Source organism: Amblyomma americanum, chromosome 6 (genome assembly GCF_052857255.1).
Source record: "Amblyomma americanum isolate KBUSLIRL-KWMA chromosome 6, ASM5285725v1, whole genome shotgun sequence".
In the NCBI taxonomy this organism is placed as follows: Eukaryota; Metazoa; Arthropoda; class Arachnida; order Ixodida; family Ixodidae; genus Amblyomma; species Amblyomma americanum.
The window spans coordinates 49,985,251-50,106,369 of NC_135502.1; the positions used below are offsets into that span (position 1 = coordinate 49,985,251).

The window sequence follows — 121,119 nt, forward strand, 5'->3', positions numbered from 1 at the left end:
TGGTGTGATGCAGTGGCCCAGATAGAGACTATCTCGTCGGTTTCCGCCGCTCCTCGGGCATCGTCTGCCGTGTACGTTATCATAACGCACTTCACCCTCGTAAACAGTGCCAAAGTAGGACGAGATGTTTCCGAAGCACGATTTTCGCAGCCCGGCGAACTAGATTGATAACCCAAGTCTGAAAGCATGAAAGCTACAAGATGGGCCCGAAGACTCTTGTTTGCAGAAGCGCCGTCCTTCAGTATGCGCGTTTCTCGCTTCTTTCAAGTTCTTAAAACTATAAAAAAAATATCCAATCTCATGGCCCCCTACAACGTCTCCAATAAAGTGGGAGCAAGTCACATGTAAGATAGTGTTGTGCATATCGTTCGACAGCTGTCGCTCACTCGCTTTTTTTCGAGTTATCTCAGCGTGGGTTCGCATTAGTGAAGAATCACACAATGTACTAGCTAGCGAGTGCAGGTAAGACACACAAAGCCACCAGGAGTCTAGATTTCACCTCCTCGTTTTCGCGTTCCCTTTCTGTGCCCGAAGCGAAGGCAAGCTTGACACAGGGGTGACATGCTAGCCCTAGACTGAAAGGGGTGACCGTACTTCAATGCATGCGCTCTCAAAATTCCTGATTACTGAGGTGGTAGCAATTGTAGTGCTCCTCAAGAAATAAAAATTGGTTGTTGTGGAAACGCAATGGCGCAGTATCTGCCTCACATCAAGGCGGACACCTGAACCGCGCCATAAGGGAAGGGATAACGGAAGGACTGAAATGAGAAAGGAAGAAAGAGGTGCCGTAGCGAAGGTCTCCGGAATAATTTTGACCACTTGGGGATCTTTAACGTGCACTGACATCGCACAGCACACGGGCGCTTTTGTGTTTTCGCCTCCATCGAAACGCGGCAACCGCGGTAGGGGTTCGAACCCGGGTACTCCGGAGCAGTACCCTAACCACTGAGCCACCGCGGCGGGTCTCCTCATGATAGCCTATCGCTTTTACGAAATCCAAATTCATGGCGCACTGATGCGGCAACGTCGGTCTTCGCAGGTACCGTCGGTCTTCTCAATCAAGTAGATCAGCACATTTATAACTCTAGCATTTTTTTTTCTCTAACGCGGCATGTATTCCAGTAGCATGTACAGAATGATATTACGTACATCATAATGCAAATGTGTCCCGGCTGTGGTCCTGCCATTTCATATTTATCAACGAGAGATGACCTACATACACAGTGCATGTTTGAAACTGGCGGACTTGGTCATGTGGCTTAAGTCTCTCCATGTGACTAAGACTAAAAGACCCGCTTCTGCTGCCCTCTAGTGAAGTCGTGGTGACCAACATTCATAAAATGCAATATTAAGCACTGTGTTACAACATTTAAAATTTATTTTAATGCCTTTTTTAAAGTAATGAATAAATCTGGTCTTACGTTCGTTAAGCGTATTGTATATTCTGGAGACCACCACCCCGTTTTTGAGTGCGTCGACTTGACGAAGGAGGGCGATAGCGTCGGCTGCATGGCCATCCTTGCATCAAGTGAGCGGGCTCTTTTAAACGCTGTTTTCCCCCATGACCTTCATGCAGCCGAATTTTTACCTTTTAACCAGGCGCAAAACCGTTAAAAACTCACCTTACAACATCGTGGGATATGCGGGATTTCATTATGCATGTAATGAATGAGTTTTATGTGCAAGTGTCGGGACGCAGCCGCCCAGAAGAGGCAGGGCTAGTTGAGCTCAGCTCACGGCTGGAACGTGGTAGATCGCGTCTAAACGATAGTTTCCTTACTGTAAATAAATCAACAAAATAAATAAATAATCAAAACCCTGTCCCCACAATTCCCAGTGCACTTGACCTACTCCCTCAGCCAAAAGCAGGTGATTTCATCACACGGTGACAGGGTTAACAAAGTTGTCCCGGTTTCAGACTGACAGACTGGTCAAGGTAACTCTAATATTCCAAACGCTCTAAGGTGTCGTCGATCTTAAACCTATCATAAATATGCATGCCGTATTTTTATCTATAAAAAAGGAGGAGGAATTGAACATCCCTAAAAGTCCTATTGTGAGCTCTAGTTAGAATACGCGTTCTTACAGCGCGTATTTCTTCCATCTGCCGTGAATCTGAGTCGGCCAAAGTAAGGGAGACATAGCACAATCAACGGGCATCTAGCATTTCGCCTGCATCTGAATGCGACCGCCGTGGCCGGGATCGAACCCGCGTCTTTTCGGGCTAGAAGTCGAGCATCGTAACCACTCAGCCACCGCGACGGAGGAATAACGAAGGTAATCTGCTAACTTTGCCTTTTGGCCGGCGGATTATATTGAAACAGCATATTTGCAGCAACCGAGAAATGCGCACTTAGGGTCTTATCTTCTCAAAAATACAATGAGCTGTTTTCTGTGGAAAGTTATTGATTGCTCATGTAACCACGAATAGACTTCATGTCACAAACGTTTCGAAGGACCTGCTGCAGTCAACATCTTTCGAGTACTTCTACGGTTTCTAATAAGCAGCCGCATGAATGAGGTCACCTTTCGAGGCTTCGCAGATAGCAGGAGTGCCCACAGCATATGTGCGAACATTCTAAACAGAAGACGGTATTTTCTGCTGCTGACCCGAAATACGCGGGTTTGATCCCGGCCGCGGCGGTCGAATTTCGATGAAGGCGAAATTCTAGAGGCCCGTGTACTGTGCGATGTCAGTGCACGTTAAAGAACCCCAGGTGATCGAAATTTCCGGAGCCCATCACTACGGCGTCCCTCATAGCCTGAGTCGCTTTGGGACGGTAAACTACCATAAAAATCCGGAGAAAAAAGCCACGTAAAGTACTAACAGCCTACTTTATGCAGAAATAAAAGTGAAATTTTCAGGGGTTATAGCGAGGTATCTGAGTTGTTTCGTTTTCTGCAGTAAATCGCACAAATTGTCGATGACAAAAGCCAAAGAAAGTGGTTCCCGTTTCGGGTCTCATAGGAAATTCTCATTCACAAAGATGCATTCTGAAATCAGGTGTTTTATACAGCTCTTTGAATTCCTCCTAATCACCTGGTGTTGGTCTGGCATACCTCAGCCAGTTCGGTTAAGCGTGCAGGGCTCTGTCCTGTTGTCACAGAGTCATGATATAAGGGCGCGTTTACGTGTTTCCATCTGAATTCAATTAAATTCAAAGTTCATGCTTGCTAAAACAGTTATGTCGATGGCCGCCCACGAAAAAAGTTGTAAGTACTGCTTAAAAAGATCGGCTACCAGTACTGGGCAGAATCGGCAGTGCGCACGGAAGCAAGATAATTGACATTCTATACAATAAGACAGCAGATAGTGGTCTCATTTCGTCTCAGTCTATCTCTTTCCACTTGGGCGCCCGCCTCAGCTGCGGAAGGTGGTTGGTTCGAAACCCACCGCCGGCAACCCACCGGTCAAAATGGGTACAAGCGTCCCCCGGCTCGGCGCCAGGCTTCCTCAGGGGTGTGTGCTTGGAAGAAGCTACACATACCCCGCTGCGCCCTCCAGGGCAAAACCAGTTTCGAACACCGTCAGCCTGCAAAGGTGGTTCGTAATTCAGTTGACAGGTTCAACAGAGCGTCAAGAGTTCGATGAAGGAGTTCGCTCTGCGCGAGTTCAGCAGATGAGTCTCAGTCTTCGAAGTGTGCTTGGCGCTGCGCCAATAAAATAAAAAAAAACGGCCAGAGAAATGGGCTTCTACCACACAAGGCGGATTTAGGGTTGCTTGCCGGCCGAACTTATCTCTGATCCGTCAAGGCAGCTGTGGTCAAGGCCTTTTTCCGCATGTACTTTCGATAGCACCTGACGCTGTGTAAGTTTTCCTGTCATCGCTATGGTGCCACTTCAACCGTCAGAACAAACTGCTTGTTCTGCCGATCTAAAACTATGCACATTCCGCTCACGGTATCTTGCAGATAATTTCGCCGAACATGGCTTAAGATAGCGGGCTCTCGACATTTATCAGTTCTGTCTGCAGCCTACTTTGTGAGCACGTGTGCACTTTGCACATCAAGTTTACGAAAGACACGTGGCAAAACGGTGTTTTTTCTTGGTGTGTAGGGATTTCAAGGGCGCTCCGCTTTTGCTGCACTTATTAGCTGCTGAATTTCTCCCTACGGCAGATTACCATCCAAGTAACCTTCTGGAGAAGCATGTATGTTTAGAGATTTTCTTCAGGATAGTTTTTGGTAATTCGTAGTTCAGATTTCAAGCTCGTCGAGTTGGAGTGCGCAATGTTGGCACGGTTCACCACGGATGATACAACAGATCACATATGTGCTGCCGAGGGCAATGATTCAAATTCTGGGCACTTTTATGAGCGTTTGGATTTATTGTAGATGTGTAGTATTAAGCTAGCCATGAAGCACTTCACAAGGACGCCTGAGAAGACGATGTCACTGTCCATTCTTTCTTCAAGCGTGGTGTTGACAGAAATTTCTTAGTTACGTTATAGAGCATCATTTAAAACTGCCTTTTCTCCAAGAACTGGACGCAGACGTCAACGTATATTACCTCTTATAGGAGACGGAAGGTTCCCAAGGCTTTGCAGTGAGTGCGAAGTTTTGTTAAACTGGCTATGGTTACCTAAACGGAGACTCCCACTATGGTCTCAGAGGTTTGTAAAAGCTTCCGTTGTAGCGAAGTGCTCGATACACAGAACAGAATCAGTTAATTGTCACAGCTCGATGCCGCCGAATGGTGCCCGCCATTGAAGAATTACGTCTTTGTCCATAATCATATCGGTTACTGCGCACACACAAGCAAGGAGGTGAAGGGTACACAGAAAACACAATTGTGCACCCTTCAAGTCCTTGTTTGTGTGTGCACAGTTACCTATGTGGCAATGAACGACCAAATCGCCCACCAACGTGCACGCCTTTCTCAGTCACTGTTTCCGGGTACCCACTGCTAGCTACACGAGAGCACTTGAAAAAACACTTCGAAATTCACGAGCATGTCATTCTCAAAAACTACTACGTTCTTTGCCCTCATACCAGCTTGGTTTATAGGGGGTTAACGTCCCAAAGCGGCTCAGGCTGTGAGGGACGCCGTGGTGGAGGGCTCCAGAAATGTCTACCACCTGGGGTTCTTTTACGTGCATTGACATCGCACAGTACACGGGCCACTAGAATTTCGCCTCCATCGAAATTCGGCCGCCGCGGCCGGGATCTAACCCGCAGGTCAGCAGTCGAGCGCCATAACTACTGAGTCACCGCGGCGGCAATTTGCTCTTATAATAAAATTATTGCTTGTTCCTCTTCACTGACGCCGTCTTGCCTCCCAGATGGGCCAGAACACACAGTAGGTAGATTATTTCCGGCACCGACCCGTTCGTACAAAGTAAAAATAATAGTTAAACTCTTTCAGAAAGGCAGCAGTGCTTACAGCGCCAGAGAACCTTCTGCAGGCTAGACTGTAGCGTGCATATGGTCGGCACGCAGCATGTTCAATTATCCTCAAACAGCTCTCTTAATTCGTCGTCTGCGGGCTGGTGAAGTCGAATGGTCCCATTCCATGTGTCGATTAGTAATATAGCAACGTCCCTTGTGTTACACAAGAGTAATTTCGAAACGAGTTGTCGGCAACGCCTAAAAACTCTAACAGTGCAAGCTCTAACGTCATTCTGCACTTTCATGTGTGCCACACCTTTTAAGATACCAATCTCTTCAAGCAAGTCCGATCGCTTGCACTATTTCATGTTGAGCTCTCTCCGCGAAACCTTTTCTTCCGCACCAGGAGTGGTATTCAGGTGCGTTCTTTCTGTTTCGTAATGCACGTGCACAAGAGAACTTATCTGAGCCCACCAAGGACAGCAAAAGTGCTCCGGCGACGTAGATACCAGGAAAAAGTGTGGTTAAACACGACCTGCACTCTGCGCACAAAGGTAGTAGTAAGGTGGGGACAGAATTCATAAGTGCCCAGACCCGTTCCCTTGCGCTAACGTCATCGGTATTATCTATAAAGTACTACGCGCTGAAAGCAAACTACTTCCCATCTGGAAAACCAGCAACTTTGCAAGACAAATTAGGCAGCACCAGATAGATGTGAGGAAAGCCAATGCAGCATCAAACGCTTTAGTAGAGCACGTGGAGACAACCAGACAATGAAAATTCAAAAAATAAGGAATAGTTTGAGCAGGACAGAACACATCAGCACGTAGCTTGACTACATAATTTTCCTGACAAGCTCCCACAAGCTGGAGGAAAGTTAAGACGATCTCAGCCATATCTATGCAGGAGGAAGCCTGAGGATTATGTAGGCTCTCTTATTCCGAAACGCTCCATTTTGGACAAGAATTCCATTTTCAACCATGAAACGCAAACCGTTTCACCCTCACCAGAGGATGTTATGTCAAACACTACTAAATATGTTTGCTGTAAGTACTGCTGGCGGATTACATACTGTTTCTGAACGAGACTCTATGAAAACTGTGAAAGTTTGAGCGATACCTTCAAGATGACGCCACCTGACGTCATATCTTGCTTAACGTTTGGACTATTCAGAAGCAATTAATTTTCCAGTTCCCCATTCTCTTTGCTGCGCTCAGATGATGGTTCTTCATTTCCAGAACATCGACGCTTTTTCCTTTCATTTCGTTAAGCGACAGTGTCGCGGAGTGCATTGAGGAAATTTTATCGTGTCCTTATATTGAAGAAATAACAAAAGAAAAGTCGCACGAACTACTGGAATCTGAGTCGAATACTGCTCTTAAGGTCATTGTGCTGCTGCTGTAGTCTCATGCATCTGAAGCTGCATATAGTTATGCGAGCTGTGGAGAAGGCAGCGATCCACACAGCCACCAAGCCGTGCAAGGTTCACAAATCTGATTGCTGATAATACACAAGGTCTTGATTCGTCTGATTCGCAGAGATATCCGCAAACCACTGTATGCGAGAGGAGGCTTTGGGGCAGAGAGGCATGCATTTCTGGGACACGTGCGCACGCGGACTCCATTTGGGATCAACTGCGATTTTTTGTTTGTGAGGCACAAACAAAAAACATGCACCCTGCCAAAAAACATGCACCCGGAATATTACAAACACAGGAGGCAAAAACGAGCCGAGGCATTAGAAATTAGATTCGGCAGAATTTCGGAATATGAGCTGGCCTATGTAGACGCGGCGGGAGGTTGTGGCGGTTTTACGGTGGCAACGGTCGTCAGTGGCCGGGGCAACCCCGTGACAGCTGCCACTTTGCGCGGGCGGAGCATAAAAGTTGCCGAGGAAACAGCGATCGCGTTAGCTTGCGTTGGAACGGAAATGAAGTTTGTCATCAGTGACAGCAAAACTGCCATGAAAAATTTTAGCAGGGGAAGGATCTCGCCCTTAGCGGCCAGAATCCTAGGCCAGAGAAAGCTGGATACGAAAATTCAAATACTTTGGACTCTGGCGCACGAAGCCGTCAACGGCAACGAGGCGGCCCACGAGCTGTCTCGAGATCTCTATACCGCCGAGACGCTACAGGGCCCCTCGATGACCGTGGGAGCGGAGAGCGCATGCTAAAATATGGGGATATCACGCAGCATTATATATCGGAGCGTAGACTGGTACACCCGCCAGACCCGAAATTAGACGACAGACAAGCAGTGGCGTGGAGGCGACTGCAAACTTATACGTATCCCCACCCGATTATGGCGAACCGCATGTTCCCCGAGGCCAGGAGCGATAAATGCAATCTTTGTGGCGCGAGAGGGAACCTCGACCACATAATATGGGAATGCCCGTACTCTCCCGGGGGGACGCACAATGTAGGCAGTAGAGACACTTGGGAGACCCCGCTGCGCAGCTCAGACCCTGAGCTCCAGCTCCTGCTTGTCCAACTGGCTGAAGAGGCTGCTGGGACCCAAGACCTCCCAGCCTGCATCTGAGGCGGCGGCACCCGCCCCCTGACCTGCGTGTCGGGGGTGGGTAGATCGCCTTATCCGTTGGACATTAAAGTTTAATCTATCTATCTATCCTGTGAGGCGCAAAAAGAAATAATAAACCCAGCTCGTTCCTCCGATCCGATTATGTCCAACAGCGATCTATGTGTATACTTACGCTCTTAAAACTGCTGCACTAATGACGGCGCATGAAAGCCGTCGTGTTCTAGAACTGGGGGTCGTTTAATACTGGGATCGAGGCAGTATGCTAACCAGGGTTGCAAATATTGTTCGTACCATAAGATTTGCTTTGGGGCAAAGCCGCTGGCTTGAAATGAGTATGGCACGTGCCGAACAGCTAGAAAAAAAATAACTTCATTGTGCATACGCTCTAACCACTCTGCGCAAAACGCTGGCGCCCAGGAGATAAGCTTGGTGATTTTTATAATATATCTATGCAGTTTTGCACTGTCCAAACCGACTTTGGCAGACGGCGTGTCGGAACAGGAAACACAGCTCCCGGGGGACCATCAGGTCGGTCGTGTTCTCAGTATCTAAGGCAGTTGCTTTCGTGGACCAGTATATATAGCGGACAGCAATACTCAGTGGGCAACGGAAGGAAAGGCAATGCACAGGCGCTCAACTGACAACTTAAGTTTGTTGCATTGACCTTTCGGTAAATATACAGAAAGCAGCAGTAACAATAAAAACTGACACTGAAAGCCGGACATCTGCAACAGTAATCAATCAGGAAAAATATGGCCCAGCTTCTCAGAAGGAACTCCGATCCTTATCCGGAAGGGCTGTCGTAAAGCAGCGGTCTTTTAGGCTGGCAATTTTTGCTTCTTTTATCTCTCGAGTGATTTCCTCTCCGTGTCTATGCAGCACCCTTGTTTTTTATCACTCAGATATGCACACACAATCGCGGCAGTGAACGACCAGATGTTCTAAAGTCTGCATTGTCACAGTGCAGTTGCGCTTTTTAAATTTTGCATTTAGACATCTGCCGGTTTGTCCTGCGTATGAATAGCCATATGACAAAGACATCGAAGATACGACTCGTTCAGCACTTGATATGAATCGCTGCCGATGATTTGCGGAGCTAACGCGCTTTTTTTGCACCCGTTTGATTCACGTGTTTGCACAGACTTGACAATCAATCAGGAGCCTAAAAAAACATGTACTCTGATTCTTCTTTGTATATTTCTTAAATTGTGCAAACTCTTGTGTGATTAGGGTATGACTTCAATCTTTTTATCCTGCTTATTGACCCCGTTAGCTACGATATAGCGTGTAATTTTTCTTCTTTTTAAGAAAGCTTCGCATTACTGAAGCGTAAATTAATTATGCTGCGCCTGACCAACTTGGAGCGAGCTGAATCGAAATGTAGGAGGAATCTAGCAGTAAGTACTTTAGGTTCATAGTGGAGAATTCAACTGCTACAAGAACAACGACACAGAACAAGAAACGTGCCTATCACAGTAGTTTTAGGCACGTGTCACCGTGTGTTGCTTGTAAGGTCGGTATTGTGCACCAAGTTCCCATGTCACGTGGTAAGGTGTACGTCGGACAGAGTGGACGTTGTCTGAATGTGCGGCTCATGGAGCATGCGAATTGTCGTGACAAGAGTGGCACTCCGAACAATGTGGTGCGCCATTTCACAACTGCCGCGGGTGTTCTCCGCTTTTCAAGACTACTAAAGTGCTAATTCCGTCACCGCGATCGAGCGACGCGAAAGGTATTGGAGGCCTTCCTTCTAACAAAATCGGGGCTTTCATGTGTCAGTGACTTGTCGATTAGCCCTTCCAGTAGAGAGAGAGTTCCTAGATAATCGAATCAGGATCGCTTGGTAATGTTTTCCCGCCTAAACTTAAGCACGTGTTGCGTGAGTTGCGGGGTTTTTTGTTGGTTTTTGCGGATATATTAATGCCTCCGAATAAAACATTTCAGTTGCGAGTAGTGCCGTGTCCCCCTCTGTGTCGTTGGTATTGTAGCGCTTGAAAATTTCCACTATGAACGAGTACCAACTCGCTCAGTTTCCTGCTTTGTACTGTAGGATTTTATAGCCTGAAGTATTTAGTGCTCACAAGCAAATATCGCTAGTCACTTCAGAGTGATGTTTGGCCGCCATACAAAGCCCGTGAGTCAGGCCTTTCGTACCCTGAATGTATGTTTGCGTATAGGCGTGCTTGCGGGAGCTCGGGCGCATTTCTTGAAACTTGAAAACCTCCTTTGTTGGTTAAAATTACGCTAGAAGCTTAAGTTGTGATAGCGGTGCTTTTCTGCATGACATCAAATCAAGTTAAAACAAATCAAATTTATTTCAACCTCACAACGTACATTGCAACGCTGCGGTTGCCGGCAAAAATCGTTCTGGAAGCGTGACGAGACCTACACCCTACTAACAAACACTTGACAGAAGCAGCCGTGATGATCACTATATTAGGAATGAACACAAAGCAATAGGTAAATTCGGAAGAACACAAACGAAACAAAACAAAATGACTTGTGCAATCTCCTTTCAGAGTTAGGAGATACATTCCGGGTTTTGAGTGGCTGGCAAACTGTATTTTAACATTTGCCGCCCATAATTTGTTCGGGTGCCAGGAAATAACCAGCGGTCAATGCTACGCGTGTTGTATACATTGGTTGTATACGGCACGTTGAAAATTACGTACATGTTCTCCAGATCCCTGAACAACAAACATTTCCGAGCCAATCCACAATGATGTCGCCATCAGCTGGTGCAGTTCTTGTGACTAGAGGTTAGGGAAAAGCGAAAAGCAGGGTTGGAACCAGTGGCCCATATACATCGATGCAGAACCACTCACTCGTTATAGCGTCTAAAAAGGTATTTGCTTTGGTAGACAGGCTCCACCATCGTGGCTCCACCACTGCGGCTCCACCAGCTGGCTCCAACAGTTGACTCTACCATCTTCCACCCTAAAGCACACTTTAGGGTAGAAGCCTGGGCTATTTAGAAGCGCACAGTGCGAGAGAATTGCTTTTCTCGTCCTGTGCCCCAGCTCTAAATAGCTCTACCCAGATTTCATTAGCACAACTTGCCATTACGAGTAGGAGACCTCTACGATAGAGAAAAACATTTAAGAGGACATGCCATTTCGGAGTAACCTCTACTCGCATGCTTGGAAACCCAAGCTTTTCTTCATCCTTCGACATCCAACCCTGCGCTCTCCGGGCGCCGTTAGCTCACCTAGGTACACACACATGTTGATCCACCGATCTGAAGCGGAGTACGATCTGTGCGGTATCTAACTGCTTCCTCTCATGTACGTAATCTCTGTCGAGTGAACGTTGTACCGGTGTTCCAGGGGCGTGTTCAACGTGTATTTAATTTTTGTCGAGGCTATAATGTGAATGTACGTGGCGTGACCGAACGTTGTTCCTCGGAAGAGACGCTGTTCCGTTTTTCCAGACTCTGCTCAATACGAGAACGCATACTAAGTAGAGACAGCTATCAGGTGCGCTGTATATGGTTGTTAATTCTGTGGTCTTGCATTACACAGAGCCATTATGGCAAAGAAGATAAAGGAAAGAGATGTTCTCAAGGCCGAACCGGTGGTGCGCCAACAACAGCGTTCAAGTTGGAACGCGAGGCCAACGGCTTGTTTTATTGCTACCCAAGCATTTGCTTTTTTATTTGTGTCATCTTTACTCCGGACTACGGACACTGTTCTTTCGAAACACTTCGAAAATGTTGCCTAAAAGGCGCCTTACTTCGCCTTGTATACATTCCTTAAAAAGGGGGCCATTGTCGCATTCGCAGTCGAAGATCAGTGCTTTTTCCTCCCTCGCGCGTGGTGAAGCCAAGCGCAGCCGATGCCTGGTGCAGTTGCGTCACCCCTTCCGCGTGCAGCTGCACGCGTCGTCCTTCCCCCTCGCTCGCTGAATTCACCTCCTGTGCGTGTATGCGAGATGCCGCCGGCCCCTCCGCTTGTCAGCCTTGGACGCCACTTGAGAAAGCGCCACTGGTGCGAAGCGCTAGCCGTGAAGCGCGTGAGTATCGCCCCGACCCCAGTCAAAGTTGGACGCCTTGCTTCATGTGAAGCCTTGCCGACAGAGTTTCCGACCTGCGCTACCAGCTGCCCCGAACGAGATGGCTGCTCGGCGCGGGAACGCATGGTAAGGGGAAGCGAACAACAGACTTATAATTGGATTTTGGGGAAAGGAAATGGCGCAGTATCAGTCTCATATATCGTTGGACACCTGAACCGCGCCGTAAGGGAAGGGATAAAGGAGGGAGTGAAAGAAGAAAGGAAGAATAGGTACCGTAATGGAGGGCTCCGGAATAATTTCGACCACCTGGGGTTCTTTAACGTGCACTGACATCGCACAGCACACGGGCGCCTTAGCGTTTTGCCTCCATAAAAACGCAGCCGCCGCGGTCGGGTTCGAACCCGGGAACTCCGGATCAGTAGTCGAGCGCCCTAACCACTGAGCCACCGCGGCGGGGCAACAACCGACTTCGCCGGTCACTTTTGAAGGGTCAGCAGTGACGGGGCTCTTTACGCTTTCAGGATAATGCTTGCAGCTATATTTTAATACTCATGCACACAACTAGCGATGAAAATTCAGCTTGAGCTACCAGTGGGCAAATGGCCATTATTGTTAACAGTCGATAAAGCGTTTAAGTGCAGAATTATTTCCTCGCCGGCTGCATAATTAGCTACTTACTATTGTTCACCAGGCTTCTACATTTCCTCCTGCTTGTTTGTTGGAAAACTAAAAATGTGTGTCGTCAGGGTCCAGTCGCGATGCAGCTGAGCGAATTTAGAGATCTTTCGGTAAAAGCTCTAGATGGCGGGTAGAGAAGGGAATTCGCAGTCTTCGGGTCAGGCGAACGCCGGACGCCTTACGCCGCGTGCAAGTCTTCTTGTCTTGGGAGCGTATGTTGATAACTGCGTGCCCATTCCAACTGACTAACCCTAGTATAAGTTACAAAGAGCGGTAACCAGGCTTAGAAATTTAAAAAGAGCCTCACTTTTCGTTACGTTATTTAATATTCAATCAGCCTATTTTAACATCAAGTGTGATATCGTCTGGCGTATATAGCACTTTATTTCGCTAATCATAGATCTGTGCAGAGAAATACTGGCTTGTAGCTGCTTAATCAGCTGTCTCATTGTTTTACGTATCCATTTGCATACCTGCTGAACACTTCTACAAGGAATTAGTTTTTTTTTTCTTCCAATTCCAAGATTACAACGAACATGTTCATTCCGTTGTACCGCGCACAGAGATCTAGCCAAAAGACAGGAACAAAGCAGTGCAGTGTAATATCACAGTGTCTAAACTTCTGAAAAAAACTGACTTTTAAATTTTGTGAAAATTAGATTTCATTTCCAGCACAATATTTCACGTTTTAGCTGCTCTTTGGTGCTCCTCGCAGGCAGTTTTTTTTTGTTTTATCTTGAAATTGGCAAGACCCAGCTGTGTCACTCATCAACTGCATCAATAACGCCTTTATTACGCGTGCTTGTCTTTAAAATGATTTTTTATACCTTTCTGGGTGGCTCTAGAGAACGCATGAAACTTGTAGAAAGCAGAAAAAGAAACATCTCTTTTATCCCCCACACATGTGAAGCTCAAAAAACAACACTGTATCACTTAATAAAGACAATGCATTTGCATGTGAGGCTGAATCTGCAAGAATATTATGCTTATCTGATAGCACTTTTCGCACAATTCACACATTCTTGCCCGAATTCAGCATACCGCGTGAGAAAAACAAGTTGCACCTAAATATTAAGTGCAGTATACCAACTTTAAAAGAGCAAATAATATCGTACCAATTTTTTTAATCAAATGGGCTCTCATTGATGCCGCCAAAAAAACAACAACCAGAGGCCACAAGAGAGCTGGATTTTTTTGGATATTGTTATAGCAGGCGTTGCCTAGCGGAACCAATTAGTGCTGTAGAGAGATATTTAATTAGTCTGCTGGTTAATACCACACCGCTGCGATGGATTCCGAGGATCTCTTTTCAGGCTATTGCTGTTGGTGTTGATGTTGTTGTTGTTTTGAACTTGGTGAGTTGCACGTACCCAAGTGGGGGATAGGCCACGCAAGGAAGAATTCGAAGCCTGATATTACTGGGAAGAATTTAATAAGAGCTAAAAAAAAAGTTACAAAATCAGCCGCCATTTGAGGTGCAGCCAACACAGAGAGCGGGGCAACGTCCTCGTGTTTGGTTCACACGTATCGTTAGCGCAATCCGATATCTATATTCTTGTGGAGACCGACAAAGCAGCGTATATTTGTGCAAAGTATTGATGCAAGTATTTATTCAAGGCCTTTCGGAAAGCAATGTTTAGCACTTTTGCAAAAGAAAAACGGCCAATCCTTGGAACCTTGCCCTCTATGAACAAGTAAGCTACCAGAAGACACTGATGGCGTCAATTTTTTCCGTGGTTTCCCGCCTTTAAAGGACGATGTCTTTACTCGGGACGATGCCACCCACGAGGATCAGGATTCGGTCTTAAGGCGCCCAGCTGCCGAGACCGCGTATTCACGGCAACCTGCTAGAAGAGGTTACCATCAGCAATGCTGGCTGCAGAGGTTTTAACAGCGGCAACGGCTATTCAATTTAAAAAAAAACGTCTTAACTAGAAAGGCAGAGATGTCGCTTGTCGTACAGCTTCACTGGGAGGAATGGGAAAGGCAGTCAGTGGGAAGAGATAAAGGAGACGAGAGAAAAGGGTATGTGGTACGCACGAGTACACAACACGCTGGCGATCCCACAGATGCGAGAGTGTTGTACCTCGTTGTGTACAGTGCATCGCCACAGACTTTCTGGCGTTCGTATGACAGAAGTGTGGTTCAAGCTTGGAAGCTGCTGCAACTGAGACTGCTCACGCGGGCCTTGCTAGGCGTCTAACGTGAAATCTATGCGCCAGACAACCTCGACGTTCATAAACCGAAGTTGCGCGCGCGCAGCAGATCTATAGTTCCTCAACTCAGATTAAGCCATCTACTCATAAGGTCAACATTTCGGCAGAGCCTCATGTAAATCTTCTAAAATATTTCGTAAATCTCAAAAATATTTCGTAACATGAACGGGACGATAAAATTCTTCCGTTCTTTATTATTTGATGAAAAATGGTTTGGTTTATGGGGTTTAACGTCCCAAAGCAACTCAGGCTATGAGGGACGCCGTAGTGAAGGGCTCCGGAAATTTCGACCACCTGGGGTTCTTTAACGGACACTGACATCGCACAGTACGCGGGCCTCTAGCATTTCGCCTCCATCGAAGTGCGAACGCCGCGGCCGGGATCGAACCCGCGTCTTCCGGGTCAGCAGCCGAGCACCATAACCACTGAGCCACCGCGACGGCTCGTTGATTAAAAATGACCACGCTACTTTGTGGGGAGATTTGTATATGTGTTCTGGCAAGTTCAGCTTTGTAGTAAAAGAAGCAGAGTTTATACGATTCAGGTATAATTCAGCTCAACTATAAGAAATCGCTTGCATTGCTGGGAAAACATAAGTCTTTGAGGAACACTCGAATTGGCGCGAAAGCAGTGGCAACCAGTTTATTCGGTCGCTTGCCCCATTGCACAAACTAGCCCGTTAATGTTCACCGGCGACGCGATACAAGCGCATTTTCAATCGACTGCATAAAAAAAAAGACTAGGAGCCAGTAACCACCAAGGCAAAATAAGTTATTCAGTACAGTAGAGAACATAGCAGAATCATGACGAGTCGTCAAGCAGCAATCATTTCGATTCTTTCAGTGCATATCATGCATGCACACAAAAAAAAAAACTCAATTTTCTTCTTAACATGACAAAAAAAGGGGTGGCTCTTTCGTCGAACTTGTCAGGTAAGTTCTGTTTGAAAAAACAAAAAAGCGGATATTTAGGTAAACACTTCAATAGCTGTATAGGTATTATTTTCAGCACTTTGTAAGTTTGAATCTTTACCATTCGCTACGATGTGTACAAAGTTCCTGGTACTATAAACTTTATTTGCTCATGTTTCATGGTGAAGTCAATACTAATGGGAATCACGGGAAACAAGTGGTGGTGGTGGTGGAAAAATTTATTAAAGGCCATTTACAGGAGAGAGTGGGGACCGAGCCTCGGCCGCGTTGCATCGCTGGTGTGCTTACGAGAGTTGACCCTTTAATCTCAGGAATCGCAAAACCCTCGTCATAGCGAATATTGATTCCGTAATTATCCACATACACGGCTTGAGCTATAGATCCGGTGTCGTCAAGTTCTAGAAAGTGGCGCTTTCGAGTAGATTTACCCGGTTTCTCAGTAAGGCTGCAGCGTAAAGTAAACAAGAAAAAAAGATGATGCCCATGTAAGACTACTTTACACTGTTCAATGACTGGTAATTTCTCAGTTTGCGGAAATTTTTCCCGGGAGATTATAGAGACTTGCGCCGCAAAAATATTACTTTTACTCCCTGTGCCTGTCCTAAATCTCTGTTCTAGCGGAAGTCTGAAAGCAAATTATTGATGAACACTTCTGTGACTTCCAGTTTTCGCAAATTCACTGCAGTGGGCATTGATGTCTATAAATGTTTGTAAATAGTCTACGTACCAAAGCTTCACCGTACGCTAAGAAACGAACCGTATGGGACAATACTAAGGGTTGATTTCGGACATCTGAGGCTCTGAAACATGCACTGAAACCTTAGTACACGGGGTTTTTTTTTTTGCATTTGGCCTCCATCAAAATGTGGCCTCCCTGACAAATTCGAACAAACAACCTCGCGCACAGCAGTACAATATTACAACCGCTGAGACTGAGCAGCTAGCTTTTTTTGTGTCCTAGCTTCTCCTCGAGCAAATATATTGGAACCCATTGCTCTGCAAAATTTCCGCACTTAACAAATATTGCATTCTGCAAACACTGCGAGGCCAAGTAGGCTCAGGAAAACAGGGGGACGACATTTCGACATTTCCTTGGGTGACACAGCAATGATTACGCATATTCACGTAAGCTCCATATGCGACGCAGTCGTTCAGTGCGGGCATTAGCAGCAGTGAGATCAGAGAAAACAGTGACCGTGGCCGTTTAGAGTGCAAGTTAGAATTTCGCCATGATTGAGAAGAACGTGTGATAGACAAGGATGTATAGTTTCGTAGGATGTCACATTTTAACCGTGGCCGTGTGCGAGCGGCTGAACTGCAATTTCCGAAGAGGAGACGCTACACGCTCTGACGCACTAGAAATTAACTTTAGCAAAGCAGAAATTTTGGCTAATTGGAGCAAACTTCTGCTCTCCAACATTTAATTGCCAGACAGTTCCATGTTGCTACGCTAACCCGTTTATGCAACGCAGATAACCGTTCGCACGATTTTAATAACTGAGCATGACTCTAGCACTTAAGCTAACCGTGCAAAACGGACTAAGTTCCCAGTGTGTGTTCGAGACGTGTGCACATATCTCAGGTCAGAACTGCGCTAATCGATGCAAATAAGTTAGATTTTCAGGTGTGTGCATTAGCTTATATTAAGAAGAAATTGTTGTTATTGTTGTTGTTTTCATTCTATAACCGGTGGTTTATTAACTGTTAGAGAAAGAATATTCTGGCAGAATGATTGGCAATCTAACTCATTAACTTCTGCAAGGGGGATATACACGACTTGCCTCCACAGTCGATATAGCAATGCCAACGCTATGAGGAAAGCGGCAGTGGTTCGTTCAGCCACACGGATCTGTCGATAGTGAGTTATATTTGCACCATCTATATAAAGAACCCGTAACAGGTGGATCTCAAACCAAGTTCCATAGCTAGGAATGAATCCACAACTTTTTATCCGCAACGTAAATAGCTGACGTAAACGGTGACGTAAATGCTGACGTTAAAGGTTGATGTGACGCTGGCCGAAATACTGCTCCGTAGCTGTTTGATGGAGCACGTTGAAAGGCACTCGTTTCGGTCAAGGAAGTGCCTCTTCTCATCGAGGCTGTTCAAGCAAGTATCCTGGTCATCGGTTTCGGATGGTTTATTGCAAGTACGACTGGGCTCATGCGAGAGTCAAGGCGGAAAGCTCGCCTCGTTGGTCGTTCATCGTATTTAAGAAGTCCAGCTTCAGATAAGGAGCAAGAAAGAGCGTTACCGCGCGCGTTTCCTGTATCCTGTCTTTTCTTTCTTGATCCTCTTCAGGAGCGCTAAACTTTTTTTATAATACAGTGCGGGAACTTATAGAAACTGCGGAATTTTCAAGCGAACTGCTTAACTTTTGGCAGTAGTCACTTGGAACCGATTTTACTTACAGCTGGCGTTAAAAGTGGTGAACTAAAGGTGCACTTTACGAAAGCACGCAGACATTCTATAACCTCCATGTGCCTCGACGTACAGGTTTTCGCTTTGTGTATCGTGGAACCAAAGAACAGATCAGGCAGCGAAAAGGCGGCAACAACGAGCTCAGCCGTGTCCAAGTAAACCTAAAGCTGTTTAAGGTAGAAGTGTGCCTGTCTCTATAGCTTAATTCTATTCGTGACCTGGGGCAGCATTCCGTAAATGTTCACTTCTTTTCATTCCATTTAGGTCCTGTCATTCGTCCTGTTCCCATTGCCGTAGGGAGTTAGAACAGACGTCACGCTAGTCGGGACAGAACCATGCACATTAAGCCGCCTGTTTGCATAAAAGCACGTCAGATCCCATGTCGCACTGACTGACCGACGCCGACGCCCTCGAGTGAAGGGGAACACGACGCGTTTAACACGTCTTACGTGGTTTATTGCCACTAATTCAGTCTCGACAATTAAACTAGGTGTCGTTTGTGCGGCGAATCGGCGCAGCGTGGTCCGTGTGATTCAGCCGGACTGGATGCGGCGACAAGAGGGTGGCTCAAGGTGGCTAGTGGTGATGCAGCGACCAGCAGGGCTGTGTGTGTGTGTGTGATTAGCCGTTTGCTTTCCTACCTGCTGTTGTTTTAGTCACGTTGACTTTAGGCCCGAACCAAATCGGAAATGAAATGGATCATTACAGAATGCAGCCCCAGGTTCTTCATCTTCTAAAGTTTTGTTTCGATTTCACCTCGTTTGGTCCTCTCCCGTTGATCATTGTTCTCGGTGACGTAGGCCATGGGGATGACGTCACTTAGGTCATGGCAGAAACACCGCAGTGATGCCACTTGCTTGCATAAACGCGCAGCCCCACGTCCATGCCGCACCGGCGGAACAGCGCCGACGAATGACGGAGTATGATGGTGTATCTCTCATGACCGTGGAGCTTTCTCAAAAAGAAACTGTGCGGTGGTTATGCGCCGATTGATGGATCGTGGTCCCTGTGACTGCAGAAATTTGCGGGGAAGAGACAGTTACCCGGATGTAGTACCCCCTTGCCCCATCGAAGCATAAATTTAAGCCCTGTGGCACGATACGGTCTTTAAAAAAGAAAGATGGCAACAATGGACTATGGCCTGCCCAAATTGGGCCTGCCGGGTCCTGTATTATATTCCCCTGACTAACCGCTAAAGTAAATTAAAACAGCTGTTTAATGTTTGACGACATCAAACAAGCCGTGCAGATGCACCGAAACCCTTCAGGTTATAATTTCGTCTTGTGATATGTGCTTCGCTTAGGTCACAAAAATAACTTCATTAATGGACTACTTCTTTGTCGCGGAGTAATTCAGTGCAGCAGTCATGAATGTGGGCGGAGCTTCACTGCAGACTTAAGTTGCATCCGACTATAGGCAAAGCTGCCTCTTTAGCTTTTAGTTGCTCGCTCGCAAGGCATGTATGGTTGCTGGGGCATCTTACTCCTCGTTAATAGGCATTATATTCATTCCGTATTTAATGAATGAATGACTGATCTCGAGAAATAATAAACCAGACTGAAAACGAATTTATTAGGGCTTGAATAGAGAAATGGAGAACAGAGCCGAGATGACGACATGGGAGCAGACATTCATGCAAGCAGAGGTACAAAAAAAAATGGAATGTTTCTCGCGGAACGCTATACATTCTTTTCCCTATGTCTTTTTTCTTCACTTGAGAAAGTCTATTCTGAACCCGAAACGAACAAGTGGGTCAGGCGATGACCCGGGCTCCATATTTCCTGCAGGCGCCGCCGTCACGGTCTGGAGCCGACCCTGCTGCCAACAGGTCAGTATCAAATCATTCGTTCCGGCCCACCGTACACGGCACGTGGAGGACCAAAGGCAGCAGCATAAAATCACAGGCATTGATCCAACTCTGCATCGCCTGCGAGCTCCCGCCACGTTTGCGTAGTGGCTGAGGCATTTCTCCTGCTGCGTACGAAGTCACGGGATCGAATCCCGCCCGTGGCTGCTGCATTTTAACCCATATATGCCAATAGCGTCCTGCATGTAGGACACCGCTTTTTTTGCACAGCAACTCTGCGTGTTTATTGTGCAAAAGCATGTGACCGCTAGCATAGGCTCAAGAGGGTTAAACTATTCCTGTGCGTGGGTTATGTTGGGTGCGTTTGGTTTGGTGTTTTGTGTGCGTTCAGAAAAATCCACAGTCTTGTCTGGAGGCCATTTTTGAATTTCGAGTCCAGCGACTACATATAATGCTGCAATAAAACTCAAATACTTTTGGGGATTTTGCATAAGAAAAGCACCGCGCGTGATGAGAAATGTGACTTTAAAGTCTTTGTCATATGTTTGAAGCTTTACCGAACGTAGCAGGTAGCGAATTTCCCTATAGTATCGTACATTATAGGACGGCTCAAATCTTTGTGGTGATATATTTCCACCAGTTAAAAGATGATTCTGAATTAGGAAGTGAAATCAACATTCTAGATCGAAAAAATATTTTAATTTTTAAGTTTTGGTTTATATGGGTTGACGTAGGTAAAATTTAAAAAAAAAATCGAAGGCAAACAGCTGTGTTCCTTGTGGTGTTACTACACGTGAAACAACTTCTGTTGGTAAAAATCTATTCGAAGACATTTACGTTAAACCACGTTCCTCAAATCCCACATGCAGTATGTTGTGATCTTAACGATACCATACCATACCATGACATACCATACCATACCATACCATACCATACCATTCAGGTCCATCTGCAAGCTGATACCGCATTGGTATTGTGCACTTTGTTGATTAAGGACGAGCCAGCAGCATCACGTGATTTTTTTTTTCTTTCTGGATTCACTCGGTCGCACTCTTGGGCACCCAAGTGTCTCCCCACTGACGGAAAGCACCGTTTGCAGTCCGGCCATTTTCACGCAATCAGGAGTTGCCCTGCGCTAAGTGTTGTGACAGTCTTGTTGACGCGGCGAAAGATTGATTGTCTCTTCGCTTGCTGCTCAGCGAGCCGCTGCAGGACCATGTCTTGTTTACAGTGGCTGTCGTAGCGTGCGTTGACAACGCCGAGCTGTAGCAGCGTGTGCGCCTTCCTGCTTCGTAACGCACAGGCAGCTAAGTAAGGCGCCGTATAGGAGCGCTTAATGACGCAGTAGAACGTCGCTGTCTTGTACGCTGTTGACAAAATGAATTAGCCAATGTTAGCAGATGTTCACGTCGTGCCATTATACTATACAGGGTGTTTCACGTAAGACTCTGCAAAATTTAAAAAACTGGCTTTTTGAGTTAGAAGAGCGCTTTTTCCGACATTGCATTGTTAGTGGCGTAGTTCATCACTATACAGCTAAGGAGTGCTAAATAGCAGGCTGATTAACTAATATTCAATAGTTACCTTTTAACTGTTACTGTTAGAGTCTTTAATTATTTAGAGACCTGTAGCCCACCATAAGAAATATCCAAATCAGTTTTTAGAATTCCGAAAACGCGGTTACCCTTAGCGCTGTGGCCTTATAAATTTTGTCTGCATCGTGCCCAAATGCATGGGCTTACGAGAAGCTTGCATGCAAAGCCAACTGTCCAGTGCTCGTAACTCGTCGAAATAGCTAAAATTTGTTGGGCCGCAAAGCCGACGGTAACCACGTTTTCGAAATTATAAAAACTCATATTGATATTACTTACGGTGCGGAACACGTCTCTCAATAATTAAGGAGCTTAATAGTAATAGTTATAAACTAACTATTCAATATTAGCTACCTAACCTGCTAGTTTGCACGTCTTAGCTTTATCTTTATGGACTACTCCACTGATAATGCTGAGCCGAAAAAAAAGCGCTCTTGTAACTCAAAAAGCCTATTTTTGAAAATTGTGTAATGTATTAGGTGCTATTAGGTGAAACACCCCGTATAGGTAGAGCCTTTTCGGCAGTGGGTCTTGATCTCCAGCTGTTTATTTTTTCTCCTTATTCGTGTGTTTAGTACAGGGCACGTCATCTTTATGTATAACGCCAGGACAGTGCACTATGGAGCCATCCAGCGACGTCTAACGGTGTCTTCTGGGATTGAGATGCATGTGAGCATGCGCGCCCGCATATGGAGACAAGCCTTTGCTGTCTTGCCGCCGGGCGGAAGTAAATGATTTAGTTTTTCCGGAGAGTGAAGCAGCGTGTGTCGAATGGGGAGATGGTGTAAAGGTAACAGCCCATTCACTGAGGGTCATTTCACTCGTTAGTTTCAATTCACAGGCCAGCCTATATACTATGTCTAGCTTTTTTTCCCCGCTCGATTGCTAGACTTAGGCACGCTGCAGGTGTCGGATTTGTGGCTGAAATACTGCTAAGGAAAGAACTACAAAAGGGAGGCAAGATGATTGTCTCGGGCGGACGCCACGACGGTGACGTCTTGCGAGAAATGGATTCGGCCGCCAACTGCCGCTAAAGAGACGTTGGACTCACAGTGTAGGTTCTCGTGCGATACCTCCATAGTGACTCACACCCAGCCCTCTCCTGCCTTTCTTACCCCCGTTAGACCTGGATCCAGCCTTTTTTAATAAATTCATCTCTTTCTCTTTCGGGTTCGCGCTGGAACTACCTTAACTGCCGCGTCCTCAGTGCCCCCCGAGGAACGGAGTCCCTGCGGTGCGAACAAGATCCCGCAAGATGAAGGGGTTCAATAGGCCTTGGCTCTAGTTTTCTACTGCGGGTGACAAAGCGGCAAGTCTTGTCGGTATGTGTGGTCCCGGGTGGTAAAAAGCAGCACGTCCCGAACCCAGCAATCAGCTGTATAGACGTGGGTATACAGATGACTCAGGAGCACAGCGTTCGAGCGCGGTACGCAAGGGTGACGCGAACTGTACGTGGTTTCTCTCTCGAAAGAAAACCAAAAAACTGTCAATTCAAAGCTGGGAGGGAGACAGAAATAAAAATAAACATGGATATGACCTACCTAACCCCTCCTAGGCAGTCTAGGAGAGTAGGATGAAGTCTACAAACTGTTAACCCACATCTGAGCATGAAAGTATAGACGGAAATTACAACATGCTGTGAAAGCGGCTTCGCCCGAGTGTGCAAAATGAAACGGGGCAAACTGCTCCGTATTAATCACGGTAACAGCCGGAACCTGAAGAAACACAGCTTGGAACAAACGCCGGATGCTTTCCCGCACGGCTTGCAGCGTGCCCAACGAGTACACGAAAGTCTACGTATTCGCAAGGTGCGCGTGCTTCTTCGAGAAAAATACTGACCCATGTCAAGCGGCCTGACGCGGTGGACCACTGACTGCTGCTTCCGGCTGCTGACGAATTCGTCCCAACAGGAAACGGACACATTTCGGCGGCGGTTGAATTCCATATAGCTTTTGCACACTCGCATTTCCGTGATACTGGAGAACCTGAAGTGCCCGAAAGCAATCTGGAGCTTTTGCCTTGCACCGAGCCTCACAAACGACAGTTTTTTTTTCTTTCACACGTAAAACTCCACAAATGAAGGACTCAATCAATCAAGCATCCACTTTTTTTAATCGCGTCTATTCTTTAGCTCCATATTAGTCTATTTAGGAAGTGCTTTCATACTTACACTTAGCTTTGAAGTGTCAACACCCTTCTCCGTTTCTTGCCAACTTGAGACAAATGAAGCTGGGGCTACCTTCGAGTGTAACATGCTGCGCAACACTCTCCGCACGTCAGTCATCTTAACTCCCATGGTTGTTTTTTTTTTTTAATGCGATGGCATAGTGAGTGAGCTGGACCATTTTGCGTTGACACCGCGATGTCACATAGCCATGCTAGGCTGCCTATAGGCAGTAAGCAGTGGTGTTTTGGTATATGGGGGTGGCGTGATGCTGTGTATGGCAAAACTGTATGTGTGGATCAGTCATACGGCCAGCCATGACTCATGACGTAGCCGGAATTGACGTCACCAGATCGGGTGTGACGTCAGCTAAGCTGGAAATGACGTCACCATACCGCAAGTTTGTCGCGCTCAGGCGTCAAGTGGTCCTATACTACCGCATCACACCACAGAATGGAATTAGGCTTTCCCTAAACTTTTTTTATCTCCTGCATTCCCTAAGTGTTCCGCTTCAAAATGCAGAGATATTGGTTTCTGGGTCACGTTACGCAATCAAACCGCTTGAAATATTATTTGTAGTGGCAAACAGAAAACAATATAAGCACAAGAAGTCGAGGAGAAAAATTGGTAAAGAAGCTCATAAACTGAGCCTGTACTTACAACTGCCATGCTTCTGATCAGCCGGAGGTCGCGGAATTGAATCCCATCAGCGGCGACCGCATTTCGTCGGATGCGCTTCGCAAAGACACCCTTGTGCTTTGCTATGCTATTGCACGTCAAGATCCCCAGGTGGTCGCAGTTGATCTAGAACTCTCCATTACGCAGCCATCATAACCCACGTTTAGCTTTGAGACGTTATTTACTACTGACCACTATCATACCATGATCTCCTTTCTTCTAATTTCAAGTGCGTGCTTTATTTTTCTGCTTTTCTGAGTCTTTTGGAGTTCCGAAAAAGGTGGTCTTGACAGTTCGAAGGTGTTAGTTTAATCCTACTGTATCCTCTTCACTCTTTTATTTTTTGACCCTGAAAATAATGGTAACCATACACAGTCATCCACTCTGTCCAACATCATGAATGAAACGAGTTTCTCGGAGTTAATTTATCCTTTGTTCTCTTTTTATTCTTGACATCGCTCTCATAGTGTCTGCATTACAGTGAGGATAGAGAGTAGAAAGCAAACTATGAATCCCAATGAAGGCTATACTGATGTAAAACACCCCACTGCGCTCACAAGGCCGGCTATACACCCTAAACACAAGTTCGCCTGTGTGGGAATAAAAAGGGTGTTATATGCCCTCTAGAGCGCACTACCTATTATAAAAGGGGGTGCGCAATAGGATAGACTATTCATTTTTATTCCTTTTTGTTTAGACGTGCAGCCTGTACTAAAGCCACGTTGAATTATTAAAGCTCTTCACTAAATAGTTATTCAGCGTGAATGTCGTGCCGTAGTATGGTGCCGTTTTTTTTTTTTTCAAGTGTTAGTCTGAAAGCTTCATATCGAAATATGCGTACAATATTTGCCAGAAGTAACCAGACTGCATGGTTTGCTTCTCGTTCGTATATTAGAGTCGTTACGGCTTCCATCCTGATCAAAGAGGTCTTGGAAGATGAGGACAAGCGTTCTCCTTGTCATAAAGAGATTAAGAGCTTGAAGGCTGTCATAAGAGCTTCAATATACGACTGAGAAGCAAACCGTGCAGTCTGGTTACTTTTGGCAGACGCTGTACATATATTCGCGTACGTATGTCTTCCATGTCACATTTTCAAGTTTGATGTCGCGCGCGGGTGAAAAGAACAGCAATATTTGGAGCAGGAAAATTTCCAGATAGATGTGAAAGTCTACTTTAGGTTATGAGCTGCAAGGGAAGGCAAAAATGTGTCAGAAAAAAAGAAGAAAAAACTAGATAAACCGCGAGTCGGCAAGGCAAAGCGAAGCTATAGTATACGGAAAAAATCGCGTACGAGTAGCATTATAGCAAACGCGAAAATAGATGCTGTTAAGCAAGCGGCCCTGGTTTCAGGTACGTGGATCGAGCAGCTGTTCCCGAAGCAGGAAACCATGTCCATGCACGAAACATAAAACACATGGAAAAACAAGTCCCTCAACGACTTCTGTTTCCTGTTAGGGTAGACGAGCAGTAATATAAATTGCTCGTTGTCACTGTCAAGCTCGCAGTGACAGCATGCGGGCGTACGAGAGAAGTGTGACTGTTCAGCCGGTGGCAGCTGAGGATATGTAGTTGGTTTATGGGGTTTAACGTCCCAAAGCGACTGAGGATATGTAGTGAGTGACGTTGTTTGATGTCGTGTGCGGGGCTATGTAGCTGTTGTAAGGCAGTCGGTTAGTTGGAAGCTGCATGTAGAAGCTTTGAAATGGTTGTTCAACAGAGAAAGCTTGACAGAAATTTGAACTGCCAGGGTAATATAGTGGAATGCGAATTAGAATGAGCACACTTTGCAGTAAACCATGCCCAACATTCTTGGACAAAAATTTGGATATTGGAAAATTGTAAGGTTCAAGATATCCAAAATCGTAAGGGCCTGCCGCGGTGGCTCAGTGGTTATGGCGCTCGGCTGCTGACCCGAAAGACACGGGTTCGATCCCGCCGGCGGTGGTCGAATTTCGATGGAGGCGAAATTCTAGAGGCCCGTGTACTGTGTGATGTCCGTGCATGTTAAAGAACCCCAGGTGGCCGAAATTTCCGGATCCCTTCATTACGGCGTCCCTCACAGCCCGAGTCGCTTTGGAACGTTAAACCCAATTAACCAAACCAAACCAAAAGGGGCTATGTAGCTGTTGTAAGGCAGTCGGTTAGTTGGAAGCTGCATGTAGATGCTTCGAAATAGGGATTCAGCAGAGAAAGCTTGATAGAAATTTGAACAGCCAGGGTAATATAGTGGAATGCGAATTAGAATGAGCACACTTTGCAGTAAACCATGCCCAACATTCTTGGACAAAAATTTTGAATATTGGAAAATTTTAAGGTTCAAGATATCCAATATCGTAAGGGCCTGCCGCGGTGGCTCAGTGGTTATGGCGCTCGGCTGCTGACCCGAAATATGCGGTTTCGATCCCGGCCGCGGCGGTCGAGTTTCCATGGAGGCGAAATTCTAGAGGCCCGTGTACTGTGCGATGTGAGTGCACGTAAAAGAACCCCAGGTGGTAGACATTTCAGGGAGCCCTCCACTGCGGCGTCCCTCACAGCCCGAGTCGCTTTGGAACGTTAAACCCAATAAACCAATTAACCAAACCAAACCAAAATTGTAAGGTACTGTTATGAAAATATTAAAGGTTATAGTCCATTCTTCCGATGTAGAGCAAAATATGTCTTTTTTTTAAGTTTTTCCATCACTCGCATCGAGCATCGAGCAGTGAAGACTGCCATATAAAACCAATAAGGAACGCTTTTGACGATAGCAAAAACTTAAATAGCAAAACGGCACCTCTTCTTCCTTTCTTCTTTCACTCCCTCCTTTATCCCTTCCCTTACGGCGCGGTTCAGGTGTCCTACGATATATGAGACAGATACTGCGCCATTTCCTTTCCCCCCAAAACCAATTATTATTATTAAAAAAATGCGAGCCAGTCGAAGGGAGATCTAAGGACATATTGATTGTTATAGTGAAATATTACGAAACATAAAAAACTGCGTTCATAAACTATTTCCCGTTCAAAAATGGTTTTGTCCAGAATTGTTGGGTATGAAGTATGTTCAAAACCATTCCATTAAACTGCAGTCCCACAGTTCTTAGTATCCTTCATTCGCGGCTGATGCTGTGTACTATGACATTTCAGCCTCCATCGCCTGCACAAAGCGTTTCTTACATGAGTAGCTGCCCCCCCCCCCCCCTCCTCCTGACAAGTTTTTTTTTCCACAACTCCAAAGAAAATCGCCATTATGTTGTTTCGCTTTTAACTCTGACAGAGGTCAATATCATAATATATTATTCGAACCCTGATCTCGAAGGGTACCGTGCGCGTCGAAGTAGAAGCTGTTATGCTAATAGTCTTCCAACCAATGTTTCGCGCTTCACATCTTTTAGCATAGAACCATGCTCTCGGAAGCAAGAAACTGATGCCGGCTTCAGCTGCTTTCTTTCATCGTTCCTATTGCTCCACCCCATTCCTTTTTAATTCTTGAATTTAATTGCACAAACTCATTCTTCACCACGTACAATCAATGCCGGTGGCGTACGCTGCAAACATTTGTACATCATAAGGAGCAGCAGTTGGGAGGGCCAACACTAGAAGTCTGAATAGTTAATGCACTGACCACCGTTAACGCGATGACAACAGTGTGGAGTTCGAGTCACGCTATAGTGGAAGGCTGGGGATTTATATAAGTTTCCACTTCCTGGCATACTGTGCACCGCAATCTCAGTACACGGCCGTTCTCGCATTTATGCTCGGTCGACAAACAGTCACCGTACCCGGGATCAAATCGGGATCAAACCAGGATCAAATCGTGATCAAACCGTGATCAAACCAAGTGAAAGTCGTAGTCCTTAAGACACCGCGGTGGGGTGTGGTCAGTACAAGCATCCCGTAGAGAGTGCCGCATCATGCAAGTAGCTGTAAATAATTCACTTAAATGGGTAACGTGGTTCTTTTTTTGTTGCGCTTTTTATTTTTTACATTTTCACTTTTAGTCCTTCCTTCCTTCTATCTTTCCTGATGTATTTGCTCGTTTGTTTCGGCCGTCTTTCTTTTCCCCTTCGTTCCTCTCCTTGCTGTGGAGCAAAATAATTCTTTTAAAGTTTATCCATCTCTCGCATCGAGCAGTGAAGGCTGTCATATAAGACCAATAAGGAACGCTTTGGCCAGGATGAAGAAAGGGCAACGAAAATCACTGAAGACATTTAAACGTAAGGGGAAGGCTTCGTGGCAATTTTTTCTCGACCCTTTACTTATTTCTCTCCATCTTAGACCTTACAACTTCGCTGTGCAGGACAGCTTGTATGGACGTTTAAAAACTTTTGCTTCACTGCTTCCAGGTATGCGTGTAAAAAGAATGAAAACAAAAATGCTGCGTTCAACTTGCCACTCCACCAGAGGCCAACAACAACAACCGACCGCACACAACAACAACGAACGCACATAGGAGGCCATTGCTCTACATTTTAATGGATCAATCTGGAAGGCCATGCAACTGCCGGAGCAAAAAAATCGAGCGTCGGGCTCGGGACTTCACCCCGCGCGTTTTAAAAATACATTCAGACGCAACCGTGACAGAGTGCCTGCTGCGGCCTCTACACGTGCAGGGACGCGGTCTGTTTCCAACGACAGAGATTCCATTTCTTTCCCTATTGTTGGATTTCATTGCATTACATATTTTGTTGTGTGCAGTTTTTCTCAGCGATTATATCTCTAATGGGAATTGAAGATTTGCAAGCTAAATTAGTGGCCACTTGAATTGCACATACATTTAAAGCAATGAAGCAAATCTGCAATGAGTAAAGCAAACTTTCATTCTTGGTTTCAATCTGTGCAGTGAAGACTAGAGTGCACAGCTGCGTTTGAGGTGCAAACTTCAGTGTTTTAATTATGTTTTTTTTTTTGCTGTCAAGAATAACAGGTGTTACTGAGAGGCGCTGCATGTAGGTGTGGGACAATAACTTCATGCAACTTGAATCAAGTAGCATTGCGCCATTATTTACCAATAAGTCTCGAACATGTTAGCAATGAGTCATCAAGGACGTACAATCCGCTGAATATTCCATTAAGTCCATTAAAGATTCACTCTCAGTGCCGCCGATGTAACCGTACGTTTTAATGCCATCGAAATTGAAGCAAATATAACTTGGATACTACCTGTAGCACTTCCACGACCGCTCCTACAGATAGTTTCTGCGTGTAGTAACATTGACCGGCGTGCAAAAGATGTGTTATAAATAGATAATGAAATATTTCATCTAGGGACTTTTATCATGCGTCCCGCGGCGCTCTGTGATGTACAGTCAGGCCGGAATTAAACGAGAACAGCGCCTGTGAACAAAACAAAATATTTTACCCGTCAGCTGTCAGCTGCAGTACACAACCAGCCTTACTCACGTTTCTGGGTAAAGGGTCTACTGAAGTGCATATTCATAAGCAGGCTGTAAAGAAATATCTCCACGCAAAGCCCACAAATGCGACATATGCGTGTTCGCTTTGCATTCCGGCCAAGCTGTACACTCTTCAGATCAGGATAAGCGCGCTGCCACTCATCTTTTTAATGGAGGTTCTGACTTAGGTTCATGCATGAGCGGCGTGAGTTAGCTTTTCCCAAGGTCAGCAAAAGGCTCGGACGCCCTGCAGATTTGAGTGCTTTAGTCCTTCGTAAAAACACCGCAACCTTGAGAGAGGTCAGCGCGTGCAGTAGGGAGCACTGACTTACGTGTTCAATGAGAGCTGCTCCAGTTTCATGAGAGTCAACTTTGATAAGGAACTGAACCTTACCACCAAGCTGAAAGCGATTACATAATAATTCGAATGAGGTACAAAAAACTAATTAAAAGAAATCTGGAACCAAGCTTTGGACCATAAGAGGCCACTGAGAACATTCTTTTTTCTCATTAAAAAAAAGCGCTTGGTCGGCGACATTTTCGAGCAGCGTTGTAATTAATAAAACTCGGAACTTCAGACTGCTACCAAGGTCATAATTCTGATTAATGAAGGTGTCCTCTTCTCCGTTGTATTTCAAACCTCTCTAGATATGTGACCAAGGAAGTTCTCTTAATTTCGTACGAACAACTGCTTCGTCGATTACCGGAAAAAAATACTTCGTGGATATTCAGTCGTTTCATGCTTGCAGAGGCAATGTGACAGCTAGTTTTTCCGGCGGCACTTCGTCGATAAAGCAGGCTTCAGCGTAGTCTTCGTCAAAAGTTTGTAGCCCGCTGGAGCCATGAGGCTAGAGAAGCAGCGCATTGCCCATGGCGCTTGTTGTTAGCGAGGATGCACCAGACAGGGAGTCATGTCCGTCGCGTTCTCATGCTCAAGCTGACAATCAGGTGAGTCGTGCTGGCTAGCTGTTAGATCAGTTTGTCAAAGACCATTGCAAGGAAAAATTTGTGCTAAACTGAGTGGACTTATAGGAGAGGAAAATGGGAAAGACAGGTGCAAATTTGCGTTTTCTCTCCTAAGGTCGTCTGTTTGCGCAACATTTGTTCGTAGCAACAGTAACGTGCCTCCTCGCCTGATGCATCATCTCTACCGACAACAACCGCGGATAGTGGCACTGCTGGTGGGCATGCAGCGGTCCCTCTCAATCGTGTGGGCTACAAACTTGTGACAAAAAGCGTACATGGTCTGGCACTGTCCAGGTGGGATCGCCAAGCTCGAGTTGGAAAAAACAGCGGCATCCGTCTGCTGCAGACAACCCTTGCGTCCCGGTCCTCCTTTCTTTTACTGACCACGGCGCCAGCAAACATTTCGCAACGCCGACGCAAGGAACAAAGAAGCACGGACAACGGCGTGAGGACCAGTTCCTGGCAGCTTCGTACCGGTCCCCCTTCGGCCGCGTCCTAGCGTTTGCTTGTTTTCTTTCCCACCTCTGGCCTTCTCATTGCATGTTTTAGTTCCTGCTTCCATTCCTTTGTCTGCCGTCGTCAAGGCCAGCGCACAGGGCCGACAGCCCGTCCTTGCCCGAACCATCGGAGGGCCTAGCCGGGCGCGACGGCCGGCGATGCAGCGCGTACGTTGACGCCTCGCCTCCGTGAGCCCGCGGCGGCGTCTGAGCGGGCTCAGGGGCGAAACAAAACATCAGAGCGGCCTTACGAGAGCGGAGGCTGCATCTGGCCGTTGCGTGCATGCAAGGGGGAAGAGAAGGGGGGCGGTAGCGACGCGAGTGCGCCTGCACCGGGAACGACGACTGCGGCACGCTTTCTCGTCCGAGTGCACGTGCACCTACGCGCCCTGAACTGCGAGAGCGAGAGGAAGTAGAAATGTGAGGAGGAGAGGGAGGATGGATTCAGTCTCCGCCGGCGGTGGAGTTGGTTGCTCTTTCCGCGCGCGCAGACAGCGTTTGACTAAGCCAGCTGCTGCCTTGGCGCGCCGGCGTCTGTGAGAATAGGCCGCACTTCCGCTCGCTACCCGGACGCCGCGCCGCGGTATACGGAGAAGAGCAGGCGAGCGAACGAACGAGGGAGCGGTGCAGAGACAAGGAGCCAAGCACTACGTCACGCGTTTTCGTTGTAAGTCGCGTTCTCGACATTTCGCAAGATGAGACGGAGCCATCTGTGAGTCAGGGGCAGCTGACTGCACGCTCAGAGTGACGCCTCGCGGTAAGTGCATGTGCACCCGGCCTGGAGTCTCAAATTCACTGCAACGAAGAGCGCGGCTCGTTCCTTTGTTAACGTCATCTCGCCCATCACGTGTCACTCGGATTGTCGCCGGTAGACAATAGGCAAGACGAAGCCGCGGCTTCTTTTGTCTTCTCGGCGATTCCTTCCCGCTTTGAACCTTGCGCTGAATCGCGATCGGTTCGCATCCGGTGCGATCGTCTGCTGTTCCTGTGCGTGTCGTGGCTCTGTGCATGGGAGCTCGTAGCACAGAGTTGGCGGCAGCAGCGGCGGTGGCCACACTTTGTTTGGTTCCTCTGAGAGTTCCGTCGGTTGCGGTAGTGTGTGCGTGTGTGCTGGAGGTGCGCCACTGAGTGAATCTCGCGACGGTGTCTTGGACTGTTCTGCAGGGAAGACATACCGTCACGCGGTCTACAGGCGATTACCAGCGATGCCCGGGTCGCGGCAGGAGGGCAGTCTTCTCCTCGGCAGCCCATCATCGGACGGTGGCGCTGGCAACGGTCAGTCGGCGAGGGATGGCAGCAGGCCATCACCGTCGGCCGAATCCGCACGCAGGAATTCCTCCAGGATGAGCGACGAAGGCAGCCCCTACGTTGGTGAGCGCAGATTGCTCCTTCTTGTTGTGGACAGCGATGTGGTTTGCCGTGTTCCCTTTACCTTTGTTTATTCAGCACTCGTCGTGTCTTCTGGCGTCGTCTTGTGTGTCGCGCCGAGTCGCAAAACAACTAAGTGTTCGGTATTTCAACATGAGCAGAAACGCGGCCATTTAGATTAGTCAATGTTTCTCGCTTTAAAAAAAGAATCAACTTCTAAACGAAGGAAGGGAGAACAATTTAACAATACACAAAGTAATAAATCATTTAACTTGTGCGATGAGCAATTTAAATCATCTCAGACGGTAGACATAACTGCTTACAAAATGCTAAAGGTTGGACTAGACAAGCGTTCAAAGCGCGCTTTCAATAAAATTACAATTAGCGTACAGCGCACGGCTGTTGTAAGGCACTAAGGTTCCCTTGAGCACTCCTTGCTATGCACAGTGAAATTCTTCCGGATGTAGTTTCCGTGTTTTACCGCTTTCAGTGAAACGAGAGACACGCAAGCATAAAGCATTCTCCGGTAAATGTACTGCATTCGTGCGTCATCTTACCTCCTCACTGGACGGTATAATGCTACCTCTTAGTGAGGGACTGCTCGAAGTTGGCCATCTGTGGTCCCCTATCGTGCGCCAAAATCGGTTACAGACATGCATTCTTTCTTTTAGACCCAAAAGAATTACGGCCTGACTTGTGCACCACTGTTGCACTAAGTAGAGGACGGCAACTCGGTGTGAAAAGTGAACAGGTGATTCAGTTCGCAGGTTAACGTCGTTCTATAAGGAGCGCAGTGTATGTGGCTGCATGTGTCGTACTCTCGTTCCATATATTTTGCTGTCAATGGAGGTCAGGCAGCTGCGCTCCCAGCGGGCGTTGCAGTAGCTGCCTCTGTTCTCATTTATATCCTTTATTGTTACTTGCTCACTGGCTGCATTGCATAGGTAGGCAGAGGTGTGGAGATGTTCGCCGCGAACTTGGTAAATTCTTTCTCTTCTCAGTGCTCTGTGGAAATGTACAATAAATAACCGACTTAAGTGGAACCTCCGGGTCGGGTATAACTGATTTGGCCATCAAAGTAAATGCAGAACGCAGGTTCTTCTCTGCAGAGAAGTCTGTATTCATTTGCGTAGAACTGATTGCAGCTGAAAGGAAGGTAATTTCTTGCGGTAGTTGGTAAAATAATTTCGACAGAGGCTCTCAATGTTTGTGCGGGAGTTCCAAAATTAAAAAATTATTGTTTATAAACCTCAGTGATCCTGTCTGTGGTTAATTTACTTTAATAAAACGAATCGCCGAAGGGTGCCGACCGCTGAAATTCCCGCATTCATGTCTGCCACCTGAATATAGAGGGCGGTTGAAACCAAAAGGGGCAGAGAAGAAGTATATACCGGTGAAAAAAGAAATGGTTGTAGACAGAAGGGCAGAGGATAAGAGATACGCAAGATGTTTTCCGACTGCACGTTAGGCACGTGTGCAGTGTGTGTGTATATATATATATATATATATATATATATATATATATATATATATATATATATATATATATATATATATATATATATATATATATATATATATATATATATATATATATCAGCAGACAAGGTAAAGGAAATGAGGGGCCCGTTTGACAAATTTATGAAGGGAGCCAACAGTCACCGAAAACCAAGGTGCATAGGGGAACGTTAATATTTTTTTTTAATGTGTTATGCTTATCAGTAGGATAATAATTCTTAGATTAATAAATCGTTTAAATAAAATTACTTATAAATAAAGCAGCAGAAAAAACAACCATGCCGCCGGTGGGATCCGAACCCACGACCTCCGAATATCGCGTCCGGTGCTCTTACCAACTGAGCTACGGCGACGGCTGTCCAATCTGCTGCTCTCGTGGGTATTTATGTTTACTGGGTGTAAGCGAGCCTTGAGAGTGTTCACCAGCGCCTGTGTTTTCACACACACACACACACACACACACACACACACACACACACACACACACACACACACACACACACACACACACACACACACACACACACACACACACACACACACACACACACACACACACACACACACATACACACACACACCCACACCCACACACACACACACACACACACACACACACACACATGTATGTTTGTGTGTGTGTGTGTGTGTGTGTGTGTGTGTGGGTGTGTGTGTGTGTGTGTGTGTGTGTGTGTGTGTGTGTGTGTGTGTGTGTGTGTGTGTGTGTGTGTGTGTGTGTGTGTGTGTGTGTGTGTGTGTGTGTGTGTGTGTGTGTGTGTGTGTGTGTGTGAAAACACAGGTATCAAATTTTCCGAAATTATAGAAACTAGTCCTTCTAAAGCGGACAACTTCGACGCATTACACTGCCCTGCACGTGAAATCTTGACGTCACTTGCTTTGAGTTTCGCGCGCGCATTCTTCGTGGAAAAATCGTCCGGCAAATAATTTTGTTTAAAATGGCTCTTCTCTCCGCTTTCAACGAAGCTCCGGCCGTTGCAGTGTACAGGTTGCAGGCCACGGTGTTTTTGCCGTTTTTTTTTCAGGGCTGCCGAGCTCAACTAACCTTCTCCGTTCCAGTGAACAGAGATACGGCGGATACAAGTAAAACTTTGCTGTTAACCCGCGGAGAACCTCAAATCGCTTTATGCTCATACTGCGCGATGCCAGTGCACGTTAAAGATCCCCAGGTGGTCTAAATTATTCCGGAGACCTCCACTACGACACCTCCTTCTTCCTTTCTTTTTTCACTTCCTCCTTTATCCCTTCCCTTACGGCGTGGTTCAGGTGTCCGCGATATATGAGACAGATACTGCGCCATTTCCTTTCCCCAAAAACCAATTTACCAATTTACCTCATACTATCAAATCGTTCATACTATCACAAATACCCAAGAAATAACCGCTTGCCTATAGTTCTACGACCCGCCGCGGTGGCTCAGTGGTTAGGGCGCTCGACTACTGATCCGGAGTTCCCGGGTTCGAACCCGACTGCGGCGGCTGCGTTTATATGGAGGAAAAACGCTAAGGCGTCCGTGTGCTGCGCGATGTCAGTGCACGTTAAAGATCCCCAGGTGGTCGAAATTTTTCCGGAGCCCTCCACTACGGCACCTATCTCTTCCTTTCTTCTTTCACTCCCTCCTTTATCCCTTCCCTTACGGCGCGGTTCAGGTGTCCAACGATATATGAGACAGATACTGCGTCATTTCCTTTCCCCCCAAAAAACAATTATATATATATTATATAGTTCTGCGCGTTAAACAGTCTTAGTAACACGCCAGTCCCCTGGAGTCAGCACCCCACCCGCTGCGCATGGCGCGCCATTTTACTCTCCACTTGCAACTTACTCACGAAAAGGTTGCCGTCTCCGAGTCCTGGCGAGAATCGTATCAGCATGCGATGTCGTGGCTACTAATTTGCACCCCGTCGCGCCGGCTGTGGAGCGCGCGAAATTGCATAGAATAAATTAATGTGAACTTGCGTCAGTTAGGGAGCTGGCAACACGAGATTTAATCGGAAAAGGAAATCTAAACAGCAAACGCGTGATAGCATGGTGACGCTACGATGCCATCGATTATGTTGAAACAAATTGGTACACTGGAATTAAATGTGCACTCTAAACATAAAAAAAGAGTAAGCTGTCTTCTAGCGTGCTCTCTTTTCTATCCTCCAGCTTACTCCCTTTTACAAGAGGAGCTTACTTGCAGAGCTTTATGAAAGAGGACAGCTTACTCCGATTTAATAATAATAATAATAATTGGTTTTGGGGGGAAAGGAAATGGCGCAGTATCTGTCTCATATATCGTTGGACACCTGAACCGCGCCGTAAGAGGAGGGATAAAGGAGGGAGTGAGAGGAGAAAGGAAGAGAGAGGTGCCGTAGTGGAGGGCTCCGGAATAATTTCGACCACCTGGGGATCTTTAACGTGCACTGACATCGCACAGCACACGGGCGCCTTAGCGTTTTTCCTCTATAAAAACGCAGCCGCCGCGGTCGGGTTTGAACCGATTTCGGAGTATTCGTGTTTACAGTGTAGTAGACGACAACATTGGGGGTGATGATTGTCATGGTGATTATATTGCCTAAAATAGCAAAAGTGGGTTTTTCTTAAAGCGAAATTTATTGCCCCAGGGAGTCAATGATGGGTGAAGGTGTGAAGAATGATGTATTAGAGATTAAATGAATGGAAAAAGGTTAGCTGATTTGATGAAGTCCAGTAGAGAACGATGGTACGGTCCCTGCGTCTAGGCAGTGTATGAAGCAGGGTTGCTTGGTGGAAGACCTGCTACCATCAGGTGCCGGATCCTTGTAGGCTTGATAGCTGGGCAGTCCCACAGTAAGTGATGAATGTCGGCCTCAATGTCCTCGTGTTTACATATCGGACACCCTGGCCGAGGAAACAAAAAAAAAGTGGGTTTGTTTTCGTCAATGCGACAACACTCGGGAAACAACAAAGCATTTACTAAGAAACTTCACCCTTGGACCCAACCGCTTTAAGCCGCCCAACGCGGCGCTGGAGCAGTGGGAGGTGACGCTGGCCAGCGGCTCCCTGGAAGACCTGGAGGCGCTAGTCGCCATCGCCAAAGCGCCGGAGGAAGCCACTGGAATCTTGGACTGAGGGCCCCACCCACAATCCGCTCCGGTCTTCTTTTTTTACTATTAAATGTTTATTATCTCACCCTTAAAAGAGACATGGCAGCAGCAGCTGCGATATGTCCTTGTGTGCGCCGCTACGCACCGGGCTAGGCCGTCGCACTTCGTGAAGTACTCACAACGGTAGCGACGCTCAATCGGCTGTCGTCCACGTACGGAACATGGTCACATTTCGGCAGACTCACCAAGAATGTACACATTTTCGCTTCCTCACCCTCACATGTGTGAGCGAGCCCCTGTGAGTGCAAGTGCGTATTAGTGTGAAGCAGTTCCCCTGTGTATAAGTGAACCCCTGTGAGTTTGAGTGAGCCATTTGGGGAAGCGAAGGTGTTTTCTTCAAAACCTGTGAAAGCAACCAATTATTGCGGTTGTAAAAAAAATGTAAACTGTAAATTTCTGGATTTAACGCCCCGAAGCGACGCATGAGCTGTGAGGGATGCCGTAGTGCAGGGCTCCGGATTAATTTAGACCCACTGGACTCTTTAACAATGCACGCTGACATCGCACAGAACACGGTCGTCTTTGTATTTCGGCGCCGTCGAAATACGGTCGCCGCGGTCGGGATAGATATTGCTATTATGACAGTCTCATTACGCACATATATATGCGCGTTATGTGTAATCCCAATACGTGGCGTCTAGAAGCTGCTAGAGCAGGGGGGGGGGGGGGGGGGGGGCAAAATAAACAGCTGACATTCGCCACAGCTATACCTCCAAGCACGGCTTCATCAGGAAAACACCCATCCGCACAAAGCAGGCAATGTCACAATAGCGGCGATTTCAACACAGCTCGATGGGAGCTATTCGGAAGCGCACCTGTAAAGGCGTAACTTCCTGCTTCACGCAAAGTCAGTGCATCACTGCTCGTTTCTCTCTCTCTCTCTGTCCCAACCAGCGGGCGGCATGCGTAATAAGGTGCACGCGGAATAGGCGACCACTTACCTGTGTGTTACGTGCCGTTCGATGAGAGCCTAGTAAAGCTGCGAGTAATCTTACGCAACGCGTCTTACGCAACGAGGAAAATCGTCTCACACAGAGCGCACGCAAAAGACAACTCAATTCACAGCCTTGCGCCGGGAATGAAGGCCGATTTTGTTGTGATAAGATTGCATCGCCTCCTACAGAGTGCCCCTCAGGGTCAACAAGTGCTGGCGGCCTGCCACATATCAATACGCTGCATTAAAATGGTCGATTATTCAGATAACGGGATTAAGAGAGTTCATATATGTACACACATCGTGAATACTAAAATTGGAAGGTCTGCCCAGCCTGGGTACAAATTGTTCATACCTGCGCCTTTCAAAACGGTGGATAAGTGGTCCAGCTTGCGGAGATACATCGTCCATGTAAAGCGAAAAATATAAGCCGATCGCAATTAGTGCGGCAGCCTATTACTACAGTAGATGTTGTGCAAACGTTGTGCCTCATCTAAACCGTTCCACCATTTGTCGTGCGGAAAATGCTCGTCCCGGGTAGATTTTTTTTTCGTAGACGTGCTTAACTTGCTGCAGATGGATATCTCTAGAGGAAAATAAACCTCCTCGTTTTGACATGCCGTAGAAATTGGAACCGCCGACGCTAAAAACTTGAGGCAAAGGTGGAGAATTCGTACACGCTCGCAAATGCTCTGTACTGATAATCGAGCTGGTTGCGGAAAGTTTCGCAGCAATGTAATTTGATCAGCGCATCGGACAGCTCAAACCTAATGTAAACTTAATGTAACTTTTTACATCGTTTGATTCACAGCATCTAGCCCGTATGGTTACGCTATTGGACAGCTCTTCCAAGGTTTAGATTAGCAGTTTTATCACCACCGCCCGCGCAAGTGCTGGGCTTTGCAATAACCGTTGTTACAGTTTAAAGGTAATCGCCCTCTCTCTCTCTCTCATTTGGAGAAAGTAAGCGAAAACACAGCTTCATAATACAGCGCATATGCAGCCTTCTTTCCTATGCTGTTGCGCTGAACTACAGCGTGCGATCGCGTGTGGCCACACGGCGCAACTTCTATATAAGCCGCGTTTACATGAGTGCGACAGAAATCGACTCCATGCAGTCCCCTTTTGGAGCGAAAGAGTAGGTTTTGAGAAGGAAAGGCTTGACTCGTCTACTCTCTTCCTCGACGTTATTGCACTTCCCCTCAAAAAGGGGACTCGAGTCGACTTCAGTCGCATTCATGTAAACGCGGCTTTTATACTGTTTTTTACGTAGTTCTTACATTAGTTCTTTGTTCCACGTCTCGTTCACACGCTGTAAATGCAAAGGAGTAAAAAGAGAGTAAGCTGGTCTCTAGAGCACTCCCTTTTATAAGAGCGAGTGCTCTAGAGGACAGATTACTCCCTTTTTACTCCCATATAAGCGTATTTGTGCTTAACGTGAGATGCAGCGCATTGAAGAACAGTTAACCTTCGAGATGTTTTTGTACACAATTGTGTACATTGCGAACACTCAGTTTTTTCTCAGAGTTTACTTTAGCTGGCGTCATAATCGGATACAACTAAATAACGAAGCGGCTTTTCCCCGTCGAAGGCCCCCTTCCAGCCAATGGCGTTGACCGATTCTCAGGACCCTGCTAGTGGGACAATGCAGGGAGTGGCGCCACAATGCAGGAAGGGAACTATCTTTGATCATGGAAGGGGGGAGGAGTACTATCCCTTTTCATCTGTTACTCCCTGATTTGTCACGCTAGCAGGCTCGTGATAATCGGCCGACGCCATTGGCTGGAAAGGGGTTCTTTGACGGGGGAAAAACCGCTTTGTCCTTGAGTTGTATCCGACGATAATTTGTTCGTTTCAGGTGAATTTTTCATCATTCGCTTTGCAATTAAGACGCTTTTTTTATGCAGTTATCGAACACAGCAAGAAATATTTCACGAACCAGTGAGCTTGGAAGTATGTCTTTGCCAGTTGTTGCCGGCTGATTTTTCCGCCAGTACTAATGTCTATTTTTTTTTTACTAAATTTCATGCGTCACGTGCAACTTCGAAATACAAAATAATTTCACGACTCCTAGTGGGTTAACTACATAAGTCATTTCGTTGATGTTCCGGTTTCCAACTATTTTGACAGCTTGTATGAAATTTTGTACGTGCGTATAAAAATTAACCATTGGCGTTTTTCATCACCATCATCAGCCTGACTACTCCCACTGCAGGGCAAAGGCCTCTCCCATGTCTCTCTAATTAACCCCGCCCTTTGCCAGCAGCGCTCACCCTATGCCCGCAAACTCCATCTCATCCGCCCACCTTAGAGTGCCTCGATGGCCGGCGCCGTTTTCAGGGTGAAGACACCGCTCTCGGCGGGGCCATGTTGGGTCCCACTCTCCCGTTCAGCTGCATTGAGCGCAATGCGGCGGCGCGCTGTTTCGAAGAGAAAATTGCAGCTGCCGCGTGGAATTCAGGAAATGTGGTGTTCTACTGAGACAGAGTGGTACCAGAGATTGTTTCAACAGTGAATCAGAGGTAGTTACTCTAAAGTATACTATCTTTCGCAGCTAATCTGCCGAGAAAGTCGGCGCCTATTGCGTGTTAGTTCTCTTCTGTAGCGTTCGTTTTGCGCTGTGTTCCTTTATAATAGCATTCTTACAACTTGCGTAGCATTTTCTACTGCAATCTCTTGACTGGGATACTCTACATTTCAATTACTTTTCCAAAAATCATGATTATTTATTTCGAGCCATGAAATCAATGCGAAAAGGTGCGTTTTATGGCTACTAATTTAAATAATTATGAGGATGCAAAGATGAGTTGTGCATTATATCTCCGTGCCAAGCAGAAATTGCTCTGGAAAATGAGCGTTTCGCATGCCTTACCTCTCATACTTTGGGGCTGTCACGAGTAAAGCCAATTAGCCGGTGCACTTTAATAGTGTAAGCAAACCACCCGGGAACACAGCAGTCCCTCATAACTTGGTCTCTGACTGCTGCATCATACACACTACGAGCTAACTTCAAGCAAAGGGGCGTGGCCCGTTTTCGCCTCGGTTTTGCAAGTTTTGTGCGTTCTCCACTACATTTCTTCTTCCGATTAGAGGCGCCTCGTGGTCGTTACGCGTCGCGGTCTTTCTTCTCCCGATTACGCTCGCCTCGGTACACCTCGCACGTTCTGCAACACGCTGTCAGAAGTCGCATGCTTTGTCCACCAGACCACGAGCGCTTGCACTAGGCCAATGCCAAGAAAGCCGAGAACGTAGGCCAAGAAAGCTGAAAGGCCAGTGTTAAAACCTGCCTGGCTACATCAAAATTTGCCGAGCGGCTTCTTCACAACCTGATCACAAAGGCGTTTCCCAATCAGGCAGCCGTATTATTTAGGCGATCTTGCGGGTACGCGTAGATGAAGTTCTTGTCGCAGCGTTTCGTTCAGTTTATTTGTTTTAACTTAATGCTACGAAGTCATTATAACCGCTCCCCTATCTCTACTTCTTTTCGCCAGCTCACTACGAATACCCTGGCGCCAAACCTATCTTCTGTTCGTCAGTAAGCAAAGAAGACGCGGCTGCGTGCCGCGAAAGAAAGGCGAGTGTTTTTCCCACTAAAGGTTTATTTTCCTTCCTGTTCGTGTCGCTTTTAAAGAAACCACAACTGGGGAACTTGAAAAGACTCTTTTCATTGCCGTCACGCAGCCACGTTAGTAAAATTCGTCACGCGTGTTTCTGGGCAACCATATCCTATAGATTACTTTTTCTTTTTGCCTCTTTCGACGACGACAACAGCAGCAGGGATGAAAGCTTGTCGGTCGTGTTCACTAGCCCGCGGCACAACTTCGGTGCGACTGCACGGTTGTGTGCTGCTTGAGGTCGCAAGCTTTGCCGTGAAGACCCCTTGAAAGCAGTGCACGCAGACATCTGCAGTATTCATTTGGCACGTCGAATCCGGAAAGATACCGTTTTTATGGAGGCAAAACGCTAAGGCGCTCGTGTGCTGTGCGATGTCAGTGCACGTTAAAGATCCCCAGGTGGTCGAAATTATTCCGGAACCCACCACTACGGCACCTCTTTCTTCCTTTCTTCTTTTACTCCCTCCTTTATCCCTTCCCTTACGGCGCGGTTCAGGTGTCCAACGATATATGAGACAGGTACTGCGCCATTTCCTTTCCTCCCCCAAAAAAAACAATTATTATTACTCCAGACGTGCTATAGGGTCACACTGGTTAGGTCGCTATCGCAGCGAGCAGGTAGAACAGCTGCCACGTTTCGCGTCTAGAGTAGTAAAAATTGTTTATTATTTATCTCCAACTCCCAGCGCCGCCAGCGGGGAACCTGTGCCGAATGGTGTCCTAGATCTTCCGGGTAGTGTTCGTTTCGCCGACCGCCGAAACGCCGCCGCAGGCCGCGCGACTCGCAGCCTTGAGCGCAGTTACGAATTTGAGTCTACACCCAAGGACAGGTAGAGGTGCAGACAGAAATGCACTCCTATACAACCGGAGAGAAGTACAGATCAATGTTCAAATAAACCCGAAGCGCTCACGATGGAAAAACAGGAAACGCGATCGAGGTACGGACAGGACGACGCAGGCAGAGCGAACAGGTTTATTACGCAGCAGACGCGTGCACCAAACACGTCCAACTTTCGCTGACGTGGACCCCATTTTCCGCTCCTTTCATAAGGGCGCGAATTAAGCCGTGCGTGTGTAGTCGGCACGACGAGATAATTGAAATCAATAATAGGTTATCAGCAGTCCCCTGAGCGTATTTTTTCTCACCGCACGGCCTTTGTAAACGGTCGGTGCGTGCCGTCGGTAACCTATCTTATCCTCCATGGTCGACTTCTTGTGTCTGTTCTAAGTTCAAGTACCTAACCCTGCGTCACGTTCAACCCTTCTTCGCAGAACGTAGATAAAAACTTCATCTGCGGCTGTTACTGAGAGTCCTGTGACGCAGCGAGGCGGTGTTAACCTAGGAACAAGGCAAGGGCGGGGACTAGTTTGTGTTTCATACTGAGGAAATCGCGCTAAGTGGTACAGGACGACGTGAACACACACAAACAAAGCGCGAAACGTGTCCTGTACCACTTAGAGCGATTTCCTCAGTATGAAACCCTAGCAACCCTTCCCACCACTTACATCCAAGGTCTAAGTTCACTGACTGGGTAGATGACTAAACGAGGGCTTATAAAGGCAAGCTGCAACTCGCCCCCAGTCACACTTGATGAAGGAGCCGAGTAGGTCCTAAAACGTCGTGTTTTTCTTGTTTTGCATTTTTTCTAAATTATATTCCTTTCCCAATCATGCTGACCTCTGTCGAATGTTTTCTTTTGAATCTGCACGAAGATGAGGCAAAGTGTTTGCTAATAATAAGCCCTTGAGTATACTCATACGCTTGAAAGGTGATTCACTGCTTCCTGTGGGGATCTCCTTGTTTTGCTAGAAGGTGCACTGCGCGGAGACTGTCATAATAATAATAATAATATTTGGTTGTTGGGGAAAGTAAATGGCGCAGTATCTGTCTCATATATCGTTGGACACCTTAACCGCGCCGTAAGGGAAGGGATAAAGGAGGGAGTGAAAGAAGAAAGGAACAGAGAGGTGCCGTAGTGGAGGACTCCGGAATAATTTCGACCACCTTGGGATCTTTAACGTGCACTGACATCGCACAGCGAACGGGCGCCTTAGCGTTTTGTCTCCATAAAAACGCAGCCGTCGCGGTCGAGTTTGAACCCGGGAACTCCGGATCATAGCCGAGCGCCCTAACCACTGAGCCACAGCGGTGGGTCGGAGACTGTCATTAACTGCAAATTCTATTAGACCGGCGTCTGCGAACGCCGCTGCCACTAATCAAGCTGAAAATGAGCGTGGCGGATATGTTCCCAGAAATTGGAAGTGCTTTTGTAGCGAAAGCCACATTGGCCACGAGCTTGCGAGTTCACTGTGGCGGTGTTCCGAGGAGGCACACAGACAGACCTTGAGCCGTTGCCTAGCAACCGCCGCAGCTGGGCGGACGCCGCGCGGACGCCGCGCGCTCGCCGCGCCATCTGGCATGACGTCACACCGCGCGCCTCGCCGCGGAGCCACCCTTACGCGCTTAACCGCTAACCAACGTATTCGGTGGCGCTATCTATGGAAGCCACTGAAACCCCCGCACACTCACTTAATAAAAAAAAACTGCATCGAGGCCGGGAATCTAACCAGGGCCTTTGGCGTTTGAGGCGGAGGCGCTACCACTACGGCTCGAGGTTTTACAACTATCATGAATAACGGCGCATCTAGTGAATGCGCGGGTTTCATATTACTCTTCCGATCCAGGAGTCGCCGCGCTTTCGCTACATATATCCTGGCCTAACAGAGCTAGGCCATCAACAATTTTTTTTTCATTTGCTTCGCGCCAGGAGTATTATCATATGCAACGTACGATGACAGCTCTTGCAATAGTGATTATTAGTCGCGCTTGTATTTCTTCTATCTGATGACTAATTTCGTCGTTTTTGTGTTCGCAATTGAATTTCCACGTTTCCATTTCATTTTTTCTCGATAGTACATGCGTATTGTAGCCCTGCTACTGTAGAGTACGTGCTATAGTAGGATACAAATTAAAAAAAGAAACAGCAGTTACCAACACTGGGTCACGGTCCACGGCGTACTGTATTACTCCGCTGGTCAAATATAATATTAAAAGAAATCAACTTTTTAATGTTTCACTATATTATACAATCCAGGTGTAAAAAGTCTAGAGCTTGCAACTTTTTTCTTTAATTGGTTTCTTGTTTATGTAACAAGAAAAGTTTTAACAACGCACTACTTTTTGTCGAGGAGGGATTCTGTGCGCCAGTCCTGAATGTGGGCGGAGCTTCGCTGCAGCCTTAAGTTGTATCCGACTATATGAGTGGACAAACTGTGTACACTTCAGAACAAAGGTCGCCGCCTAAGACCTTGATTATTAACACCAGGTAATAAGGGCATTACTTTTGTTCTATGCCTGCAGTTCGAGATAATGGAAATATTTTTTCCGAACAGAGATGTCGCACATCCGCAGCGTATACATAATTACGTTTTCCGGATTTTTTAATTTTTTTAAGAAACGAGCAGTACACGAAAGCTGTTTTCTCACGCATAGGCTTATGCAAATAGTGTTTTTTTGGTTCGAAGCGAATTCGAGGCGAAAATAATTCTTCGCGAATAATTTCGAAGCGAATACTTCGAATAGTAGCAACTAAAGAAAAAAACGGCAGAGGGCTAAGGTCTGGGATTTATTCAATTACACAAAAATTTGTTCAATTCTGGGATTTATTCAAGGAAAGTAAACAACTTGATTATTAACGAAAATCTACAAATTTTCGTGCAAAACCATTAGCTGTTCCACATGCTGAGTTTGAGGTGCTCCTTTCTGCAGCTTACAACGGCTCCTGCAGTAAAAAAAAGCCTTTCACTTCTTGTTTGGATGGCCGGTATCAAAAGGTACCTACGGGCAGCTGCAACCAGACTTTGGTAAAGGTGGCTGCCCTTGCTTTTCCATCACACAAGGGGGTCTTCGGACCGGGAAAGAAGAGGGGCCTTCATGTACCCAGCAACCTCATTTGACATTGTACGGCTTGATTGATGATGTGCACGCGAATCGAAGTGTGTAAAAGCACTCCACATAGAGTCCCCTGATGGATCTACAGAGCAGGTGCTGTTCTCACTTGTTGCTGCACCATGTTGATCAGCTGGCACAGTCTCTTCTGCTGCTGTTGTGAGTAGAGTGAACGCCCATTGCTTGGCGGGTCGTTCAGGATGACAGACATATTTGTATCTAGGATCGACCAACATTGCCAATGCAGGAAGGGGTGACATCTTGTTATCAGAGAACCTCGTCTTGATGCTACGCAAAAGGCTTGAGGCAAGCAATGCTGCTTCACCACCTTCGGAAACATGTTCAGCTAGAACCACCTCGGTACACCACAACAGGGGAATGACTTGTGACAGTGTGGGATATCTGTCCCCAGACAGTTCAGTTGTGGCATGGTCAAATGGCTTCAAGGCTTGCACTGCTGCATTCATAAGCTTCCACTCACTTGCGTTCAAGTCTGGAGCTGCGTCAGATTCTGAAAGTTCTACAATTATGACCGTACGGAGCTTCACGAGCCTGGCCATCATGGCATGCTCACTATTCCATCGCTTCGGGACGTCTTGTACAACGTCGAGAGGGTCCAGCTGCATGTTTCTCTGAATTTCCTGAAGCCGTCCTCGGGCCTTGGCACTGCGTTTGTATCTGGCCATAGTCGCTCTGGCCTTAGCACAGAGCTGCAAAAACCATGACACTTCTCTTTTGGCATCACTGACACACAACTGAAGGGTGTGTCCGAAACACTGCACACCACTCCTAGACGACCGCGCAACTGCAGAAGTAAAGTTCCTTCCATTGTCTATAACGACGAAGATTGGCACAGTGTCGTGGGCTGGAAGTTCCCTTTCCTCGATGACACCTGCGATAAATAGCTCCAGGTATTCTGCAGTGTGAGAGTCTGTCATCTCCGTGCAATCCAATGCATGCACGTGTTGCGCGAAGTTACTGTCCATGACGTGACAAGTTACACAAACGTAGCTGTCATTTGCCCGCGATGTCCAACCATCAGTTGCGATTGAAAGCGACTCCACTCGGCTTGCAAAAATGTCCCCGAGCTTCTTTTTCGCCTTGTCTTTGCTTGATGCGTAGAGTTCCGTAATAATGGCTCCCGATAACGTTGTCCGGGACGGCACGGCATAATCCGGCATAGCGAACTTCATCATGTCAAGGAAACCCGGTTCTTCGACAATGTTGTTGGGGTGCATACAACGAGCTACGAAGCGAGCTATCATTTTTGTCATCTGCTGGGCTTTTGGAGCCGACGCTTTCATTTTCGGCTTGAAACTGTCGGCTGTGCATGGCTGTTGACCACTTGCCTTGCTTGCCCCCTTGAGCTTGGATGACCTTTCGCGTGCAACCCGCTTCTCTTGGTAGTCCTTATGCAAGTCCGGGTGTCTCCGTAAATGCCTTGCTAGGGTTGTTGTCGTATACTTGTCGGAGTCTTCAGGACTGCCTTACATTTAAGACACCGAGCTTCGGTTCCCGGTGGAATCTTTACAAAAAAGTTCCAAATCAGATTGCTGGCCGCATGCAAGTCCCCTATATGGTGCTCCCCGGAGTGGTCCAAGGCGGCTGGGATTGATCAAATGCCGCCGCGGCAGAGACAGAGTCGCCCATTAAACGCAATCGACCACACCGCCACGCCGACGAGATGCGTTTTTGTACGCCTTTGTTCTGAGTATAGTTCTGTTTTTCTGGCTTGGTTTGGATTGGATTGGGAAAAGTATTACTGAATCCAAAACCGAAACTTCCGAAAACGCCTTCTCTCTGCTGCGGGTGGCTGTTCGTTCGAGCCGAATACTTCGAAATTTCCGAATAACAAAATTCGAATCGAAGCGAATATGGAATAGCGCATTGTTCGTTCAACTATTCGAAAATATTGAATATTCGCACAAGCCTACGGGCCCATTCACACTTGAGAGTCGCAGAGGTCGCGCGACCGTTTTGGTCGAAAAGCGAGAGTCTCAAACGGTCGCGTTGTTCGAAAAACGAGGGTCGCGGGCCAGTCGCTCGTTGCTCGATTTTCTAGCCGTGCGACTGCGAGTCGCAAACCGCTGAACCAATCAGCCAGCGAGCCGAGCTTTCGGCAACGACGCCGCTCGCGGGTGCGCCGGGCGGCTAACTGCGCTTACTTGCTCCTTGGCTGCCCTAGTCGTCGCTAAGCCTAGTCGGTTCCACATCGATGCCGCAGCTGAGGGCGTTTCGGAATTGACCAGCGCTGTAAACGAGATGCTACTCTCGTCACGGCTTTATTGTGACCCCTTCTCATGATAATATAAAAATGTGCTCGAGTTCCGCGACGCCTTCAGTAGCGGAGAAAGCAGACGCCAAGCGATCGAGCCGCTTTGGGCAGCAGCAGCAAAGCGGCTATGAGCAGAAATTTTCTTGTATCCAGCAGCTCGGTATTGGCCAGCGACCCTCAAAATTGATTCATTTTTGAATTTCTACTTCCCAGAGCGATGTGTATGAACGCGAACAAACAACATACTAGCACATTTTTCTGACGCTAGCGGCCGGCATTCAGGCTGGCTGCCAGGCCGCTTGTGCTATGGCCGCGGTGCACATTGCCGTGATATCCTCCTCTTCGCTCAGGTCATCGCAGTACATTGCTAATATCGAAGGACCAGAGCACTTTCGAGGGCCAAGCGCGAGCGCAGGAGACGCGGCCAAAGCAGACGAAACTCTCGAAAGCGCGCGAACGACGTCATTCGCAAGAATTCTCATTTCAAACGAGAATCGAACGAGAAGGCGACCCGCAGGTCGCCCTTGGAAGTGTGAACTTTGGTGTTGTCGAGCTGCGGTGTAGTCGCAGGCGACTGCTGATCGCGCGACCTCTGCGACTCTCAAGTGTGAATGTGCCCTTAGAGTTAGGCATGTTATGCGACCAGGCGGAAACAAAATGAGATGATGATTATCGTTGTCAACGCCTAATTAACTAGAATAATTTAATATACTTCTATCCACTGGGGCTTTCGTTATGTTCATAGTAGAAATTTAAAGGCGGTAGTATTCCTACAATACTCCATTTGGTAGAAACCTTCGATAGAGCGCGTGTTTCGAAACAATCGCCTCCAAAGTTTCAACTTAATCCGCGTAATTGTGTATGCAAGGCAGCGACGATCGGTGCAAACCTCCTCCCCACATGACACGGCTGTTCAAATGAAATCTAAGTTATGACATCTCGTCTGGTCGGGATTGTAGGTTCATGCCGAAAGAAAAATGGGCGTTCCATTTTTCCATTTGTGATATCGCTCTTATGGTCCCTCAGTAGTCTCTCGAAGTTCCCGTTCTCGAGTAGGTAACAATAGCCGCACTCTGCGCAGAGAACTTCAAGACGACGCCAGGAAACTTCTATTTCTTCACACAGAATGTGCTCACGGGCAAGTTGGTTTGACATAAATCAAGCGCCCGGCGCCCCGGCGCCGAGACTAATTGTACCAAATGGAGTATAGCATATAGGAATGCGACCGGCTGTATTAGTTCAAACTTGCATGCTAGCTGCAGTGGCTGTAAAGTTTATTAATTAACAAGTCCAGCTTTCCGGGCAAAAATTTTGAAAATTGGAAAATTGTAAGACACTGTTATGAAAATGTTGAAGCTAAGAGTTCATTATTCTGATCTGTAGCAAAATCTTTCTTTTAAAGTGTTTCCAGCGATAGCACCGAACAGTTAAATCTGCCATAGAAAACGAATGGGGAACGCTTTTCACGATAGAAAAAATGTGAATAGAAAAAAAATACAAGTCTGCCATCGGGTGATCTACGGATATATTGATTGTTCTAGTGAAATAATACATTATATGAAAAAATTGCGTTCATAAATGGTTTCCTGCTCACAAATGCTTTTGTCGAGAATTTCTGGGTATGTTCAGTTTATTAGAGGTTGACGACGACATTAATCCTCGGTTTGTGTGCATCTGGGCACATAACTTTCGTGCGAAAGCCGTTTTCCTGTACAACTCATCGTTTGCTTTAAAAATGTACTGGAAGTAATTTTGAGCGTCTTTTATATTACGTGTTCTGGGCTTCTATAGTTCGACGGGGGCTCGCTCTGCTTTGACCCCCTGGCGTCTGATAGCCCATTCTTCGCTCCTGTTGTTGACCTCAAATGTGTCGCCCAGATGTGCTCAACGAATGCGATAACCGCGATCTGTTCTCTTTCACTTCGAGATAAGTGTCTGTCGTGAACACTGAGCTCCTAACGTTTCGTCCGCCGTCACTTTATGTGTCGAGAACGGAGGCGACCGCAGACCGGAGACTGCAACCGCTGTCGACCACTGCTACGGGCCAGCTACACAACACTGCGTCAGCCTCCACTTTTTGTGGATATATTTGCTTCCTCGGAATCCTGTTCCACAAGGTCAGAGACTTGCACTGTACCGCCCCTGTATGTTAAGCGCTATTACGTACCAGTTGCGAATTTCGTTCTGATCGCTTGCTACTTTCTGTGCGGTTTGCACTTCCAAATCTGCTGGTTAACGAGGCTGGCTCCTTCAAGCAGCACAGCGGCGACGGGGTGACCGTTGTTGTCTTAGGTTAAGGAGGAATTTTAATGTTAAATATACCGCTCCCCCAGGCAAGTGCAGACAACTCAACGTTCAAACGATAAAGCAGCCTAAATAGGATATGTTACAGCAACGCGTAATAAAAAAAAAACTGACAGGCGATTCGATGGAAGTGCCTAGCATTAGCCTTCCATTCCCCCCTTTGCATGACACGGCACATCACATACATTCCTTCGCATCCATCTTTACTGCGCACTCAGTCTTCTTGGTACGTCTTTACACTTGACTCCTTTGCGCATCCGACCTCAGGTATCTATCGACACTTAGTCCTGGAGGTGTCTCGCACACAACCACTCCAACGGACGAGTGGCATCCGGCGCGCGCGAGCCGCTCTGCCCCCTATCTCCTCTCCGATCCTCTTCTCATCTCACCTACTTCCTCACCCTCCACGGTATCCACCCGCCGAGTTGTTCCCGTAGCAATCAGCCTCGGGTTGCGCGTTCCTCCGTCAAAACCTCCTCCCTCTACGGTAGCCACTCGATGAGAAAAAAAGTTCTCGTGCACGGTGGGATTCGAAGCACCATCCTTCCGTTCGGCAGCCGCGCACTAACGACTACGCTACTTCCTGCCAACGCACATGTAGTTCTTGTCTATGGAGGCTGGAGGGTGTTCGCAGAAAGGCGTCGAATCAGACGGACGCCTGCCAAACGCCCTCCAGTGTCTCCAGCATTTAAGGTTCACAAGCAGCTGTGTATTTAATTATCATCTTAACCACACATCAGTGACACAAGCAGCAACACTGCGCTAAAGGCTTTCGCCTCACCGCACTTTAGGTCAACAAAGTTCCCCTCTGAATATTTGTTCCCGTGGCAGCCACCTTCCGGCCTGTCCCTCCTTTCACCTACAAATTGAGAGGAGGATTTTCTTCTCTCCTCTTTACCACCCGCCAACAGTGGCAGGTGGTTCTCGAAGGCTTCAGAGAACACCGAACGCCATAGTGTTTTTCCCGGCATGGGGCGTTAGTGCTATAGAATTAAAAGTAATGAGACCATCCAACGGAGTTGGAGGAAGAGTAAGTAAACAAAAGTATCTTGTCATTTCAAAGCATGGAACGTGCTCTACGTTCCCTAAATTTTAGGAATGGTATAACAAAAGCTGAAACATCAGGGATGACGAATCTACTAGAGAAAGCCTATGTAAATATATATATAGACATTTCCATTGAGGGCTCCCTGGGCTTCGCCGCATTGCTCGCTGGGCTGTTGCGTGCAGTCGGCGCTAGCGCAGTGGAAGCCGCGGCGGAACCGGCCAAGACAGCAGGCGTTTCGACAGCTTCCTCCAGTCAATGGCGTCCACCGACTTTCATGACCACGCGGTTAATCCGAATAAGCCGTGGGGAATCCCCTTCCACCTGCCACACCCTGCGATGTCATGCTTAGTTGGATGATACAAGTCAAGAAAAAGGTGGCTTGTCCCAGTCTAAGGACCCCCTTTTGGCCAATGGCGTCGACCGATTCTCATGAATCTGCTAGCGTGACAATGCAGGGAATGGAAGATGAATGGAGATATTTCCTTCGCTGCATTGCCGGAGACAGTCGCCTCTGCATTGTCACGCCACTCTTTGCATAGTCATGCTACATACCCACGCTAGCTGGCTCATGAGAATCGGTCGATGCCATTGGCTGGAAGGAGGTCCTTTGACGAGGCAAAGCCGCTTGAATGAGACTGTAGCAGGTCTCATACAAGTCACACAAATATATTTTAATATCATACAAGGTCTCTAATATCATACAAAGATATTACCCACGACATCACGATAACTAGTCTACGCCATTGTCTGAAGGGCTTCCTTTGAGAAGCATTTGCCATTTCGTTCTTTAGTGATATCCGACTATATAGAGGACTTTAGGGGGTCTGCACAGCCACCGTTTTGTCCCGCAGGATAAGAGATAAAATATCTATCGGGAAAGGAATCGGGCAGGGACAGGGTGGCACAATCTTTCTTCGGTAATTCTATCGGAATTAATAAAAAAGTTTTCATAGAGTCGCATTGGCCTTCGTATGAAGAACAATGAAGAACAGCTTACAGTAACCTCTGATGTGCTGATTACATATTGCACTGCTAAATGATTGCAACACAGAAATTGCAAGAAGAAAGTGCAACACATGACTGGAGTTCTAAACGAGCAAAGAGGAATGGTGGACACAAAACTGATACCACGGAAAACTGAACTAATGATAAATGGTCTCAGAAAGCAAGAACAGTTTATGCCGGGCAGTAAGGTACAGCAAGCAAGGGAGTTCACACACATAGGCTTAAAGGGATAATAATAATAATAATAATTGGTTTTTGGTGGAATGGAAATGGCGCAGTATCTGTCTCATATATCGTTGGACACCTGAACCGCGCCGTAAGGGAAGGGGTAAAGGAGGGAGTGAAAGAAGATAGGAACGAATAGGTCCGTAGTGGAGGGGAAGCTGAATCACTTTTCGAAAAAATTGAGTTCCATGCGGCATTTTATAGTTTTAGTCCGCTGAAGAAGAATATCGCATTCGAAAAGTGCGGAAATAAACGCAAAAAGCTGCTTTTTTGAAGAAAACGGGCACCAGCTCCTCAGGGCGCCGAGCGAACGCCGCGAATGGCCGGGATCGTCGTGACGTCATCTACGGGATCTCCGGCCAGCACCGACTGTGATGCTGCGTAGCGCGTTGCTTCAGCTGGCTTGAGGACTGCGTTTTGCAAATTATGGATCCGTGGTTCACCAAAAGCAGCAAGCAAAGCACGACGGCTCGCAGACTACCCGTGAATGGCGTCGCTTCCGCCAGTTCCGTCCCCCCATTCGGCGCTTCCGGAAGCGAACAGGGCGTGTCGGCGGCGTGTTTTTAAACAAGCGATTGCGGCTCATTTTTCGAACAGAATCGAGAAAAAAAATTTACACACATGATTTTCAAAGTCCCTTCTTCTCAACCACAGCGTTTCATGCAATTTGAAAACCGTTTCAGCTTCCCTTTAAATATATGGCCACTGACCCGGAAGACGAGGGAGAAATTAGCAGTTGATGTTGGTTGGGTTGGAGTGCAGTCACCTTTATCCTGCAGTGGGCGTTACTGGGTTGGTGGTGGTGATGAAGGTGGCAGAGATCTTTTTGTCCCTCTCCCTGTCCTCTACCTGTCGTTTTTGTTGTTACCCTCATACAATGGCACATGCCCAAATAGGGGGATTGGCCAAGAATTAGGGGGCATAGAGAGTTTTTCAGGTAAATATTTGCTGGACGAAAATAAAATGAATGCTAAGGAAGGAAGAAGTAAACAAAAAGGAACAACGAAATGAACCGGGAAATGCATAACGCCCGCAGGAGATCGAGACTGATGTTTATAGCCGAGTGGTTAAATGATAATGATAAATGTAAAAATAAAAATGATACTAAAAACAAAAATAATAATAAAAAAATTACAGTCTACACCTCTTTTTTCTCACGCTAGCCGCAGCTAGCAACATCTTTTCGTTCCTTTGTTATTTTATTAATAAAGAGCCACTAATAATAATAATGATAATATCATTATAATAATATTTATAATACTCAATTTTCCAAGTGGGTGCCGGCGAGGGGAGATAAAAGCAGACGAATGTTTACGTATCAGTAGTCTTCCGAGCACTCAACAAGATCGCGCCACAGCCATCTACTCTTCTTCCCCCAGCCCGCCCTTTTTTCATCGGTCACTGCCTTATGCTGATAGCACGCTCGACCCTTGTCCCTGCTTTTATTACTGTATGTCCCTTTTTATTCTATGGTTAAGATGACCGGTGTCTTTCACAACCGTGCTTTGGTGCACGTAAACAGCAACTTTATCTCCGACCCTTACTGAGGTCCCCGCTATTGCTATGGATCATGCAGAGGCAGTGTCCGCAAATAGCAATCTCATTCGCTCCTGTAAACACTTGAAGGGAGATTCGGCGCTCTCACTGGCGCTCCAGGCTTTGTTTTGACCGAGGGTGGAGGCTGTAGACTCGTACAGACTATCATAGATCGCAACATCGGTTAGATCGGCGCTCGCAAACACCGTTGACGCCTGCAAATCTCACGGTGTTCTTGACGAATGCCATCATATTCTGAGAAACTGCACGTGCCCTATAATCATGTCTTATTCTCCTATGGGAAGGACGTCAACAGCCACAGAAACCAAGGAGCATACGGAAACTTTTTTTTAATAATTTGTGCTTTTGATCAATGGATATTGTTAGTGGTTGTTTTATCGCTTAAAGATAATTGATTAGAAAGCAGAAGGAAAAGAGCCACACGCCGCCGGTGGGATCCTATGTCTATGGACGAGGGTAGCGCAAGTGAACGCTTTCAAGGTTAGGTTACACGTAAACATAAATACCCCCGAAAATAGCCGTCGCTGTAGCTCAGTTGGTAGAGCACCGGACGCGTAATTCAGAGGTCGTGGGTTCGGTTCCCACCGGCGGCATGTGGTTGTTTTTCTCCTGGTTTCTAGTCACTTATATTTAAGCGATAAAATAACCGCTAATAATGTTTATTGATCAAATTGGCTTCAGATTGGCTTCTGTTAAATTGGCTTCTGTTGCTGTTGACTTCCTTCATGTGTACTATCGGGGATAAAACTGGTATAATAATAATAATAATAATAATAATAATAATAATAATTGGTTTTTTGGGGAAAGGAAATGGCGCAGTATCTGTCTCATAAATCGCTGGACACCTGAACCGCGCCGTAAGGGAAGAGATAAAGGAGGGAGTGAAAGAAGAAAGGAAAGAGGTGCGGTAGTGGAGGGCTCCGGAATAATTTCGACCACCTGGGGATCTTTAACGTGCACTGACATCGCACAGCACACGGGCGCCTTAGCGTTTTTCCTCCATAAAAACGCAGCCGCCGCGGTCGGGTTCGAATCCGGGAACTTCGGATCAGTAACCGAGCGCCATAACCACTGAGCCACCGCGGCGGGTGTACTGGGCTACCAGTCGAGCATTTCGTGGTGCATGGGAGAGGCCAGTTGTGTTCATGCGCCGTTACCATGGCAACCGGAGAGGAGCAAGGTGCGGCTAAAGTCCCTAGATCAGAAACGCTCATGAAGGGACTTTAGGTGCGGCGTGCGATTCGCCGTCGCCGCGGCCGCGCGCCTGCTCCACCAGCGGAGCCGAGCGTGACATCACGCGGATAAGCAGTTGTGCGGATGCGCCGATACCATGGTAACCATAGAGACCCCACAGCTGCGCCGCGTTCTTCGTCGCCGCCTCGACGCACGCCGCTCTGTCACCCGAACCGCGCTTCGCATGCGCAGCATTGCGTATAAAAGGCGGAGATATAGTGGGCGTCTGTATCACAACGTTTGGCATGCATGCAGAGAAGGAGAGTCCAGCCGCTGCTAAACGGCGGTATAGACAAGAGAAGATCAACTCTTCCGATCCTGAGGTTGTCGCCTGGCAGTTGGCTTGAACCAAATAAGAACGATGGAGTCAGTGTGTACGTTTAACAAGGCATCACGTCGTCAGACATCCCCCTTCGATCACGGTGAATAAGGGTGAAGCCGGCTGTGAAGCCTGCTGGCTTCTAGAGAGCGGCATTATGATCCAAGGAGTCTACCTGGCACCGGGAACATCTGTCAAGCAGACGATTGATGTGGTCGCCACGTGTATACCAGCCTACGGCACGATTTCACAGTTGTGTTTGACTTTGGATGATTTCAACAGGAAACAGGACTCTCTTAGTCAGTGTATGAAAGAAACGTTTGTCTTTAATTTAGCTTCGGACCTTCAATCCAGACTACACAATGGGGAACTACTATAGAAATTGTATACCAAAGAGACTACCAAATCGAAATGCTGCATAGACAAAATTGAGACCGCAGCATGCAACTTCACAGATCATCGGGCAGTCTTCGTCTCTGTCAAGCAAAATGAATCAAAGATGTGTATACCCAATGTTTCTCATTGCTAAACACACAGTGACCACAACAAGCTCAGCCAGGGAAACGTAATTACCTCTCGCTATGTATATCATGGCATAGCCGAGCTAAGCGAACGCCAATTTTTTAAATAAAGTTTTCCTCCTCCTCCTCTAGTGAGCTTTTACACAGGCACAATATAAGGCATTGTATTCAGGCAATCTCTTGACACAGCCTCTTCAGGAGGCTCTAATGCCGTGCTGTGGAAATACATTTGTATATGGGACTTCTTGCATGTTAATTGGCACCATCTAAGTCATAACGCACCTTCATTCACAGGCCAAGGTAACAACGTTAGTCGAAGATGGACATGAGCCAGCCGCTGAGGACGAGGAAAAAGTGAACGCGACAATTCGAGCGCGAACAACTGAATGTTTTTTTTAATACTCCCATGTTTAGTTATAACTTGTAAAATGTGACTATCCTTCTTCGGAAGTATGGGGACCAAAGGCTTGTATTTCCTCTCCTTCAGATATTTCTGTGTCTTTATGTTTGCAATTGGACGTTCTCGTTCCGATCTCACTTGTCCTAAATAGAACATGTGGGCGACCGAGCTGTGGCCTGCCTCGGGAAAGCACCATCTGCAGTCACGTGATATAAGAGCGCATTTGGGTCTCAGGTAGACGGGGGCACTACCGTTGCTTCTCTCTCCTTCCTCCCGGGAGAATGTGAGAAGCCTGGAACTTAATTTCTTTTAGTGACCACGTTTTTCTCTATTTCAAAGCAAAAGTCGTCACATGAAATACTTATTTTCGTCGGCCGATTGAGGCCACTCCTTCTGTATCGCCTGGCAGTGTACCGAAATGAAACGATTTTTTTTTTTATGCGATCGCATGGAACCCTCACCGGAGCAAAAACCCGGCGCCGTCCGGCGTCATCCAGAAAAATCCTGGTTGGCTGGCGGGTAGTGACGTCATCAGTGACGTCACCAGTGGGGGAAAAATCTTTTTGACTGCCGTCATTAGTGACGCCACTAGAGCGGAGAGATCCCATTGGCTGCAGGGACGTGACGTCACCAGACCGGGAGTGGCGTCATGAGCCCAGGTTCATCTGTGTGAAGCCTCCACCTGCCAAGGTGGCAGGTAGTGCACGGTAAGGTCAACCTGGATCTCGCAAGCCCCACCAGTCACTACCGGCAAAGGCCTCGAATGCTATCGCACTGAAAATACATAATGGTATTACATACCCCTGTGCTCAGGGACTCCGGTGCTTTTTTTTAGTGGAGGGGGGGGGGGGGAGCTAGACATCTAGCTTCTTTTTATTTATATATTTAATGCTCTTTTATATAATAAATTTTAATTTTTTATTATTTTTTATTTTTCAGTGTTCAAAGGTTGATGCAAACTGTCACTGTGCCCCCTTTGGAAAAATGGGGGGGGGGGGGGGGGGGAGGCGACTGCCCCCCTTGCCGTCCCTGTTCCAGGGTCCCTGCCTGTGCTCGTTTTTTTGCACGACAGTCGCACGTGGTGGTGGTAGTGGTTGTTTACTAAAATAATAATAAAAAGGAAGGAAAAGATTTTTGCTAGCCCCGGCATCTGCCATCGATACTAAAGCACCTGAGCTGGGGCAGCGGAAATAAAGGATAGCAGGCAGAATGGAGAAATGAACTGAAAGAGGTGAGGGGACAGGAAGAGAGGATAGGGGGAGCAGTCGCACGTCCGCAAGGCAGATATACTGTACTGAGGGACAGCTGGTTCGAGGGCTCGCTCTGCTAGGACCGATAGCCATTCTTATGCTGATGTCTAGTAACGCGATCACGCTCTTTCCAGGTGCACCGAGATAGGCTCCCACCGTGAGCACTGAACTGCTGATAATTTGTCCTCCGTCGCGATTGCACTCGAGGAGTGTATCGTAACCGCGTTGCCAACCGCTGCGGTGGGCCAGCTGTAGAACACTGCGTGGCCTCCTGTTCGCGTGGATCTCTGTTTCTCCGGAATCCTGCTCCACAAGGTTAGAGTCGTGCAGCATTTCTAGGTCCTATCATCTGTTGCTAAGACCTCTCTTCGACGGAAACTGTTCGATCTCCATCTCGTGTTGCCAGAATCATGGGAATTGGGGCAGTTCTTTCTTCTGCACAGTGACGGCGGGATTCTTGCCTTTCTATACAAAATCTAGCAACAACACAGTTAGACGAGCTCGAGTTCAATTGCATTCTGCTTTATATCGATAACGTTGTCCCAGTGGGCACCGGTGTAGGTTTTGACGGCTGGCATATCTTTTATCTTCAGTTTGTGTGAGACTGTACAGCCTGTTTCCGCAAAGAATGGCTGAACTTACAGTCTTGGTCAAAAGTCTTAGGGCCAAAAGCTCTTCGCTTTAGGAGCATAATGAAGCCATTATGGATTAAAGACCAAAGGGCCTTGAAATACTTGCGGAAGGTTTTCTTCTTTAACGCAAACAGACCAGCCTAATCGGCTGGAGCATCCAGTGTGCTCGCTATGCTGGCCATAGCTCATACCGTCTCCAGCGGAGAGCCGTTTCACGGTATTTCGCCGCGGGCACCAAGGTTTGGCCTCCTCACGTTGAACAGGTGTAAGCTTAGAAGCCACAAGGAATCAGCATGCTACTCAATTAGGCTCAACAATGATTGTTTTTATTTAACAAATCATTCGAGTTAACGGAAAGCCCATTTCAGAAACCAGCTTCTGGTGCTTGGACACCACTGCAAAGCACAGTAATATGTCTTATAATATGGCGAAGCGGAGTTTTTTTCGGCGTGCAGCTATAAATATTGCGAAAGTTCTTTCCCCTAACTTAATCGTGATTGGGAGAGTGGCTTCTAGAATGCGTAACAAGAATTCATGTTGAAGGTATATTCAGTTCGAAGTGCTTCAGTTACGCGGGCAGGTTTTACTCGATATTTCCACGCCGATAAGTTAGGTAAGGAAGACAGGAAAGAAGCGATAATTGTTTTAACAGAACCGCTCCTTGAATGCCATCTAGGTGTCGATACTGTTTCCGTGAGATCAGGGCGGAGTACGAATAAAACAGCTGCAACAGCCCGGGGATGATTTGGAATGCATTCTGAATTATTGCCTTGTTATTGCAGTCAGTTTTGATGTACGAACTCGTTTTTTTTTTAATCTATCGCTACACCTACGATGTGCACTGGAACTTTGCCCTGGAGAGCTTTGCGCTTTGCCTTAACATTCACATTCAAATGTTCAACGCATAATACAAGGCACTGGGCGTTATCGAAGGAAGTCCAGAATTAGTAGCGTTCTCTCTGTAGTTGGACATCTGAACCAAGCTGCGGGTAAACTGGTTGAGGGGTAAAGAACCAAGGACGTGGACGGGTGAAGAGTTGAAGGCTTTAAAATAGGTGAATGTGAATGGAAGAACCATGCGCGGCCGGGTGTGTGTTGAAGAGTGTATGCTGTGTATATAAATGCTAGTTGGCGTATCGTGATAGCGGTGGTCCAGCGCCTTCGACCTGCTGTTTTCTCCGAGTCGCCTTTGCGTTGGTTCGAATCCAGCTCGACCATTTTTTTTATAGCGCTAGCTATCAGTCAATTAGGCAGGAATTTTTTTTCGTGAGGGGCTCAAAGTAATTTCTTCTACCTGGAAGGGGATGCTGGAAGCTGGATGAGCACTGCCAAGAGAACACGGGGGGGGGGGGGGGGGGGGGTTCGTGCTACCACCCCCTTTTTTTAAATAAGTGCCTGCTATAGAGCTCTATCAAAGCCCAAGCTCCCGGCCTCAGCGTATACTGGTAGCTATTATCGGCATTCTCAGCATCCAGCGTCCATATTCAAATAACCACCCTCAAAGCTGGTGCCTCGCGCTCCGCGCTAACATCGAGTCTATCAGGTGCAACGCGCTGCCGCAACAAGACAGCGGCAAGCGCCTTGAAACGGCGCTAGTCGATGGGTGTAGTCAGGTTGGTGATGATGATGATGATGATTTCATGACATCACTACACAATTCCTCATTGGTTTACGGGATCGTGAGGTCATCCACAACCATTACGTATTGCTTCTGCAGAAAGAAAAACAATTGCGCTGATAAGAAAAATGGTCGAGCCGTGAGGTATACATTACCCCTACCTCCATCCTTTTTTTACTATCGCTCCCCTCTTTCTTTCCCTCTCTTTTTATTCCCGCTAGTCTCATCTCAGGTGCTTCAGGTTTCGATGGCAGATGCCGCGGCTAGCAACATCTTATCCTTCCGTTGTTGTGTTATTAATAAATAGCCACTAACAACGACAACAGCCGTGTCTCGAACCGCTGCCCGTTGGGTCATGAGCCGAGCGCACTACTGAAGAACCTCGACCACTGAAGAACGTTCGATCGGCTTCTTAAATGGATGCCTTGTGTGTCTTGTGCTAAATAAATAAAATAAATCAAAATAAAAGTTAAAGCTAAAAGGAAGAACAGTATTCGTGCCTGCGAAGTGATATGCAAAGAGAACCCCAGGCCGCTGAAGGGACCGCCCCTTTATCGCTATCTGGTCATACTCTTAGACGGAGCTTAAGTGGCCCCCGAATTTTTACCCCCTTCCATCTGAACGAAGCTGCGCGACAGTGATAGCTGGACAGCAGACCGGATGTAGTCGGAAAGAGGCAACTGTTGCGTTTCTTTGATCTCTGCTGCCAGAGTCTCGGACCTACTTTTAAAAGTAAATAGTGCACTCGGGAGCATGGTTTCGGGGTTTCGGAGAACATGAATCTAGAAAAACATGGTTCAGTCGTTTCGTAGACTGCACTTGTATCTGCGTCTCTCCACAGCCGCCGAATGCTTCAGACGACCTAAAAAACGTATACATAGTCCTGTAAAACGCCTTTTACAGTCCAACACACTGCGTGGGTACATATCTAAGCCGGCTCTCGAGGTCCTCGAGACGTCCTTCCGACTGTTCTATAGGCGGATTCACATCGGCCATTCGCAGACGTCGCGCGACGAATTTAGGTCAGTTAGTTACGGTTTCCGGAGCATTAGGAGAGCGTGGAAGGAGCGTAAAGAATCGGTTTGAGCCTGTCGCGCGACCTCCACGACTCGCAACAGTGAATCCGCCTTAATTCCGGCGTTTCGCTAGCGATCCCCACTGGCTGGGTTGCTCGCGAAGTAGTAGTAATAAAATTTATTGATCTTTTAGTGTTGCTCGGGTGGTCTTCCCAGGTCCGGGATACCGTTGACGAAGGCCGCTTGCCAAGCTTGGCAAATGAGCTGATGTAGCACTTGGCTGTCAGTATACGTTAATTAGAGACACCAAGGTGGTCCTACGGCGCCTCTTTCTTTCTCCGTTCCTGCTTTCACTTCCTCCTTGATTCCGTCTCTAATGGCGTGGTTGAGGTGTCCACCGAGAGTACGAAGTTACTGCGTCTTTGGTCAAATGTTTAGGGGAATCCTCCAAAGTGGAGTAGATTTTTAATAAGTCGCACTAGGTTGCACTCAGAGGGCGTTTATATGAAATTTTGGTTATGGATCAGAGCTCTGAGGAAAAACACTGCGTTAGCGTCTTGCTTGGTAATGGCGCGGTAATAGATGGCGAGGTAGGGTTATGACAGCACGAAGGCGTAGTATGTTTCACTTATGGTGGACACGTGAACCGCTCCGTGAGGGAAGTAATGAAGGATGAGTGAAAGGAGGCAGAGAGAAAGAATTGTCATATATCGAAGGATCCGGATCAATTTCTGTCATGACACGGCACAGCACGTGCGCGTTTTAGTACTCGGTCTTCATCTAAATGCGGCCGCCCCGCAACCTCGCTCCTGCGACCTTGTTCTTAGCAGCCGAACGAAATGTGAAGATCCACCAATAAATCCTATAAATCAATAAATTCCAATGAATATCCAATAAATCGCACGACATTTTACTCATATTGGCACAACCAGCGACCCGCGGCATTAGCGAAGCTGCCACAAACAAATCGGATCGAATGTACGGGCTGAATAACCAAGAACTTACTCATATTTACACAGTGATGTCAAGAATGACGTCCATGTCCAACATTTCTTGGATAAAAATTTTGAATATTGGAAAACTGTAAGGTACTGGTAAAGAAATATTGAAGGTAATGGTCCATTCTTCCGATACGTAGCAAAATCTTTTTTTTTATGATGTTTCGATCGCTCAGATCGAGCAGTTAAGACTGCCATAGAAAACGAATATGGAACGCTTTTGACGACAGCAAGAGCGTTAATAGCAAAAAAAAATTCAAGCATACCGACGGGAGTTCTGCGGATATATTCATTGTTAGAGTGAAATCTTACAATATGTGAAAAAATTGCGCTCATAAACCCTTTTCCGTTCAAGAATGCTTTTGTCCAAAATTTTTGGCTTGACTAGACATCCTAATATCGCGACAAGTATACAAGCAAACGGCTGCATAGACGGCGTTTTTACTTGCAAATAAAGTAGAGAACACGAAACAAATATGCAACTGAACGCGCATGAATTCTGAAGAACGTGGTGCCAAGACTCTGAAGACTCTGAACTCTTCCACGTGAAAGCAATAATTTTCAGCTTAATATTTCAGTCCGTCGCCCGTAGCAAAGAGGAGCTGCGGCGCTGAGTTCGAGGCTATTTTTCTACTCGCCTGGAAAACTATGGGATATATGAAACAGGTGCAACTCTGCGCTCAAGGCGCTGCGCAGCCTTCGACGTCACGCCTGTGCCGCTGCCCCAGTCTTCGGTGCGTAATCACAGCTGCTGCCTGCGGAACGAGATGTCCACAGCTTGCACGACGTATACAGATGTGTCAGACATCCGGACGCCCCCCTTTTCCAATAAAACACGCCGCGCAGACGAGCGCGTGTCACGGCCACCTCTCTGCACATGAGCAGCCTGTAGAGCTCGCAGCAGTCGGCCGTATTTCGACTCGAAAAGCTTTTGGAAAACGAATAACTTCGCCGTTCCCTCTGGCTGGGGACACGAAGGCTTGTTGATATCCAACGTAACTGCTTACTAGCGGGGGAAAAGGGGGAAGGGGGGGGGGGGGTGATATCAGTATTTCCAAATTCAATAGTTTGCGTCAACAATCGAATAATGAATCGCAAATGCGTATATTCACAATATAATTTTATTTCACATGCCAGAGGCCAAAATTTTGTCCTGAAAATAGACTAGTAAGCCGTAACGCCCATGGTTAGGATCACTAATAACATCTCGTTTTTGAATTACAGAAACGTGGCGGTGTATTGTCGCAAACGCATCTTCTGGCATACCTGACTGGCTTCTTCTTGTGAAGAGGATCAGGTAGGCCTGGCGTGGCGCACGAAGTATATTTTGAACACTTTATTGTATTCTGAAATAGTTTTTTCCTACTTTAGTTAAACCTCGTTATAACGAAGCTGAAGGGGCTCGGCGATTACTTCGTTATAGGCCGTAGCTTCCTTATAACCAGTGTTGACCGAGGTTCCAAGGGGAACCGTCATTCCTACGTTATATCCATATTTCGTTATAAGCCGCTTTGTTATAACGAGGGTTCTACTACTACTACTACTACTACTGCTTGCTGCTACTTACTACTACTACTACTACTACTACTACTGCTGCTTGCTGCTGCTGCTGCTGCTACTACTACTACTACTACTACTACTACTACTACTACTACTACTACTACTACTGCTACTACTACTACTACTACTACTACTACTACTACTACTACTGCTGCTGCTACTATTACTACTAACTACTACTACTACTACTACTACTACTACTACTACTACTACTACTACTACTACTGCTGCTACTATTACTACTACTACTACTACTACTACTACTACTACTACTACTACTACTGCTGCTGCTGCTACTACTACTACTACTACTACTACTACTACTACTACTACTACTACTACTACTACTACTATATCACGGCATATTTCGATTGACTGATATCGGTCATCAGACCGACTCGTCCCACCCGTTGAGGGGGCGTCCACACCATGGCCCACAATTTTTCCGCATGCCAGCACTGTCACATTCACAAGTGTCCTGCGAAGGTCACGTATAGGGTGTCATGAGTTGCGTCTAGGAAATAGCGCTCAGTTGATTGCATCACTCCGTATTTCTGGCCGCGCGCCAGTCTCTGAGGGATAGGACGCGCTGCATGGTTTTGAACTAAGTAAAACGGTGAAGGGCACCGTGAATGCGACAAGCCGCGGCAGGTCCTTTTCGCGCTAAACCACTGAGGCATAGCCGTCAAGGAAACTTGCAGTCGTCGCCAGCTTAGCCTTGCCTTGGCGCATAATCAGTTCGCTGTATGCGTAAGTGAGGAAGCGAAGAAAGAAAAGCAGCTTCCACGAGACGTGGTGAGTCTGCGGGTCGTTACACTTCCTCTGAGTATCAGCCCTGCTCGCCCTCTCGCTTGAGGCGTCGCAAGAGGACTGATAAGCAAGGCAGAATGAGGTCGAGCGGATGGTTCACGCAGGCAGCGCTTTGCGTGCAACGGTGGCGGCGCTTAGTACACGCACACACAAACGATGAAAAAACAAGAAAAATAAGAGAGGAAAAGAGGTCTCCCGGTGGCAATTCTGCGCACTGAATTCTTTCCAGAGGCATACCTGCCCCTTCTCCTTGCAGCTATGGGTGTACGGTAGATCGGACGTTTCCTGCTGTCATTTCGCACGTTTAAAAAACAACAGAAGAGCTCTAAATGTGTGGGATGTCCTTAATTAAGGGACGTCTCTCGAGCTCGTTTTATATCATTGTGCCAGATTTTGTTTTGTTTTTTTCATTTCGTAACGGGAAGGAGGAAACTAGAGAGGGAGGGGGAAAGAAGCTTGTAAAGCAGCGAAAAGTACCGACTGGTCACGCCCACATTTTATTCCGCATTTACGGGGGGGGGGGGGGGGGGGGGAGCCACGATACTCACCCGTTAGATGCCGTCATATGAATCGATACAACTGTATTTAAGTCATAGTATTGGAAAAGGGATACATCAATTGTCCGAATGTCGTGTCTGGTCTGCTCTCGCTGATCTGTCCGCGCGCGCACATTGTGTGTGTGTGTGGTGTGTGGTGTGTGTGTGTGTGTGTGTGTGTGTGTGTGTGTGTGTGTGTGTGTGTGTGTGTGTGTGTGTGTGTGTGTGTGTGTGTGTGTGTGTGTGTGTGCGTGCGTGCGTGCGTGCGTGCGTGCGTGCGTGCGTGCGCGTTGAGCGTCGCACGCGTGACGTGCTCGCTTTGTGTTGGTGCATCGCTCCGAGCTAAGCCTGTGAAGCGGTATTGAGAAAATAAGAAAATAACAGGCTGCTCTCGCAGACCGTCGCACAATCGCTCGTAATTGACCTTTCAAAAAGTTATTCGATAAAGCTTTACGGCCTAGCGCTTTAATCAGTAAAAGCTGATTGGATTTAGCGCTGAGAGGTCTGGATAGGCAGGCCAATTTGACGTTTCACATTTTAAGGTTTAATTTTTGGTGTTTTACGTCTGGCGTCTCACGGGCCTGTTTTGACGTCTATGCGCTCACGTGTTTACTCGGCCCTTTCGGTTACGGTCTTCGGTACGACCACGCCCCCTGCATACTTCACGCGGGTTTACACTCCGTTGGCTTTGAGGACAGGAAAGGCGCATGACTGGCTACCTCGGTCAGTGGACACCTCATTCAAGCATTGGGGTACGTGGAGGTGGCGTCCAAATAACGCGTTACACGCCGTTGTACACCCTAAATTGCATCTACTAAATGGCTTGTACAAAGGTGTTACAGCTTTCGCTGTAAAACAGAATTGGAAACTGTAATATTGCGGCTTAAGAAATTGCCAGCGCTCAGTTTACAGTCGTCGAGGCAGGTTCGACAAGAGCTCTGCACTGTCAGTGTGAATAGACGCGCCAAAATTATTCAGGAGTCTTCACTTTTTACAGCGAAGCTGTACTAGCTTTGTAATTGGTAATTGGTTTTGAGGGAAAGGAAATGGCGCAGTATCTGTCTCATATATCGGCGGACACCTGAACCGCGCCGTAAGGGAAGGGATAAAGGAGGGAGTGAAAGAAGACAGGAAGAAAGAGGTGCCGTAGTGGAGGGCTCCGGAATAATTTCGACCACCTGGGGATCTTTAACGTGCGCTGACATCGCACAGCACACGGCCGCCTTAGCGTTTCGCCTCCATCGAAACATGACCGTCGCGGTCAGGTTCGAACCCGGGTTCTGCAGCTCACCGGCCGAGCGCCCTAACCACTGAGCCACCGCGCCGGGCGGAGCTCAATGGTATTATGTTGCCAAACTAGCAAATACCATCATTTGCAGGCGAACGTACAAGACCGCGCCTTTAGCGGTGGTCAAATAAGCAGCGAAGCCCATGGCCAAATGAGTTCGAAACAAACAGGCCAAAGCCAAGTATTTAAGCGTGCTCGAAAAGAGCGGTGAAACCAAGTAGCTAAACGTGTGCGAAATAGAAAAGCAAAGCCCATTACCTTTTTTTTTTTTTGTGTCAGGTAGCCTCATCTGGTGCATAAAGTGTCCGTAAATATATGCTTGTCCCAGTGCTGCCGTCTACGTTACGTTCATGCGCCAGACCGACCTTACGAGGCGGAAACGCCCCTAATTCCAACGAGATTTCGTTGAATAATGCGCTAAGCTGGTAAGCTTAGCTCTATTCGATTTTTTTTTTCTTACTGAGTAGAAGCCACAGCTGCAAACCAATTAAAAGTCACAGCTCGACCTTCACATTTTTTGGGAAAAAAGTTATCTCTCCAGCTAATGAAATCGGTCTCTCTGAAATTCAGCATCGGGAAGGTGTACAATTACTTTTTAATTCATCCTATATAAAATAAGCCGTACTGCATGATTTGCGTGGGGACTGATCCCCGGTGGTGAGACTATCGGAGATACGCGCTCTTTTTGCTTCTTCGTCGGCCAGGTTGCATCAGGATGCAGTTGAAAAAAAAAATGGTGTAATAGGTCTATGCCGTTCAGAAATACCTTTCAACCATTTAAGCCGAATTTAGATTTAGTACCGACTTATTTGACGTCCGTGCATATGCGTTTTCTCTGTGACGCCACAATAAAGAAGGCTTCAATACGGTTATTTGCTCTGACTCGCTTATAGTGAGACAGAAACAGTTTTCCTGTACAGCATCAATATGCCCACTGAAAGGCCTCTGAACTTAAGCTTGTTTTATAACAAAGCTATCTGTCATCCGCATCATAGTATATATGGCTGGAGGTATCCAGACGCGGCCGCAAGCGAGTCTCTCTCCATTGAGCGGAACCTGGCACTCAGCCTTTGTTTTGCATGGCAACAACTGCCAGTGGCATTCCAGCGAGGGTCGAAAAACCCGCGTTTAGGGTGGCTCCATCGGAGCGCAGAAAGCCCGGGTTTCGACGGGGGCTTTTGAGATGGCGCTACTGCGCCAGCGGATGCTCAGGTTCCGCGTGAGCGCGCCGGCGCGCGTCGGAGCGCCGCAGTGCGCATGCGCTGCCGCGAGCCGCGTGTGTTTTCAGGCCTCTCCCAGTCTCGCCTCGCTCCTTGCTGTCCTCTCTCTCGTCCTCTCGCGCTCTCGCCCTGCTTGCCCGATTTTCCTGACGTGCGTGTGTGTGGTTCCTGCGGCCGTTCATGTCTGCCGCTTGGGCTTCTTTCGATACCAGCGGATACCTGGGTTCGTCCTGCGTCCTTTCCTCATTCCTGTGCCCCACAACGGGCCTCTTTAAGGTATGTCTGCGGTGCTCGCTTTCGTTGAGAGCGCGAGGGAATTTCACTGTTGTTTACACGTACCCGCACATGAACGCCGAACCGCTGTTCTCCGCCGCCTCTGGCTCATCTCGGTAATGAATTTTGCGCGCGGATCACTTTCACCTGTGCGCAGGTAACCGAACATTGCGATTGTTTTGTGGCATGGTGATTTGTCCTGTAGTGTTTTACTAGTGAGCACGAGATCTCATTCGAGCGCTTAGGGGTTGGCCTGTGTGTCGCACGCACACCGCGACCTTTCGAAGAAAAGGTTTGCGGGAAAGCTCGACGTTGGTTTTCATTCATTTGTTGGCTGCCTCGCGCTGTGACGTGTGCGGCTGCCTAAGGTCGAAGTTTAGGCTAAGTGGATGAGTCAGTGTTTTCTGAGTAAAGAGGATCACCGCTTGATACTGCATGATTGAAGGCTTTTTTTCCCAATGCACGCGTTGCGGACGTAGAAAGTGGAGAGAAGAAAAAAAAAGAAGAAGCTTACCTTTCGCGTGCTAGCTTATATACTGTGCTCGCGTGCGTTTTTACCGATTGGCTGAGCAGTTGGGATGGCTAGTTATCCGAATGACATCTCCCGCGTTCTAAACACCTAGGATGCTGCTGCATTCCAGCGGATTTTCGGCTGTTGCTATGTCTGGCACAGCTCGGGCAGGATTGGTTTTATTTTGTTTTCTTGGAACCGACGCTTCGTGGTGATACAGCCAGGCGGTCGCGGCTGCGTCATATTATCTTGCCTGGCTGTCTTTTATGGAGGAGGAGCTAGCGGGCAGAAGTAAACTAGCTTGATTGGTTGCTTGGCGGGCTAGTTGGTTCATATCTAACATGTGTTGCAGCGCGAACCACAAGAAGGGACGACGACAGACAGAGTGAAAAGAGCGCTCTTTTCACTCTGTCTGTCGTCGTCCCTTCTTGTGGTTCGCGCTGCAACACATGTTAAACTAGCTTGTTTTATTGATATTGTTGTTTCTAACGTGCGTTTGTACAGCGGGCAGATATCGCTTGCCAGCTAACGCGATGAGCTAGCTCCAAGAGGTCGCCACGCTGTAGATTATACTTGTGGGTTTGTGCGACCAATGAATTAAAAAGTGCTGAACGCACGCACAGTAGGAGTGCCAAATGAAAACTATTTGAAATGCAGTGCTTCAGCACAGTTTCTTTTTTTAATTTTTGACTGCGTTTTGAATATGCTACATATCACGTTCTCCACGCGTTGTTGTTTACTGTGTTGTTTGTGTGCATGTCCTGCCGTTAACTAAAAAGGAAAAATGTGTAAGACAGGTAGCATATGTATTTAATTTGTATATGCAGAACAGGACACAGATATTTTTACTGATCCCTGCTGTATTCCTTAGTTATTTTTTTTTTCGATGCAGATCTATATATATAGTGAGTTGTGTGATGAGCTTGGGTTAATTGAAGTTCAGTATTGTAGAGCAGAGTAGTAGTAGAGAAAGAAAGAGTTTGCGGGGATAGGATGGCCTCAGCTGGCACAGGGCAGGTTACAATTGAAGAGATATATGGGAGAGGCGCCTTTGGCCTGCAATGGGCGTAGTCAGGCTGATGATAATTATAGTAGAGCATGGAAAATTCTTTGCTTAGTTTTCCGATTATTTAATTGGCACGTCAGCTACCTATAGTACGCCAAAGGCACGAAGCTGCCACAAGGATGCCCCATGGGCATGGTTTACGAAAAACATGGTGGCACATCAAGGTAGTGCGCAAAAACAACATCACTTTTTCAGCAAATGCTTACTGGCTAGATGATAGCAGTATTGTAGAGGCAATTGAAGTACGTGGCTGTGACAAAAAAAATATGTTAGTAATAATTGAGAGGAAAGCTGCAGTACCCCAGACAACACCAAATGTCCTGAGGACGTCCTCAATTAAATGATCAGAACGTCCTCATCCCGAACAGGACATTCTAAGTACCTTTTGTGTGCATCGATGTCTAAATTTCTTGGTGAGGATGTCCTCATTTTGTACTTTGCTGGACGGCTCGAGGATGAAAACTCCTCAAATGTCCAACAATCGTCCTATCGCAGGATAGTTCTGTGAAACCGAACTGAGATCAAGCCAGTTTTATCGCTCGCACTTGACTGTCATTAATTAAAAGCTGCAGGTTTATTAAACGATATGTGTGTACAATAGTTATCTAATGAAGGAAACCGTTGTGACCCCAAAATTTATATGCCTTGAGGAAATATCTCAATTAAGATGTTTTTTCTTTCATACCTGTTCTTATGCATCGCATGCTTCTGATGGGGTTGGACTGATTAGATTTTTGGGCCACTCATCTCCTATGAAATAAAAAAAGGTCGACACAAATACTGAAGAAGTTCTGAAAACGTCCTCAAACATCATCCTCGAGGCATCCTGAGTATGCGCAACGGATGGACAAATGGTTCCCAGTTGGTCTGCTTGAGGACCAATTACAGGCGACCTGAAGACGTCTGAACATCCTGACGCGAACATCCTGTGGTCATACTCAGGAAGTCTTTGCGCTGTCTGGAACGTGGGCATGTTAACAAAAAGCATTCGCATGCATGCATGTGGCCAGTGTTATTCATGTCAACGTAAAGTATGTCGTGGTATGAACTGTAATAAAGTGTGGAAAATCACAACCTAGCAGGGAAAGGATTACCTAGCCAAACTCTTTAGTATGCACATTGGAGAGAGAGAGAGAGAGAGAGAGAGAGAGAGAGAGAGAGAGAGAAAGGAATTTTAATGAGAGGAAAGGAGGAGAGGTCGGCCGGTGGAATGCACATTTGAATGTTGGCTCTAGACATGGTTGCAGCTCAGTCATGCTAAATTTAAGGCCACTCATATCTACCATGTAAAATGAATAAATTGACGTCGTTAAGGCTTTTCTGGTATGTGCGAGCGCATGTATGTATAATCCGCTGAACGAATTTTCACAAAGTGGGAATGCCTTATAGTGCACACGGAGCACTTGTAATGCTGTAAATGCGTACGTGGTAGACAGTGCACGAAATCTTTTTTAAACGCCTGTTGTGAGCACATGAAACCTTGTGTATTCTCAATGAGCAAAAGAAAAATGAAGGGAACATCAACAGGTATCGGCACTCAACGGTCATAATTATTGTTCCAGATTATTTTAGATTTTCCTTAATCAAACGATCGAGTCTCCTTTTACGATTTCTTCTTAGCGGGAGAGCTTTGAAATTTTTCCTTTAAGCTTTGAAGTGAAACACGATGCCTTTGTATACTTGAATGAAACAAACTATATGCGGCATGGCAAAAATGCTGTCCTGCCTTTTGGAACAATGGGAGTGTATTTTGTTTATCGGTGCGTGTTTTCTTCTTTGTAATGATGCTCAAGGCATTAGTATGCATAGATTATCGCGTGGCATTGTTCTATAACCGCAAAATAATCTATAATCCAATTTCTTTCGAACCGCCGCGGTGGCTCAGTGCTTATGGCGCTCGGCTGCTGACCCGAAAGACGCGGTTCGATCTCGGCCGCGGCGGTCGAATTTCGATGGAGGCGAAATTCTAGAGACCCGTGGAATGTGCGATATGTCAGTGCACGTTAAAGAACTCCAGGTGGTCGAAATTTTCGGAGCCCTTCACTACGGCGTCCCTCATAGCCTGAGTCGCTTTGGGACGTTAAACCCCCATAAATGAAACAAATTTCTTTGTCGTGCTGTTTCGGTTTCGGTTTCAACAGCCGAACGATGACTGGGACGTACGTGAGGCATGAAAAAAACTGCGATATAATCGCTGCTTCGTCGTTTTAATTCATTACAGGGCTAAAGCCAGCCTGTCTTAGGAGACGGAATGACAACGAATGCAGAAGCAACGATTATATTGCAGTTTCTCATGCATCACGTGAGCTATAAGGACACGTTGATCACTCGGCTGTCGAAACCGAAACAGCATGATATAAATATTCGATTATAAGTTATTTAGTGGTCGCAGGCTAATCCCACGTGGTGATCCATGCATAGTATAGTAGGATACAGCTTTAAAAAACAGCAGTTGCTAACACTGGGCCACGGTCCGCGGCGCTCTGTATTACTCCGCTAGCCAAACACAACAGCAAACGAAATCGGCTTTTTAATGTCTCACTTTCTTAAACGAGCCAGGTATAAAAATTCTAGAGCTTATAATTTTTGTTCTGGTGATCAGTTTCTTGTTTAGGTAACTACGGACTACTTTTTTGTCGTGTGCGGTGGCCCTGAATGTGGGCGGAGCTTCACTGCAGACAGTTGTATCCGACTACAGTGTGTTCCGCATCACTGCAGGGAAGAAAACATGCTACTAGAATAGTCGGATACTAACCCCCGTATTCTTAAACAGACCTCCACTTGAAATTTCACTCGAGTTGCTCCTCGAAGCCGGTTTCGTGCTTCTTAAACCCTCCTCCACTCCTACCAGCCCTCGAACGGAGGAACTCCTCCACGCTTTCCTCCAAAATCTCGAGGTGGCGCTGTTGCTACCTTGAACGCCTCCTCGGCCGAAGCGTCCCCCCTCAACAGTGTCAAGATGGCTGCCGGCTCGCTCGCCGAGTTCGCCGAACATGTGCTACGCCGCGCACAGAATTCCTGCACGACGAAAAAGTAATCCGCTGCTTAAACGTTTGTCGTTACCTAAACAACAAGCTTATCACAAGAGAAATGAGCTCTGGAATTTTGATACGTGAATTGTTTGATATAGCCAAACATTAAAAAGCAAATTTTGTTCACTGTGTCGATTGGCCAGCGGGGTAATACAGGACGCCGCGGACCGCGGCACAGTGTTACAAACTGCTGTTTTTGTAGCGAAGGCTACACTTGGCTACTAATAATTGGTTTCTGGGGAAAGGAAATGGCGCAGTATCTGTCTCATATACCGTTGGACACCTGAACCGCGCCGTAAGGGAAGGGATAAAGGAGGGAGTGAAAGAAGGAAGAAAGAGGTGCCGTAGTGGAGGGCTCCGGAATAATTTCGACCACCTGGGGATCTTTAACGTGCACTGACATCGCACAGCACACGGGCGCCGCTTTTCCTCCATAAAAACGCAGCCGCCGCGGTCGGGTTCGAACTCGGGAACTCCGGATCAGTAGTCGAGCGCCCTAACCACTGAGCCACCGCGGCGGGTCTACACTTGGCTACCAGTCGAGCATTTCGCTGTGGTCCGGACAGAAAAGTTGTGCGCATTCGCATTGGCCGTGCGCCGGCGCGCTTGACGTCACGTGGAAGAGCGGTTGTGCGCATGCGCGGCAAACAGAGACATCTGGCCGGCCCTCGCCGCTGCAGGCCGCGCGCATGTCACACGTGCATGCCGCGCGCTAACTATGCGCATAACTGCGCATGCACAGCTGCGTGTATAAAAGGCGCAGGTGACACGGCGGCCGTATCACAGTCGTTTCGCATGGGTGATGAGAAGGAGAGAGCGGCCGCTGTTTAGCGGCGGTATCGACGGGAAAAAAATCTGTTTCTCGCTACCTATAGCCTGGCATTGCCGAGGTAAGCCACTGCCAATTTTTAAAGTTGTATCCTACTTAAAGCTGTAGTCGATCCCGATTATATCAAACTCGGTCAGATCGCGAATTAGCTTCTATATCGAATTTCTGATCACCGTAAAACTGCAACGTGAAGGTATAGGAAAATGCATGGCTGTATCATACAAAAATTAACCGTCACATCCGATAGATTGAACTTCGGGCAACACGTACGGGGCGACTCAAGAAGCTGGCTTTCCCTCAGCGCATCTCCGAAGTTTGGCTTTCCCGCATGTACATACCTTCGGGTGGTATTGGGGCTCCGTAACATGTGCAAATCAATACGAGGATTTATCATGACACAGGCTGCGGGCGCATACCCAGTTGCGTCCGCAGCATCAGTAGTGCCTGTGCCCGCGTGTTGTCGTGCAGTTCGCACATTGGTGCGTCGTGCTGCCACCGACAATTTCGCATGGTTTTGTTACAAGTCAGTGTGTGGCGCAATGGCAGCCGCGAAACGGCACAACATCCCCTTTTTCATGCAACTGGAAATTATCAAGTGAGCTGAATGTGGTGAGAAGAAATGTAAAGTTGCTCGTCAACAGCATGACCTCTCGTGATCGAAAAAAGCAAGTCTCTGCGATGCTTGCAGAACACACTTTCAGTTATGGTGACCTACAGGTCCAATCGCAGATCACCAGCGAACTTTTTCCAAGTGGCTGAAGGCTTGGAATTATGACAGGATAGGTCAAGATCGCTACATGTGTGCCCGTAAGAGTGTGCAGTAGGGGGGGGAGGAAGGAACCCTGCTAAGTACAGGGTTGTGTTGTAGGCCAGTTGGTGATTCATCTGAAAGAAAGGTATTTAGGCTCAGCAAGGCGTACATGTCGGAGCTAGCGAAAAGTCTGTGCTGGGTTCCTCCTCTCTCTCATTCATATTGACATACCAGAGAACATTTTTTTCAACTGTTACAAGTCCTCCTGTTGCTGCAGCCAGTAAATATTTCTTTAATTTTTGTGATTTTTGGATGGAGAGGGTGGCGACAAATTATCTCACCGATATGTAGACATTATAACTTCTGAAGTGTAAGCCTTCATGTTATTTTTTTCAACTTTAAGACTATGCTTGATGTTGCAGTTCTACCTGTTGATCTCGTGCAGGCTACAAGCTGGCTCTCTCAAACGGGTCAGAAGAAAAGCCACAGCGCACAGTGGCATCGGAGTCATTAGACAAGGAGTCCCTGGATGAATCGCAGTTGCTGCCGCAGGAATTCGTGGTCTCCTTCCAGAATGGGGGCAGCCCTGTAGTGGACATTGAAAATGGCGTGGCGCGATCCAGTGACCTCTTCAGGCAGTCGCGCTGTAATGCTGTTTACCTGGACTGGAAGAACATCACATACTCAGTACCTGTCAGGAAGAAAGGTATGTGGGCTTGCTGTGGTGCATAATTAAGCACACTGTCAGCTTCACAGCATTTATGGTCATCTACTATGAATAGCAGAGAAAAAAAAATTCATAAAGCTATTATCAAATTATGAAGTATCCTCACCATTTATAGTTACACATGTTGGGAAGGAGGGAAGCAATTTTTGAAGGTTCAGTAAATAATACCACAGGATGTTTAACAGCTGCAGTGCCTTTCAGAACTTTGGTTCAGTCTTTGTTTTAGCTATGTTGAATGTGTTGAAATAATAGTCTTTGTAGTGTTGTTGGTGTAATGGGCCATTCTGGCTTCTAGGTTTCATTTACATTGCTGTAAATCATGGAACATATCAGAACATATTAGTACTGCCTTATTGTGCATCAGGAAGCAAATTACACAGGCTTACTGTGTCCTGCAAGCACACATTGTGATGATATATTCTTGTATATTACATTATTTTGGTTATTATACGGTGATTATACTAGCAAACATATCATGAAATTCACTGTACTGTGAGAATGAGGGGCATATTGACATATATTCTTTCAAACTGGTTATTTGCTGGCACCTGCAGTGTTCCCTCATACAAGCTGTCTGGAATGTCGTTTCACTTACATCTTAATTCACACATTGTTGTGCCTATGCTTTGGTTCACGCAGCTACACAATTGATCACGCGTGATGTCTAGAATCTGTACATACCTTCAAATTACTAATGAGAATATATGAGTACATTACTAGTAAGGTTATGGGTCTTAGCAGCTCTTGTAATTAAGGCAGTCGGCAATAATGCAAGCAGCAGTTATATACTGCATAGGAGTGTATCTGCCATTGGCCATGTGTTTACATGTTCCTATCAGCATATTGCAGGTCTGCACATGATACTAATGTTCTTATGCAGTGGGCAACTGCAAGCTCTGAAAAAACTAGTGCTTGCTTTTAAAATCTTGGATACATTGTTCCCACCAGTCTGAAACATGTGCATCAATTGTCCTTGGTATATCACCTCCATTGTTTCAGTTGCTTGGTATGGGCATCATATTGGTAAGCACTGAGAGCTGCTGTGAGCTAACCACTTTTCTTCACCTTTGCAGATAAGAGAGCACTGATCAGCCGCATGTATGGGAGGGCAGAACCTGGCACATTGACGGCCATCATGGGTCCCTCTGGTGCGGGCAAGACAACACTCATGAACGTTCTATCTGGCCACTAGTAAGTGCAGTTTTTCTCAGCATCAAAAATGCAATGTTTGCCGATACCTTTGACCATCGGGACTTGGTTTTCCACTACCTTGTTTAACTTTGAAATCAAGGTTGGAGTTGAGGAATAAACAACTAGAGCTCTGTCATCTCCCTATCTCCATTTTTTTTTTTTTGCCTTTCAACAGTTTTAGCAAAGTTTTAAACACCATGCATGAACCAGAAAATGAATAATGAGCTTCCACAGTTCCTCATCTTGACTGGATTTAAGATTTCATTTGGTCATTTACTGTGATGGGAACACTGACGGGTTGCACATGCCATTGGGTTGGTTGATATCATTTTCTAGGCTGCGGTGACATCCAGAGCATTTTGACACTGTTTCTACACTGCTGTTGAAGTTTTTGACACCTAAGTGTTGTTTAGTATACTTTCCTGAACAAACTTCAGCCTTGGAGGTTTCTCGAGAGACCTCTAATGCTGAATTACTTCACTTCACTTCAGACGACACTTCACTCAGGTTAAGCAAATATTGTGGAGGCAGAAAGGAGAAACAAAAGAAAAATGCTCATTTCTGTAAGCAGTCTATACCTGGCAATGTGTCTAATGTGTGTGATTGCCCCCATATTCAGCACCTTTCACATACATGCCTCTGGCAAGCATTCTGTCATTGATTGTAATGAGGATAAGCTGATTACATGTTAGTTCCACTCATTTAAGACTACGGTTAACACTGCTACTGTCTGGTTCTGGTAAACTGAATGACAACTCAGCTTTGCAACTATCATTGAACTGGCGCCTGCATATGATTATAGCACATGTGACTCATTTTGTTGTCTATAGTTATAAACTCTCATTTCATATTTTATTTTACTGAATTGCGATTTCTGCACTAGCTTTGTGCTTTGCATATGCCTCAGCTGATGACCACAGTGAACCGAAGTCCAACAGGGAAATGTTTCACTGCAATGCTTGGCTGTAATCTTTCTTTTTATGCCAGTTTGCTTGTTTGCGTACCCACACGCATCCATTTTGTGAAAGTTGTAAATTTGGATCTTTACTATGGTAGCAACCATTCATGCAATTTTAGAACATATCGCAGCAAAAAATATCACCAACTCAGCAGATATTACCGTAAAAACCCGCATATAATACAAGGTTTTTTCCCATAATAGCGTCCCAAATTTCTGCCTCATACTATATGCGGATCCGAACAAATATTTACGAAGTTGCTTGAAGTTTTGGTTTCGTTATTGCTGTGTGGCTACGGCTTGGATTCGTTACTCTCGACAAACAACATCACGATGTCGTTTCTTTGTTGCTGATCCTTTGGGTGTGCCGGGGGTCTGTGGCGTGCCGTGTGCCTGTTGACAATGCACGTGCTCACATGTAAGCCACGCTTCATGAAGTGGATGCTTTTTTGGGAGCAAGATGTCAGGGTCTCGAAAACAGCACTCGAGTGCTTTCCAGCGAAAAGTGATATTAGCTGCGGAGAACATCGGCAACAGTGCAGCTGGGAGGCAGTTTGGTGTTGTTGAGGAAAGCAGTCATGGATGGCGACGACAGAAAGAAGCCCTTTTCGCATGCAGCGGAATGCGATGAAGCTTTCGCGGCCCGAATAATGGCGCATTCCCAGAAAATGAATTTGACCTGACGGAGTTCGTACGGCAACAGCGAACCGCGCATCTAGCCATGAGCATGGAGCTTATGCAGGCAAAATCTAGTGAGCTTGCAAAAGAAAAAGGGAGACCGTGCTCTGCCTTCAAAGCGAGCAAGCACTGGATCCATCGCTACATGTGCCGTGCTGGCTTTTCGCTACGCCGGCGGACCTCGATTTCAGAGAAGCTGCCTGAAGCATTCAAAGAGCTGCTTGTGAGTTTTCAGCGTCATGTTATTTGTTTGTGCGTGTCAAAGACCTTTCTGTTGGGCCAAGTAGCCAATGCCGATCAGACGGCGGTTTACCTGGACATGCCATCGCCCCATCAGCGTGCACAAGAAGGGGTCTAGACAAGCTAGCGTCCGGGCCACTGGCAACGACAAGTTGCTAGTTACAGTCACGTTTCAGTGCACAGCAGATGGCCGCAAGCTCCTCCCTTTCGTGATCTTCAAGAAAAAAACAATGCCAAAAAGTGAGGTGCTGCTGAAAAATGTCACCGTGAGATGTCATGAGAAAGGGTGGATGAATGAGGATCTAGTCTTGGCCTGGGTAAAGTCCGTGTGCTGTATGTAGGCGACCTGGTGCACTGTTGTCTCTGCCGTCCATCCTTGTGCTGGATGCGTTTTGTTTCAATTTGGCTGACTCGGTCAAGAGACAGCTACGTGACTATGGCACTGAACTCATTGTGATTCCGGTTGTGATGACGTCACAACTACAGCCCCTTGATGCTTGTGTAAACAAACCCTTAAAGGACGCAGTCACGCGGTGCAACGCAGAGTGGATGCGCTCAGGCGAGCCTGCAGTGACGCCAACCGGGTGGCTAAAGCGGGCTTTGCTAGCCACGGTGTGCAAATGGATCGTGGATGCGTGGGCGGCCATCCCAGGAGATCTTGTGTATCGTTCTTTTAAGAAGTGCGGCATCTCAAACGCCCATGATGGCACAGAAGATGAGTGCATTTGGGATGATTTGCCAGACAAAGAAATGTCCAAAGAAAGCGCTGGGGAAGAGGAAAGTGATTGAACTGAAGTGCGGGATGCGATTTGAATAAATGTCTTCTCTGAGCTTTCGTCACTCCTATTACACGTGGGTAAAACTTTTTTTTTTCATTTCGTGTCTCTATAACTTCACCTCGTATTATATTCGGGTTCGTATTATACGCGGGTTTTTACGGTATGTCTATCAACTGCCATTTGTCTGTTGGCCCATTGAAATGAGACTGCCAGTCTCAGTTAACTTAACTGCTATTGAGAACTCAATGGCAGTGGGGCCAACAGTGTAGCACGTCCTGCTTCTGCTTAGATCAGCTCTCACTGAACTGAAATGCCAACGAAAATGCCTGTGTTATAGGTACGAGATGGCTGAACTACCATTCATGGTTAATTCAGTTCAGAACAGGTACCCCTGCTTCAGCTAAACTTTACCTCAAGCTGTGTATGCTTGCTGTTATTTACTGTGGGGGGAAGTACACAATGCAATGTACAATGGTTGGAGCAGTACATTTTGTTCTTAAACATCCAAATGGAGCACAAAAGCAAACAGTGACCAAATCAAAGAGTGGCATATGCAGAGTACTTCCAATAGTATGCAGGCTTCTTACTTCACTTATTAAGGTTCTATCAGTTTTACACAATCAAATAAAAGTGCCATACTCTTCAATAGCGGTCCTTGCATTTCTGACCAAACGGATGTGCTTGCGTTGCAGCGATAAGGGATACCAGGGGGAAGTGCAAGTCAATGGCTGGGTACGCGACACAGAATTGTTCAACCAGCAGAGCTGCTACGTCATGCAGGATGACTGCCTCCTCCCAGAACTAACTGTGCGCGAAGCGCTCACCATGAGCGTCCAGCTACGCATGCCGTCCCTCAACCGCTCCAAGCGCGAGCAGCTGGTGAGCACCGTCACCCTTATTGCTTTCTAGCTCTGAAGACAAGCTGATGAGGCACTGACTGCTGAGAACAGGACCAATATTGACAAGCATTTGGCTTTCAAACGAGCATTTGGTTTCAGACTAACTAGCGTCTGGTATCATAACTCATGTTAGCCACAGTTTGCGAGGTGCTTAGGCTCGAGCTAGTTGATTACATACACTTGAACTTCCGTGTGTTGCTTAGCAATGTTTCACGTACATTATAAAGGAAGGAACAATATCTTTAAGCACTTAAGCATTTGTAACCTACGTGAAGTCTAACTACGGAGTGCTTAAAAATACGCCTTAATTACACTGTCTAACATAGTATACTTTTCAGGCAGTCATTTTCAGTGCTATTTCAAGGGAGTGCTGTATGCCTAATCAAGTGTTACTTTAGCGGTGTGTTGCAGCGTGGCAGGACAAAGTGTGGTATGTCACTGATAGCAGCAATATTTCATGTAACAATGGGTATTAAAATTTTTAAGTGTTCACATATTTGCTAAAATTGCTGTTTCATAATATAAATATGACTGGAAGGCCTATTTTGATGTGACCAAGAACAATCTTTTTCTCTGTTTACTGATGGCAGGACAAAATTGGAGTGACTCTGTGCAAATATTGAGGCTGCGGAGACAATCCTAATTATCAGCTGTAGGCTGCGTTTAGGTGAGAGTTTAGTCTTAAGGACTGTTATGTTTAGAAAGTATGTATAGGTAAGAACTGGAAAACTCTTGGCAGAGAATAGGCAAGAATTCGTCAGGCTTTGCCGATTAGGCTTTGGCCGTGCTCTGAGAAGTAGGAAGAAAATACATCTATCTAGGGCAATATTGACCGCATATCCAAACTGTCAGAAGAAAATAGCTAGGGCAAAATTTTATGTGCTTACCTTGTGGTAATACAAATTTCAGTGACCGGTGAGCATGGGTCATTATACCTGTCATGCTACGCCGCCACTGACGCAGAAATGGAAACATAGCCTAAACAGTTGTCACTGTAAAAAAAATGGGTACATTTGGTAAGTACTCACAGGTTGTGAATAGCAAGCTTACCAATACTTCACTCCTCAAGGTGAAGGTATGTAATAACTGTATCTTGCCAGCTCTCGCCAATTAGGCAGAGACTTGGAGGTTAGTGAAAAGACTTGAAATTAAATTGAGGACAGTGCAGCAAGTTGTGGAATGGAAAATGATAGGTGTGATGCTAAAGGCCAGGAAGAGAGCAGAGTTGGTCAGGCAACAAATGTGAAGTGTGAATAAACAACTAGAGCTGTGTCATCTCTCTCTCTCTATTTTTTTTTTTTGCCTCTCAACAGTTTTAGCAAAGTTTTAAATGCCATGCATGAACCAGAAAATGAATAACATCGTAGCTGAAATATGGAAAAGAAGTACACATGGGCAGAGAATGTAATGGGAAGAAAAGATAAGCAGTGTGTTCTTTGTGTAATGGTGCAAATTTCAGGAGAAAGCAAACATAGCAGGGTGTGGCAGATCCTCATGTGAGCGGATGATATTAGGAATTATGCGGGTATAAAGTGGCCGAGGCTGGTGCAGGACAAGGTTAATTGGATACCAGTGGTAGACGCTTTTGTCTTGCAGTAGATGTATTTGGGACAATGATGACGATGATACACACAGTAGTTGTGGTTTCTGGCCATGCGCAGGTGGACGAAGCAGTGTCAAGGTGGGGCCTGGACACATGCCAGCACACGCGTACCAGCAACTTGTCGGGGGGCCAACGCAAGCGCCTTGCCATCTCCCAGGAGCTGATCAGCAACCCACCTGTCATCTTCCTCGATGAGCCCACCAGGTCAGGAGGACTGCTCATGGTCTCTTGCTAGATGAATAACTAGTGCAAAAGCATAAGGGGCTCTGAAACACCTTCTGAGGAGAGTGCATAAACTCACTCAATCACTTCATTCTCTCACCATAAACACCTGGGCCAAATAATACATTTATACACGTAGCAGAGAACCCACAATCACGCACGCAACTTGAAGAGTCCTTTTCAGCGACTTTTTCGTGCTCGCACCCGCCGCCGTCTCGCACTTCTACGTAATTCTGTTCAGAGATGGCTTTTGGTTAGATTCTTTCAGGTGTCATGCAGCTACTACGGCTGCGGCCAGTCAGCAGCGTCGTTCCTGCTGGCAAAAAGTGATGAGGAGAGGGGAAAGGCATGGAGATGCTGAAATTTGAATTTTGACTACAGATAACTCATCTTCTACAAAACGCATTAAGAACTATTGCTGGAGGACATTCATGAAGCAGCATCCCTTAGGATACTGCACATTTATTGAAAGCCCCTTTCAGAGCCTCTTTAAACCAAGTGCTGTTGTTTGACTGACAGTACTTGGCTGACAGCAGCTCAAGGCAGTGTCTTTGCATGTGGCATGAGATAGCATTTCCATGCTGAAATATATTCAGTTGAAATGACGATTGTGCCAACTCAAGTACAAATATAGAAGTTGTGAACATATTAAGGTCTTGTCGAGTGATGTTGAAACGGCAAGAAGTTGCTTTAAAGGTTTGTTGTGCTTCGCATGCAGGAGCACCTTGTAAATATGTAGCAGTGTAATACTGGAATGCTGTTTCGGGCAGTATCTTTCATGTTCCGAGTTTAATTTTTTTCATACATATGGCCTTTCTTCAAGCCATTGTATCATAAACTTCTTGAAAAGTAGTCTGTTACTACAAATCATGCAATGACTACTTGTATTACATCGCTGCATGTCAGATGCATCAGCATGTAGGGTGAATTTTCGCTCCTAACAAAAATACTGTTTTATATTCAAGGACTAAGAAACAAGCCTAGCTTTTGCACTAAGTTTTCAAAAATATCTGTGAGTTTTTTTATGTGCTTAACAACATAAGATAAAAGTTTACGCAGAATGTTTGTGGCTCTTAAGTATTCCTGTAATGTATTGTTTGCTCCCGAAATAATGCATGGGTTTTGACTTTGTTGATTTAAAGGGGCACTGAGGACAGCTCCATCCAATTTTTTTGGTAAAAATGGATCGATTGGCTCATTGTGGATGTGTTCAAATTTGTCCAGCCGCAAACGAGGCACATACTGCTGAAAAGAATTGTATTCGAAAATGACACCTTTTTTTTTTCGCTCATTCGATTCAAACTTGTGGCATCAAGACCAAAAAGGACTAAGTGATCATATCCTTGAAAGGGAATGACGCTGTAGCCTGGCCTTAGGGATCCACATGAAAAAACTATCTTGACGCCACCACCTGCAGTTTAGTTGCACGAATGGCTGTGGGGTGGCAGTACCACTATTTGATTTTCTTTTTACCTTTTCCAGCTTTTAAAAGTTTTTTTTCGGTGAAAGTAGCCATTTTTTCATCAGAATTCAGTAATCTACTGATACAGGCCAAATTCTTCTAGTCCAGCTGTGTGTCTGTCCCTTTAAAGATTCTGTGGTACAAAGGTAGCTGACATGTGAATGTGTGCTATTGTTATTTCAAGTGGCCTGGACAGCATGTCGGCCCTCCGGTGTGTGAAGGTGATGAAGTCGCTGGCTGCAGCAGGCCACACGGTGCTGTGTTCCATACACAATCCGAGTGCCAAGCTCTTCTCACACTTTGACAGGGTGAGACAGTGATTTGATAATTCTCCTGGCTTTTCCAGTGCAAAATGTTGCTCACTTGAACTATTCGCCATAAAATGGCATTTTGATGTGTTCAAGTGCTGTCAGAAGTTTACAGAATGCAGTGTTAGTGAAAAAATCTAAACTCATCGCAACTTTTCCACGCAGCTTGGAATGGACATATGCAGCCTAATTCTGGCCGTGCAAATGACACAGTGTATCAGCAAATCTGAAGCAATGCACCTTGGATGCAAAGAAATTTAATTTCTTTGTCAGAGTTGTGTCCCATAAGCTTTTGATGGCAGGTTTACATTGCACACAACCAGATTTAACTGCTGCAGTTTATTTTCTAATGTAACGTTACATATATGCGGCAGAGATGATGTAATGTAATGTGCAGATTTGTTACCTTATTGGGCACTTCAGTGACACAAATAATCAGGTATGGTAGTTTTTACGGTGTTTACTTGCTGATGGTAAATACAAACAAAATGAAAGCGGTTTAATAGGAGAGGAGCTTGTGGGGCTAATAAATACTAAATGAGAAGGTCTTGCCGGGCTTAATAGTGCACGAAAATTCCTCCGTCTTATTATATTCCAGCACTATAATCAAACTAGCTGAGAATTACACGTAACATGTTGAAAAGTGAACACTGCAGTCAACAGCTAAACCAGAAGACTCTTTTTTTAACTACGCTTGCATTTTAGCTTACAGTGCTGTTGTTCTGATCATTGCTCATGATATCGATTAGGAGTAGCATTTCAAAATATCGAGAGCAGTAACTGGAGCTATAGCTTTTTAAGTTCATTTGCAGATGCAGGTACTATTGGTAAAGGGCATCTATTTCTGCTTTTGGGGGCATTGTGTAAAACATGCCTTTGCATATCACTACTCATCCTATCCTTTTCTGCAGTGCTGGGCTTAGAGATTATATTTGTTCCTTTTATTCTGCTTCCCAAGATTTTTTTGAAACTCCTAATTATCAGCAGCATGAGATTAAAGAAAAAAACCATTTATTTGCACAATGACCACATTTATGCTGGCATTCATTTGATTTTGGCATCATTGCTAATCACAGCTAATAAAAGTAGCAAGATTTCTGTGCGAGGCATAAGCAGGCATTGTTTTTCTCTGTTTAATGTTTTACTGTGCAAAGCAGTCAGTGTTTCCTGCACAGCTGCTTATTTGTGCGTGCTTTTTCTTTTTTTATTGTTTCATTGGGCAATGCTCAGCTGTACATGATCTCGGAGGGAATGTGCATCTACAATGGGCCTGTAGACAAGCTGCTGTCCTTTCTGTCTGCCCAGAACCTGCACTGCCCTATCTACCATAATCCAGCTGACTTCAGTGAGTCTGCACGCTACCATGCCTTTCCTTTAGATTTAATTTCATTGTGGGAATTCTGCTGCAGTTTGGTGTGCACATAAAAATGTTTAAAAGGGAAAATTTTCCAGGTATTTTTGAGCAGCCAGTTAAATTAAGCCAAATCTAATCCGGAAATTTCAATATCTGGCTTTCCTCGGTTTTGTCTATGAAAGTCGTGCAAAAAAGAATGTTCTTGTTGGTTGTTTCCAAATGGCTGTCTTTGGAACATAAACTTGGTCGGCTGTGTGGTCAAACCAGAGAGTGAAACAGTTGTGTGAGTTTTGGCTGTGGTATAACAATGGTTCAAGATATGTAGCGCAGCCGAATTCCTTTTTCATCAGATTTCCTGCTTTCATTTCCTGCTACCAGCAAGATAATCTGTCTTACTTTATTCTTTTTGCTGTGACTTTTTCCCTCTTAGTTCTATGTGATTACCTTGTTTCTTTTCTTCACATGATAACAGAATGGTTTGTTAAAGATGCGGTGTTTGACTAAAATATCATAATTCCTTTTGCTTTTGTAACTATTCTTGTTTGAAAAAATCCCTGGTGCTGTATTCAGAACTATGCACCAAAGATGGCACAAGATAGCTTTTTCTTCTGAATTTTGCACTTCATGTGGCACACTTTTTATGGGAAAAAACGGAAGGTGGCCACTTAACTGCTTGTTGTGCATGTCCATGCAGTCACGGAAATAGCGTCTGGCGAGTATGGCAACCTGAACAAGCAGTTGGCCAAGTCGTTCACACCTGATAATGTGGAGGAAGTCATGGAGAAGAGGTTGGACCATCCCGTGTTGACAGAGTATGGAGGCAAGATCATGAACAAGAAGGTTGGTAACGAGTCCAAGTGCTATCACTTGCTTTCAGTCCTGTCGCAGACAAGCTACCTTTCAAAACAGGTCCCTTCATTCTCACTATGTGCATTTACAAGGCAGTGAGCCTTTTCACTAAATCAGGGGTTCTGTAACTGGGCTCTGCGGGTTGCTTTTGTGGGTTCCACGAGCACCCACACTGGAATGTCTCCCCTTTCTGGTACTCTTGGGGCAGGTGGATGTGAAGCAGTCACAGTACCTGGTTTGTTGAAACTCATTTCAGAGCGTTACTTTTTCTTAGCTCATTCTTTAGTTTAGGGCCGTCAGTACCGGTGCTATCCGCTAAATCTTGGAGCACGCCAAGATGCTGCGTGCTAGTAACGGCACCGCGTATTTATGTTTTTATGGGAACGCCGGCGGCAGTGACTTGCCCGGTGAACTTGGTAGCATGCCAAGACACTGCTAGCTGCACACATCTGCGCCAGTGCACATATGTTTAGAACGCTGGCAGCATGGTGTGAAAGGGGCATGGCACACAAGGTGATGCGTACGTGTTCCATGCAGTCGTGCACGCCCGCACTAGCCGAGCTCAGCCAAGACAAAACGAAAAGAGTGCACCACCGTGGTTTTTCTGGGCAATTTGATGACTTCAGCGGTGCTGGGCCGATGTTTTGCTACCAGCAAGCCCATTTGCGCTGGAAAACCAGTATCTGTCTAAATTATTAGAAAATCCGCGCTCATGCCAGAATACAGAGCGACACAGAGCCAGTGAAAGGAGGTGTCACATGATAGGAGGCATTAAACCTGATTAAACAAGCAGACGAGCATAAATATTTAGGCATGGCAATTATGTATCTAGATGGAAATGGACAGTGTACATTGATAACGTATGTTTTTCAGCTCATAAAAAATTAGGCTCCTTAAAACTCGCGCTAGGCATATCAAATGAACCATGAAACAAGGTGTTTAAAGCCATATAGTAAGCCTTCTAGAGTACATTACCATGATACGTAGGACACCCCACACAACGGTAGATATAAATAAATAAAGAAAGTATAAAAATTCAAGGACCACTGGTTCTGTAAATAGTTGTTTCAGATGCTAAGATTGTCGTAGCACAAAGCTGAAATACTTGAAAGAATACAGGAAAATTTCTTGAGTGAAATCACTCAGTCACTTATATTTTTCGAAACCAGGCATGGATTCCCAAATGTACATAAACACTCAACCAAACATGTAACAAACATAAACGCTATATCGAACCTATTTTTGCTTGTAGAAATATCTACTATATTAATTTTTTCCTAATACAATCACAGGCAGGAACACACTGTTGCATGATTCTTCTCTGCCTGTCCTCAATGAGTGATCCTGAACCTCTTTGTCAGTTGGTGCTGTATATGATGCATTATGTTGTTGACATTGTGTGCTGTTCTTTTTCATCTTTTGCTTTCTCATAAGCGTTACAATATCTCAAGTGTTTTGTAAAAGTGTGCACTGGTCTTTTCATTCTGTTTTGTGAACAATGATTTTTTCAAGGTGGCATTTCCTTGTACTCAAATTCTTTGTATTCAGCCTCTCCAGCCACGACCATATTTGGTCCACAATTTGATATAGCAAAAAATATTTGCTTGACTCTTTTAAATTCATATAGGTACTATATTATTTGGTGCACTAGTAGCACAGTACCTTTAGAAATGCCTTTAGCATTGGTGAAAAAGTAGAATGAATGAATACACAAGACAAGTAGATAGGTATGTAGCTGCTATGTAAACTGTGGCGTAATGGCATAAACAAATGACGTCTTATGGGCTGCCACAGCAAGGAACCAGGAGATATTGCTTAAGCCCATGTGTTTGACTTAATGTGCCTTCAGCGATACCCACTTGGTACAAGTGTCATAAGAATTAAGATAACTTGGTTTTGCACGTCAGAAGAGTCACGGAAGGCCTGTGGATGTAATGCAGTATTTGTATAGAGATATCAATGTGAGCAAAACAACAGGCAACAGGGAGTAGCACTTTGGGGTACGCTAGTAATGCTGGACATTGTGTTCTGTAATGTTGAGTGATGGATGCTAGCAGCAATGTATGTAAAATGATAAATGCAACTGCATTTTACAGCAACAGATGCTAGCTAGCTGAAAACTAAAGGATTAATGAATCACTTTGTCTAACTCTTTGATTAGCAGAGCAGCAACCCGGCTAGAATGGCAGAGTTCTGAGGGTGCACTTTAAAAAAATCAGGGTAGTCCAAGACAGGTCGGCACATTCTGTGCTGCTGAGGCAGAAATTCGGATGTTTTATTTTTGCACATTTCTAACAGCAGCCATATATAACTAGTCGTACTGTTAATATGGCGAAAAATTTCAACCAGATAGCCACAGGACAAAACATCTACTGTCATCTGGTGTAATTTGGTGTAATTTCAAATGAAATGCAGCATTCAGCTCCCTACATTTCAAAAATTGCTCTGAAATGCAGCCACACTTCATAAGTTTGAACTTTTATTTTTGTCCTCTCTGCAGGAAAAAGCAGAAGAGATGGAGCTGCACAAGGTGCAAGTGAACTACTTCGTCCAGTTCTTGGTCCTTGTCAAGAGGTGTTTTTCTTGCGTTATCAGAAACAAGGTATGATAATTAATCTTTTCAGTACCATTATACATTTCACCTCCGCTTACTCATTACAAGGTTTTATTTGTGTGTTGCACTCTCCTTTCCTGAGAAGCTGATAACCAAGTAAAAGGTTGAAAAGAGGGGGCTGGGAGGAGAAGTACGGAAGTACATAGGCTTGCGAAGTTGCATTTCTTCGAGTTAATTACTAGTACTTTTGTACAGTTTTGATATTTCAGAATCTTATACCTCGTACTTACTTATTTTGAGTTGCCCTTATGGCCTATAGTGTACTTGTAGCTTTTGCTTTGTTTACGGCTGGATAAACAACTTATTTTAGATGTTGCCCGCAACCTGGCCTTTTTTCTGACAATTTTGAAATCATGCAAAAACATTGTAATGATGCAGGAAACATCGGGATCTCACGGATGGTTCTTAATTGAAAAGCTATTTTAACGTACCAATTGATACAGAAATTCATAGTCATAGCACACATTACAGATATTACAAACTGAATTGCACAATGCCACGTGCTTTTCTTGAAATAGGATTGCATGATTGCTAGATACACTACAAAGCAGCAAGGAAAACATACGTAACATGCCTTTGTGAGTTTGGGAAGCCATTGGCTACATGCAATTGGTGCTACAGCATACTCTTGTTAATTCGAACTCATGTAATTGCACTGACATTTTTGCCCCATAAGCATAAAGTGAACTAAAAAGACCCCTATGTATATAAACTCCACATAATTTTAACAAAGTTTTGATCCCATTCGAGTTCAGATTAATGGGAGTTGGACTTATATTCTGGGAATTGTTAGGGTGGGTGTTGCGATTTATGTAAGTTGAATTATGCGCTTTATTCTTGTTGAACTTCCATAGCATGCTTTTAGAACCTTCAGCAGTATTTCACTGGCAGCTGTAGTCTGTTGCTTAAACAAGTGATCGTTCTGACAAAAGAAATCTAGAGAGTAACTTTATTGCAATCAATTAATTGCAATGGATTGTCATTAATTTGAGCGTCCAGTTTATTTGAAACTAATGCTTTGGTCCTATCAATGGCCCCCTTAGATCAAACTTTGCATAATTCAAGCAGGGTTGCAGTCCCTTGTGGGTTTGAATTATTGACAGTTAACTGTATTTGAAAATTTCGGCTTTCAGCGTTGCTTATTTGTGCAAACATGTGAGGTTTGCTTTTTATCTTCCAGGTGGCGACCTTGCTGCGCCTCGTGTCTTACGTGTCATTTGCAGTGATGCTGACGGCATTGTTCTATGATGTGGGGAACAGCGCCACCCGGGTGATGAGCAACGCTGGCCTTTTCCTATTGTGTCTCACCATCGCACTGTTCCAGTCAGCCATGCCTACCGTCCTAATCTGTAAGTTTCTCAGTGTGTGCAGCCACATGCAAATGCCAGAATAATACCCCAGGTGGAATATCGCATGTGGAAATTTCACACGTGAAGTGAGTTATTGGACAGGGACCTCTTGCAAGATTGACCACTTAGCGAAGTGGGACCACTCGACAAATGTACTATTTGGAACTTCCCGCTTTAAAAGCCATTGGAAATTTCAATTGGAACCAATTCAATATTTTGTTTGGTTTCAGTTTAGTTTTGAAATTGGCTCTAATCGTGCCTTTAATCAACTTACATATTATTAAGGTGCAAAAGGAAAGCTAATTTGTGAGAGCTGCAGAGCAACGCTCATCCTAGTGGCAACATTTTTACAGGAGAATTGAAACTGTGAGAATTGCATATGCTGTCATGGAAATCAAGACACACACACAAGCCTACATCACACATAAGATACACATACTGCAGTCAAGCCCGTATATATTGAACTCACAAAGAAAGCCCGCGAGGTTGATATAAAAGAGCAGTAAATTTAACAACATTTTAACAACAACTAAAGTCAACATTTAACAACAACTAAAGTCATCATGATTTCTACAAAGTCATTAGACAACTTTCCATAGAACACGCCTGCCAGATTGGATCAAGGAGAGATTTTTTGGTGCAAATTCAATCCTTCAAAACCACGTAATCAAAAAAGTTTTACATCAGTATGGTACCGCCAAACCTCACGAGGAAAGCCAAATTGCCAATTTTCAGGCTACTGTAGCAATTCCAACCAGATGGCACGCCATTTTCCCTACAGAAATAGCAGGCAGAACGTGTCGGGCCGTTACTGACAACTGACAACGCACACACATTTCCACTGTCGTGCGGTGCCCGACAGATGGCCAAAAAGGCTTAATGCAGTTGATTACTTGTCATATGCACAGTCAATGTCAAATGAAGCACAGTAAAGACAATGAAAATATTAAGCATATGTGAATAGCAGTTTTTTTATTCAAAATGAATAGTATAGTTTTCTTCAAATAATTTATAAGCGAACACTTCAGATATTATTGGCACTCAAGAAAGCCTGTACAACACAACAGGCATTTTCAAAATCATGTATTTTTCACGCACACAAGGCCATTACATGAAATAAAAGAGTATGCATTGAAGCTTTGTCACACTTATTGAAGCTGTATAGAATTTCTGTAAAAATGGCCATCAGAAATTGGGGAGCCAACCTACATGTGGTGCAGGCAGGTCCAAGACCTATATGTGGGGCCTCCAACTGCTGCTCTTAACTATGACTGTGTCGCTGCACATCTGTTTTTTCTAAGTGGTGACTCCATGACCTGCTAGACATACACATCACGCATACAGCGCCACCCCGCGTCAGCCGTCGAAAAGGGGCACTCATCTCCAAGTGGCTCATGCTAGCTCCTTCATGCATGCTCGCCCCTACACGCTTAAAGGGGCTGTGAAGGGGGTTCTAATAAAGTTGCGGCATGCCTGGGATATTGAAGCAAGCCGCTTCACGAATAGTGTCCAGCAAGGATTTTTTAAATGCGCTTTGTAGAAGCTGAGTTATCTGTAGTCAAATTTTAAATTTCAGCGTATTCGCGCCTTTCCCTCTCCTCTCGTCACTTTTTGCACGCTGGAAGGTAGGCGCTCCTTCACCGCCGCCCCCCCCCCCCCCCCCCCCCCTCCCCTCTGGGAGCGGAGCTTCCCAACCCGCCGGAACTAAGCGGCTTATTGGCCGCGGCCACGGTAGCTACCTGACGTCTGAAAGAATCTAAACAATGGCCACCTCTAACCTTGTCTACGCAGATGCAGGGGACGGAGGAGGGTGCGAGCATGAAAAAGTCGCCGGGAAGGGCTCGCCAACTTTGACGCGTGATTGTGGGTCGTCTGCTGCGTGTAGAAGAGTATTATTTGGCTCTGGTTTTCATGGCGACACAGTGCAGTGATTAAGTGAGTTAATGTGCTCTCTTCGGAAGGCGTTTCAGAGCCCCTTTAAGAGAATTTCATGCGAAGAAGAGCGACTGCGGCAGCTGCAGTCAGCTCAGACTCATTTCACAGAAGTCGAAGGGGAGCCATGCGTCCTTCAATTAGAGAGATTTAGCATAGCTTGATCGACTTCTGCAGGCAGCCACTGCGCATGCACAGATCGTCCTGAGGACACCACAAGGTGCCAGGTGCTGGCCAGCTGTTTGCATGTCTTCCCTGTCAGGACGAGTCAACACGTGCACACTGGTGGCACGCGGAAGCGGATAGCACTATGCTAATTCACGCTGCGCACCAGTTACAGTGCGGGCACTTTGCAGGTAGCGCGGCCACAGAAGCCACAGGTACAGATCTGGGTGCTGCGCTTCCGCCTGCTCATGTTAGTCTGCTGCCACAAGCATGCGCAGACTGGCTCTGGCATGAGCACGGGAGCGCAGGCACATGGCATGGAGACAGGGCTTTGTTCGTGCGCATGCCACAGTGAATGCCGGAGAAGGTATGCTGAACCGAAACCACACGCAACAAGAGTTCTAAAAACTGTATTCGCCCGAGATGAATACTTGGAGATTTTGAATACCAAACATTCGCATCAAATCGAATATCGAATAGTACTTTACAATTCTACCAAATATTCGATATTATCGAATATTTGCACAGGCCTATAAAATAGAAACAGCAAAACGAGAATATTTTGGCTGATGGAGAATGAATACTAACGCACTGGATTTTAACTTGGATAGCGCGAAGACCATAGCAAAGAAGTTTCAATGAATACAGCCTGTCTTTCTCCTGCAGTACCTAATTATTTTATGTTTTTGTGTTCTCATTGTCATCCTGTTTGTGTTTCATTCGACACTGATGGGACATCAATTTATAAACCTGCTCATTTAATTTTGTTTTGCATGCGTTAAACAAATAACTCTTCAAACTTTGCAGAGCAAGCAAAATATAAATACAGAAGAAGAAATGAATAAATATATAAATGAAAACATTAAATAAATAACAAGCCTTGCCCCCCCCCCCCCCCTCATCCCACCCCCTGCTAAAAATATAGTTCGGAGTTCTAGGGCCCTTGCACTAGATAATGCATGTGATGAGTTTCAGTGCCACACATGGCATGTATATTAGCGAAATGCTTGCGCAGTCTGTGAAGTCTGCAGCCACATGACACAAAAGTCTGGCAGCTCACAAACTGTGTGGTATACTCAGTCGACAGATAATGGGGTGTGTGGATGAGAACTGCAAGAGTTTTACTGTTGGGACTATGCACGAGGCCGCTTGTATCTTTAGGCAGCTGTAAAGTGATAGTATTCTGTTGCTGTCAATTTTTATAATGGGTTGGACCACAACTGACTTCGAGAGCCAGAAAAAGTTCCTGCAAAGGTGTTGTTTCGTGTTAATGCATTTGCTTAAGTCAAACGTGATTTCTTGACATCATTTGACTGATATTTCATGCGTGGTCACACTCCTTTCTTTTTGCTCACTAATCTTCATATTTCTTTCTCTTTTCATCCTTTCATGACTCCTCCTAATTTATATTTTTCTTGTGTCTATTTCCAGTTCCAACGGAGTTAAGTGTGCTGCTCAGGGAGCATCGTAACTGTTGGTACAGCCCATTCATGTACTACATTGCCAGGATTATCACTGAGCTTCCATTCACGGTAAGTATACCTCAATTCACCAATTCTCTTTTCCCAGCTTTTGATTTTTCACTAGTCAATTTAATGAAAATGACACTCTCTTTGATCTGGTGTTACTGCCATTTTGAGCATCTCTCAACCTGTGCATGCCAGGAAAGTCACACAAGTGTTGCACGGGTCACATCCCTTTTCTTGCACTTATTCCTAACTGTGAGTTTTGTTGTTTGTAGTACCCTCACAAACACCTGGAGACAGCTGCTCAGGTATTGTGTCGCGTTTAGCAGCAAAATAGAATCTCCTTCCTTGAGTATTATTGCATCATTTTTTTTTATTATCACATACTTATCAGTCATCATTTGACAAGTGCCTTAATTAGTGCTTCATTGGTCTGCTATGATAACAACAGGTGTGGGGAGATAGTTTTGTGGGATGAAAATCTCCTGTCACTTAGTACTCTATACCAGCATTAAACATAAGCTTCAGTTTATCAGCCTGGTTTTATGAATTTCTTGATTGGATCAAAAAAAAAAAATTAAATCCTCCTGCTGGTACACATGCTGACATAAGTAGAAAGCAGCTACAAGTTGGCTAGTTAATTAAATTATGCTTAAGGTTCCTGACTTTCTGCAGTGAAAATTTTTTTAATTCTGTTAATTGAGAACAGAGAATCTCCACTATCCTTTAGGTGACAACTATTGCTTCAGAATGCACCTCAGATTTGAAACCTAGGTATAAATATAGTATGAATTCTTTTTTTTTTTTCCTGAGCACGTTAAGGTAGCCAAAAAGTCTTTGCCAGGATTTAAAAGCCACTAAGAGAGGCCAGCTTTTTAATGATCTGGAGTGGAGTGGGTTAAGTGTGGAGTGGATTAGGCAAAGCAAAAAAGGGTGAATGAGCACAGGACTGGGCAGCTCACAGTAGCAGCTGCTCTTTCGTGTGAGCCTGCGTGCATTAGCTCTTTCTGAACCATGTGAGAAATGGCTTTTTTGGATCTTGTTATATTTATTTGCTAAGATCCTCTTGCACTCACTACGTTGCGGGGCTCACAGAAACGAAGCTGAATGAACGTACTTTAGAAGCTTCAGTGATGTGGGAAATATTACATGGAGAGTAAATATTTCCTGCAAAATTTTATTCATCAAATGCAAAATTTTATTGAAGATCGGAAAAAAATTGGTTAAAGTAAGCCTATATCTCAAAATAAAAAATGGACAAAAAAATCAAAATTTACAAAATGTTCCCCCATTACAGCAATAAAACGTCCCGCAAAAGTTGATGTTATAACCTGCAAGATCTCTGAGCAATAAGAGTGCAAGTGAACTCTTTTGACTGACGTGATGTGCGGCGAAGCTAGTCCTGTGACATGGTAAAGCACAAGTATATACTTCGCATGTCATACAAAGGACCTTTGTTTTCAGCTCTGTTTTTATGTCATCATAGTACTTTTTGCAATTTCACCGCTTGTCCATTTTCTCTGGCCTGTGCTTAATTGATGCTTGCAGGTATGGGAGGGTCTGAATGGTCGGTGTGTCATCAAGTTTTGGAGGTGACCTCTGTTGCGAGCACGTCAGTGGTGAAAAGAAAGCCAAAAAATATCAACATGGTTTTTAGTAGACACTGGAGCCTATGGAGGGCTGTTTTCTTATGAGATTGAAACTGCACATTGTGCTGAGCAGGCGCAGCGAAACACTGCTGCCAATTATGATGCAGGCACCATTCAGATACGAAATATAGCATTTTAAACATCGGTAATTGACTTGAATTGACTGTGAAAATGAAAATGACACACGTGCGTAAAAAAAACACACACGTGAACTGCCGCTGATGTTTCAAGCTGGTTTCGTTGATCGTTGCTGTCAGGACTACTGAATTGTGATGATCTGGGATCGTCATCAGACTGCTGCTGTCCAAGACCAGAACATTCATTGAAGATGTGGCAGAATCGCGAGATTGTCATGATACCACACTTGCAATGGACCTGCTTGGGCAGCCATCGCTGTCAGTGATCATGATGCAGTATTGTTTTCAAAGTGGGTTTCAACACCACGAACTACAAAAAAATTTTCAGTCACTAATCTGTACCTACCAGAGCACAACATGCCAAGATCTTTGATATAGGCATTCACATTGGTGAGGCCAATTTATCAGTAAGGAAACGAAAAATGGTATGTTGGCTCATGTGTTGTGCTATTTAATGGTTTTTCAGCACACTTCTTTTGTTGGATTTGAGATTTGTGTTCTATGTGAATAGTTTTACTTTTTGTGAGTATTATGATGAGTGTATATTGAATTGTACTAAAGCTGTTGGTTCATTTTTGACGAAATAGCATTTTAATTAGTTTTACTATTTTCGCTCGATAGTGCTTTCTGTGATCTGTAAGCAGTGTTCTTTGCTTGAGTGCTAGTCCCGCCTACAGGCTAACCAATTGCTAGCTTAAGTGGTCTGGAAAATCATTTTGTACATTCAGGTCAATAAAGCAGTATTACTGTTATCCCTCAATCATAGGTGATCTAATGCATATGGTTGTGGATAGGAAACGGTTGAAGTATCATAGGGTTGGCTTTGCATGTGGCAAGCACGTCTTAAATGTTCGTGATGTTTATTTTTTTGTGGGAGAAGGATCGGGCAGGACTATGAAATATCGTTTTAAATTCTTCTGAATGTTCAAATTTCCCCCTCACATTATATTCATGAAGATAAGGTAAATTAATCATTTTTTTATCCATTCCTACTGCTGGCAGTCATGCGTAACAGCAACAGCATCAAAAAAGAGAATGTGGCTGCTGATATACAAGTTCATGAAAAATGCCTAAATCACGCTTTTTAGCAGAACCGTGGGACACTACAAAATACAGAAAACCCTTAATTGTGAATAGGCTGTCTTTTTGTTTACAGAATGCTTAATTAGCCATTAAAGTTATCTGGTTAAGATTAAAATCTGCACAAAAGCAGTTTTAATTGAATTAGTGCTTTTTATTGTTATGCTGTTTTTTACTTGTTTGGCTCAGTAAAGCACATATGTTTGTCTCGTACACAGATCTGTGGTCCACTGACTATGACAGCGGTGCTGTACTGGACAACAGGACAACCACGAGAGATGTGGCGGGCTGCCTCTGTTATTATGCTTGTTATCCAAGTGGGCTCTGTCTCCCAAGGACTGGCTCTCATGGTCTCAGCACTCAGCAGTATTCAGGTAGGCATTGCAGAGTGAAATGTTCTGTTATTAGAAAGAATTGAGGCAATGACAAAAAGATAAGCAACGTGAACTTTTTCTTGTGGTTGCTTTGAAAGGTTTATACAGACTTAACTACTGACTAAGCATTGTCATTTCTGAACTGCCTTCAGTGACCAAAAGCAATCCTGATAGTTTTTCATCTAGCAAGTACAGAAAGGCTTTCTAAGGGGGGGTTGTGTTTGAGGTGCAGCGGTTGCACTGTTTTCAGTATTGTTCACCTCAAGTGATGTCAGGAAACAGGCAGCGTTAAAATTGATTTGCAGAGAAGCAAAATGCTATATGGTTACATATTATATTATTGAAATAACCAGGAGAAAAATAAAATTAAATTCCTGCTGTAGGGCTTTCTTTCAGACATCTGAATTTAGAAAAGTCTCCGGGGAGTTTTTTTAGAGTACTAATTCACCTTAAAGTAAGCGACAGGTGTGTAGAGGCAGTTGCCTTTCTGACCATCATACGCCTCCACTCCAGCATGTGACTGGCTCGAGGCCACTTGAATCACTTTTAACGTCATTTGATCAGAGCACATCAGAAAGTAGTGCCTCTCCAGCACATTTCTGCTCCAGCAGTTATGCACCTGCCAGTGCTCCCAGTGTTGGCTGTCATTATTTATTTAATGGTTGTGCCACCTCTGCTTTGCTCTGACTGCATGCAGACAGCAGTATTCCTGGTGCTGCCCGTGGCGTCGCCGTCGTTCCTCTTCTCGGGCTTCTTCGTCCAGGGCCAGCACATTCCAGTGGCCTTCCGCTGGATCATGGAGACCTCACACCTCTACCATGGAATGCAGGGCCTACTTGAGGCACTGTATGGCCACGGCCGGGATGAGCTCGATTGTGAGGACAACGAATTCTGCTTCCACAGCGAACCGCAAACAATCCTCCGGGAACTGGGCGTGGAGAACGTCAAAATCTCTCACAAGTTCCTCATCCTGCTCGGCATGGACCTGCTGTTCCGGCTTGCTGCCTTTCTCATCCTCAAGTGGCGCCTGCACAGAAAGCGTTAGTTGCCGAGCAAACATGTATAGGCAATCTCATCTGCTCGTCGCTCCTCATCACTTTCGAAATGCGTGGTGCATCAGCCTCTTGTTGTGACTTGACCTGTTACAATGTGCTGTGCGATGTACCTTTCATACGAGGCTACACTAGGCCACCTGCATTGTGCTTGACAGTTTTGTATCTAAAGCTACCTCTTCTTGTCCATCAATATTCGTTGTCAGTATTGCTGGCTGTTGTCTTTTTTGTAGTGTAATGCATGAATAATGCCATTCTCTCAAGTGCACAGAACCCCAGCTTCCAGCATCGCCTCCCAGGTTATCTCAAAGCTTCCTAAACAGTGATAATGTCTCAAAAGCAGCTTTGTATCTAAGCAAAATGTAAGGGTTGAACGTTTTGTTTTTTGAAAATTCGGCAGATTTTTTTCAGTGTTATTTCGCAATGCAGTTTGATTTTTTTTTAGAATGTTATTTTCTGTTTATAAATTACCAACTGTTTCCAGTAATGTAATAGGGTAGTCCTGTGCGGTCATAAGTTATTTAGAGTTAACCTAAGCTTGTTTGTCAGCACCAGCAGTAGATTGACCAGTAGTCAATGCACATACAGCTGTCCTCAGCTGTGCTTGTGAAAGGAAATGCTGTCACCATTAAAGAAACATGATACATGTTAAATGACGGAACTGTCTGACGAATATGCAAGTGGAAGTTTGCTTCGGAAATCTGGGTTTTCATGTTGGGCTGTTGCATGTCTTGAGTCAGAGGGTGGAGAATCATGCCGTTTGCCTGTTGATGGCAGTGATGGAACTCACAGTAGCCAGAACATGACACTTTTTTGTGTGGCTTAATTATGCATGGCTTCTTGTCAGTGTCTTTACATGCAATTGATAAACCTTTTCAAACCAAGTAACTTTCCCAAGTGTGTGTTGGCAGTGAACAAACAATGCCATGCTAGCAGAGGTTTCAAGAGGAGGTAAAGCCTTCCGGTCTACAGAGATATTTTAGGTAATGGAGCAATACCTTAAAGCATGCAGCTGTAGTGCTGACATGAATCCAATGCTTCCACCATCTTGCCACACCCCTGGAGTTAAAACCAGATTTTAAAAATTAATTTCGCATACTTTTATCGGTCTTTTTCAGTTTCAACCCTTACCTAAAGGGTAAAAAACTCCCTGGAAAGATCATGAAATGTATGCTGTTAATTCTCTCTACAAAAAAATGAAGGAAAAACTACCTTAGCAAGGGGATCCAGACTGTGATCCTATGTATTCAAAATGCAGTGCTAATTCGTTGTACCACAGAACCAATCGGAACAACTGAATTTAATGTTTACCTTTATCATAAAGTATATATTTTCCACTAGGTGGCACTGCTTAACCAGAAGCTGTGGTGCTGTTCATTTGAGAGATTGAGAGAATGGAATCGTAATGCCCTTATGCGCAGGTTCACCTTTACTTTTCACTATGATGGGCAAATTTTTTCTTTCTTTTGTGAGGCTAGAGATAGTGCTTTGAAAGCATAAAGTGCCTTGGAGGGCGTTATTTTCTTTCCTTTTCTGTCACCAGCACCAAGTTTTGCTTTTCCATGTGCTCGCTTCACTAGTCTTCTGAAATGCCTGCGCAAAAAGTACCGGGGCACTTGGAATCTGTGTCCCAGACTGTACCTGCTTTGTACTTCTGTTTCTGGGCTGCTGCTGCTACTGTTGCTGCCAGCCACATCACTGATGTCTCTCTACTTAGTGCATAGATTCAGCTTTCAAATATTCTGCTTTCAGCTTTGGTGCATGCAGTGCAGCCCAATAAACTTTGTGCATTTTCCTTCACAAGAAAACTAGTTTTTCACCGTACCCAACCATTTTTAATAGCAGTTTAGTTACTTCACAGTTAACTGGAAACTTTTTTTTTCATCAGCTGCTGAGGAGCATGCTGAATGAAAGTCATGTTATTTTTTTTTTTAGGTATAATTTACCAAATTGCTTTCTACCATTGGGGTTGTGGTTGCAACTGCTAACCAAAGGTCGAGGCAGGCGGAACAGGAGGTTGTGTTTGGGGTTGTTGTGTTGTGTATTTCACAAAAAAAAAAATTAGTGTGGAAAGATTAGTGTGCATGTCACCAGGTGTGAAGATGCCCATTTGAATTGGCAGATTGTCTTTAAGCCTCTTCATTGTACAGTTACAGGTGTGAGTAAATGGAGCACGCTACAGTGCTGTTCCAACTGCAGTCATACCTTTTGTAGGGGTGATAAAGTTGCAGTGTGTGCATGTGCATTTGTGTCAGCAATGCTATCCAGATGGGCACACCATACATCTGGTTTTTAACTTGGCAGTGCTTGAGGATATGGAACACCTAGCATACTCTGTTTACTGCTGTGTGAACCTCTATATATAAACAGGGATGCTTTGGGCAAAGCAAATTGCTGTAGTTTTTGGTTGCTAAAGGATACTTTTATCATAGAGTTAGGAAACAGAGGTGTTGGAAGAGGAAATGCGGTATGGATGGATCATAGAGGCATTTTTTGATGTTGAAGAATTGAGTGGGCAGAGGTCAAGAATATTTGTCTTGTCACTCAGTTTCACTAGCAGAACATGTTGGAGAAGTCATAAATGGCCGTCCACTACAGAAACAAGGACCGTTTTCTATTATACATATATTCCTAATGCAGCGTTTGTGGATGGTATACTGTGTGCGGAATTAGAGGGTGGTGTAATTTTTTTTATCTCACTCTCTCTCTCTCTCTTTGCTGTGGCACTTTGTAAATCCAGAGTTTGGTGCAGGGCCGTAGACTTTATCTGGTCCTAAATGCATGCTGTCCACTTGAGCGCTTTACCAAGCCTTAGTGCAGATAAGCAGACAAATGTGGTATAATCTTTCAAAATAAGGCATGATCAGTTGCAGTGTGTCACTCCTGTCTCAGCTGCAGAAAATATATATCTGACACCTTTGCTTATGATCAGATTAGTTGTCACCTGCCATTCACTGACTAACTGTGCTTCATATCATTATCAGTTAGCTCACTTCGTTTAAATCTGCTTGATTGCGGTCATTTCACTTTTACGATCTAGCTGTGGAGGCTATTATAGTACTTCCTGCCATCAGCCTTCTACCACTACCAAAGGAAATGTGAAGTTATAAACGTTTCCCTGAATTGTGTTTTATGTTTTTCTTGCTTGACATTTCTCCTGGAGACGTTTTGCTTGGGTCGGTTGTAGACAAAAAGTTGAATTGCTAGCTTTACAAAAATGGTTTCAGAGCTTGTTCGGGCCTACCTTCTAATTTCGACATGCAGGAAGGGTCGTGTGAAGGATTTTTGAAGGAAAACATCTTCTATTGGGCAGCATAAGCTTAACTGCTATGGTTTCTTTGACACGTAACTGGAAGAGCATGTTAATGTGTATGGTTTGTCAGGCAGTAGTAAGTTTGTAGCCTAATGAGACTTGCATGATAAATACCGACTGATAAATACCGACCTGTAGTAGAGGATGTTGATGGAGCTGCACAAAATTTTGGTTCTTGATAAAACCCTTCTAATACCACTTATATTTTGAATAATAACCTGGTGTTACATTTGAGGATCAAAGTGGAATAAACGCTTTGCGTGGAAATAATTTTACTGTTTTGCAGTAGTCAGTAGAGTCAATCACTGAACATCAGTTTCCAGCGAGCCTACATGTTCCGCTCATTGCATTTATACATTATTTTCAGTGGTTTATGTGTGTGTGTGGCTTATGTGATGGTCTCTGCTAGTTCATTTGCTTTTCTCCACTGTGCTGAAATTTCCCACTTAAACTTGACTCTCTTTATTCATTTTTATACTATGCCCTATTGGCTTTTACTTCCTTTAGTTTTAATAGTGTTCACGGCTGTCTTTTTGTTTCGGATATAGAGTTAAAGGGAAACTACAAAGTATTTTCAGACATTTTGAGTTCTCTGTCGCATTATATTTCTTGGATGTCCCTATTTTACTTGTGATGAACAGATTTTGAAAATAATGAGAAAAGGCAAGAATGAGGAAGTCGAAACCAAATTATAGGTTCCAACCAACAAATGAAGTCACGAATACTGTCGTGAAACTGCTTGCATGCATGCTGAATGGCTAAACTGGTGATAGCTTCGATCATTATGTGTGAGAATTGATCAAAAGCAAGCTCGAATTTTTCCCCTTCAGCAAACGCAGAGCGAAAATCGACGGGAGTGTAACTTGTTGCGTCACAAACCCAAGGTCGCCTTGTAAATCACTCCGACTGAAGCCACGAAACAAGAAAATTTAGAATTCCTCTGCACTGAAACAAAATGTCACCCAGCTGCGAAATTTGGCTGAAAGGAATAGAAGCCTCTGGAGGACCTACCATGAGAGTTTTAGTTGAATGTGTGGATATTAAAAAAAACCCCAGGGTTGCCATTGAAGACTTATGTTCTCCAAGTTTTCTCGATAGCGAATTTAAAAAGGCATCTCTAATTGGCATGTTGGCTCAATTTTTTTGGATATGTTTTTTAATGTGATTAATGAACATGAAGTGGCATAGATTCAAGTTTCTCAGCTCCCTTTTATGATGATTTTCTTTTAACCTTGCTGATAAGCCTTTTGCTAACTGTTTCTCACAATGAACATGCCAGCAAGGAGAGTACCTTAAAAAGATTCAGTATTGTTAATATCTATTACTTCAGTGTAGCAGTACACCATGTCAGACTTTTAAATCCTTCTCTGGTGTCTGCAAAAAATTATTCACAGTACATTTTTGGCAATAAGTATTAATGATTCACTACTTTGATGATTAGGCTACTTTCAGCTACTGCTGTCTGCCAGTTTTCATGAATTTGATGATCCATCATCCTTAAGGTATATCTATTTTTTAACAGCGTGTCCAAAACAATGTTTAGTTATAATACTTGAATAATTTTCAACATAATGGCCCAAGGGTACGTTCTTTTTAGGGACACGAAAGCAAATTTCCGCAGCTATGGCAACACAATGTGTGACTTTTCTAACTGTTGTAGATGGGCTAGACAAGGCTGCATTTGAACTTCCAGCCATGAATGAAGCTTTTCTTGTGAAGAAAATGAGTCTAAATGCACATATAAGAGCATCTGTGAGCTGCAGTTTCCAAAATAAGATCAGCACTGCATGAAATTTACTTTAGAGTCTCTTCAATATGACGACTGGTCAAGTCACACGTGTTAGTATAGGGCCTTCTCAATATTGTTCAACAGTTCTGTAACAAATCGAGGAATCTGCAACAGCTGCATGTGCTTCTACATATTGAAGTGCTGAAATTCTGTTTTATGATGAGTATGAAATTAACCTCTTCACTGGCACATGAGTTAGGGTTCTTTGCCACTTTGAGTTGGCAATTGCATTAACCACTCTTTTACCTCAAGATCCTGTTCAGATGGGCATGAGTAAAAACTTTAATGATTGCCACAAATTTTCTGCACCTTACTCATCTTGGTTCTACAAAAAACTCCTGGCATTGTGACTTTTGAGTGACTGTTGTGGTGAAAATGCTTAGGAATGTCATAGTTATTTTTTTTGCGCATAAATCCAATTCTTATGCCAAACTATAGTAACATTCCTATATAGTTTCGTCCAGGCTGTGAAATTTTTTGTTTTGTTGTCTGGTATGTTCTTTGCTTGCTAGAGCCAAATAGCTTTCATCTGTTATAAGAACTGTAGTTTCTCTTTTGTTCCCCCTGATACATACAATTGTTATGAAAAGAAATGTGAACATCGTGGCGCCTACGTGCTTTTACCTAGGTGATAAAAAAAAACACATTAGAGTTGTCCTGACTCTACCGAGTTTTTGCTACCGAGAAAGCATGATGAAAAGAAATGCAAACAGCAGAGCACATAGTCTCCGCTCTGGTCGCATTTATTTTCATCGCCCCCACACATTCAATTTATGCAAGCTTAATTCTAATGCTAGTTTTCTAACCAATGTCAGTTCACTGCATTTCATGAGCTTGACTTTGCGATGTGTACTGGTCCTCTCGATCGTTGCTGTTTAGTGTTTATTGTCCTGACTCTATTGTATCACAGTAGGAAATAGCTGCGCCTGCTGAAATTTTGTGCCCATTTCATTTCATTGTCACTGCACTGTATATATTGAGCATGTTTAATTGTTTCAAGAAGTGAATTGCTTGTTTGGTCTGTTATGTTTGTATTACTGTATGCATAATTACTGTGCAAAGGTTCAGTTTCATGTGGATGTCTTTTTTTTTCAGCTAGCTGTCGGCGCCACTGCTTTGTCTTGGCACATGTGCATATTTACTTGGGAAGTATTCTGAGTAGGTGCTGTGCTTGTGAACGCAACATTTCACATTTGTGTGTCCAATTATAGGCCTATTACTCATAGTTTTACAATAGCTGTGAAATGTTTTGCAGCAGTGCTTCGTGCAAAGCAACGAAGACTATTTTTACACTGAAAGCACAGCTGTAATACTAGCGGAGTTCTCTGGGACAGCAGTATGCCTGACATCATAACTTTTTACCCACTCGGTGTAGCAGTGTTTCACACGGCCAGCTCTGTGGTGGCTGTCATTTCCATTCAATGATTCAGCGCCACTGTTTTGCTACAAGCCAGCGCACCTGTCTTCCCCACTTGTTAATTAGGACATGATTGCATATAGTAGCTGTGTGACATGATTTTATGTGGTTGTGACCATGGGCGCAGGTCGTTGCTACTGGGGGTGAGATTATATACCTTCTTGCATTGCTACGTAACCTGTGCTACTTGCTTGAATGGCTAATGTAAAGCAAGATAGCTACTGAAGCCTGTATTGGGCTGGACATGTACATTTGTTTGAGGCGATCTATCCTAATATAGGGCTTTCAGTGCAGTAAACAATCTCATCGTCGATGGTATAGTATGTTGTAAGCAAACACTCATGGTTAGTTGATGTCAATGAAAATGTTATCGAGATTGGCCAGGGGAGATGGACCTGGCCCATGAGGGACTGGCTAGGTGCCATCTGTGAGCAAGCCAGTATGATTGTGCTGTAAATGGTCGTGCCGTATGCAGGACATGTCATATGTGGCCATGTCGTGCGTGACCATGCCATACGTAGCCATGTCATGCCATGCATATTTGGTAATGCAGTCTGTGGTGATGCCATCTGTGGTCATGCCACCTGTGGTCATGCGATCCAAGTGAGTGCTTTCATTTCAGCCACTTTATGGCTTTGGATGATGAGGGAATAGTTGGATTTGTTTTTGAATTTTTAACGTGAGAGCATCAGTACCCCCGTGTTGGAAAGGCTTGTCCAGTGTCTGCGTTGGCATCGACGTTGGCGACCATTTGAAGCCTTCCAGCTGGAGTGGCCGGAGCGACCAGCTGCTCCAGCAACCTAGGTAGGCCACCTAGGTCATGTGACTTTGTGGCATCATCACAACCTGCCCACTGGATCATGAGCAAACTGACCACTGTGGCAGGTCGCAGTTCAATTAATGATTGGTCGTGAGAGGTTGCTCAGGAAGAGCAACCTAGGTCACACAAGCACCACCTGCCTCTGCAGAGCATCGGCACATTGCTTAACTGCTGCACCACTGTGCCAGGAGAGGTATGAGGACTCCCAGCAATTTGTAAATGTAATGTCGAGAATTACCATTTCCACATATATGGGTATTAATCCATTAACACTATCGCATCATACTCGGTGAAGCATAAGTGTCCCCCCCCAGTTTTTAGAGCGCTACTCTTAGGCGCCCGTTCCTGTGTTCTGCATCGTCGTCATCATAGTCGCCAACGTGTGACAGATGACGTCTTGGTGGGTAGTAGCATAGCGAAACGCCACCTGCCATGGCGAGAGCAGAGGAATGCAGAACCGGAAGGGGGCTGCCATGTGAAGATCCCAGAGGGTGGCTAGCAGCATGACACGCCACCTGTCAGCTGTGACAGGTATGTGGCGTGTGAAGAGCTGCACTAACACTTTTCATTACCGACTATAGTAATCATCTATCAATTTCTTTTTTTTTCATTTGTTCAACTTAGTAACAAATGCAGGTGTGAAGCATATGCTCCGACGGTTTGTTCCAGGATAATATTATCAGCAAAAGCAACAAGTCAAACTGGTTCATCTTCTGTTAGAACTTGAGGCAAGGCTACCTATGAGAACCAAGGCTTAAGTGAAAGCATCACAAACCTTGCTTTTGCCCTCTGGTAATGATAAAGCAATCACCCCGAGTGCATGGACTTGCAAAAGCCTGCAGTTGAGAAGCAATGCTATGTTTAAGTTGCTGTCATGGTGCTGTATGTATGCCTGTTCTGTGGTAACAGCTGTTTAAAATGGGGCACTTATGCCTGTTGTAGAATGGTGTTGCATATAATGGGCTTGATGCATCTTAATGATATAGCATATGTTGGATATGAACTGTGACCACATTTGACGCTGTTTGCACCAGTCTAGTGCCCTGTGCTGAATTTGTAACGTGTTCAGATTCCTGTAACATTTTTCTCTTTTTTAAGTCTGTAGGGTAATGCACATTAAACTCACCAATAGCCTCGTTATGATGCTTGTGGTACTCGCTTTTCTTTTGCATTGAGAAAAGCTGTTGGTTGGGTATCCATGCTTTTATCGAGGTTGGTTGTGCATGTACTCTTGTATTGGCTGTTGTGTATGCATTGGCTGCACTGTTCACATAAAAAAAAAAAACACGAATCAGCAAAAAGAACATTGGCAGACACTATAAGACCATTTTATTCGTAGCTCAGGACATTATTCAGGTATAGTTGCTATGTAGTAAACATGTTTCTTTGCTTTTGTGTAATTGCCACTTTAAGATTTGGTTGCCTAAACTAATTTTGTGAAAGATATACCGTAATCCTCATAAAGGTGCATAGCATACTACGCATTGCTCCTTTACCGTGCGGTGCAAATTAAGTCATTGCCCATGCCCACTTGTTGGCCTTTTATTCTCCTTCAGTGGTGAGCTTTCTTAACTATTGTAACATTTCTCTCACAACGCCATTTCATGCTGTATTTTCCTGCCTGTGGGATGTTTTGGTACACTCTGCATAGTTTGTCTTAAATGGGGTGCATGTGCCTGTTTCCGTCATATTTCAACAGGTGCTGTTTAGCACTTATGGAGACAGCATTTGCAGATACTTCTCCAGGAGTGCTTCATGATGGGCTAGTGCTTCTGCCAAAATTTATTTTGGTTCTGGTTCATATTTATGAAAAAAATTTTTTCTCTCTCACTGATGCATAGGACTGTTGGAACAACTCATCATGGCTAGCTCCAGCCAAAGGTTGCCTTTTCTTAGTCATGTTCTGCACCTAGTTCCTCTTTTGTTTGTCTATAGTTATTATAGACCTTTCACGGCTGTGATCAAGAAAATTGCTGTGCTGGATCGCAGCAACGACATAAGTATCGCAAAGAGTGTAGAAGTTTGCTTGTTTATGAATGGGTTGCTTTATGTTATATTTTTATGTATATATGGTGCTTTCTATATGGGTGATTGGTGTGGTGTTTTATTAAAGGTGTTGAATCGCATTTTGTCTATTCTGCAAAAAAAACAATTTTTGAAAGAATGTAGGGAGGGAACAAGGGAAGGGAACAAAGCTGAAGTGTAATGTCGCTGGCCAACATATGATATATATATGATGAAATGCCACCACGCATACAACTTAAGTCTGCAATGAATCTCCGCCCACATTCAGCTAGGATCCGCCACACACAATTTCTCCAAAACAAAAGTAGTTGTTAAATCTTTTCTTGTTACCTAAACAAGAAGCAACCACCAGAAGAAACTATAAGCTCAAGAATTCTTATGCCTCTCGCTTGTTCAACACAGTCCAACATTAAAAAGGTGCTTCCATTTACTTTTTCGAGTGGTAAGCGGAGTAATCATGGCCATGAACCATTGTTAACAACTGCAATTTTTAAAATTTTTATCCTACTATAGCTTTATTCATGAACTGTGGCAAAGCGAAATGCATAAGTTGCATGCGGCCGGGTTACACCAGACAGGCAGCAGCAGATAAAATACTGCTTTAGGCCTAGCTGTTCATTTCGCTTGGGCTCTTTTTAAAGGGAAACTGGAAATTTAAATTGGAAAAAACGAACGAGACCGAAAGTGCTTAATTGTGTGCCTGGCTTGAGCCAACAATCAAATGAAAAGTGAAAATTGGTTTTTGATGAGGTTCGCATCTCGGTGGACACCCGAATCATGCAGTAAGAAAAGGGAGGAAGGCTGGAGTCGTGGTCTCCAGAATAATTTCGACCACCTGAGGAGCTTTAACGCGTAAATACATCGCACAAAACATGGGCGCCGTTGCATTTCGCCTCCATTGAAACATGGCCACCATGCCCGGGTTTGAACCCGTGAACTCCGGCTCAGTAGCCGAGTGCTGGGTGCCAATCAAATGGCCCTTTGATAAAATATGTAACAGCAAATGGCGCCACCACACCACTTATTGAACGGTGCTGGCTGGTTTATTGGGACGCCAACTTTGCTACATGCTATGAAGCCATTGTGTCCTCAACTTTCAGATTTTTTTAGCTTAATTGGCTGACGCTTTTTCAGTTCCTGCACTTTGGGGCTTCCCCCAGGTCGACTGAGAAGCCCTCGCCGCTTGCTTTCCCATTTCGACCGTACTTGTCCTTGCAATAGCCTTGCACGAGGAAAAGATGAGACATCATGGCTGAGGAAGAATTCACATGAATAGGGGCAGCTGAATATTCCTCTTTAGGGCCCCTTTAATGGCTGGTGAAACTTTGCTCGATTACCTGCTTGCCAAACTTCCTGGGATGCATAGAGACTTGCTTGATTTACACAGTCCAACCTTGCTAAACGGAACGAATACAGCTCCAAGATTGCTATTCTGACCCCTTGGAAGCTCCCACAGAATCCTTGATTATAATGTTTTTACGAAGTATATATTCCTAAAGGGATGTAATGAACCTCTGTAGTGAACTGGATCTTGACTACATGCCCATTTCGGACTGAGTGTATCGATTTGTAATGGTGCTCAATTTTTCTTATTACCTGTTCGAAGCAGTTAACTGAAATTGCCACGCATAGCCTGCGCTTCTTTCAAGCACTCGCACAAAACATGCAGACAACTTTCCCGCCTCTACCATGGTTAAAACCGTTTGAAAGTGCCCTTGTTGCGCTTGATGGTATCGACGTCCCGCTATAGTTTCACGGAGCCAAGCGGCGGAAAACTAAAGCCCAAAATAATTTCAGTTGACCAGAAGGCAGTCATCATCAAAGCATTTGGTCTGGCGTGCGTATTCGCCGCAAGACTTTCTTATCATGCTGTGAAGTGTTGCAGCCCGCATGCTTGTTTTCTCTGCAGCGAAGCCAACCAAAATGGCTACTCGCAACAAAATTGCCACTGCTCATCTTTTAAAGCTGCCCATATCAGCTTCAATACCCAGAAGATTAAGGTAAATATTCTGAATAGCTGTTTACGTTACCTGTGGACATTATTCATCCATCACTGGCTTTCTAGGTGCCCAAGTCCATGCGGGCCGTGGAAGAAACAGCTGGTGTGTGTTCGCAAGGCTGAATGTTCGCGTGCTCGGTCGCGTAGTGAGCTTTCGGCACGCGTTTTGAAGGCGCCCACAACGCGAATCAGCAACACACTAAACACTAGCTATGTTGGCCTCTGTGTGCACAGTGGCAGGTAAGTCCATTGGCATGCCACTGATACAACCAAGAACACGTACCACCCGCCAAACAAAGAAACTGCGGAGCCCTGTCGACTTAGTAACTTTATAAGAGGTGTAACGTTAAGAGATTCAGCTATAATGAGGTTCTACTAAATTCAGTTCTACAAATTGGTAATTGCCTGGTTTGTGCACCTGTAAAGTGAAATAACATTTATGGTGTAAGGTTCACACGTGGCCACAATATTAACATGCAGAAAACCAAAGTAATGTTCAACATTTTTGCAAGGGAGCAGCAGTGTACTATTGGTAGCGAGGTGCTGGAAGTGGTAAGAATACATCTACTTCGGGCAGGTATATAGTGACCGCTGATCCGGATCATGAAAGGGAAATAACTAGAATAAAAGTGGAGTGCATATGACAGGTTCTCTTAGATCATAAATGGCAGTTTACCAATATCCCTCAAGAGAAAAGCTAACAGCTGTACCTTACCGGCACTTACCTAGCTATGAGGCAGATACATGGAGGCTAACGAAAAGGGTTAATCTTAAATGGAGGACAACGCAGCGAGTATGGACAGGAAAATAATAGGTGTAACGTTAAGCGATAGGACGACAGCAGAGTGGGTAAGAGAACAAACGCGGGTTAATGACGTCCTGGTCAAAATCAAGAGGAAGAATTGGGCAGGGCATGTAATGCGAAGACAAGATAACCGCTGGTCCTTAAGGGTAACGGAATGGATTCCAAGAGAAAGTAAGCATAGGGGGCGGCAGAAAGTTAGATGGAGGAATGAGATTAAGAAGTTTTACGGGGGCATGGTCGCCGCAGCTGGCAAACGACAGGGTTAATTGGAGACATGGGAGAGGCTTTTGCCCTGCAATGGGCATAGTCACCTAGGCTACAGTGAACCAGATATACTATAGTCGGGCCTTCTTTGGAATATGATGATTAACTATAGTCAGGCTGATGATAATGATGCAGATGACAATATCTGTGCGTGTGTAAACTGAGCTACTGCAGTTTAAGCTGGATGTATTGAAATCGAAGGGAATCGCGAAATGGTTTGCACTCAGTAATAAGAAATATCAAAAATGGCAATACATAAAGCTTGTAACCTATAAGTGTGTTTCTTTGTTTTACCCGAGCTAGTGCTGCTGGCTCCTGCCTGTCGTCAGATGTGTAAACATGTTACCTGTACACCATGATTAGAATTTTCTCATAAAAATTAAGCTGCCCTTGGCAGAAAATACGCCAGGCGAGGGCCGCCGCTAGGCTTGATTGGCTTGACCACATTGCAACCGCTAAGTCTTGAAAAAAACACTACACGAGACCAAAGACCACCCTCAAGCACACCCCCTACATTCTACTCGTCACGCTGTTTCACAACGCTAGCGCTGCCAGTCAGCAGGTGCCCAAGGCCGCGCAGACGACCTCCACGCGCGATGCCGATCGCTGGAACGCAGTCAGGAGAAGTGCTACTTGTAGGGGCGCGGCACGCATTCTGGTATAAAGTCGAACCTCGTTACAACGAAACGGTGTGTAACGAAATAATGGATATAACAAAGAAATTACGATTCACCTTAGAAGCTCGGTCAGCATGGGCTATAACGATGTAATTGCCGAGCCCCTTGAGCTTCGTTATAACGAGGTTCAACTGTAATATTAAATGACCGGCAAAATCGGATTTCGGTATGCCATGCGACTTTCCTTATTTTCCGCAGGATTTTCAAGGTATGTTCGATATAGCCAGTAATTCGAAATATCCAGGTTTGACTACGTATTCTTCCCCAAGAATAAATTTCTAACTGGCACCAACTGTTTGATAGTTTCGTGCAGGCCTTGTCAACAGGAACACATTTTGCAGCGAGAGCAGCCTTACAACATCCGGTTTGATAAATCGCGTGACACATGAAGTCATGTTTGATGGAAGAAATTTCTACGGGGGAGAATGAGCAGTCGGGTGACACAACGGTCAAGCCGTTGCCTTTCATTGTGCCCAAAGAAAGGAAATGCCAACAGCCGCAGAACAGCTCTCGGTGAGTTCTGCTTCCTACCAATTGCTAAGCTCTAGCAAATTTCTTGCATTAAAGGGTCCTTGAAAAGGGGGTTTGAGGTTGGCTATAAAATGCTCGTATTATGTAGAGTAGAGGCCAACGAGCGTTCATGCCGCGTACAAGACCTCAAAAGCGAGCCGATAATTTACAATACAATTTTTTTAAAACTGCCCACTTTTAAATAATAATTAATAATAATTGGTTTTTGGTGGAAAGGAAATGGCGCAGTATCTGTCTCATATATCGTTGGACACCTGAACCGCGCCGTAAGGGAAGGGATAAAGGAGGGAGTTAAAGACCGCTTTTGCGCATAGCGGCGACCTGCGGTGCTGGGCTTTCGCCCGAATCCGCGCTCGATCGTGACGTCAGCAGCGGACTGCTAGTGTTGGTTCGAGCGCGTCGGCAGCCGGAGGAGGGGGCGAGTGCGAGGGGCCGGCGGAGGAAAGCCGACATTTCAGTGTACAAAAAGTGACGAGAGGATAGGGAAAGGCGCGAAGACGCGGAAATTCAAATTTTGACTATACAGATAACAGCTTCTACGAAGCGCATCTAAAAAATTCTTGCTGGAGGATATTTGTGAGGCGGTGTCCTTTAGCATCCTAGACACATCAAATCTTTGTTCCTGTTTAAATTATTTCAGCTAAATTTTTAAATCGTGGTATACCCATTATGATTGCAGCACACAAATTCTAGGTTCACAATTAATGTTAGTTTTGCTTCTGCGGCAAACTATAATTGGCTTCACTGTCATATGTTCACCTGTTGCTACAAGCGGGCCTATAATTAACTTTCAAAGGAGGTTAAAGGCAATTAAGGGATTGAGAAGCGGCTGTTCAAGGTTTTGTTTAGCCCAAGCCTTATGCATATCCACGTGGCCTTCTAGCTAGGTGTGCTACATGCGCGCATAACCACCAAACAAAAAAAATGGCTGTGGTTTAGCTCCGGCTAAACCTGGAATGAAGCGATAGCTACAGCTGGCCGAGTGAGACTCGCTCAATTGCAATGTCTGTTTTTCGCCGCTCCGTTCCGCTGGGCGTTCCTTCTTCATCTTCGTCCCACTTGACACGGCGCATGCGCAAAGCTGTTGCGCGCCGCGCCGCCGGCAGCAGCAGCTGCTCCGCACCACGTGACCAACGGCCGCACCACGTGATCAACCCACGTGACCAACGGCGCCGCCACGCTGAAGGCTCGAAATGCTAGCGTAACGTAGCTATCGATCGCTACAAAAGCATTGCTTTGCGAAGCGTTTCATTTAAACAATAATTTCATCGATCACCGTAGTGCTAATCGCTCGTTCAGTTCGAGCGTACACCCTTATTTTCTCACAGTCTGTAGGTCTAGAATACCGATCGTAATCAAAAGTTTCTTTTACTTTCTCCGCCCCTTTCTTTCATGCGTTTTCTTCAATGAAGTCCGTGTAAGGTCCCTACGCGAATGCAGTCCACGCGTGAGCACATATCACGCGCCTATCAACAGTCGGCGTCCGTGTCGGGCCACGTGCACTGGAAGGCCTTGGCGAACTGGCCCGAGCGCAGCACGCCGTAGGCGCAGATCTTGGCCGCCTCTTTGTCCCCGCAAGTGGTCTGACAGAAGCGCCGGAAGAACAGCTGCACCCTGAGTCGATCAGTGGCGACGCTCTCGACGGGGGGGATATCTCCAGCAGAGGTCGTGCCTTCGAGGTTCCGCACCCTATCGTTGGCTCGCCACTGAGACCTGGCAGCGGCCAAGGCTAAGTCCAGGGCCCAAGGCAGGAACACTATGGTACGAAGGCTGGCGTCGGTAACGTTGTTCGCCTGCACCAGGCAGACATATCTGCATGCGACCGCAGAAATGATGACGATTGTGGTATATATATACTTTTAGGTTAATGGCACAGGACAGTTCGGCTAGAGTGCACTACCTTGGCGCAATGGCTAACGTGTTTTTAATGTGGAAACAGTAGGGTCAAGGACCTATTTCTCCCGAACATTTAACCCCAGAGAAGGCGAGCACCAGGCCAAGGGAAAGCCTGTACCATGTGTAAACCGACGGACTGGCGGCGGCTATGGAGCAGGTCGATCTCACGTCTCGCGCACGAGGCGCAGAGCTAGGTTAGGGCGAATGAGGGGGTGGGGGCGCAGAAGAGGCAATGAGCCCCCATAAACGATATGGGGGGGGGGGGGGAGGCGAGGCTGCATATTTTGTCCAATATTGTTCCCTGCTACCCAGAAGAAATTAAGCTATCATGAGCTCCGGCCCTCCCTTATGTAGAGGCCTGTGCACACATACATGCACGGCGCGTGATTAGCATGACAAGCCCGCAAACGTACATGCGGCTGTGCAACTCGTGTAGCATCCTCAGTGTTCCGAACACATGAAAAGTGCATATGGATAGATTTCCACTTCAGCCATTAGGAGCTTTTGAAGTGTCCCGGTTGATTGTTGGGACGGCGTAGTTTTTGGCGCCGTTTTAGGGTTTTACCTATTCTCATCCCTTGGAAGATGCGACTGCGCTTACCAGGAGTAGGCTGGCGGCATCCTTGCGGATGCACTGGGCGTACTCGTGCAGGCGCTTCGCGAGCTCCGGTCTGCGATCGGAGACGGCGTGAGCCCACTCGACGAGAAGCATCACACCCAGGGTCGAGTAGTCCAGACTCGGCTCCCTGGCGTCGACGTGCAGCAAATCCGGTGTGACCACCGCGGTAGGGACGACCAGAGCGTCCGCAGGCCCATGCGTGATTAGTCCTTCCAGCTGTGGAATGATGGTGGCCGCGGTTCTATTGGCGACCACGTCGACGCGGAGGCAGGATGCCGCCATCTTGTGGGCCAGCAGAATGTTGGCCAAAAAGTCGTCATTGTAATCTATTCCGGGTGCCTGCCCGGGTGCCATGGTGTCTTCACTCACACAGTCCTCGCTCACGACACCTTTATACAGAGAGAAAGATATAGATGAACCAGCTGCAGCTTTCTTGCACAAGTCACACTAACGATGTCACAAAAAGTGGAATTCGTTTTGGATTTCTTAGCTTTGACTATCACTCTAGGTTGGAAGCAGACGTGATGTCGTAGCTACTTGCATATGATGAAGCCCTTAAAGAAATTGTGAACACTGAAGCGCTGGCAGACGACAAACAAAGGGAGGACGAGACACAGCGCGCTGTGTGTCTCGTCCTCCCTTTGTCCGTCGTCTGCCAGCGCTTCAGTGTTCACAATGTCAAACCAACTCGCCCAGCAGCACACCCTGCTCCTTAAAGAAAGGCGTATTCTCTCAGCAGGAAAATTCTGCGTAGCAAGCAAGGCTGTACACCGACAGATGCATTCAACGTAGATACTGCGTTACCTAGCTCCCAGGGTAAATAGCCTCTTCGATTTTCATATCCGGGAGGCCATGTTGTTTGAAACAGATTGCCAGCATTAATGAAGGTTGCTATTTGCGCGCGAAGTTCATAAAATGCGAAATTCGTAACTGTATGAGCCCGCTTCAAAATTTGAGAAAGGGAAGTTAAAAAAAATATACCGTGATATAGAACCAACATGGCGGAGGCCGCTGGAACGAACGCATATTATTTGTGTTGAACCGCACCTTCAAGACGAAGAAATGCCGCCTATTGGCGCCTCGTTACTCATTTATGTCTGCTGCTATTTAGTGCAAGCCTTATAGCGTTGTTAGCTTAGCGCACTGCCATGGAGCGCCAGAAAAACGCCATTAACACGTAATGTCATTCGCTGCGAATGACATTACATGTACCGTGTGACAGGGGTATTACTTGTGGAACCTATTCGCACGTCTTCGCATTATATGTATCTTCCATTACCATATGCATCCAAGTCGCAGTGGCTCAGCAGCTAGAGCATTCCGCTATTCAGCCGGAGGAACCGGGCTCAATCCCGGCCGTAGCGACCGGGCGCCCATGGATATGCTTTGCAATGTTAGCGCACGTTAAAGAACCCCTGGTGGTCTAAATTAATCCGGAGCACTTCACTACGGCGTTCCCCTTGACCCATGTGTCGCTTCGGGACGTTAACCCCCACAATTTACAGTTTCCTTGCGTTCCCGTTTCAGAGGCACCGAAACGCCATCAATTGCGCCTGTGGAGAATTTGCATATATTAGCTAGAAAACCAAGTGTATATTGAATTACCTGCCCTCTTAACCACAAGTCTTTCGGTGACGTCGGCGAGGTTCACTGCGAGGTTATCGTTGAGCCAGGTGCTCCTTTCGATCGCCCGGTTCAGAGCGGCAACCATGGCATCCAAATAAGTAGGTACACCGCCGTCTTCGAGGGAACGGGCCAGCCATGAGGTGAAATGGCCTTCCATGTGCTCGCCGGTGGCCTGCCGACACAGCAGAGAACCACGTGAAAGCGTGCTCTTTGTGACTGTGGGTCTCTTCACCGAACGCTTGCGTAGAGACTGCTTGCTACTGTGGCTTCGTCACTGTGGCTGACCCACGGTCGCCAGATAGATTACCAGCTGCGGCGAGCGCATTTCGATGGAGGCGAAATACATAAGCGACTGTTTGTGCCCTCTATATGCGATGTCACGGCACTTTAAAGAACCCCAGGTGGTCGAAATTAGTCCAGAGCTCTCTACTACGGCTTCCTCTCTCTCGTCACCTTTCACCCCGGCATTTGTTCACGGTGTGGTTCAGGTGTCCACTGTGAGTGAGAACCAGAGACTCCGGAACCGGGGGAGTGGGGTAAGGCACAGCGGTGACTCCCGCAACATTTCTCCACAGAGAACAGTGGCAGCCGCCCCCCCCCCCCCCCAAGTCTCCAGCTGCTTGATTGACTAACCTCTGTTCATGAGTATGGCCTAAGCGCTCCGCTTTTAGAATTTCTTTTGATCGCGATTTTACCAGAGTAGTAAGAAAAAGACGTCACAGTCATGCATCACAGACGACTCTAGCATCTTTTTGCTACCACCGAAGTAATAGCGTGATGAAAAGAAATTCTAAAAGCGGAGCGGTTAGGCTCCGCTCTGTTCGCGTTTCTTTCCATCGTGATAGTGCACCTTTATAAAGCTTCCCATTTCACTTTAGCTTTTATAGAATCAACAAATACAGAATCGAAAAGTGAAAAATAAGTAAATAAATACATAGCAAAACAAACTCGAAGTCTCCCCCACCCCCAACATTCTAAAAGAAGTTCCGGATTCCTTGGTGAGAAGGATGTGCCTTTGCTTTATATATAATTGGTTTTTTGGGGAAAGGAAATGGCGCAGTATCTGTCTCATATATCGCTGGACACCTGAACCGCGCCGTAAGGAAAGGGTAAAGGAGGGAGTGAAAGAAGAAAGGAAGAGAGAGGTGCCGTAGTGGAGGGCTCCGGAATAATTTCGACCACCTGGGGATCTTTAACGTGCACTGACATCGCACAGCACACGGGCGCCTTAGCGTTTTTCCTCCATAAAAACGCAGCCGCCGCGGTCGGGTTCGAACCCGGGAACTCCGGATCAGTAGTCGAGCGCCCTAACCACTGAGCCACCGCGGCGGGTTTGCTTTATCCATAACCACTCCCTTGCGATCCATAAACGAAGCCGTACCGCAGCAAAGCCGCCGGCACGAAAGCTCCGACCACATTATAATCCCCACAACCTTAAAAAGGATACGTAACCAAAATTTCGAACGCGAAGAAACAATGATTTGTTTAACGGGCGCAAGATGGTGCCTCCTAGCAAGTCTCAGTGGCAGGAGGGGAGTGGAACATGTTTTAATATGGCTTTGAATGCTGTACGAGTAGCCGCTGGGCATTTCCACCGGAATCGAGTGACGTCAAGGTGCACTTGACCTAATTACTGTGGCGTCACCGGAACCATATTGATTCTTCGCAGGAACAGCCAATGCTTGCCGGCAACACAGACGTTATCAGGAGTATGGTAGTCCAGGCTGTCAGGTCGGCCATGTCGTCAATGTACGTTTCAGGACTGGCGCCCACCGAGACCGAAAGCGCTTGTACAGTATCGTTTGTAATTAATTATTCACCCGGCGCACTGGTGTTTTGTTTTGAGCTAATTTTCGTGATTAATGGGCCCGTAGGACTCTTTCAAGGCAAAAATGCGGACAACAGAAAGCTTTCTGTCTTTGCCCCATTAAAACTGTCACATTAAAAAAAAAGTTTCGTTGCTATATACAGGTCCAGACGCAACCATTCGGTTAGTGCCCTTTAAAACACCGTACAGCAGGACTTAGTACCGCTCTGTTGCCGAAGCGAAACTCTGATTGTATGCCACACCGAGAACCATGCAGGATCGCGCACCTGCAGGCACAGAGATACGTCCTCGAAGCTGGCGAAGTTGGTCGCCAGCAGGTAGGGGTACTTCATCACTTGCGCCAGCATCACCAGCAGCGAGTACAGACCTGCCACCTTCAGGTCAACCTGTGCCAGAAGGGTAGTCGTGGCTTTCATGGCGTCCTGGGCCCGGGCGGTGACAAAGGCACCCGCAACATTGTTGGATCCGTTGGGTGATGAGAAGGGCTGGTTTAGAGCTTCGGCCCAGGTCAGGCTTGGAGTCGGTGTCGCTCCGTTCTTGAACACAACAGAAAACAATACTTCACTGCAAAGATTGTGCCAACTAGTGGCGGTTCCAGGCATCTCCATCTTAGTACACTATATTTAGCAGCACGGTAAAGCACGCAGTTTTCGTTAAACGCAGGAAACATCAGTGAGATATCTTTAATACTGCTAGAAAATCTGTCACATATAAATTTCTTCCGGAAAGAAGGCATTAATAGGCATCTGGCATAAATAATTGCTTGGTGCTCATTAATTACCGCTGCCACCCCCACCCTTTTATTGCTCAATTGACGCACTAGTGCCTTTACCACTGTGGCCGAATTTATCGGTGCGGAGTGCGCGCGCTATCAAATTTAAGAAACGCAATTATTAGCTGCTTCTATTAGTAGAGAAATACGTAAAATATTAAGCAATAACGACCTTGAGTTCTTGCCTAAATCTCATATATGAAAACCCCCTGTATCATGTTTCCAATAACAAACCTACAGCCCTGTACGATCATAGTATCGTCGCGATTCAGCCCATAAGTTGTCAATAATTAATGAAGGCTGAAAGGTTGCCATTAGAGTGGAGTGCAGAACTGCTGAAGGGCAGAGATTCACGCAAGGTTAAGTACTGCACTCGCCATCACTGCGTGTAATATAACCTTAGTCGTGGCACCGAGTGGGGTACCTTATATTTAGCTGCTCGTTCCGACAGTATTCACTGAACCGAATTTTGTAGCGATAGCTGCATTACGATAGCATTTCGAGTGTTCAGCGTGGCGGCGACTCCACCCTGTGGCTGCACCGCCACGCTGTCACGTGGTTGGTCACGTGATGAAGCATACTATGTTTCTCTATGGTACGAAGTATGTTTCTCTATGGCGTGGCTCCGTGGCTGATCACGTGGTTCGTCACCTGGTTGGTCACGTGACCACCCACGTGGGGCGGAGCAGCTGCTGCTACCGGCGGCACGGCGCGCCGGCGAAACCGAGCTGCAGCAGCTGTGCGCATGCGCCGTGTCAAGTGGGACGAAGATGAAGGAGGAACGCCCAGCGAAACGGAGCAGCGAAAGACTAACTTTGCAATTCAACTGAGAAAGTTCCACTTGGCCAGCTGTAGCTATCGCGTCACTCCAGGTTTAACCAGAGCTAAACCACCGCCATTTTTTTTTCAAATCCTCACTGCATGTCATTTACTGTTCTTTCACTCATTCGTTCGCCTTCTTACGGCCTAACATGATTTCCGAGAACTCTGCGTATCGTACCTCCATGACGTTGATGACGCTGGAAGGTGCAGAGACCTTTCCCCCATTCCTCGCCGTCTCTACGCCGGCGTCCAGGTTCCCGATAGCGGCCACTAGCGAGAGATTCTTGCGCCAGCCGAGCTCCCGAAGCGTGACCCTCAGGAACGAGGTGGTCTGGTCACCGAGCGTTGAGCGCAGGCTCTCGCCGACGTCGACAACTAGGCGCCCGTCCACCGCGCTCTTGCCGACGCGAACCACGCCTGCCAGACCCGTATCAAAGCTGGCAGACACGACGTGGTCAAAGAGCTGCTGCAGACTAGAGAAGCCGATCCAGGAGCTCTCGTTGAGGCCCATGCGCCCGAGCACGGATGAGGCGCGCATGCTTGGGCGCTTGCGGGCGTAACTGAGGCAGCTAGCGTAGAAGCGAGCCATCTGGATGTCGTGCAGGGCGTGCGGACTGCGAAAGCGCGGCGGTGATTCGTTGCATAACTGGTGTAGTGAAACACGACCCTGGGCCTTTATATAGTGGCAATGTTTTTTTTTTAAGGAGTGGAAATGGAACAGTAACTCCTTGGTGGACACCTCGACCGCGCCGTGACGGAAGGGAAGGATGGTGGGGTCAAAAGAAAAGGAAAGAGGTGCCGTAGTGGTGGGCTCCGTGGAGTAATTTCGACCACCTGGGGATCCTTGTCGTGCACTAACATTGCACAGCACACGGGCGTCACGGTTCGGTTGAGGTGTCTGTGTGGGACAATGCGCCTTTTTCACAAGGCCGCTCTGCGCATGTGCGACTCTTCTCCTCCAGCTGCACTGGTTGAAAATGAAATCGCAAGCTCCTACTACTGTACCCGCCGTGGTGGCTCAGTGGTTGGGGCGCTCGGCTACTGATCCGGAGTTCCGGGGTTCGATCCCGACCGCGGCGGCTGCGTTTTTATGGAGGCAAAACGCTAAGGCTCCCGTGTGCTGTGCGATGTCAGTGCACGTTAAAGATCCCCAGGTGGCCGAAATTATTCCGGAGCCCTCCACTACGGCACCTCTCGCTTCCTCTTTTCTTTCACTCCCTCCTTTATCCCTTCCCTTACGGCGCGGTTCAGGTGTCCAACAATATATGAGACAGATACCGCGCCATTTCCTTTCCCCAAAAACCAATTATTATTTAAGCTCCTACGGCACATGCGCAGTTCACGTTGGTGAAAGGCACATGCGACAGATGGCGGCAGCTGTCAAGCACACACACACACACTTGTCACTTCGCAGGCGTAGCTGGCTCCTCGTGGAACCAGATCGCGCCTGCGTCTCCCACGTGCGTTTGTTTTCAACTTAAATTGGTTTTTCAGGAAAGGAAATGGCGCAGTAATTGTCTCACATATGTAGCTGGACACAGTACCGCGCCGTAAGGGAAGGGTGGAAGGTGAGAGTGAAAGAATAGAAAGAGAAAGAGATGCCGTAGTGGAGGTCTCCGGAATAATTTCGACCACCTCGGGATCTTTAACGTGCACTGACATCGCACAGCACACAGGCACCTTTTGCGTTTCGCCTCCATCGAAACGCGGCCGCCGTGGTCGGTTTCGAACTCGGGTACTCCGTGTCCTAGCAGGGCGAATTTTCGTCACTCCCCAGAGGGCGCCACATGTTGTGAAAAAAAAGGCGGATTACCGTGGCTTTTCTCGCTTCATAACGTCCTCTTATGTGCCTTCATTCCACATCATTTCCCGCAGGACGCGAAAGAGGTGTGCAAGCAAATTAAGTGACACAGTGACTGTATTTCTCCTTACTAGACGTCCACTTTACAATTCGCTCCCCTCAGGGGGCACTGCAGTCTTCGGATGTTTTTCACGCTCTCCTTTATCCCTTTCCTCACGGCGCGTTGAGGTGTCCGCCTAGAGTGAGGCAGTTCCTCCCCTCATAACCATTCTTTCTTTTTTTTGCTCGTGTTGCGACATCACAGATCCGAACACAAGGTGCTGGGCCCACACTCCATAGAGTATACCGTACCCAACAATTCTGGATGAAAGCATTTTTGAGCGGGAAATCGTTTATGAACGCGTTTTTTTTTTCATATAGTGTAAGATTTCAATAAATATGTGCTCAGATCACCAGACGGCCGGCAGTCTGTTTTTTTTTTCTATTACCCTTTTGCTATCATGAAAAGCGTCCCCCTTTGGTGTTCTACGGCAGTCTTAACTGCTGGATGCGATCAATGGAAACAGTTTAAAAGAAAAAAGTATGCTGCATATCACAAAAAATGGACCATTACCTTCAATATTTCCATTACAGTTTATTAAATTTTTGCAATTTCAAAATTTTTGTCCGAGAATGCTGGACATGCGTATCTTGGCTTGCCCGTGCTAATCCGCCCATTTAATATTGGCCGTTCACATTCTGATCCTTCCATTATACTCCCGGCCCCGCCGCGGTGGCTCAGTGGTTAGGGCGCTCGACTACTGATCCGGAGTTCCCGGGTTCGAACCCGACCGCGGCGGCTGCGTTTTTATGGAGGAAAAACGCTAAGGCGCCCGTGTGCTGTGCGATGTCAGTGCACGTTAAAGATCTCCAGGTGGTCGAAATTATTCCGGAGCCCTCCACTACGGCACCTATTCTTCCTTTCTTCTTTCACTCCCTCCTTTATCCCTTCCCTTACGGCACGGTTCAGGTGTCCAA

The 121,119-nt window shown here is 45.9% G+C and overlaps 2 protein-coding genes across 4 annotated transcripts; one reads left to right on the plus strand and one right to left on the minus strand.

Moving 5' to 3' along the window:
* The first annotated feature begins 11,865 nt into the window (after nt 1-11,865).
* Nucleotides 11,866-106,563, plus strand: LOC144136768 (ATP-binding cassette subfamily G member 4-like). 3 transcript variants are annotated; one of them, XM_077669372.1, is made up of 15 exons: nt 11,866-12,002; nt 19,911-19,951; nt 32,366-32,572; nt 74,456-74,716; nt 75,811-75,928; nt 79,276-79,462; nt 81,144-81,289; nt 82,954-83,077; nt 84,308-84,422; nt 85,126-85,271; nt 87,781-87,882; nt 89,075-89,243; nt 92,772-92,872; nt 95,891-96,046; nt 96,744-106,563. In XM_077669372.1, exons 1-15 carry the CDS (start codon nt 11,977-11,979, stop codon nt 97,089-97,091), a joined length of 2,247 nt encoding a protein of 748 aa, XP_077525498.1. In that variant the 5' UTR covers nt 11,866-11,976; the 3' UTR covers nt 97,092-106,563. The 3 variants fall into 3 exon arrangements, with proteins under 3 accessions (XP_077525498.1, XP_077525499.1, XP_077525500.1); XM_077669373.1 differs by lacking the exons at nt 11,866-12,002; nt 19,911-19,951 and adding an exon at nt 31,546-31,958; XM_077669374.1 differs by lacking the exons at nt 11,866-12,002; nt 19,911-19,951 and adding an exon at nt 31,546-31,868.
* A 5,559-nt stretch (nt 106,564-112,122) lies between these two features.
* On the minus strand, nt 112,123-118,902 carry LOC144094703 (uncharacterized). Its single transcript, XM_077628621.1, has 5 exons — nt 118,480-118,902; nt 116,974-117,243; nt 114,859-115,051; nt 113,236-113,642; nt 112,123-112,531 (listed from the first exon to the last, which is right to left on the minus strand). The coding sequence occupies exons 1-5, from the start codon at nt 118,888-118,890 to the stop codon at nt 112,208-112,210; spliced, it is 1,605 nt and encodes a 534-aa protein (XP_077484747.1). The 5' UTR covers nt 118,891-118,902; the 3' UTR covers nt 112,123-112,207.
* Between the last annotated feature and the right edge of the window lie 2,217 nt (nt 118,903-121,119).

Bases quoted from the DNA above. Each gene is read 5' to 3' on its own strand.
- LOC144136768 (XM_077669372.1), top strand. From the start codon at position 11,977: ATGGCTGCTCGGCGCGGGAACGCATG. The intron at 19,952-32,365 runs GTCAGTATCAAA...ACTGTTCTGCAG, and splicing joins GCCGACCCTGCTGCCAACAG to GGAAGACATACCGTCACGCG. The intron at 89,244-92,771 runs GTAAGTTTCTCA...GTCTATTTCCAG, and splicing joins CATGCCTACCGTCCTAATCT to TTCCAACGGAGTTAAGTGTG.
- LOC144094703 (XM_077628621.1), bottom strand. From the start codon at position 118,890: ATGGCTCGCTTCTACGCTAGCTGCCTCAGTTACGCCCGCAAGCGCCCA. The intron at 113,643-114,858 runs GTAATTCAATAT...CTCTGTATAAAG, and splicing joins ACTTGTGGTTAAGAGGGCAG to GTGTCGTGAGCGAGGACTGT. The intron at 112,532-113,235 runs GTAAGCGCAGTC...TGCCTGGTGCAG, and splicing joins ATGCCGCCAGCCTACTCCTG to GCGAACAACGTTACCGACGC.